Source organism: Pinus tabuliformis, chromosome 4_2 (genome assembly GCF_031772625.1).
Source record: "Pinus tabuliformis cultivar Carrire ecotype Pingquan chromosome 4_2, CPIR1, whole genome shotgun sequence".
Taxonomy (NCBI): Eukaryota; Viridiplantae; Streptophyta; class Pinopsida; order Pinales; family Pinaceae; genus Pinus; species Pinus tabuliformis.
The window spans coordinates 485,027,358-485,171,536 of NC_142304.1; the positions used below are offsets into that span (position 1 = coordinate 485,027,358).

At 39.7% G+C, this 144,179-nt stretch overlaps 1 pseudogene; it reads left to right on the top strand.

The window, feature by feature from the left end:
- Positions 1-56,801: 56,801 nt before the first annotated feature.
- LOC149170073 (subtilisin-like protease SBT2.3 pseudogene) lies at positions 56,802-114,347 on the top strand (annotated as a pseudogene).
- Positions 114,348-144,179: the final 29,832 nt, after the last annotated feature.

The window sequence follows — 144,179 nt, forward strand, 5'->3', positions numbered from 1 at the left end:
GCCTTTACCATCCTAGTCAAGCTTTCAATGTCTAATGATTCCTTTTCTTTAGCCTTACTAGAAGAAATTTGTGACTTCCTACTAGTTTCTTTGGAGTCATTTGATTCCTCATCATCTTTAATAACTCCAATCGCATTAAATCCTTATCGATGGTGATCACTTCTGTCACATTTAATACCAATGTCGCCTTTGCAACTTCTTTCACAGATTGGGAAATGATGGTGGGAAAGGAAGTTGTGTAATAATGAATGGTAATTGAATCATGTGGTTGCTTTCTCATTGGAAACTTATTCAATATATGATCGAACTTTTGATTAAAACCTTTCACTTTCTCTTTTTCCCCCATCTTGATGCTTCTGAGCTCCTTGAGTAACATGACAAGAGTCTTTTCATCAAAAAAGTTCTCGAGAAATAACATTTTAAACTACCTCCAGGAGTGGATTAAATTGACAAGCAGACTGTGGTACAATGTTCGTTCTCTACCTTCTAATGTATAAGGGAAAATTATGTAGGAAACACCATCATACCTCACCTCTGACATTCGTAGATGCATGTGAAAATCATCTAGGTGATCTTTTGCCTTCATCTTATAAACTAGATCATACTTTGAAAGCATGCTTTCTGGAAGTTTTGACATCTTATGTAAATTTTTTGGAAGAGAAAGAGGTGAATGGGCCATCTAATCCAAATCTTAGTCGTTCATGTTCTTGTTGTTGGGAACAGGTTCCCCTAAGAATAGTTTTGGGGCTAAAAGCCCTTATTTTGGGACAATTTTGTAATAAAGTTGTAAAGTCTCTGCATTTTGTGGTCGCAGAGCACGAAGGTGTCAAGATTCATAAAGGGTTGTTGGCCCTTATTTTTTAAAGTGTAAAGTCGGATGTAGGGATCCAACCATGGTCCGCGGACCATGGGATTGTATAAAAAGGAGCTGAGTAAGTAAGCTCTAGTTAAGTTTTTTGGTAGATGGTGAAGAATGAAGTAAGGAGTTAAGCATTGAGCCTAAGTGTTCTTAGGTCTTAGCATAGGCAGAGGCTCTGCAGCTGAGTACGCAGAGGCCTAGGATGGAAGTTCATAGTTGAGTGTACAGACCCCTAGAGTTGTGTGCGCAAGGTAGATAGAGTTTGTATTAATCTAAAGATATCAATAAAGAGAAGTATTCTACAAATTTTGTGTATTTATTTCTTGTTAATGCATCTTATTATATTGTGTTTGGGCTTAATTTAAAATGTTTATGTGATGCATGAATAATGTGAAAATAATGGTTAATTGAACGCAAGTAAAAATACTAGTTTTTGCAGCGCTAACTCTGGTTGATTAGTAAGATAAGTAAAACACTTAAGATAACTTTGGAATCTATATAATACGTTGTCATAGCAGCGTGGAAGTACCTGGATCACAGGTTAAGGTTGCGCGATGGTCAATCGTTTACCCTCGCGGAGGTACTGAAGTTCGGAATAAAGGGTAGACTAACAGAGCCCTAAAGTTTAGTGACCTGCGCGAAAGTAGGAATAGAGGGTATAAACTAACATCATGACCATCTCAGGGTGCAGAAGCTTGGTTCCAGCATCCCCCCATACTCCTTTGGGTGAGACTTCGGTCCGTGCTCCGCGGACTAATGTCGAAAGGGCTAGTAGTGTAGGGATTGGTTTAGCTAACTAACGTTGAACCTGGGTTAGGCCCCACGAAGCCAACAAATGGTTCCATTTCCAGGACCGAAATCTGCATGAGAGATGTGTGATGTCATATCACTGGAATCCAACTAAGAAAGAGGTTGAAGATTGGTTGGATAGGACGATCCATGAATTCAAAGCGCAAGAGAATAAAAATCCATGACTGACAAAGGAACAGTGGTTGGACAGGTACCTGTGTACGGAAATCCATGAGATATTTTTCTATTCCTTTCCAGTTGAGTTATACGAGTGGATCATGAAGCTATCAGATAGCCAAGGAAGGTGGAGACTTGATGGTCCTATTGTCTGGACCACGAAGCTAGTACAAAGACTAGAAGCCTTTGAGGATAAGATCACCCACGCTGTCGATCATTGGCTCAATCACATCATAGGAGGATTTGTGACTGAATTTGCAGTTGATACCTCGGTTAGTTACAACAAGGTGGAGTAGCACTTTTTCAAAGGTCTGTGAGGTAAGTACTAGAAGTCCTTAAAAGCTTGGATTAAGAAGTTATTGTGCAAAAAACGAGTTATGCAACTACCTTGATGTTCAGAGCTACGCGAAATGGAAAGACCTATAGGAAAAAAGGAAGAAAGGGTCTTCAATATAGCCCACTAATTTCACCTCCATTAGGTGACGAAGAGGGAGTAGTGTAGGATTCTCTACGAAGTGCAATCTAGTTCATAAAATAGGAATTCCCATGATTTCCATCTCCACCTACACCACCTCCAACTTCACCACCATCACCTCCATCGTGGTTCAACATGGCGAATTTAGTAAGGCTGCCTTTGTTTAAGGGCTTGGGAAATGAGGACCTGGACTAGTTTTGGTTCATTGTGAAAGTTGTGTGGGAAGCTCAGGGCATCACAGATGATCACATGAAGAAGGAAACATTGGTTAGTGCTTTGCAAGATCACGTGCTAACTTGGTACATCAAGTACTCTAATGATAACCCAAATCTTGGGTTGGCAGAAATCCAGACCACGCTGAATAAAGAATTCAGTAGGCCTAAATCCGAGTCATAGTTGATTGTGGGATTCAAGGAAATTACGATGAAACTAGGTGAGACACCTTGGGAATTGGATCATAGATTGAAGTGTAAAATTCACAAAGCTAATATGAACTTAACAGATGGACAACACCATGAGTGGTTCATGGCTTCGCTCCTGCCTCACCTAAGGGTTGCACTTTCACAATAGAAGATTATGACTCAGTGAGAGGTGTTGGAGATTTCCATAAGACTACATGAAACACTGAAGCAAGATCCAAATTTAGGGGTTCAAAAAATCCATGCGTAGTTGCAAAATCTTTTCCTTGAAATGCAAAGTTTGAAGCAGGACAAAACAGTTCAACCATAGGTGCACAAAGAGATATGATGCTTGAAATGTAAAGGTCAGGGTCATGAAAAATACCAATGCCCGGTCTTTGCGAACTATACTGCAGGAGGAGGATCGATGCCTTTGAGGCCAGAAACCCAATTAGGAGCGAGAGTGTGGCCTGCGTTGTGGTGTGCTATATGTCAGGTCGTAGGGAAACATACAACTGATAATTTCCATTTGCTGTAGAAGTTTCTACAAACACTACAACAACTGTTCTGCAACTTCTTTAGGTTAGTAGGGCATGATGAGCACAACTACCGAAGTTACAAACTGATGATGGACAGAACACCCACCTATAGAGTTCGAGTAGAAACGTGACCCCCTGACTAGAGCGTTGGGATAGCACGAACAGGATTTCAGGGGCATGGACAAGGCCAAGGTGGAGGAGGACCTGATAGAGGTTAGGGACAACTAATCTGCTACAATTTTGGATGACTAGGACACTATGTCCGTGAATGCACTAACCTGACACATCTGTCGTGCAAATATTGTACTCAATTTGAGCATGAGATGAAGGATTGTCCTACACTGATAGCAAGAATACACGACAAAGGGGTGCTGCCACTGCAGCCGACTGAGAACCTGGAGATGATGAGATCTGAGCCTCGCGAGGAGGATCTGAATCTGAATATAGTGCTTTGAAGTGGAATTGCAATAGGTGATGATAAGGGGAAACCGCTTGAAGATAGCGCCTGGGTTTGCAAAGTTCTGATGAAGGAGGCTGAATTTGATCTGGAGCACACACTCAAAACTTTCATGGAAGTAGAGAAGAGCTTCACTGAGGCCTCTCCCTTAGGGAGCAGGGATAGGCTTGATCAGGAAATGGACCCTTATATGCTTACGGCCTTTCTAGAGACCTTCATGAAGCTACCGCACGATAGCAAGGCTATGAAAGGGTTACAGGAACTTATAAATAGATGTGCCAAAAACACTCCGGGTGAACCGTGCGTGGTACGAAAGATTGGTAAGCATAAAGCAAGGACAGGGTGTGAGATGAGACTGATTGTGCAGATAGGAGAATATGAAATGGATCAGGTTATTTTGGAACTATGGTCAAACGCAAACATTTTACCAAAGCAGACTTGGGAGTAGATGGGAAGACCTGAACTGCAGTGGTCTCTGATTCAGTTGAAGCTGGAAAATCAATAGAAGATCATCCCCATGGGACAACTACAAGGAGTGACTATAGACATTGAGGGCGCGAATGCATTGGCTGACTTTGATGTGATAGAAATTGTGGATGACAACAACCCCTACCCTGCTCTCCTTGGCATTGGTTGGGCTATTGACATGAATGGGGTAATCAACCTAAAGAAGTGAAAGATGATATTCGAAAAGAAATCGCTTCGTGTAATAGTCCCCCTTGATCCTGCTGAAGGATCTTGCTATACTGAACTAGTCTGCGATTACGAGAGAAATGACGATTTGGACTACATATATAAGATAACAACGCGAGACCAAGCTTGGGTGAATTCGACAGTGGATGGATGAATTAGATGAGATCGTGAGAGTTCCTACACCTCAAAATCTAATGAAGAATTAAAGCACTGGTAGAATCGGCTACATGAAGTAACCACGCTGAGCTGTAACATGATGGCTCGGTCGCTGTGCTATGTATCGTGAGAGGTAATAAATCTTCCCACTTACAATGGATTGAATGATGTAGATGTATTTTTGGATGTATTTGAGATGGAAGTACTAGAGAAGCAGTGCTTATAGGCTTTGGACAGGGCACTGCACGCGACACCTACAATATGGTGGTGTATGGACAAGGGTAGTTTTTACGATTGGCGTGAGTGTAGAAGGATGATGCGAAAACACTTTGGGAAGCCGAAGGTATGAATGGCAGACAAGTATGATGGGAAGGATGATCCATGCGCACACTTGGCCAAATGTGCTAAGGCTTATGGAGTGAAGCACTAACCTGAATGGGTGAATTTGTTCTTTCACACCTTGGATGCCATCTCGATGAACTGGTACTTGGAAATAGAGCTCTGCTATGGTATAGGTGAATGGGATATTTTTCATGAAGGATTCATAATGATGTTTAGGTTCGAAGATAGGTTTGACTGTATTGACGAGGCACTACAAGAAGTTAAAGCATCCATCTTTAGGATACCGCGGGATCCTCTAGATCTGATTCAACCCAATTGGACTACTTAGATGAGCCACGCGTTGGAATGCTATAACATGACTGCTAAAGAAGAAGACAAGGATGCACGAAAGATTAATATCCCTGAAACCGAGAGTCATAGTGAGGTCAAGGGACTGCAGATTGATAATCTTGATATAACTGTGCCACTGAAGACGAAACAGGTAAATATTGGTATGGAGGCGAAGCCCAAATTCATGAAGATTGGAGATTATTGAGATGACGCGACGGTAGATAAGGTCGCCCATTGCTCTAAAAATACATGGATTTGTTCCTTATTGAGTTTATGGAGCTAAAGGGGATAATAGGAGACCTGGGCATTATGAAGATCACGTTAAAGCCCGACATGAAGCCGGTTAAGAAAATACCTTATTTCCTCAATCCGCATTATAAGGAGAAGGTCCACTTAGAGATAAACAAGATGCTCGAGGTAGGCACCATTGAGCCCATAGAAGAATATGATTGGGTGAGCCCAATGCTGGTACAGGAAAAGAAGCAGAAGGATGAAATAGCGATATGCATAGATCTCAAGAAGTTAAATGATGCTTGCGTATATGATCCTTTCCCGAATTCGTTCACTGATGAGGTATTGGATAATGTAGGTGGTCAAGAAGCGTACTCCTTCACTAATGGGTTCTCTGGGTACCATCAGATTAAAATAGCGCCTAAAGATAGAAGCAAGATGACCTTCATGACTAAGTGAGGATGTTTTCAGTACATTGTAATGCCCTTTGGATTGAAGAATGCACTTGCAATTTTTTCGCGCATAGTCATTACTGCATTCAAAGAATTCGTTCATAAGTTTCTGGAGGTGTAATTCGATGACTGGACTGTGTTTGGGTTTATAAAACACCATGTGGAAAGTTTACTCCTAATGCAAGATACTTGTCAAAGGTACCGGATTGAGCTCAATTTGAAGAAATGTATATTTTGTGTGCCTTTTGGGCCTCTACTATGTCATGTGGTTTATAGACAAGGATTGATGGTAGATCCCACGAAGATCGTAGTGATACTTAACTTGGAGGTGTTGAGGAGTGTAAAACAGTTGCGTGCAACCTTAGGACATAATGGGTATTGTAGGAAGTTTATCGAGGGATATGCCCAGATCACCGCACCTATGGAGAAGTTGTTGAAAAAGGATGTCACGTTCTGTTGGAAGGAGGACTGTTAGAAGATCTTGGATGTATTGAAAGGAAAAATGGTCACCGCATTGATTTTAGTCTTCCCGGATTGGAAGAAGGAGTTTCATGTACATGTAGACGTGTCATGTATAGCACTGGGAGAAGTATTGACACAGGTTAGCGAAGGATATTTGGACCATCCTATAGAATTTGCAAGTAAGAGGTTATCCAAGGCTAAGAAGAACTATTCCACCACTGAGTGCAAAGGGTAAGCCATGGTATATGTGCTCCAGAAGTTTAGACACTATTTGTTGGGTGGACATTTTAAGATGTATACGGATCATTCTGCATTGAAATACTTGGTCAATAAGTCTGTGTTGGGGGGGAGAATCTGTAGGTGGTTGTTATTGTTTCAGGAATATGATTTTGAAGTTATTGTGAAGCCTGGACGATTGAACATGGGACTAGACCATCTGTCACGCATCGAAATAGGGGAAGAGCCCACTAATTTGGAGGAGGGATTTCTTGACGCGCAACAATTTACAGTGTATGTCGCGGATCGTCACTTTGAAGACATATACACTTCCTAACGATAGGAACTTCCCTAGAAGGTTACACCATCTAGCAGAAAAAGGAGTTAGTGTTGCGTGCAACAGACTTTTCTGTTATTGCCAGGCATCTATAAAAAATGGGGTATGATGAAGTATTACGACAATATATATAGGAGTTTGAAAGAATCAATATCCTCATGGACACTCATGGGGGCACCGCAAGAGGCCATTTTGCAGGGAGAGTGATCGCACAAAAGATTCTATGCACAGGGTTCTGGTGGCCAACCCTCCATCAAAATTCAAAAGCTTACTGCAAGGTGTATGATGTGTGTCAAAGGACTAGCAGGCCATCATGGAGAGATGAGCTGCCTTTGAAACCACAGGTGACATTACAAAATTTCGAGAAATGGGCGATAGATTTTGTGGGACCCATTCAACCCCAGGGGAAGAAGACACGAGCGCAGTACGTTATCACCGTGACTGAGTATTTGACTCGATGGGCTGAGGCACAGCCTGTAAAGGACTGCACAGGCACAACCGCTTTGAATTTTCTCTTTGAGTATGTACTAACACAATTTGGGTGTCCAAATATTTTGATGAGTGATCATGGTACACACTTTTTGAATGAAACGATTAGCGCACTGACAGAGGAATTTCAGGTATATCACCAGAAAAGCATGCCTTATCACCCACAGGCTAATGGGATGGTGGAAGCATTCAATAAGGTGTTGGAGAACGTGCTGACCAAGTTTTGCAATGCTCATCGAAGTGATTGGGACTTGCACATACCCGTAGTACTATGGGCTTATCGGACGACATGCAAAAAGTTGATTGGACATACACCCTTTAGGCTTGTATATGGTGTTGAAGTAGTGATGCCCATGGAATACATTGTGCCTAGTCTATGCATAGCGGCACTCACAAGTATGACAGATTGCGGAGCCTTAGAATAGAGGCTCGTGCAACTGGCCGAGCTTGAGGAAGAGAGATTTCTAGCTGGATTTCACCAACAGGTCCAAAAGTAATTCCAAAAAGAATGGCATGATCGACACATTATGTTGCACACCTTTAAGGTAAATGATCTGGTTTTTTTATATGACAAAAAGTTTGATAAATTTCCATGGAAATTTAGAATGCAGTAGTTGGGGCCCTATGTCGTTAAGGAGATCACCGACGGTGGAGCAGTTTTGTTGGTTAAATTGAATGGAGATCCCTTTCACAGAAAGGTGAATGGCAGCTGATGAGCCTCATTATTGAGTAATTATATGGGCCTTAATTGGACTTCATCCACCTCCTAGCTTAGTCAAACCAATTATTCTCACAACTTATTGCATACTTTTGATTATATTTTGTTTATGAAATGAGTTAGAGTTGGATATTTGGCTTTGTGGTCTAATGTGCATGTAATATAGGAATAAAGGATAACAGAAAGGAAAAATGCAGGTATAAAGGATAAAAGCAAAGAACTATGGCAAATACCTTTGTAAATACTTGAATGGGACAAGCGAAGGTAACTATAGGAGGTAAATCCTCCTCATTTACTAACCCTCCATTCGAATATTCCACTTTTAACTTGGAATGCACACATCCATCACTTTGAAGACTAAAATATAGCCATGGAAGGGAAAGGGACAGAAATTTTTTTATCTTAAGTTTAGAGCCAAGCCTCCCTAATGGGAAGGAAGTCATTAGAGACTTCAAATGTATAAATAGAGAGGCTTAGGACCTCAGTAGGATTCAGACTTCTATTGTAAAACTCTGTTTTATTTCTAATCTACAAAGACTTGTGATAGTTTGCTCTGTAATCCATGGTTTTTCTAATAATAATGAGTTCTGTTTAATCCAGCTCTGAGTTAACTCTGAGGGCTGAAGCTCTTGGGTTAGGACCCAACCCAAGCAGCCAAAGCTCCTCTTCATTGTACATATATGCTAGCATAAGAGTTCTATTTTATTTATTTGCTTAAGTAGTTTCATGGTTTGTTGATCCATTTGCTTAAGTAGTTTTCTCATTCTGATTCATTTGTTTAAGTAGCTTTCTGGTTCTGTTCATTTGTTTGAATAGCTTCATGTTTCTACTCATTTGCTTCAGTAGCTACATTGGCTTTAAGTTTACTTCCATTTATGTTTTTTTAATTCATAGGTTAGTTAGAGAAAAAGATTACTATCAGGTTGTGCGCAGGTGTCTCGGCCTCATCTCCTCCCTCTCGGACCATGACTTGAGGTAGAGACCCTTCAGCAGCCCCAAAAACATAGGTCTCTGGTTCTCGCATGGGCTATGGAGTTTACTGTTTAAATTAGTTGTTTGTTCACCTGCACCGGTTCTCTCTATCATTTTCATTTGAAACCGCCTCCAGCACGTTCCTCATGCATCACTTCATCATCGTCCAGTCACCAAAAAACTTTCACAATCACCATCTGATTCACTATTTTCTCCAAATGTTGCCTCACATGGAGTATGCCACTCACTTTATGAACTTTAAGTCCCCACTGTCGATCTGCCTTGCCTAATCCAACGGCTATCACGTAATCTCACGTGGATTAGTGCACGAACGTTATCTACCTAATAGCATGCGAGAAAAGTGGTTTTCTCATGCTACGCATGACACAGTAAGGCTAATTGCATGAAATTTCCAAAAGCTACTTATAGCCTGAAGGGTGCGCGAGAAATACTTACTGCCTTAGAAGCCCACTCCCTCATTTCTGCATGTTTCTTTTCCGTGCGATATGATCTTCGTCGCCAATCTCTTGATTTCACCCACGCGATAAGAACTCAGCTATCCATCGCTCCTATTAGCCTCCTCCATCTATCTCTTGACTTCACCCCCATGATTAGATCCCGACCATTCATCTCCTTTATTAGCCTTGTCCGTCCAACCCTTGACTTAACCCACGTGATATGATCTCCACCATTCATCCTGTGCGTTCATCCTATTCATCCATCTAGTTGCTTAAGCCTTCATGATAAGACCTCAACCATTCATCTTGTTCATTAACCACGTTCGCCCATCTATCTATGTAACCTCCTACGATCCAATCTTTGTCATTCATTTGTGTTTCACCTGACTGATCTAATGGTTCTTATGCACTGTTGCTCCCTCATGTCCTCCTTTCACTAATTTTGACCTTTGATTTCCTTTTCTGCTTGAAACCCGATTTAGCCTAAGTTTCTTTGTTACACCTTAGTCTAGTTTTGATGCTCTTTACTTCTGAAACATAGATAATTATCATTAGGTTAGTGTTAATTTAGCAATTTTGCTTAGCATAGTTGTTTAATTGGTTAGTTAGGTTATGGTGTAAGTTTAGCATTTCATGCTATTTTCTTCATTACTACAATAGAATATCTCTCTCTTAGAATATGTTTTCTCTCCTTCCATCAAAGAATTAAGCTTCTTCTAACCCTATAGAAGTTTGGCTTGGAACCCCTAGGGTCTCTTGCTAGAAAAACAGTGACAACAGGTAGGACCTTCACTTCTACTTGTGCATATAGCATTATCACCTCCAAGTTTGTACGAACCCCGATTGATAAGTAAAGTTGGTAGCCCTGGGAGTTGCAGCATTATTTTTGCAATACCTAGGCTGATTAGCAGCCAATTGAAGCCATACACCAGTGATTCGGCCAAGTGAATATATGAGGGTAACATAGTATTAGACCTTCAGGAAGTTGAAAGAAGGTGCAAGACTATAAACTACATTGCCTGGGTTGGGGAAGTGCGTGATAGGAGGATTGTGCGGAACGAGGAAATGGCATAAGGTTCGTGACAACACGAAGAGAGTTGTGCTACTCGGGGAGAAATCATGCAGGTTAGCCGGAAAGTGACCATTAAAGTCATTGTTCATGATTTGACGGTAAGAATGTGGCCAAAAGGAATGGGTAGCCGGCATTTAAGACAAAATTTATGGGTAAGATCTTTGGAAATTTGCCACCAATCCGGCATTAATGAACCGATTTTGGGGGGAATGGTTAGATTTGAACTTGAAAGTGCCTATAAATTATAGGTGGCTGCCCAGCGAAAAACACTTGGCATTTTGAGAATTGAGTTGTTGAGCTCTCAACCACTCATGAACCATGAAAACTACGAAGTTTTGCTAGAAAATTTAGTATCTGAGATGTTGCCACAGGAGACATAGGAGTTGTTGCATAGCGTCATGTCGACGCCCGTAGAAGCTATGAGCATTAAAGCAGTGACAGCTGAGGGGGTTGTGCTAGAGGTTGTTAGGGAGGTATAGGGAGTTGCTCCAGAGGTTGCAAAGGTATTAGCTGAAGTTACCAAATCACCATAGACACATAGACCAAAGCTGACCCCAACCAAGGAGAGTGCGAAGGATAAGAAGGAAAAGTAGGTTGTGATACCGATGCACACATCTCCCAGAAGAAACTCATAGAAGGAAAAGCCCACCACACAAGAAAAGGGAAAAATGATTAACCTGGAGTCGAAGGAGAAAGAAATTGAGGACATCCCTATGGATGATGAGGATTTAGGGGTAGAAGTGGAGGAATTTGAAGTCCAGGGTTCTGACCTTATCACTAAGTTGCTCGAGTATGTTCCTCCATACAAAGGAAAGACCAAGTTGCCAAAGGACATTGACGAGAGCAATGTCGCCTTGCACACCCCACTGGTGCCGGAAGAGATTGTCTTTGAAGGACTGTGCTTGGGGTGGGTTCCTTTGTTAAAACTAGAAGATTGGGACTTATCTGACCATGAGAAGTTCCCACACTTGGTGATAGAGCAGCTAATGCATCACGTTATTGACACAACCACCGGGATGACTGCATTAGAACCGCGGAAATGGCTCAGGGGAGTAGACAAGGTAGGTCTGCTCAACCTGCTATGGGTGTTGCACTACAATTACACCTCCATTATAGTATTGGTCATCAAGTAGCTGCTATGCTTGGTGCATGATGGGTGTCGATGGCTGGAGGAGTTGATACCCATCATCGACAGATTGATCCATAGGATCACGTGGCTGTCCTACATAGGGGAAAATCCGGCCATGATGTTTGACAGAAAAGGTGGCAAGCAGGCCCTTACGGAGGGCATGAAGGAGAAATTCAAGCTCGTGAAGAACCCGCGAGGCTATGCCATCTCAAGTATCTATGACCTTGTGGTCAAGGTGGCCACACAGATTTTGGTAGGAAAGGTTATAAGGAAGTGTCGTGTAGATGAAGTGCTAGCACTAATCATCGCTCTTGTAGCCTAATGCGCTGAAGGAATCCAGTTTAATTGGGTGCATTATCTATGTGGTGAGTTCCTTGCAAACTTTTGTGAGGCATAGGAGCGCAGCAAGACCTTCCACTATGCGTGGCTCTTACTATCTATTGTGCTGGTAGCCTAGGAGCTATCGGAAGACAGTCGATTCCCCTCAGTCACGCTAGACCTACTAGAAGTAGTGAAGTACGCTTTGCTGTGGGTGACCAAGGATGCTCAGCGCATCAAGGATAACAAGATATTTGGGATCTTTATGGAAATGAACATCTGCATGGCTATCAATCACAAACTGCAGTTGTCACCTACTGTGTTTTCCAACCTGCAAGGGTACGCGGAGTTCAAGGTAGACTTTCACCGTGTGTCAATAAGGGCACATAAGAACCCTGAGAAAACATCATATGACTTGCCTTACTTGGCAACGGATGACGCAATTGATGTAGTACTTGATCGCTGGTCAGCAGAGTGGCACACTACCTCAGTCTTAGCGGTCGGGACAAGCAAGTCCACCGCGTAGTGCAAAAAGGAGGAGGCCAAGCTCAAGATGGCACAGTTGGCTGAGAAGAGGAAGAAGGAGGCTGCTGACAAGGCCCAGGTAGAGTGCAATGCCACCCAACATATGGAAAAATAAACAAGAAAAATAGAGTGTGGCTCTGACAAAGGTGTGAGGTCGCCTTTTCCCAGAATAGAGGAAGAAATGGACGAGAAAACATAGCAGCATGATGCAGACCTGCAGACGATGTCAGATCGCATCAACCGTCCAAGGGAACAATAAAAAGTGGGGTCGAGGAAGAAATCCAAGGCTAGTAAGGCATTTTTGACCCAATCACCCTCATAGAGGGAGATTTGCATGACATTGGAGACACGATGAGGGATGTCATTACAGAGGCACTACAACAGTTCGAGCAACAACAACTGCTACTATTGGGGACCATTTAGATGGGTCTGCAGGAGCTGTAGACTTGTGCATCACAGGGTGGCACGACGTCCACCAGCCTTGCTATCGGTACTTCAGAAGCTATTGAGATGCTACGTGCAAAGGTCTCCCACGCAATAGTGTTGCTGTATGGAGGATTTACCACAGAAAAGGAAGATGATATGCACATCGTCAGTGCCCTCAAGGGAGTGGGGTTGGACTTGGTAGCTCTCCCTGGCGAGGTGCTCCACCTATTGCAGGATGGAGTGATCACGGAGGTGAGGGCCTGCAAACACTGTGCTTTACAAGTGATCAATGAACACAAGATTAATATCAAACAGATGGCCCTACAACGAGACTCTACCATCGTTGCCGTGACTGAGTGTAACTGACCAGAACAAGCACATAGTTTAGGTCATAGAGGAGGCATGCTGAATGGTCTCGGAGTTGGCTATTCCTGAGGAAGAATCGGTCGAGGTGCGCATTTGTAAGCTTGCTACAGGGGTGCGCAATGCTCGCACAGAGTTGGCTAAGCTTCAGCTAGAGCTGAACCTACAGATTTCAAATTTACAGTTGAAGGCCTAGCCTCCAACTCCACCAGAAGTAAAGGAGTGACGTGCAACCACTGTCACAGAGGCGATAGCGGTGGTAGAGAGTGCAGTAGCAGACTGCACACAACTTTTTGAATAGTTGTTCAAGGTCCCGACGAGCCTACAGGAGGACCCTAATGTATAGTGGTTGGAGATAAAAACCCAAGAATTACAGTAGTGCTATGACGAAGTAATAGGTACAACATGAACTGTCACTCTCACGCATAGACTAGCGAAGTTGCAGGAGGCCAAACAATTGAAAGAACAGGTAGATGCAACGCAACACAAGGAGACAGTGTTGAAGGCACGCTTGAAGCCCTAGTTGGATGAAGATTATTCTATCATGACCTCTATTAAAGGCAAGCTTTCTCATCTGCAAGAAACTTAGCAAAAGCTTGAGGCTGATAGTTTAGGACCAACGACCGAGCAATTGGTTGAAGAAGCGAAGTAAGCAGCCGCATTGTGCACTGCTGAGGTTGTTGTCATACAGGTCAAGCTGGGAGGTATTCATGCCAAGATTTCTCTGCCTACAAAGTGAATCGAGGGCAAGTCACCATGTTTGTGTTGGGGGCCTATTGGAAACGGGTTCCCCCAAGGATAGTTTTGGGGCTAAAAGCCCATATTTTGGGACAATTTTGTAATAAAGTTGTAAATTCTCTGCATTTTGTGGTCGCGGAGCGTGAAGGTGTCAAGAGTCATAAAGGCTTGTCCGCCTTTATTTTGTAAAGTGTAAATTTGGTTCTAGAGATCCACCCATGGTCCATGGACCATGGGATTGTATAAAAAGGAGCTAAGTAAGTAAGCTCTACTTAAGTTTTTTGGTAGATGATGAAGAATGAAGTAAGGAGTTAAGCATTGAGTCTAAGTGTTCTCGGGTCTTAGCATAAGTAGAGCCTATGCAGCTAAGTGCATAGAGGCCTTGGGTGGAAGTCTGTAGCTGAGTCTGCGTACCCCTGCAGCTGTGTGCGCAGGGCAGATAGAGTCTATATTAATATGAAGATATCAATAAAGATAAGTATTTTGCAAATTTGGTGTATTTATTTCTTGTTAATTCATCTGCTTATATTGCGATTGGGCTTAATTTACAATGTTTGTGTGATGCGCGAATATATGTGATAATATTGGTTAATTGAACACAAGTAAGAATATCAATTTCTGTGGCACTAACTGTGGTTGATTAGTAATATAAGTAAAACACTTAAGATAACTTCAGAACCTATACAATACACTGTCATAACAGCATGGAAGAACCTGGATCATAGGTTAAGGTTGCGCGAAGGTCAATCATACACCTTTGCAGAGGTACTAAAGGTCGGAATAAAGGGTAGACTGATAGAGCCCTAAAGTTTAGTGACCTACGTGAAAGTAGTAACAGAGGGTATAAGCCGACATCATGACCATCTCAGGCTACGGAAACTTGGTTCCAACATCCCCCCATACTGCTTCGGGTGAGACTTCGGTCCATGCTCCACGGATTGATGATGAAAGGGTCAGTAGTGTAGGGATTTGTTTGACTAACTAATGCTGAACCCGGGTTAGGCGCCACGAAGCCAACACTTGTCTTTGTGTTTTTCCTCCTTATTAGAATCTAATGAATCTTCACTATCTAATATGTCAAAGAGGTCACCAGAAAGAACAATTGTGTCATCCTTGTACCCTTCGTTAATAGGTCGAAGATGATCTTGATGTTTTGTATTGTTTGCGGGTTCTACAAACTTCTCAAGAGTGGAAAAGACAAAATCCTCCACTATAGAAACTAATAAACTATTATTAGATGTTTCTTTCTTCTTCAGAAAATGTGGAAGACTTTTCACTCTAGGAATTAATCTAATAGCCTTCATGTATGAATGATTTATAGGTCAAATTATCGAGATCTACTTATAGGTGATCTGAGTCCAAGTGTGACAAAGGACCCTTCCAAGACCTTTTACTTTCGTGATGTGTTAAATTGCATTTTTAAAAGAACATAAATGAATACATCTGCATGTTGTAAAGAAGAGGAACATGACAAGCATCAACACATGAAAACATAAGTCATTGATAACGAAGTTCGTCCAAGAGGGACTATGTCTCTTAGCCCCGGTGTCAAGATGGTGCATTAAGTGCTATCAATAGTGATGATGTACATAAGAGGTGATGTCGCTATCATACAAGGAAAATTCCCTCACACAGGAGTGGCTCCAAGAGATTTTCCACTATAAGAACTCTCAGTCAAAAGGACTCCTATCAGTATGACACAAAATTCATGCATGATGATAGTGAGCATCCCACCAACATGGCATAAAAGGGATCTCAATGCAAACATACATGATGAAAAAGTGAGTATCCCATCAACATAATGACAAAGGGATATCAAATAAAACATGAAGAATCATGAAAAGAAGTACACCACAAATGATTCCACATCACATCAAGCAGGAATCATGGAAACAAGTAAGAAACAAGATCCCACATCAAACATCAAATAGGGATCCATGTAGCACAATGCATCACAAAAAGAAGTACATGAACACACTACATATACCTCACATCCTGGGACCATATGAAGAAGAGGATGTTAAACTATTGAATCTGGTCGTACCATCAACCTCATTGCATCGAATCTCATGGAATGATTACTTGCATGCCGAATGCTGACACCTACACTCCACTTAAACAAGTGGCCAAAAAATGAAATGACAAAATGGAAAATCTGAATGCATCATCATATTTGTGGCATCGAATAGTGCAAAATCAGCTGTCAAATTTCTGAATCTTAAGAAAGTGGAATTTTGGGGCTCAAGGAATCTTTTAGATTCCCCCTAGATTCCTCAAAGATTCTATCCTCTGGGTCCTATGCAAATCTACTGCTCAGATCAGGAAACTAACTGCTCCATCGGGTTCGTGTCACTGAGAGGTGTAAGATAGACATAAAATTTGTCCAATTTGGACACTACAGAAATTTCACGCTCCTAAGAATTTTGCTCAATCATGGTTCCACCCGCAATAAATTAATTAAAAATTCTTCCTCAGTTTCCATGCATCCTCCTATTCCTCCATGCTTAGGCGCACTAGGAAAATGTTGGGTTTATATTAAATTTATGGTTAGATTTACCAATAATATGGTTTGATGCATTGGTTAATTTCAGAATCAGTTGAGGAGGGGTCGGGTGGTCAATCCCCGCCCCTCTCATTTTAATACATTACAGTTTTATGTTTAAACTAAATTAATAATTTTGGGGTCGGGTCTGCATTTTGTGGCCCACCACTTAACCCCCATAGGCATATTGCATTGAATGGAGACTGCGTGTTATATTAGGGGTGGTTGTTTTGTTTTAATGTTTGTTGTGTCGTGGGGCCGCCGTGTGGGTGGGGCTGAACCTCCCACCGGCCGTAGGTTCAACTCCCACTGGCCTCATTTCAAATTTTCAACATATGAATAATGGTTTATATATATAACGTGAGGTGTGGGGTGGTGGCCTACCACCTCCTATCTATATATATATATATTTTAAATTTTTTAATAGTGCCTTTTCGAAAATTCCAAAATTTGACCGAAGGAGTCAAATTAAACAGTCCACAAATTTTCCTGGAATCTGGCTAGAGTTGGCCAAATTTCGTCTGCTAGAAGGCTTCCAAATTGTGTCTCCATTAAGCCTGCTCATTCTCCCTCACATGAGCTCAAATTGATGAACCGTTCGCACCGCTGTGATTAGGACAACGAGATCTACGCTTTGGTCCTAATTCAAAAGAATTCTAATCACTTTGATTTTTGAGCTTCCATAAGCCCTCTTTGTCCTATGTGTGTCCCTGGAGCCATCTGGATCAATCCTCCCCACTGAGGAGATTTTGGTCCTCCAAAAGCATGAAAAATAATCTACAACTTCCTTGTACCTTGTCTATATCACAAGCGTCCTGGAAGGCCTCGCCTCCATCTCCTTCACCTTTGTTCTTTAGAGCCTTAAGTGGTGAGCCAACACCTGCAACCTCCGCAACCTATAGTACATTGTTTTTACAAATTACATGCTTTAATTTCATTACCAACTAATGACCCAAGCATCCCACACTTGCCACGAGTTTATAACACATACTCGGTGGTCAAGTTTACATTGAAATGGAAACAATACCCCAGCTACGAAAACAAGGCCAACATATCATTGTTGCTCCAAAAAGTGATGGAAAACACATCATCACTGCAACACACGGTTTACAAAGATAAGGAAAAACACTATTTTCCTTGACAAGTAATGGTAACACAACATCACTTTCACAGTTTATCATGCAACTCAAAATAAGATCAGACATCATTGTTGCTTAACAAGTGATGGAAAACACATCATCACTTTTACATTTTAAAATGCAATAAATGATTTACAAAAGCATGACCATGACAAGCTAACATATCTAGAAACCATTTTTCAGTTATCAATGTGAATGGGTTACCCCCCTATGTTGGGTTTGCTTGTCAAATAATTGTTTCACCTAGTTCATGCACCGACACTTTGTCTTTAAGGCGTTGCTCTGGATGGAGCCTCCAACAAGTGGCTCTTTGATGGCCACTTCTATCGCAGTGACTGCAATAGATTTTCTTTCTCCAGATCTGCTTAACATGTTTCTTTATCTACTGTTGAGAGGGTCTTTCATGCGTCTTCTTTGTTTGTGCTACTATACTTTTCCAACACTTAGAAAATGTATGGTATGTAATCCACAAAAGGTACATGTCTTTTGATGCCATGTTTTACATTCATCTCTAACAACATGATTATAATCGAAATGAACATTCGAACGTCGAGAGTGGTTATACCTTTCCCTACTGTCTTTGGTGTAAGTATCGCAATGAGATCTTCTCTCAACTCCTTCCCTGCCATGGGATGATGGGGATGTGTTCCCATCATTCTCTTTCCTCGACAATTTTAATGAGGTCTCGGAAGCATTTGGCACCTTTGAGCATTCTCCTTCGGTGTATCTCAAGCCTACAAATTGAGGTGTTTGCACAACCTCCAATGGTTGAATGATGCCTTGGTTATTAACATCAAGTTCTTCTTCCTCCTTGTGCCTCGTTCTATTATGGAGCCTCATGTTTCTCCCTATAATTGGGATCTCCAAATCTCCAAAAGAAAGCATACTATGTGAAGATGAAACTGAAAGGAAATCAACATCTTTTACCTCCTCTGTCGAATTGGAAAGAACTGATGAGAGTTGCTCATCATCTATTGTTGGTGGTTCACTAGCTGTCTCGATGCATTTTCCAACTTCTTTCCTAACATACCCAAGTCCTACCTGACAAGATAATTCTTCTACTTTGATGGGGTTGACAATGCCTTGGCCATTAATTCCCAAGCCTTCTCCTTCATACCCCATTTTCTTCAATAGTTTGGAGCTGATTCCTGTGGTATGATTTTCAAAAATAGTGAAATCATCATCAGGACACATACATGAATTCAGAGAACTAGATTTTACCTCACATGGGTCACACTGCAGCTTTTCCAAGGCCTCGTCCTTTTCTTGTAGCTGTCGTAGCAAACTATATTTCTCCTCTTTCTCTTCATGTAGCAGCATATTCAATCTAGCGTTCTCTGCTTGAAGATTCTAGTTGTTGTGCTTGAGTTCTTCCAAAGGCCTCTTCTGTGGCTCACAACTAAAGCTGCAATCACTCCTTCTCCTCTACCTCTTTTTGTAGAGTTTCATACATTATTTTGACTCTTTTGGAAATGTTGAGCATGGTCTCGTACATCGCTTTTTCATCCTATATCACTGCACATTCCATTGTTCACGCTGCAATTCACATCTACGCAAAGACCACTTTGATACCACTTGATCTGGGTTTGGGTATGACAAAGCACCCTTCCAAGACGTTTTACTTTCATGATGTGTTAAATTTCATTTTTAAAAGAACATAAATGAATTCATCTACATGTTTTAAAGAAAGGAGCATGACAATCATCGGCACATGAAAACGTAAGCTGTTGATAATGGAGTTCGTCCAGGAGGGACTACATCTTTGGGCCCCAGTGTGAAGATGGTGTAGACCGTTGCATTAAGTGCTTCCAATAGTGATGATGTACATAAGTGGTGATTTCGCTATCATACAAGGAAAATGCCCTCACGCAGGAGTGACTCCAAGAGATGTTCCACTACAGGAACTCTCAGTCAAAAGGACTCCTATCAGTATGACACAAAACTCATGCATGATGATAGTGAGCATCTCGCCAACATGGCATAAAAGGGATCTCAATGCAAACATACATGATGACAAAGTGAGTATCCCATCAACATAATGACAAAGGGGTCTCAAATAAAACATAACAAATCATGACAACAAGTACATCCCACAAATGATTCCACATCACATCAAGCAGGAATCATGGAAACAAGTAAGAAACAAGATCCCACATCAAAAATCAAACAGGGATCTATGCAGCACAATGCATCACAAAAAAAAGTACATGAACACACTACATATACCTCACATCTGGGGCTATCTGAAGAAGAGGATATCGAACTGCTGAAGCTGGTCGTACCATCAACCTCATTGCATCGAATCTCATGGAATGATTTCTCGCATGCTGAACACTAACACCTGCATTCCACATAGAAAAGTGGCCGAAAAATAAAATGAGAAAATGTAAAATCTGAATACACCATCAGATTTGTGGCATCAAATAGTGCAAAATTGACGGTCAAATTTTTGAATTCTGAGAAACTAGAATTCTTGGACTTAAGGAATCTTTTAGATTCCCCCTAGATTCCTCAAAGATTCCCTCCTCTAGTTCCTCTGAAAATTTGCTACTCAGATCAGGAAACTGGCTGCGCCATCATGTTCGCGTTGCTAAGAGGTGTAAGATCGACATAAAATTTGTCCAATTTGGACACTGCAACAATTTCAACCTCTTGAGAATTTTGCTCAATCATGGTTCCACCTTCAATAAATTAATTAAAAATTCTTCCTCGGTTTCCATGTGCGCTATTGCTCCTCCATGCTTGGGTACACTAGGCAAATGCTAGGTTTATACTAAATTTCTAGGTGGATTTACGAATAATATGGTTTGATGCATTGGTTAATTTCGGAATCAGTTGAGGAGGGGTCAGGTGGTCAATCCCCACCCCTCTCATTTTAATACATTACGGTTTTTATGTTTAAAACCAAATTAATAATTTTGGGGTTGGGTCCGCATTGGGTGGCCCGCCCCTTAACCCCCATAGGCATATTGCATTGAATGGATATTGTGTGTTCTATGAGAGGTGGTTGTTTTGTTTTAATGTTTGTTGTGCTGTGGGGCCGCCGCGTGGGCGGGGCTGACCCTCCTGCCAACTGTGGGTTCAAATCCTGTCGGCTGTGGGTTCAACTCCCACTACTTTCTCCCCAAAAGTACTAACTCTGTCTCTCTAATGTTTGAGGGAGAAGCTAAGGTCAAAAGTCCTTTCCATGAGAAATGATGATCTATTTATAACTTGAGGCATGACCTTTCACATCCTCAAAACTCTTGACTTTCTAACTTTTAGTGACCTTTGGACTTCTACAACCTTTGGAATTCCAAATGAGTTTTTGAATCACATATGACTTTAGTATTACATGTCTTTTGGACTTCCATGAATCTTTAGTTCAGACATGGCTCTTAGTATTCCACTAATTTGTCTTCTAGAATGAGTACAACAATACACCATGACTTCCACATCATCGTGTGATGAGACTTGACATGTCACTATCTTTGATGATTGGGACTGATAGTGAATTATGACATGTAATTTCTCTAGTGGTGACATGGCTGCCAATTGTATCTTTATTCTTCATGCAGCTTCAATCGTTGATGTCCTTTACCCTCTAAAGGGTCTCTAATCAAATCGAGTCTTTTGGGTGATTTGATCATCAATATTCAAGCAAGTTCATTATTATTTCCAATCTTCCTTTTTTTGTTCTCCTTGCTTGATCTTCCTCATGTGTGATTTCCACGATGTTTCTAGAATACATGTTTCTAAAAATCACTCATGACGAGCAACCATCAACTTGAAAATATGTTATTCTACCATGTTTCATGCACATTTTATGTTCATGCCTTTTCGGTGCACTCAAGAGGGACAAAAGGGGCTTCATGGCACACGGGAACACTTCTAAAGGCTAAGGGGTTGAAGACGTTAAGCTTCGGGTCTTCGTCATCAACTCATGCACTCAAAATAAGGGGATAGCCAAGGCAGGGCACATGTCACAAGTTTTAAGGATGAATGGGAAGGATTTGGGATTCCCTAGTGTGTTTGCACTCAAGGGAGAGATTGAGGGCATACAATGCACTCGTGAAGGCTGAAGGATTTAGGTCTTTGGGGTGCGATCATGCACTAAAAGGGCATAGGAGGGTGAATGACTCAAGTTTGAAGGTTGAAGGGAAGATATTCATGCCTTCAGAGTGCTCTCTTGTGCTCAAAGGGTATGGAGGGAACATGGACATTAGGGAAGGCTCAATGGAGGAGATTAAGGCCTTCAAGATGTGCCTATGCACTCAAGGAGGGAACACTTCTTCTTGTCAAAGGAGTGTGCTCAAGGAATAATTTTTCTTTATGAGGGCGTGGTTTGGAGTAAGGAATGGGGAAGAGGGTTGAGAGTGCCCTACACCCTTGGAGGGTGCATGGTGCACTTCCAAACAATGAAGTATTCTCCATCAAGGCTTCATACTGCGCTCATGTTCTCTTGGCCTTAAAGGGTTTTCTTTGAAGTGAATGATTTATCTAAGTATGGAATATGAGACAAGGGTTGAACAAGTTGAGTTTAGACATAGAACAACGTGTGATACATACTAATAATTAAGAAAAATTATACAAACTTGAACAATGATGAATATACATCAAAAAGGTGCTTTATACACATTTTTTTATTCAACCAGCTCACAAAATAGAAGGAAAAATAGATCAGCAACTAAAAATTATCCTTTTCGAGGGGGGAACCTCCTTTACATTACATAAATGAACAATTCTTGGATGATACAAATGATAATAACTCGTTATATAGGGGTCACAACATAATTAGAGCCTACATATCAATAATAATGTAAGAGCATAATAATAACAATAGTGGGCTTCTATGGAGCACAATAATAACAACATGAGGGATACATGGGAACAACAATAACAATAGGGGACTACACTAACAATAAAAATAAGGGGAATAAACTAGAATTATAGGGGCCTAACATGCCCCTCTCCTTCAAAAAAGTGTTGTGCTCATCGCTTGAGTAGTTCCAGATGCTTCTGTATAAAATTCTCATCCTCCCATGTGGAATATTCAACGGGTAAGTACTTCCACTTAACGAGATACTCTAAAATTAATCAATTCCATAGATGTGAGGTTCTTGTTTCCGCGACTTCTTGAGGATCAAATAGTATTTTTCCTTCTTCATCAAGTTTTGGAAACATTTTTTGAAGTGGAAGCTTCTCACCAATAACCTTCTTTAAGCATGAAACATGGAAAACTTGGTGTACTTGGGAAGATGTTGGAAAATCCAATTTGTATGCCATATTACCAGTATTTTGCAACACCTTGTAAGAACCATAGTACTTGGGTGATAATTTATTATCGTTCTTAGCTTGCTTGAGGGAAATTTGTTTAAATGGTTGTAGCTATAAAAATACCCAGTCACCTACATAAAAAATTATTTCACTCCGATGTTGATCTGCATGTTGTTTCATTTGATTCTATGCCAGAGTGAGGTCATCCTTTAAGAGTTGTACAACTTGTTGTTGATGCTCGATGTGATCTTCAACGAATTGAACCTTAGAATTTTATCATAAATATGATGTGATGGATGGTGGATGATATCCATAAATATCCATAAATGGGGTCATTTTTGCTGCAATATGGAAGGAAGTGTTATACCACCATTCACCTAGAGGTAACCACTTGACCCATTGTGTTTTTTTATCAGATACAAAGCAACGAAGATATCCTTCCAAACATTTGTTCACCATCTCACTTTGTCCATCTGGTTGAGGATGATAAGATGAATTGGGATCTAATTGAGTATCAAGACAAGAAAATAATTCCGTCCAAAAATTTCCAGTGAAAATGGGATCTCTATCACTTACAATAATCTTTGGGTTTCCATGTAGCTTTTGAATTATTTCCATAAATGCAGTAGCAACTATACTAGATTTAAAAGGATGAGATAATGCATAAAAGTGTGCACACTTGGTAAGTTGTTGACAGTGCTGGACCCGCCAACATGTCAAGGGGATCCTCCCTATAAGAAGTCCCAATTAGACCTTAGACTGTTTGATGTAGGAGTCCCAGTAATGGGTCATATGGTAATTCCTTGACCACGATGTTGCATAGAGGCAAGTAGGATAACTTTTTCACTATCAAGGGTGTGATTGCTATGGTGAGTCAAGGAAGATGTATGAGAGGTTCTAACACAAAAGAAGGGGAGAAAAGGGTGAAGGTGAGTTACAGGTTGAAAGGGATTAGTCCCAACTCGGTTAGTAACACACAACACAAAAGGACATACACAGCTTCCAGCGAAGCAGTCCACTCATATGCGGTAGTCACAACATACAAGGTAAGATAACACATACAACACTCACGGATCAATCTGAATGAGTGCAATGGTTGTTATAGAAAGGCTAATGTGAAAGGTCTGTCTAGTGTCCAATAGAGCAGTCGACATAGACGAGACAAAATTAGCAGCATATACAACACATTTACAACAAGATTCATGTAATTTCATGCAAATAAATTCATACAAAAATATGTAAGTTAAACAACATATATCCTTAAAGAAAATGGAGCAATCCAACTACAATAAAAACATATGCATGAAAATGTGTTGGCTCTTATTATATAAAAAAGTGTAAGTTCCAATCATACAATACATCCATGTAAACCTGCTAGCCCCATTAGTGAAACGTTATAACCACATCCGCCTCCTCCTCCAAAGATATGGATTAGTTACGTGTAGTGGAGAAGCCAAGGCATGTTACAATACTGTCCAAGCCTTCTTCATGATAGTCTTAGTAGAAGCTTGGTTGACCAAAAGCCCATACAATGAGTTATGAGGGACTATTTATAGTAAAGGGTGGGGTGACCCTTGATATTCCCTTTGTGACCATTCGACTACCCTCATGACTCTTTACCTACTATATGACCGTTACATCCACTATTGAGACTTGACTTACACTTGACATGGATCAAAATTACAATGCACATGTACCCATGTGAACAATGGCTTGAACAAGCCAAACTAGACATCATTCTAACTTAGACAATCGTAGAAGCCCAACTGCTCAACATCCTCATGCTGATCAATAATAACATATTGATGTGAATATTGGTAGTCCTTGATGGTTTCCATGTGTTTTGCCATGACATCTGTCTGAAACATGAACCTTGCCTCCATAACATTTAGGTACATTGCTCAGGCTCCTCTGTCCAACTCATTTGAGAGAATGTGCACCATTGTCTTTAATGTGGCCAGACTAGCAACATACTTGCGCATGATGTGTGCATTGATAGGCATGTTTGGGTTGGTGGCAGTGTGCATTAACTCGTCGAAGTGCAAGTCAAGCTCCTGTCAGACCTGCTTCTTTGTTTTCACATGGGTGAGAGTCCCAAGTGATGGAATTGCATGAGTGTGAACCATAACATCCATGCTCTTGAATACTCGTGCATGGGAAGCCTGTATGCTAGTGATGAGTTGATGTAGGTCTTCATAGTTCCATATTTGACTTCAGATACGTGATTGCAGCTCTACCGCATTGGCCCTCATCATCTTTGGCAAGTGAAGCGAGGGTCCCTTATACTTCATCGTCCATGCTTACATGTTATCAATAACAACATGTATATTCTTGAACATGCGTGATCTTCTTGCACATCATTGATGCCATTCGTGAAGATGGACGACTGCTTGGTGCATAGTACCAAACTTGGAGTACAATTCTCGCATAATTGTATCAAGAAACGAAACTTCATCTAGTATTTCCTTCTTCAATTAAACTCGGGCAGACATTGTCATCAAGTCTCCTCCTTTCTTGGCCACCTGTAGTTCCTTTCCATTCGCTCATTCTCAACTATGAGAAAACAAACACTTGAGCTAGTGGCTTCAGCATACATCTAGTTTCATCGACCAAAGTAGCTGGATGCTTGTGCACATCATTCACGATCACTTGTTCTTCAACTTGCGTAGGCAATGTTTGGTCCTCCAGAGTCAGTATTCTCTCAGACTACATTTCTCTGTGATGAGATTCATTAAAAGAGATGTTGTGCATCTCTGCTTCCGCTTGTCCACCAAGGATATTAGTGCCTCCTTGGTCATTTGAGACTTGCTCATCATCGGGATGCAATGAAGTGGGTGAATTGACCTCCTTGTAGTGAGGAATGAGGTCGATGTCTTGTTCCAATTCCTGCTACTCAATGTTTGCGTCCAACTGTTCAAGCACCTGTTCTATCTCATGATCGAAGTCTTGCCCCTATGATGGTTCACCCTATTCACCTGATGCCAGCTGTTCAAATGAATTGACTACTTGTACGGGCACTGCTTCGTCTGTCTGCACATGATGTGCCCCCTGCTGAATCTACTATTGTTGCGCTTCCTTCTCCTATTGGCACAACTCTTGTTCTTTTCAGAGCTACTCCCTTAGCTCATGAAACTCCTTCTCTTCTTCTTCCATTCTCTTCTTATCCCTCTACCTTCGCACAATTCGTTTGTCGCGTTGCTACCTCTTTGCCTAAATGGCCATAGTTGATTGTACTACAAGTGAATCTGCGTGAAAGTTGCAGCTTTGCTCCTCCTCCATGTGGTTGAAAATCTTCCTCTTCCCTTTGTTGCGAACATGTATGGTTGGCTCTATTGCCTTTGTTGTTGCTACTACTACTACTGCTGGTGATCTACGTGATGCTGCTTCATGCTACTTTGCTAACCACTCTACAACGAAGATGACCTGTTCATTGGGTCTGGAAGAATTTTAGCAATACCTGTTGGGGAAATTATATGTGTTATAGTTTCCAACATTAAATTATCAATCCAGGGTCGTAAGGCTTAGAGGCACAAGCGTAGGTAACGCAAGATCAAAGCATCTAGCCTAGACCAGTGTAAGAAATCAACTTATCATTTAAGTACATAAACAAATCAAACACTATTTCTAGTAAAGTCACTTCGACTTATAAAAATGCTAGTTACGAGACTCAAATTATGTATAATAGAAAACACTCATTTATATTCTAATGTTGATCAAGACAAAACATAAATCACTAAACCAAAAGTGCATAAAGATTAAATATAAGCTAATGAACTCAAAATCTGAATTAAGCTAGTGAATGCAAAATTGGAATTAAGCTCCGGAGCTCTCTACTTTCAATCAAAGAGAAACATTCAACATTCAAACACAAACACTACCAATCTCAAAGAAACTTGAAATATTTCCAAAGAAATCTAAATTAATGACATTCAAGGAAACTGAAATCTATTGTTAAGAAACCTATCAAATTCGACCTCCTTATTTAATGCTGGAAAGAAACTCAAATGAAAATTCAACCTATGTTTCTAATTATAATCACACTACTCGCAAAATCAAATCCAGTGCAATTGTTTGAACTAAATTACCTCATGCTACCAAATTGAATTAACCCTATCTTAAATAAAATTAAACTAAAGAAAATCACACTGCTTCTAATATTGTACTCAACTTGATTCAATTAACCCCAAATCAAATTCAAAACACAGCAAACCACACTACTCTTAAAACAAATATCTCCTCACTCAATCTTAAATCAAATTGAAATGTTGGACATGAATTGCACACCATAAATGAAATTACACATTAATACTGGAATGAAAACCTCATTGTTCAAAATTTAAATCTCACTACTCCAAATCAATCAAACTGGATTTGCCGGCACTAAATCACACAACTTAAGTTACTTGGACTACGATTTTAAATAAAATCACAGTGCTTCTATGAGAGGACTAAGCAGTAAACACAATCCAAAATGTAAACTACCAATCACAATCCATATATATATATATATATATATATATATATATATATATATATATATATATATATAACCAAAACTTCACTCATTCCATGATCCTTTAACCTACAAATTAGTCATTTAATGTACACAGGGAGGAATTCATTTCAGACTTTCATGATGCACCATGAATCAATTATATAAGTGCATAAAATAACCAAGATTGATTTATGTTATGTTCATTGAATACTCCAATTATAGTGAAATAGACTTGGTTTATCAAGGGAGATAGAGCACAGCTCAATGCTGAGGAACAAGAAAAATTTATGCAACAAATGGAAATCTATATACTTCGAATAACTAATAATTTTTCCAATTGAGAAGTGCACTGTTATAATGATCACAAACATTGGGAAATCGAATTAAATACTCCAAGCAATCACTCAGGAAACTTAATGGATTCATGAAATAACTAAATGAAAAGACTAATTCTATAAAATTGTCACACAACTATCTATCTTAAGCTAATAATGAAGCTCTCTCACAGATGATGGCAGGCCCAACCATAGTTGGGTGAGCTTAAACTACTTGTAGTAAATGAAAAGCAATTTAGAACATTCGAATTGAGAAGTTACAGTAGACCATAATTCACAATGATCTGCTTCAAAACATAGCCATGCTGTATTATTTGGAACAAAGTCTTCAATTACAAAGCATAATGTCTTACAACTACTTGACAATTCGTAGCTTCCACTAATTAACTCTCTGCTGCCTATACACAAAGATCATCGGGCCTTATACAACCTAGCTAATGCATAACAGATTAACCCATGAAAATACAACAAATCTCTTGGAATAATCTTCTTGGTTAAGAACATCCTGATCATGGCGTGGAGGGACAAAGCGTTTCCTTCATTTGAGCATAAGAGGCTTATCAAAACCATGGCCGAAACAGTATAATCTGAATTTGATTGTTAGGTACAAATCTGGATATTTTATATAAATTGGCCTCAGAGAACTCCACGTACCTTCCAAATGTAAGGAATTCTAGAAAACTGTTTTAGGGTTAGTAAATTGGCTATACTAGGACCAAAACCCATGTGCCAGATTTTCTTCTTTCTCCTTTATCTGCACAAAAATTGAGGTAGATATTGGCAGTTTGAAACTTATTGCAGATTTGGGAAATTTTGTGAATTTCCTTCTAGAGACACACATGAGTGACCTGGGTGCAATCTAGGTTATGGAAAGGTATTAAAACATCATTTTTGATAATAACCTCTCTTGGTTTCTTCGGAATCATGCTGAAAGTGTCAAAACCCCAAATTGGTCATTCCTTACTCTACTGGCTTATAAAGAAACTCGGCAATGGAACCCTATGAAAATATGAGCTTAGCGACACCATCATTAGTAAATCATGGAATAATCATATCTAATCATCGAAAATCTAATAAAACTAATGATAATCAACCATGAGGCATAGGATGTGATTTGGTGATAAATGATGGAATTATGACTTGAAATGAGTATAATGGTGTCAGAATTTAGGTTATAAATGAAGGTTTTGTATGATGGAAAAATGGGCATATTCAAGGCCCAACATGCCCCCATGCCTGAGGGTTTGCATGTCCTCATGTAAACAAATCTCTTGCTCTTTGATAGGTTCTCATGGGACGACATTGCTTGGATATTTGAAGGTGTTGGTTCTTGTGGAGCTGTACTTACTTGAATGTTTGGAGGTGTTGGTTCTTGTGGTGCAACACTCTTCATACTTAATAGGTCACACTAATTTACTAAGCAATAAAATTGAGGACAAGAAAGGGACAAGTGAAGGAGATATGAGTGATGGAGATGGTGAATGGGTGATTAATATTCTGTCTTCGTAAGACCAATGTCTATATGTGGTTTCCTTTATCATTTCATGGCAGTAATGGCTTCATCCTAATGTTTTTCATCATGGAAGGAGAATACATCATAGAGGTTGCTTTATCAATGCACCATAAGGTTTTTGCTTTTAACATGCTCTTGTAATCAGAGTATATGCAGAGTGAATGGAAGGATAATAAAAGAATGGTGGTTTATGAAAGATGAAATGCATGGAATGAGAAGTGGTGAATCATTAAGTTTCTTTAACCTTCTAATGAATTAGACAATCATAAGCAAAATTTACCTCAAGTTTTACCTTTATCATTGATGTCCCTAGTGCTGCAAGATGAAGTGGAGGATAGAATGGCTGGAGCTGATGTGACCGCTGATTTGATCTGCTGAAGAAGAGCTAGAGTTGCAATGGAGGCTGATTTGGATCTACTAAAGGAAGCTGAAGACCTGAAGGATGAACTGAAAATATTAAGTACGAATTGAAGGTCCCCTTCTCCCCCATGCCTAAGGAGTTGTGTGTCCCTAAAAAATTGAGGAAAGGTGACTGCTGTTGCAAATGATAATGGAAATGCTAATAAAAATCCAAACTGCTACAAATCTGTGTCAAGATCTCAAAACCGTATAGTCTTCAACCACTACACACCCATGTGCAATCTTTCTTATGTAAATAAATGGTGTCGATGTCAAACATAAGAAATAATCATTGGATTACCGACCATTGAGGAGATCGTTAACCAATGCGAGATATCCCACCTTTGATGTTAATGGGAATCAAGGCACCAGGTACATTTTACTAGTCATGAATGAATTTGTCAAAGTCGAATTGACTAAAAAATTCATCCAATAAGAAACATTGATATATTTCCTTAGTAGAGGACAAGGATACCTGCCATTAAGGCATGCAGTCTCCCAAGTACCTTATCTAACCCTAACCATAATCCCAGATAATTTGTTGATGTCAATGGGATAAGGCTTGTTGGTAGGTGGGATTTAAGGAATCCCACATCAACCAACACGAGTACAAGACATAATGAAATACATGATTTGAAGAACTCATACAAGTTTACAAACTTTATTGGGAACCTTTCCCGCCAGTTACCTGGTTTTCAAGAAAACTCCCTGTCCAGTTGCGCCATACAATCTGGTTTTCACAAAAGGACTTATTTTTTCTCTTTAATATTTTCATTTATTTATTTGCTAACTTTCCTACTATACCAAAGAAAAGAGTTCCTCCTTCAAGTGAAAGAAAACTTCCAGTGAAGCCATGTGCAGAATAGATACAAGGATATATTCATGCTCAGAGTTAACATATAAACTTTACAATGTACCTGAGCATGTAAAACTAGCAGCTACAAATTATATGATGCTAAGAGAGTGTGAAGAAGAGAATGATGCCTTGCTGGAGTACCAGTTTGGAACAAATGCTTGATGTAATCATAGTGGTCTTGGTTCATTTTTTCATTTGGACAATGTTGCATGTCCTCTTCTTTGGCCTCTTTTATCTCTGGTCTTAGGGGCTTCTCTCCAATAGATGTTGTCCACAAGTTCTCATATTCCTCTAAAGATTGGAAAACATGATTATTGGAGGATTCTAGCTCTTCGTGTGGTTGTGGCTCATGGAAATCAAGTTCTTTGATCACTTCTAGAGAGGTAGAAAGGTTCTTGACTACTGTCAAGATCTACTCTTCCAGAGAGGCAGAGACCCCAGCTACTGCTAGGATTTGAGATAGCTCCTTCAAAATCTTAATCATCCTTGAATCATTCTTGCTAGTTTAGAAATCCCTGTCTCCACACATGGATTAGTACCTGGGGGTTCTTACATCACCCCAAAAATGATTTACAAATAAAGAGATTGATTTTCTTTTTAATCTAAATGAATAAAAACTGATTGCAATAAAACTCGCCAACTTTAACTCCTCGCTTACTTGGGCAACTAGGCTTTGGAGCGACCCAAACAAGATCATATGCATGGCTCTTCACTCATGTCTTACCATCATCTCTACCCTCTGATTGCCTTGCAACTAATATTACACCAAAAACTTGTGAAAGAAACTATGCTCTGATCCCTTTAGCACCTCCCCAGAAACAATGCCAAAAATGTTGGGGAAATTATATGTGTTATAGTTTCGAGCATTAAATTATCAATCCAGGGTCATAAGACTTAGAGACATAAGCGTAGGTAACACAGGATCAGGGCATCTAACCTAGACTAGTGTAAGAATTCAACCTGTCATTTAAGTACATAAACAAATCAAACACTATTTCTAGTAAAATCACTTCGACTTATAAAAATGCTAATTATGGGACTCAAATTATGTATAATAGAAAACACTCATTCATCTATTCTAATGTTGATCAAGAAAAAACATAAATCACTAAACCAAAAGTGCATAAAGATTAAATATAAGCTAATGAACTCGAACTCTGAATTAAGCTAGTGAATGCGGAATTGGAATTAAGCTCTGGAGATCTCTACTTTCAATCAAAGAGAAACATTCAACATTCAAACACAAACACTACCAATATCAAAGCAACTTGAAATATTTCCATAACAATCTAAATTAATGACATTCAAGGAAACTGAAATCTATTGTTAAGAAACCTATCAAATTCAACCTCCTTATTTAATGCTGGAAAGAAACTCAAATGACAATTCAACCTATGTTTCTAATTATAATCACACTACTTGCAAAATCAAATCCAATGCAATTGTTTGAACTAAATTACCTCATGCTACCAAATTGAATTAACCCTATCTTAAATAAAATTAAACCAAAGAAAATCACACTGCTTCTAATACTGTACTCAACTTGATTCAATTAACCCCAAATCAAATTCAAAATAGAGCAAACCACACTTCTCTTAAACCAAATACCTCCTCACTCAATCTTAAATCAAATTGAAATGTTGGACATGAATTGCACACCATAAACGAAATTACACATTAATGTTGGAATGAAAACCTCATTGTTCGAAACTTAAATCTCACTCCTCCAAATCAATCAAACTAGATTTTCTGACACTAAATCACACAACTTAAGTTAGACTACGATTTTAAATAAAATCACAGTGCTTCTATGAGAGGACTAAGCAGTAAACACAATCCAAAATGTAAACTACCAATCGCAATCCTTTCACTCATTCCACGATCCTTTAACCTATGAATTAGTCATTTAATGCACACGGGGAGCAATTCGTTTCAGAATTTCATCATGCACCATGAATCAATTATATAAGTGCATAAAATAACCAATATTGATTTATGTTCTTTTCATTGAATACTCTAGTTATAGTGAAATAGACTTGGTTTTTCAAGGGAGAAAGAGCATGGCTCAGCGCTGAGGCACAAGCACAATTTATGCAGCAAATGGAAATCTATACACTCAAAACAACTAATAATTTTTCCAATTGAGAAGTGTGTTGTTATAATGATCACAAACGTTGTGAAATCTAATGAAATACTACAAGCAATCACTTAGGAAACTTAATGGATTCATGCAATAACTAAATGAAAAGACTGATTCTGTAAAATTGTCACACATCTATCTATCTTAAGCTAATAATGAAGCTCTCTCCCAGATGATGGTGGGCCTAGCCATACCTGGGTGAGATTAAATTACTTGCAGTAAAAGAAAAATAATTTAGAACATTCGAATTGAGAACTTACAGTAGACCATAACTCACAATGATCTAGTTCAAAACATAGCCATACTGTATTATTTGGAACATAGTCTTCAATTACAAAGCATAATGTCTTACATCAACTTGAAAATTCATAACTTCCACTAATTAACTCTTTTCTGCCACTAATTAATTTTATGTTGCCTATACGGAGAGATCATCGCCCATATACAACCAAGCCAATGCATAACAAATTAACCCATAAAAATACAACAAATATCTTGGAATAATCTTTTTGGTTAAGAACATCCTGATCATGGCATGGAGGGAGGAACCGTTTCCCTCACTTGAGCATAAGAGGCTTATCAAAACCATGGCTAAAACTGTCAAATCCGAATTTGATTGTTAAGTACAAATCTGGATGTTTTACATAAATTGGCCTCAGAGAACTCCACGTACCTTCCAAACTGTAAGGAATTTTAGAAAACTATTTTAAGGTTAGTAAACTGGCTATATTGGGACCAAAACCCATGTTCCATATTTTCTTATTTCACCTTCACCTGCACGTAAATCGAGGTGAAATTTGGAAGTTTGAAACTTATTGCAGATTTGGGCAAATTTGTGAATTTCCTTCTAGAGACCCACATGAGTGACCTGGGTGAAATCTGGGTTATCGAGAGGTATTAAAACAACATTTTTGATAATAACCTCCCTCGATTAACCTGGAAGCATGTTGAAAGTGTCAAAGCCCCAAATTGGTCATTTTTGTACTCTACTGGCTTGTAAAGAAACTCGACAATAGAACCCTGTGAAAAGATGAGCTTAGTGAAACCGTCATTAGTAAATCATGGCATAATAATCTCTAATCATTGAAAAGCTAATAAAACTAATGATAATCAACCACGAGGCATAGGATGTGATTTGATGATAAATGATGGAATTATGACGTGAAATGAGTATACTGGTGTCAGAATTTAGGTTATAAATGGCGGTTTTGTATGATGGAGAAATGGGCATATTCGAGGCCCAACAATACCTCCATGAGTCTTCCTCGACCCAATGAAATTCCCCATGGACCTAGTTGAATTGAACTCTGATGCAGTGATCCTTCATAATGCAATGTGGGTCATATGGGTTGAAGCTTCAGTGGCCGAACAAGTACTTCTTCATTTGTTCTGCTTCAACATCCACTTGCTTCATACTCTGGATCTCATATAACCCAATCTGCAACATAAGAGTCGGCCAAGGTGCCTTCTTCTTCCACTGCGTCTAGCTGTCAATCTTGGCGAGATGTGATACGCTACTTCTTGCATGACAAGTACGTCCAAGGAAATCTTTGGCAGAACATGCGGCGGCTTATCCGCACTGAACATTTGGATTAAAGTGCTGGATGGCGAGGCACACCAATCTATAATGCTTAACAACGCCTCCATTTTTTCCTTTGACATCCAGGGTGGATCCTGTTCGAATATCAACCTATACACTGGGGTAACAAAATGGTCGGACAAACATATGATTACTCCCTTGTAGCTGCATTTGGCCAACAACTTGAATGTATTCACAACAGTCTCCGCTGGTGACCATGCCCACTCCAAGCCTAGGAACTCATGTCAGGCACAAACTGCATCTAGGATGTAGGCGGACATATAAATCTCTACATGCATACCTTCAGGTGACTGTCGAGCCTTCATGACTTGTTCCTTCAGCTGATGAGCCAGTTTGTCAGACCAGTTGCATGGTCTTCCTTCTCTAGCCAATTGGTACAATGCAATCACCCAAATGTAAGGAAATGTTTCAGTTCTTTCTTAGCCACTCATTCGACATGTGAATATGACCAAGTATTGGTATGCCTTCCTCAATATCTTTGTCTTGTAGATTTGGTTGGGTGCCATCCTAAAACGAGATGGCTCTTTTACCCAATCCTTCAGAATGTCTCTAGAATTACCTATGTTGCTGGGCAAGATGAATGGAGGACTCATGACAGTCGCGGGCTCTGACATATGATACATCTCATCATAATATTGTGCCCAGAAGGTTAGAAGCTTCATCCCATTGACACTACTCAAGGTCATCGTCTCGGGGTCAGTGTGGGAGACGATCCAGTGAATCATGTCCATGCATGGGAATGCGGGGTATCTACATGCAATATGGTACAAGCCGGACTTTTGGATGTTCATGTACACCTCAGAGTCTTCAAGGTCTTCCCCAAACATGCTTGTGAATGTTTCATTAACCTCTTGCCACTTCAGTTTGATGTCCTTGTTTAGATACAACTTCGTATCTTCATAAATCGGTAAACTAGAGGACACCTGCTACACTGCTCTCCCAGATGCAACTCCATTAGTGTCCTATGATCCTATTATCTTGGATGCCATTGGGATAGATGAAAACCTAAAATATCTGGAAACAAGCAGCATGCATGGCAAGAAATATGTTAGTGGAAACAAATAAAATCTGGGGAAGGACACATCACATACATGGGAAGCTGATGAGAAAGATTGTGCAAATTTTACTGGGAGGATGGGTGTCTGGAAGCCAAAACTATGCAAAAGGTAGACTAGGTTGTCTGGGACGCAGGACTGATTGTTGGATCTATGAAATGCACAATCCAATCATGCAGCTGGCTATTGGGATTGCGAAATGCACAATTCCATCTCAGAAGGACTGCCGGCCCAGGGACAAATTTGTGCAATTTCTTGGGCCAAGCAGCCATTTTCCTCTAGAAATGCACAAAATAGTACTAGAGGCTAGTGCTAGGAAAGAATGCACGTTTCTGGAGAGGAAGGCGAGCCTTCCTTCCCTAGATTGTGCAATGTAGCCTTGGTGAAGGCGGAGTTCGAGACAAGGTTGGCCTGACTTGCTGATGGGCAACTGAAAGCAACTAAGTCAGTAAATGCATGGCGACACAAAGCGATAGTAGAAGTGATTGAAAGTGCATGCAAAACATGAATAAAAGATTCAACAAATAGATTAACATGCATGTGGGGGAGGCAATTCACCAGTTGGGCAAACGTTCATGCAAAACAATTTCATGCATACAACAACAGTGAGATAGCGATGAAAACTGAAACAAAGCCAGGAAAATATATTATACATGTAAATGACAATAAGGTTTCAAACAAATCAAGAAAAAAACACTCACACAAGAGAATACACGAAAGGCAATAGAAATGTTGAAAAAGACAAGTTGAGGCCACTTACGTATGAATAGTTGAGCAGGATGTTTCGAAGAGTCCTAGATGTGTTATGGGATGTCAAAGCTCCAATATTGATGTGAATGAATGAGACCTGATGTGTCGAATAAATAAGTTTGGTCTCATGATGCACATGGCACAAATCTAGGAAAAAACAACACTTGGAGGGAAACTTCTAAAACAACTTTGCATGTAACCCCCAGCTGCTAAAAATAGCTCCCTGAATCATGCGATGCATTTTTCATGTTGTCTCTTTCTATTCTGGGAAGAGCAAGTCATGCATGCATGCAAGTCAATTTTCCTCTGTCCCATGTGGATCTAGTCAACTGTATTGTTCATGCATGCAGTTGCTCAACTGCTTGGGAAAAATGTGCATTCCTCTTTGGGAGCTAGGCTGACTGCCTAGGAGGATTGTGCAATTTCTAGGTAGAGCAGCTGACTGCTACCCAGATTTGCGCAAATCCTGGGCTGTGCAGCCATGCTGGGGAAATTTACGAAAATCCTGCTGGGAGTGTTTGCTAGTAGGATTGCGCAATCTTGGAGCCTAGCAGGTTGCCAAAGAGGATTGTATAATTTCTAGAGGGAAGGTTGGCTGCCCTCCATAAATGGGCAATTTTCAAGGGGAAGCTGCTCAGCCTGTAGCTGGACCAAGTCCGAGTGAACAACCTATGAGGGGAATGGATCGACTGTGATCGAAAATCTACCTTTGTGCATGAAAAACATTGAATCTTGAGTACTTGACGAAGTAATACAAAGTGTTGTGAATGGTTGGTAGGGAGGCTCCAAAACAGACTAAGGAAAATTTTTGAGGGTGGTTGTAGCCGCTACAACACTTGGCGACGCACTAGTAGAACTCTAGCACTCTGGATGGACCTTGTTCATGAAAATAAAGTCTAACACCTCTGGAAGTATTGTTCATTTCTCAGCTCATCTTGGTTTCACACTAATTTGATTGTAATATGTAGCATCTGCCAAGCCCTTAGTTGATTGACACACATTCCAAGCCAAGGAAACAAATTTGTTTCGATTGGGGTTGAGGGGTATATAGGTGCACAAGCAGTATAGTCACCCAATTCTTAGTCTCATCTCTAGTGTTGCTCCACTGCCAGCAAGCCTGGAAAGTACCCCAGTGGAGTCACATAGGAACACAAGCATGGCTCCACTACCAACGAGCCCGGTCAATACCCTGACAGAGTTACATTACCTCCCTGCGCAACAAGCCTTTCTCTTCTTTCACCTTATTCATTTTTCATTTTGAATTTTTTTACTTTTCATTTTTACTGTGTATAGAACTTATTCATTTGAGAGGCGGAAGAGGGATCCCGAATTATTGAGATCAGAGGAGGTTGTTCTAGCAGAGAAGTAGTTTATTGTATCTATGACGTGCCCGTTAAGGTTCCCCTACTCACCTTAATCTACTTGACTGAGTTGACAAGGGTTAACCCAAAAACAACTGACTATAGAAGGTGACACTTATCAGCGTGCAAGCATTGTGTTTTCACCAAGGGTTCACTTCGAACAGTACGCAATTTCCTTCAATGTATCATCAGCTAAGAGTAACAAGCTCATCATATAGAGGCAAGATGACAGATAACGAAGTAGTGGTAGTTTTACAAGCCCTCTTGTACTTTACCTGGCTCGTTTCAAGAGTCATACATGGTTTCATGCAAGACTAACCTACGAATGAAACAAACAATCTAATAAACATCAAAGAAAAGAAAAAGTAGAAGCGAAAGTGAAAGCGAAGCAAGTAAGTAAACAAGCAAGCAAACGAACAAGAAAACAAAGCATATAAGCAAACAAGCATGCAAGCAAAAAACTAAAAGAAAACAGTACTCCTACTCCTACACTAACGATTTATCGGCCTGATCACGTGAAGTGATACTTCCAATGTAGCCACTGACACATTGGTAGACCCATGTTGATGAAGGCTTGGTCCGTGAGCAACCCAACTGTGTGAACTAGCAAACAAGAAATATATAACAATGAAGACAACCACACTTCATGTTTCAAAGTGCCCAAGGGACATAAGTGGGTGCATGTGCATGATGGGTATTCCATGGACTTATCATGGTGTTGTGTGACACTACATTCAACTTTGAACATAAGCACACTGTTGATTGTGACAGGAAAGAAAACGAAAGAAACAAAGATAGCTCGCATCGCGAACGATTTATTGTAATGTAAGACTCCAATTCTTGAGCAATGCGATCGTGTAGTTCGAGTGGAGGAAGTGTGATCTGTAAGTGAGATGGATCTTTAATGCATATAGATGAGTGATGAGGAGCCTTGTGTGATTGAACAATTTCATGATTGGAAGTGAGACTAACCCCAAGAGATCGAGGACCTGACATAACCATCAGCTCAGACTAAAGTGCCTTGATAGTCTTGGGTGTCTCAACTTCATCATTAGGTAGATCATCATCACAATTGTGATTAAAAAAGGAAATAAACAGATCACGACCGCCACGATCAGAAAAATCAATGAATTCTTCGACATCCTCATGATTAGATGAATCAAATAGATAGGTAGATTAAAAGAGAACAAACTCATCCTCTGTGTCTCTGGAAAAGACAAATGAAGGATCAAGTGGATATTCAATGAGTAAATTATCCTCTCCATTGTCGAATGATGGACTAACATCTGGTGAGTCTTGTGAGTGATCAACAATGGGTGCATCCGCGGATGAAGACACACATGCAAAATCATGGATGGTAGGTTCACCAAAGAGGTTAGGAAAGAATGGAGGGGGCTCGGACGGAAGGGAGTCATCCTTCACCGAGTGTTGATGTTCAAGCTCCCACTCATACTCTTCATGAATGAAAGTGCATGTTGGTTGCAAAACACCAACTCCATCAATAGGTTGTTCCTTGTTCACAACAAGTGAAGAGTCTGGAATGGATGAACACAAGACAAAATCATCCAGAGGAACACCAGAGTGTGAAGATAGAGACCAAAGAAAAGAATGCATATGAGAACTCGAAGGAATCACAACCAAATCTTCATGAAAATTGAGTGAAGTGATGTTGGGAGAATATGAAGGATGAATAGGTGTGTGAGCATGATCCTCAACATCACTCAGATGTGGTGGAGTTATTGAATGAGAGGAATGCAGACAGTCAGTTGAGACAGTGTCCGCATCCACGTGATATTATGTAGCTCCATCAACGAAGAATGTTGAGATAGGCTTGATTTCCAACTTTCTCTTGGGACGGGTGGATTTCTTAAGGAAATACTCGAACCGGTCCAAAAGATAAGCTCCTCAAAGCTTCAAACTGCAGGTCACAGAAGCATGCCAAAAACCAATAACTAATTCATGCGGAACCCTCCGTTGTTGTAATAGTTTATGGTGAAGATGGTCTAGATAAAAATTATAGAACATGTCTTTAATGAGATCACATAAGTTCTTGGATGAGTGCCCGGTGTCATCTGATAGGCTGAGCAATGAAATGGAGATTCGTGAAGCGTGTATGCAAGCAGCGAACCGACATGTTTGTAAGAGAACTCATCTTCCTCATGAAGCATGGAAAGAAAGTTATGTATGTGCTTAGGCCAGGCCACTTCACCTTCACCATCATACATGTGAGTGGACAAGATATTGAAAAGCTTCTTCTTGATGGAGACATCATCATGATTTTAAAAACACCACGGGGGAATAAGAGTGAAAGACTCCATGAAAGATGTGCAAAGGTTCAAAACTAGATAAGAGGACACATTTTGTCATCAGGCCCTCCTTCTAGCACCATAAATGTTAATGGTGCAAGATGCGCCAACATGTCAAAGGGATCTCCCCAGTAAGAAGTCACAATTACACCTCATGCTATTTGGTGTAGGAGTCCCAGCAGTGGGTCGTAAGGTAATGCCTTGACCGCGATGTCACATAGAGGAAGGTAGGATAACTCTATTAGTAGCAAGTGTGTGACTGCTGTAGTGATTCAAGGAAGATGTATGAAGGTTCTAAAACAAAAGGGGGGGAGAAAAGGGTGAAGGTGAGTTCTAGGTTGAAAGGGATTAGTCCCAACTTGGCTAGGAACACACAACACAAAAGGACATACACAACTTCCAGCGGAGTAGTCCACTCGGATGCATTAGTCACAATATTCAAGGTAAGATAACACATACAACACTCACGGATTAGTCTAAACGAGTGCAACGGTTGTTACAACAAGGTTCATTTGAAAGGTCTGCCTAGTGTTCGGTAGAGTAGTCAACACAGATAAGAGAGCATTAATAGAATATATAACACATTTACAATGAGATTCATGTAATTTCATGTGAATCAGTTTATACACAAATACGTAAGTTAAACAACATATATCATTAAAGAAACCAGAGCAGTCCAACAAAAATAACAACATACACATGAAAATGTGTTGGCTCTTATTATATAAAAAAGTGTAAGTTCCAATCCTACAATACATCCATGTAAACCTGCTAGCCCCATCATTAAAACGTTACAGACACATCCACCTACTCCTCTAAAGAGATGTACTAGCTCCGTGGATTGGAGAAGCCAAGGCACATTACAATACTATCCAAGCCTTCTTCAAGATAGTCTTAGTAGAAGCTTGGCTAACCCTTGACATTGCCTTTGTGACCATTCAACTAACCTCATCAATCGTCACCTACTCTATGACTGTTACATCCACTATTGAGACTTGACTTACACTTGACATGACTCAACATTACAATGCACATGTACCCATGTGAACAATGGCGTGAACAAGCCAAACAAGACATCATTCTAACTTAGACAACCATAGAATTCCAACTGCTCGACATCCCCATGTTGATCAACAGTAACATATTGATGCCAACATTGGTAGTCCTTGATGGTATTCGTGTGTTCCGCCATGACATCTGTCTGAAACCTAAACCTTGCCTCCATATCATCTCGGTACACTGCTCGGGCTCCTCTGTCCAACTCATCTGAGAGCATGTGCATCATTTTCTTTAATGTGGCCAGACTAGCAATGTACTTGCGCATGATGTGTACACTGATAGGAAAGTCTGGGTTAGTGGCGGTGCGCATCAACTCGTCGAAGTATGAGTCAAGCTCTTTTCGAACCTTCTTCTTTGTCTTCTCTTGGGTGAGAGTCCCAAGTGAAGGGATTGCATAAGTGTGCACTATAACATCCATGCTCTTGAATACTCATGCATGGGAAGCCTATATTGTAGTGATGAGTTGCGGTAGTTCTTCATAGTTCTGGATCTGACTGTGGATATGTGCTTGCAGCTCGAATGCATTGGCCCTCATTATCTTTTTCAAGTGAAGCAGGGCTCCCTTGTACTTCATCGTCCATGCTTTCATGTTATCAACATCAACATGTATGTTCTTCAAGATGCGTGCTCTTCTTGCACATCGTTGCTGTCATAAGTGGAGATGGACAATGGCTTGGTGCACGGTACTAAACTTGGAGTACATTACTCACATAACTGTATCAAGGGCCAATACTTCATCTAGTATTGCCTTGTTCAGTTCAACTCGAGTGAACATTGTCACCAAGTATCCTCCTTGCTTGGCCACCTATAGTTCCTTTGCCACTCTCTCATTCTCAGCTATGAGGAAACAAAGACTTGCGCTAGTGGCTTCTGTTGAAATGTGGCAACAAGAATATTCCAATTTTAATTTGTCCTTGAATTAAAATTGTGAATTAAAATTGAATTTATTCTTAACAACTACTTGGAAATAATTAATTAAGTTATTTTGACTTAATTAGTTGGAGAAATTCAAGTTAGAATTCTTTCTGAAGTCATGCAAGAGTTATCCCTTAAATTAGGGAGATAAGCCTTAAATTAAGGAGATAAGATTGAGTTATTTTGAGTTGTAATTAGTTAGCTTAGTTTACTGAGTTAAGTCTAGCTAAATTAGTTCCAAACTATTTTAGGAACTAATAGAGTGTTAACAGTCAGTTGATGCATGCATGCACTCAGCTAGTGTACTACAGTTAACTGAAGATTCCCTCATCAGAAACTCATGCATGTCTATTCTGAGAAAGACCCAGTTAAGTTAAATGTCAAGGACAATGTACTATCAGTTGCATGTGTTTTCTTATAAAGAAAACTCCTGCATGTAGAAGGAATTAATTCCTTGAGGATTGCGTAGTTCTGACAGTGTATGAGAGCAGTGTTCCACTTGGTGAGATTAGGAGATCATACACTTGCTAAATCGAGTTTTTCCACTTTGTTGAAGGAGATCTTCCCACTAGGAATAACGCAAGGAAATAGGAGCTTGGAGGGTAGATGAGAAGGCTTGTGAGAAGCCAAGATTACCTGTGAGCATCTATGAGGATTGTATTGAGAGCTGGCTAACTGTGAAAGCTAAGGCTTTGTATAATTCGTATGTATTTCCACCTTGTATGATAATATAGATAGTGGGGTTTTTAGTTGAGGCTTTCACCGAAGTATTCTCATGTGTATTGTGCATTGATTCTTCTTCTGGTTATATGTGTTCAGCTCGATCTTGCTCGATCTTTAAGCTTCCAAAAATTGATAGTAGAAGTAGGTTATAGTATTTTTCTTTGGTTATATTTCATTATCGGGTTAATCTACAGTAATATTTTCTACATAGGTCTCAGAGCATGATTTGCAGAGAATTTGTAGAATTTCTACATGGTATCAGAGCCAATTTTATTGGAGATGTGAACAGTATACAAAGAAGAGAATTTGAAGTTTGAATTCTAGGATTGCAGGTGCAAATCGAATTCATATCATACTTCAATTGAGATGGGACATTATGCAACTAAATTCCCATTGAAGAAGTCTAAGAAGGGATCCTCGGAAGGTGAGGAAGGTGAGGAATTAGCCTCTCAATTCGAAATGGACTTTACCCTCATCACATGCATGGTGTCATTGATGATGGGTTGTGTTTGGTATCTTGACAGTGGAGCCTCATTCCACATGACCGGTGATAAAAAGTTATTCAGTACCTTGGAGGAGAAAGACCTCAAGATGCGGATAGAGATGGGTGAGAACGGAAAGTATAGTGTTTTAGGAGTGGGCACAGTTTCTTTTTAAAGGGAGCATGGAGCTCCTATCACATTGATAAATGTGATGTATGTGCCTGGACAGAAGAAGAACTTGGTATCGGTCGTGATGTTGGAGGACAAAGGCTACGATGTCGTCTTCAGCAAAGGAAAGGTGTTCCTAAGACACATAGCTATAGGTCAGACCAAGAGGGTAGGGACTTGGGTGAAGAATCTCTATAAATTAGAGGTAGATGATTGTGCAACATTTTGTACGAAATGAGAATTGGTGCAAATCCAAGACATTGGTGAGTTGTGGCATAGGAGGTTGGGCCATTTGCATCATGGGGCTTTGAAGATAATGCAACAGATATCTATAGGAGTTCCCAAAGGTAAACTTGAGCAAGTTGACAGATGCAAAGGTTGTACCTTGGGAAAGTACACCAAGTCTTCCTTTCATGATCAAGACATTTGAGAAAAGGCTATCTTAGAGGGAGTTCATACTGATGTGTGTGGACCATTCTCGACAGCATCCACAATGAAGCAAAGGTATTATTTGATTTTCATTGATGACTATTCTCATAAATGTTGGATTTATTTCATGCAGAAGAAGCACCAAACCTTCACAAAGTTTTGTGAGTTCAAAGATTTGGTTGAGAAAGAATCAGGGAAGAAGATCAAGGCCTTGAGAAGTGACAATGGTGGAGAATATGCCTCTCAAGAGTTTAAGGACTTCTGTGTAGCGGAAGGAATTAAACGAGAGTTGACAGCACCTCATAACGCATAGCAAAATGGGTGGTCAAGAGGAAGAACAAAACTATTGTAGGGGCAGCACGGGCGATGTTGCATGAACAAGACCTACCACTTCACTTGTGGGCTGAGGCATGTAACACAGTGTTCTATTTTTAGAATAGAAGCCTACATCGCATACTTGGGATGAAGACACCAGAGGAAGTTTTCTCCGGTAAGAGACCAGATGTGGGTCACTTCGGATCTTTGGCTCATCAATATATTGCCATGTGACAAAGGATGCACGGAAGAAGCTTGAGCCGACAGCAAAGTTAGGGATACTTGTGGGGTACACTGATACACCTCACAACTATTGGGTGTACTTACTTACCAGTTGGAGGATAGTGGTTTGCGGAGATCTCAAGTTTGATGAGCAAAAGGCCATGTGATTTTTCCTTAAGAGGGAGCTCCAAGTATAGGTTGTGGAGGAACTATTGGTTCCTAAGGAGGAGGAGCCTTAGACTGATGTATAGCAGCATCATGCAGAGGTTCTAGGAGTGGAGACATCCACTCAAGGAGAGCCTTCCAGAGATGGATGGAAGTGCAAAAGAGAAGCTGACAGATTGTTGGAGGATGCGAGAGAGAATGTGGGAGCACCATTTTCTCAGTGCAGACAGAGGAGGTCACCTGAGAGGTACACTGGATACATGGCCCTTGCTGGGGAATGCATTGAGACTGAGCCATCTTCCTTTGAGGAAGTAGTGCAGTAGCCAATTTGGGTTGATGCTATGGTGGAGGAGTATGACTCCATAGTTCGTAAAAGTGTTTGGGACGTGGTTCCAAGACCAAAGAACAAGTCAGTTGTGAGTTCCTGTTGGCTTTACAAGGTAAATCAAGCTGTTGATGGTAGTGTGGAGAAGCATAAGGCAATATTTGTTGCCCGTGGCTTTACACAGGTCAAGGGGATTGACTATGATGAGACTTTTGCACCTGTCGCAAGGTACTCATCTATCAAATCTATGTTGTCACTATCAGCACAGATGGGTTGGAAGATCCATCAAATGGATGTGAATACTGATTCCTCAATGGTGAGATTGAGGAAGAGGTGTACATAGAGTAGCCAGAAGGTTTTGAGACCTTCGATCATGAGTCACATGTGTGCTAACTCAAGAGAGCATTGTACGAGTTGAAGCAAGCACCTTGTGCTTGGTATACCAGGATAGACAACTACTTCACCGAGTTGGGTTTCACAAAGAGTGAAGCGAATGTGAACCTGTACAACATCGTGGTGGAAGGTAAGTTGTTGATCATCGTTCTTTATGTTGATGATCTCATATTTGTTGGTGATGATCAGTTAATCGTGTCTTGCAAGGAGGACCTTGCAAGAGAATTAGAGATGAAAGACATGGGTCTCATGCATTACTTCCTTGGCATGGAAGTGTGGCAGAAGGATGGGGAGTTGTTTGTGTCTCAGGGCAATTATGCCAACGAGATACTCAGGAGATTCCACATGGAGAAGTGTAAGCCCATGCAGACTCCTCTAGCAGGTAACTAGAGGAAGGAGGATGCTACTTCAGGAGAAGTAGTAGAGGCTACTGTGTACAGGCAGCTTGTGGGTTCACTGATGTACTTAGTGAACACATGACCTGATTTTTGCTATGCAGTGAATTAGCTGATTCAAGTGATTGTTCAGCCTAGCAAGATATTTTGGAAGGTGGAAAAGCATGTGTTGAGATACCTCAGAGGTACATCTCAGTATGGATTATGGTACAGACAGAAAGAAGGAGTAAAGCTGTAAGGCTTCACTGAAGTAGATTGGGCAGGGAGTTCATTAGATTGGAAGAGCACATTAGGATTGATTTTCAACCTTGGGTCAGTGGTAGCTTCTTGGTATGGCAGGAAACAGCGGTCGGTTGCACTCAGCTCAGCAGAGGCTGAATACATATCTGAAAGTTAGGCAACATGTGAGGCCATCTGGATGCGGAAAATCCTAGTTGGTTTGCTTGATCAGAGGATGGATCCAACTGTGATCTATTGTGATAATAAGAGTTGTATCAAACTCTCTGAGAATCCAGTATTTCATGATATGTACAAGCACATCAACATTCAATATCATCATCTCAAAGACTGTGTAGCAAGGAGGATCATGTTGCTGCAATATATTTCAATAAAGGAGCAAGATGCTCACATTTTGACAAGGCATTGTCAAAGTGTAAATTTGAGTTCCATAGAGATAGGATCGGGGTGGCAGATAATCCCTTTCTTGTTGAGAGGGAGTGTTGAAATATGGCAACAAGAATATTCCAATTTTAATTCTTCCTTGAATTAAAATCGAATTTAGTCTTAACAGCTACTTGGAAACAATTAATTAAGTTATTTTGACTTAATTACTTGGATAAATTCAAGTTAGAAGTCTTTCTTAAGTCATGCAAGAGTTTTTAGAAAATTATATATTATGGAGCAATGGAACACATAAAATATTGCAGAAATATAAACACAGAAAGCGCATAAAACAAGAGAGACACAGATATATGTGGTTCACCCAGTTTGGGCTACATCCACCCCAAACAGCCAGTCCTTCCTTTCTATTATCCAGCAAAATGAAGAGACACAACCTACAACAAATCCGCTGTAATATCCTCTGTTTTCTCTCACAGTCTCACCTCTCTGTTTCTCGCTCACAGAATACACATCTATCACACAGCCTCAAATACAATACCCTCATACAAAGAGAGGGGTTGCCTTCTAGGGCAAAAAAAACTAAAATAAACATAAGTTCTACCATCAGATCATCCGTCTAATGAACGGCCCAGATTGACTAGAAATTACTATACTTTTACAAGGCAATTTTACAGCTGTTTTTAGCTCCGGGGGCGCTGCCCCCGAAAACCCCCACCAGGGGGGCTCCTAAAGGTTGCAGCTGCGCCCCCCTGGATCCCCCTTGCAACGAATATTTTACGAGCGGCGTTGCCACCCCCATTTCAAACTGGGGTCCAATGTGGCGATACCTTTGACTATAGAAGATAATCAGGTTCCACACCCAACAAGAGTTATCCATTAAATTAAGGAGATAAGATTGAGTTATATTTGAGTTGTAATTAGTTAGCTCAGTTCACTGAGTTAAGTCCAGTTAAATTAGTTCCAAACTGTTTGAGGAACTAATAGAGAGTTAACAGTTAGTTGATGCATGCATGCACTCAACTAGTGTATTCTAGTTAACTGAAGATTCCCTCATCAGAAATTCATGCATGTCTATTCTGAGAAAGGCCCAGTTAAGTTAAATGTCAAGGACAATGTACTATCAGTTTCATGTGTTTTCTTGTAAAGAAAAATCATGCATGTAGAAGGAATTAATTCCTTGAGGATTGTGCATTTCTAACAGTGTGAGAGCAGTGTTCCACTTGGTGAGATCAGGAGATCATCCACTTGGTAAATCGAGTTTTTCCACTTGGTTGAAGGAGATCTTCCCACTGGGAACAACACAAGGAAATAGGAGCTTGGAGGGTAGAGGAGAAGGCTTGTGAGAAGCTAGGATTGCCTGTGAGCATCTGTGAGGATTGTACTGAGAGCTAGCTAGCTGCGAAAGCTAAGGCTTTGTATAATTCCTATGTATTTCCACCTTGTATGATAATACAGATAGTGGGGTTTTTAGCTGAGGCTTTCCCCGAAGTATTCTCATGTTTATTGTGCATTGATTCTTCTTCTTCTGTTTATATGTGTTCAGCTCAATCTTGCTCAATATTTAAGCTTCCACAAATTGATAGTAGAAATAGGTTATAGTATTTTGCTTTGGTTATATTGCATTATCGAGTTAATATACTGTCAGATTTTCTACATAGGTCTTGGAGTGGGATTTGTAGAGAATTTTCAGAATTTCTACAGCTTAGGCATACACTCTAGTTTCATCGGCCAAAGCAACTGGATACTTGTGCACATCTATCACGATCACTTGTTATTCAACTTGCCCAGGATATGTTTCATCCTCTGGAGTCGGTATTCTCTGAGACTGCACAACTCTATGATGAGATTCATCAAAAGAGATGTTGTGCATCTTTGCTTCTGGCTATGCACCAATGATCTCAGTGCCTCCTTGGTCATTTTAGACTTTCTCATCATCAGGATGCAATGAAGCAGGTGAATCGACCTCCTTTTGGCAAGGCATGAGGTCGGTGTCCTGTTCCAACTCCTGTTGCTCCATGTCTACAACCAACTATTCAAGTGCCTATTTTATCTCATGAGAAATGTCTTGCCCCTGCGATGGTTCACCCTGTTCACCTGATGCTAGATGTCTATATGAATTGAATACTTGTATGGGCGTTTCTTTGTCTGTTTGCATGTGATGCACCCCCTACTGAATCTGTTGCTGCTACGCTTCCTTCTCCTATTGGAGCAACTCTTGTTCTTTCCAAAGCTACTCCCTTAGCTCATGCAACTCCTCTTCTTCTTCCATTCTCTTCTTATCCCTCTACCTTTGTGCAATTCGCTTGTCTCGCTGCTGCCTCTTTGCCTGAATAGCCATTGTTGCTTGTTCTACAAGTGGATCTACTCGAAATTTGCAAATTTTCTCCTCCTCCATGCAATCGACAATCTTCCTCTTTCCTTTATCACACACAGGTATGCTTGGCTTTGTTGCCTCTGCTACTGCTAGTGCTCTCCACGATGCTGCTTTGCTAACCACTTTATGGTGAAGGTGACCTATTCATTGGGTTCGGAAGAATTGAAGCAATACCTCCATGAGTCTTCCTCGGCCCAATGACATGCCCCATGGATCCAGTTGAACTGAACTCTCATGCAGTTATCCTTCACAATGAAATGTGGGTCATACGGGTTGAAGCTTCAGAGGTCAAATGGGTACTTCTTCATCTATTCTTCTTCAACATCTGCTTTCTTGATACTCTAAATCTCATATAACCCAATCCACAATGGAAGAGTTGGCCAAGGTGCCTTCTTCATCCACTGTAATCTAGCTGTCAATCCTATTGAGATGTGATATGCTACTTCCTACATGACAAGTACGTCCAAGGAAAACTTTGGCAGAACACGCGAAGGCTTCTCCGCACTAACCATTTAGAAGAAAGTGCCAGATGGTGAGGCATACCAATCTGCAATGCCTAACAACGCCTCCATTTATTCCTTTGGCATGCAGGGTGGATCCTATTTGAATATCAACCTATACACTGGGGTAACAAAATGGTCGGACAACCATATGATTACTCCCCTGAAGCTGCATTTGGATAGAAACTTGAAATATGTATTCACAACAGTGTTCGTCAGTGACCATGCCCGCTCCAAGCCCGTAAACTCATGTCAGGCATAGACTGAATCTAGGATGTAGGCAGACATATAAATCTCTACATGCATACCTTCGACTGACTTTCGAGCCTTCGTGACTTGTTCCTTCAGATGATGAGCCAATATTCCTGACCAGTTGCATGGTCCTCCTTCTCTAGCCAGTTGGTCCATTACGATCACCCAACTCTGAGGAAAGCTTTCAGTGCTTTCTTGGCCACTTAGTCGACATACGAATATGACCAAGTATTGGTATGCCTTCCTCAATATCTTTGTCTTATAGATCTAGTTGGGTGTCATCCTGAAACGAGATGGCACCTTTACCCAATCCTTCAGAATGTCCTGGAATTACCTCTACTACTGGGAAAGCTGAATGGAGTACTCATGACAATTTCGGGCTCTGACATCTGATACATATCATCATAATCTTGTACCCATAAGGTTGTAAGCTTTTTCCCACTGACACTACTCAAGGTCATCGTCTCGGGGTCAGTGTGGGACACGATCCAATGAATCATGTCCGTGCATGGGAACACGGGGTATTTGCATGAAATCTGGTACAATTTAGACTTTTGAATGTTCACAAACACCTGGCAGTCTTTGAGGTCTTCCCCAAAAGTGCTTGTGAATGTTTCATTAACCTCTTGCCACTTAAGTTTGATGTCCTTGTCTAGATAAACTTTCGTATCTTCATAAATCGACAGACTAGAGGACACCTACTCAACTACCATTCCATCTGCAACTCCATCAGTGTCCTATGATCCTATTATCTTGGAAGTCATTGGGACGGATGAAAACCTAAAATATCTGGAAGAAATCAGCTTGCATGGCAGGAAATATTTCAGTGGAGACAAAGAAAATCCGGGGAAGGACACAATACATACCTAGGAAACTAATGAGCAAGATTGCACAAATTTTACTGGGAGGCTAGGTGAATGGTAGCCAGAACTATGCAAAAGGTCTTCTGGGATGTCTGGGAGGTAGAAATTACTGCTGGATCTACGAAATGCACAATCCATTCAAGCCGCTGACTATTGGGATTGCGCAATGTGCAATTCCAGCTAGGAAGGACTGCTGGCCCAGGGACAAATTTGCGCAATTTCTTGGGCCAAGTAGCCACTATCCTCTATAAATGCACAAAATAATCTTGGAGGCCAGTTTTGGGCAAGAATGTGTATCTTTGGAGAGGAAGGCGAGCCTTCCTTCCCTAGATGCGTAATGCAGCCTTAGTGAAGGTAGAACCTGGGCCAAGGTTGGCCCGACTCGCTGACGGGTAACTGAAAGCAACTAAGTCAGTAAATGCATGGTGACAATAAGTGATATCAGAAGTGATTGACAGTGCATGCAAAACATGAATGAAATATTCAGCAAACAGATCAACATGCATGTGGGTGAGGCAATTTGTCGGTTGGGCAAATGTCCATGCAAAACAGTTTCATGCATGCGACAGCAGGGAGATAGCGACGACAACTAAAACAGTGCTAGGACAAGCTAGTATACATGTAAACGATAGCAAGCATTCAAATAAATCAAGAAAATAACACTCACGCAAGTGAATACACAAAAAGCAATAGAAATGTTGAAAAATGACAAGTTGAGGTCACTTACCCATGAATAGATGAGTCGGATGTGTCGAGGAATCTTGGATGTGTTGTGGGTTGTCAGAGCTCCAATATCGATGTGAATGAATGAGCTCTGATGTGTCGAATAAATAATTTTGGTCTTATGACATGCATGCCACAAATCTAGGAAAAAGCGACGCTTGGAGGAAAACTTCTAAAAAAACTTTGCATGTAACCCCCGGCTACTAAAAATAGCTTCCAATTCATGGGATGTATTTTGCATGTTGTCTCTTGCTATTCTAGGAAGAGAAAGTCATGCATCCATGCAAGTCAATCTTCCTCGGTCCTAGTTGGAACTGGTCAACTGGACTAGTCATGCATGCAGTTGCTCAACTACTTGGGAAAAATGCGCATTCCTGCCTGGGAGATGGGCTAACTTCCCAGGAGGATTGTGTAATTTCTGGGTAGAGCAGTTGATTGCTGCCCACATTTGCACAAATCCTGGGTTGAGCAGCTCTACTTGGGAAATTTTCACAAATCCTAGTTAGAGTGTTGGCTGGTAGGATTGCGCAATCCTGGAGCCCAGCAGGCTGCCAAAGAAGATTATGAAATTTCTGGAGGGAAGGTTGTTACACATCATTTTATCACTGCCCCTGTACTCCCTGTTCCATGATCCTAGAGGACCTCTACAATGAACCCTACATGCTTCACCTTCATGAAGAAACTCCCATTGTGTCCCTCTTCATGAGTAGAACAATTCCCCTTTGCATCATTTCCCAAAGCTCTTATGTTTTTCCCTAGTTTACAAGACCAGCGCTAATGACCTTGTTATCCTCGTGCCAATATGCTAGGGTTAACATTGTCTCTAGTGCCGACCAGAGTGACTGAGCCTTGTTCCAGTCACACCGATCCTCTTTTGAAAGTTTTTTAAATAAAGAGCCGAAGCTTCCAGCTCTAGAAGCTTCGTAACGAAAGTCTGGTAAATGGTTGGGCTGGGTGGAGTCAAGGATGTTTGTTTGGGCTCCTTTCCCCTATAAGGATGGAACTACCTCAAGAGACAATACCTTCTCCTAGGAGAAGAGGAACCATCTCCCATCCATTCATGCTATATAAACCTCCCTTTTTGCCAAGCACAAGCTAGTGTTAATGTTGGTGTGCTAGTGCTAATTAAGTTTGGAGTAATCAGCAAGTTATTCATAGCTATAGATCTCTAGCTGTGTGTGAGGGAGAAGTGTGAATTTGGTTTAGTGTAAAGACTAAAGGGAAGAGCCTTAAAACAATCATGGTTTAGGCCACCATGGAATGCTAACGGGAGTGTGTGGGAACTTGGTTTTGTCAGAGGAGAACAACAACATCAAGACACCGATTGTAATCTCTTCTTGATTTAATATATATGCAACTATCGATTAATTTCCTACATAATGTGTCACCTCACATGTTTATGGCTTAATTCTTCTTGACCTGTTAAGTAGGTTGAATTAAAATTTGTCTATTATCACGGTTGTTGTTTATTGTTGTTTACTTTTTTTAGGTGTTCGAAGAAGGAAATGGGAGATAGCTAGAGCGAGAAAGCAAGGCCATCACCAAATGGGATAAGCGTACTAAGAGGTAGGCCCTCTTAATTGGTTCTAACCTAAGGAAATATTCCATAGAATGTCTTGTTTGTGGCTAGACCCGCTATCAGGCTAGAGGAATTGTTTGTGTCCGCACTTAGAATTTTACTTCACCACAAATTGGTGACTCCACTGGGGACCCAATCCTTCTGTTTGTTTGCTTGGAATTTCATGGTTTTGTGTGAAATTTTCTAGTTTCACCATTTCCCTTTAGTTCTATCTACTTTTCTTTGCTTACTACTCTGGGTTTGAAATTCATAGTAGCAAGTCTGGTCCCAACTTTTGAAATTTTTTATTTTTTCCTTTGCATCCTCTCTCAGCATGCTTATTTCACTGATAGTCGCGCTAATCAGCACGATATGCTGAGAAACAGTCACATCGACCCCCTTCTGGTGCTTTTTGTCAATTAGGCAGTTGTGCTGATGCCTATAAGTGAAGATTAGGGTTCACCCCAGATCTTGGCCAATGTGTCTTGCTCTCTTGATTTCTGCCTTGTAAGTTGTTTAGACCATCTTCTCCCTGACTAGAAAGCTTCTTTTCATTTGGTTTATTTGCTTGTTGATTTTCCATCTTTTCGCTTGATTTCTTGGGTCATTGGATGGTTTGTGGCCCTAGGGCATCTAGGTTGTCATCCATTCAGTTGATTGTGAACTCAATGAGTCAAGTTGTTGGTGCATTTACTCCTTGCATTTCATTTATGGTCCTTCTACGGCTTTGACCTCCATTACACAAATTTGAAAAGTTTCATTTGCTTGTTTAAACGTCTCTTTTCCATGATAGATGACATTTCTTGTCTTGTTTTTGGTAAATTCACTGCTTCATTAGTTTGAAAGAGATTATCTTTTCGTGTTTCTCATTTGCTTGAGAATTGATTGTCTCAAAACTTTTTCATTGAAGTCTTTTATGAGAAATTCATTTCATGAAAAGTGCAAAATTCTAGTTTGTTGCATCAATATGTTACGGTAGTTAGCATCATTGAAGACAAGGATTGCATTGGAATTTGAAAAGAAAAATAATTCTCTTTACTTTTGAAAGGACTATTCGAGTGTAATTGTTAGGAAATTAGGAATTGGAATGTATTTTTCATTAGTTTATTTTCTCGAAAAGTGAAGTAGTGAAAATTCATTTTTCTTTCGGTCGCTTGGTTTTTTGCATTTGATTGTGTTTCCTACCCTCTCTAGTGTAGACAATTCATCGAATTGAAAGGGTCTTGTCTCATTTAGCTGCATTTAGGGCTTTCCAAGTCGCATTGCTAAGGCCTGAAAAATGAGACATAATTCAAGATAAACTTTAAAATGAACTCAATTAACCTAAGGCACATTTGAAACCTAACGATCACATCTAGAAGGTCTATGCTAGAGACATGTTCCGATGTCTTTAAACCTAGTAGTTGTCGTTAGATTCGGAACTAGACAATGCTACTACGGACTTGTGCTCCTCGTACCATCGAGTATATGCTAGGAGACCCCTCTAGGATACAATCCTTTATCCATAGGAAGCCGAGTCTGCCACCTTGCAAACATGATACACCGAACACATCATTTAGGGAGATTGCCTTCCCATACTTCTCGGTTCACCGGGAGGTATTCTAAAGTTCACAGTTGCCTTGTAATCCTTTTTACCTAGATCATCTGGAGTAGTGATTTGATCTTTTTGACTCATTAAACTTAAAATATCATTCGAGCACTTGTCCTTTCAAGCTCGTTTCCAATCGAAAGTGATAAAGTCATCTTTTCTTCTTTATCAACTCTTAAAACATGAAAGAGCGCCAGTTTATTTATGTGTCATAAAAAATTGTTGCCCACAATATTATAACATCCTATTAGTATTTTCTAGACCAAATCGTGAGTTTTCCCTAAAGTACATTTCAAATCCTTGAAATTTATCTCTCTTTTCCTGTTCACTAAGATAAGGTCATCATGGCTGAACCATCTGGTTCACCTAGTTCCTCTTCCTCTCCTCCATTTGAAAGATTGTTTGAGGAGCCTTTTCTTGAATTACTAGAGTCACTTGAGGTCCAAGGTGTTGAACTCGGAATCGTTATGAGAATTCAACCTTTGTCATCTCATCCTTCGCCTACTTCAGACATTGGGTCACCTACTGATGTTGGCCCAAAATCTCCGGATAATATCGTCCAAACTCCTGAGAGTTCTTCGACTACTGACGATCATCTTGGATTTGTTATATATCCTCTGAACCCTTTGTTTGACCCTATTGTGATATCACCGCAGTGTTCGTATAGTCCATACGATCAGCCGGCTGTTCCTTTGGAATTATCCCTGCATACATCTTTGGTTGTTCATCATCATTTGTTCCCAGCTATGGAACCCGAAGGCAATGCTCTAGTTACCTCTCCGAATCAATCATAAGTTTCTACTCCACACACTTTTGAAGAGGAAGAACATCAATTTCCTCCTGAAGGTTTCCCTTATATGGGGAGCATTACCATAACTGTGTATCGAGATTTTCCACCTAGTTATGTGACTTTAGCACAATTGGTCTCAGGTACACATAGTGCCTCATCACTTTATCACAACCCTGTCTAGGCATCTGGCGCCATGCCTACTACAGGTCCATTGATTGTGAACTCAACCTCCCAACAAGTCGTTACCTCAGTCCCAGTGCAACCCACCGTTCTGAACCCTCTTGTCTCGTTTATCCCAGTCACCTATCCAGTTCAGTCGACAATCTTGAAGAATGTTACTGGCAGTTCTTCAATCCCTCCATTAAGTGGACAAGCTATGCCACAGCCTAGGGGGAAGAATTTGAGTGTTTCTATGATGTCAGGCACAACCAATGTGAGTAGCTCACAAACTCACATGGTTGGGATGAACCAACCTTCTTCTGGTGTTATTGAAAACCATGCTGGTCTTGCTGGATCAAGCAATGTCCAGTACCAATAGGTCCAAAATCCCGTTGGTCCGTCAGGGTCAAGTAATTTCTAGTATCAGCAACCTTATGAGGTTCATCTTTAGTACCAAACTCCTTATGTTCCATATGGTTCTCAAGGAATGGTAAATACGCCTTGTGTCCTTCAGTCTGGATAGTATGTTCATCCTGGTCCATCCACTTTTTTGGGTGGCTATGGACAAATTTAGTTCAAAAATTTTCCGGGAACTATTCAAGTACCCTTGTAGCAATAAGGACATCCTCTGCAGCAACAAGGGAAACCTTTGTTATAGTAAGGGCCATCCAACAAATAGTAGGGGCAGATGATACCTCAACAAGGACAACTGCACCAATCACAGAGGCAACCCTCGCAACAATTGTAGCAAACCATGCAACAATGGATGAAGTATGCTCCACAAACCTCCTAGCCTATGTCTTCACAAGGCCAACCTCTGCAGCCAAAGAGATAGCCTTTGCATCCGCAAGGTCAATCCTTGCAGTAGCAGAGCTAACTCGGGGAACAGAAACCCTTATATACATATCAACAGGGTCAACCCTTGCAAGGACAAGACTAGGGTCAAGTCTTGCAGCAGCAGGCCCAAAATCCTAATGTCCTAGGGCAATAGGTACAGAATCCTTTTGTCCAAGGGTAGTAGGTTCAAAATCCCTATGTCCAAGGACAGCAAGTGCAGAATCCTTATGTCGAAGGACATCATGTCCAAAATCCTCTAGTTCAGGGAAGCAGCTTCAAAACCCATATGTGTAGGGACAACAGGTGCAATATCCATGTGTCCAAGGTCAACAGGCTCAACAGCCTCTTAACCCATATGTTGCTTATCAACAACCTATGGCCGGATATTTCCAAGGTGTTCAAGGTCAAAATCCCCCCTACGGCCAAGGTAACCTATAGTGGGGCTAGAATCAAATGCCATAAGGCCAAAACCCTCCACTATGGAGACAAAATTCTTACCAACAGGGATGGGCTTCTCTAGTTGGACTCACTTAATGACCTCCAATGCCTTTCAATACTCAATTTTTGTTGTTGGCCACACTAGAGTTGCCAGATGTGTCTCAACTCATGAATGATCCAATTCTGCGTTTGCCATACTGGCCTCCAGTTCCTTCCAAGATCCCAAGTGATTGTCCTAAGTTCAATGGAAAAGTGAAAGAAGATCCTCAAGCCTATGTGATGACATATCTCCTTTGGTGCTCTTCAAATTCCTATGTTGATGATTCTATTCATCTCCGTATTTTCCAACGAACACTTATAGGTGGTGCAGCCAAGTGGTACATCGAGCTCCCTCAAAGTACTTACCATGAATTCAATTGTTTAGCCATGGCTTTCCTCACGCATTTCAAGTTTCTAGTTCGCTATGAGACTGACACCTATTTTCTCACATCGCTTAAGCAAGATATTGGGATTCACATCTCCGATCACATCTACGAATGGAGAAGTTGACATCACCTGATCAAATTTGAGATTGTTGATCAGTTGCTCACCGAATGGTTTACCAAGTCATTCGTTGCTCCAATTCCTTGCGATATAGCTATGGGTGGATGCGTTACCAAAGAACAAGCCATTTCTCATGCCCAATACTTAGACCTTGTTTATTCTCTGTCTGGCACTTTGTATGAGTTATTACCTGATGCTCCATGGCCATCATCTGATCCCATGACATTGAAGTCACAGGCTACACCTCCTATTGATGGAGTAATTTGTTTAGTGTCCCAGGCCCCTACCAAATCTTCTTCCAAACAGAAGTCAGTCTCGAACACTGCTTCCAACAGTTCCTCCCAGAATCCACCTGGCCCTAGTAAAACCTCAAAGGTCCACACTGTCTAGTCTACCACAGCAGACAAATCCTCAAAAGGTAAGAAGAAAGGAAAAGGCAAGGGTAAAGCCAATGCCCCAAAACAGGGTCCTCCCAAGTCGTCTGCTAGTGATTCTTCACCATAGAAGCCTAAGTATTTGTGCCTCATTTGCAAGGAGGATCACTATAGTAAGGATTGTCCTCGATGGTCCAAAGTTATTTGTTTGCACAAATGGACCCCAACTGTCCTGAAAGATCTGTTTCCATCTCAGCAGACTCAAATGGTAGACCAACCTCACACATCTGCTTCCTCCAGATCTCAAGTGTTGATGATGAGTAAACCTATTAATGTGGCTACTAGATCAAGATATTATCAAACCCCTGCTCTGACAGTCAGGAGAGAGAAAGAGGCCACCCCTTCTTCTTTCACCCCGAGTTCTAGCCCTCTTCATATCAAGCGCCCTAACCCTGATTCCGTTATTCAACCACCTTATCAAGGTGTGCTAAGGAATTCCTCATACAATCCCAATGCTCAAGCTGCTCAACATTATAATATTGTTGAGGATTTGACTCAGGCACCTTCAGCTATGTCTGCTCTTGAGGTAATCCAAAGTTGTCCGTCTCAGCGGAAATACTTGTTGTCGGCTATTGGGGGTATTGATCCAACCAATTCCAATTTGATATGTTTTTATCTAGAGAACCATGTCCTGTAGCTGCCTCATCATATTTCCTTTCTCATTCAGGTAATCATCAATGAGAAAACCATTCATAGGACCGTCATCGATGAAGGTTCTTCTACCTGCATCATGTCAATCTCTTGCTGGAAGAAAATTGGTTCTCCTAATTTGAACCAATCCCCAAACACTTTGGAAGCTTTTGACGAGTGCGACTCATGACCCTTCAGTGTCTTACCTAACCTTCCAATTAATTTGAAGGGCAAGACAATACATCTCGAGGTAGAGATTGTTAACACCAATCTCAATTATAATCTTCTATTCGGACGGAGTTGGACCTATGCCATGCATCTTGTAGCCTCCTCCCTCTTCCGCATGATTCATTTTCCCCATCAAGGGAAGACCGTCACAGTTGACCAACTATCCTTCTTTTTTTCTTCCTCCATGGATGGCAATGTTCCATATGTCAAGAACACCGGTGCTCCTTATGAGAGTGTGGGGGCAGGTCTTTTTAAATATTCTGCCTTGATGAGAATTTTTCTTCTCCCACCTCCTCATGTTGCCTCTATCAAAATGATCTCAGTCAAATCTAATACTTGGGTCATACCTTCACCAGATCTTGTTGATACATGGGGTGAGGTTATGCCACTTAGTCTTGCCGAAATCAATTATGTGGAAATTGTTTCGGCCTCAAGTTTTGTATCCTCTAATTTTCCTGTTTCGAGGACCTCTCTCAAAATGTATTCTCAATCCCTGTGGCTTGGTGCTTCAAAATCTCCTGATCCCTTAGTCGAGACTTTTCTTGCTGACGAGAGTATCATGGAAGTAATGTCTTTGGAGGAAGCACCATGGAAAAAGACTCATTACTGTTCCTCGTTCCTGCATAGCCCAATGGTCATGTCTATGTGTCTTAAGAAGTTCTTTTCTATGCTACCTATTGACATGTCAACTTTTCTTGCCATTGTCAAGATCTTTCAACTGAGGGAACCTTTCTCCCCTCATGGATTCCGAATTTTTCTCCCTCCCTGAGTTTTTACAAATTTCCCATTATTGCAATGGGGTTGTCATCTGACTCGTAACCCTCCCTCACCTAGGGGGAATAGGGGCAAAGCCTTATATGATTTCTACTCTATCATTTGGCTGAGTCGATGCTTACTCATCAGGACAATGGTAAAACCCCGGTGTCCATCTATGTTGATTGATTACCCCAATTCCAGCATGGACTCTCTCAGAAAGTACTATGCTTAGGTCATCTTGCATGGTTACTTGTCTACATTAGTGTTTCATTCATTTTTGTGAAGTGTGGTTTGGTGTGTTAGTTTTCAAACAACTTTCCTATTTACTATGTTTTTCCCTGTTTTGTAGATTTCTATGACTGCTCACATCGGTTTCACTGATGGTTCTTGTTGTAGTACCCAGAATCTATCCTCCACGGCATGGGCCATTTATGACCCTCATGGTGAGTTGATTGATCTTCAAGGTATTTGTTTAGGTCTCACAACTAATAACATTGTTGAATACATCACATTCATCGAATTGTTTTTAGAAGCCATCACTCTTGACATCAGGAATTGGTTGTCAATCTGGATTCACAACTTGTTGTCCTTCTACTCAATCGGCAATATTCCATCAGAAACCCTTAGATATTGAGAATGTATCTATGCATTTTTTTACTGGAAAGAAATTTTGATTACATTACATATCATCATATTCCTAGACACATGAATACATTGACAGATGCATTATCTAATTATATGTTGGATAGACATTTACGAAACATGTGAAAAGATAAAACAAATTTTGTACCATGGTAAGCAAGAAAATGCAGAATCTATATATATATGTATGTATATATATATATATATATATATATATATATATATATATATATATATATATATATATATATATATATATATATATATATATATATATATATATATATATATATATATATATATGGTGATAATGTTTGATACATCAAAACCCCAAAAAATAATATGTGTGTTCAAATAACATCAGCGGCTCACAGGCCTCATATATCTGTGGCACGTAGGCCTAAAAAATGTGAATGTTGGACCTAGGAACTATTCAACATGGTGATCGTGGTAACATGAAACTGCTCATGCCACAGGAGTCAACAATCTGCGGATCAGGTCTGATACTTCCACCGTTTGCTTTTGGTACTGGCGTCAGATGTCTTCCACCCAGGCACACTTTGGGATACCACGAGTCGAACCCTCAAGGTTCCTCTCGATGTCCTCCTTGTTGTAACTCCATTCTTGATAAGGAGTGACATCAAACTGGTGAGCGACACGCCTGGCTATTAGGGACATCCCGGCAGGACGCTCTGGTCCAACATCTGCATTGATAAAACAAAATGTTATAAACACATATATATAAAAAACAATTGAAAAATAAAAAAATAAAAAATTGATTTTTTTACCTTCATAGTTCAAATCCTCCCCATCTGGTAGTGGCATGTCCGGATCTCCTTGGAAGTCGGTACTGCTATATAGCCAATCCTCCACTACGATCAGCTGTCATCGTAGGCATGAAAAGAAGGCAGGTCTGTAGGACATATGCTGGCCCCCAGTGATCCTAGGCATCAAACGACTCCAAGAGACCATCCGTGGGTCTCGTGACATCAGAGGATCTACCCTAGTCAGCTGGTATTGCAACAACGGAACCTATTACATGAAAAAGGTCCCTAGTATAGATCCGAAGCAAAATTGCTTTAGATTCCCTGCTTTAGCTTTTGTCAGCTGGCGTTTCATGTTGATCTTCATGGCTTCTGCTGAATTGAATATTGTCAATGCTATATAGTTGATAGCATATACAAATTTTGACTTGTTAGTCTCATGCTCTGGTTGGAACCTAGTCACTCTGTTGATAGTCAGTAATAGCACTCTCAGTGTCAAAGCTCACATAGTGGCAATCTCAATCTTGCTGCTCTTGGACTTGAGGGCTTCTAGGCAATGTTTGGAAAGTAGCATGGATATGCTTACCCCAATCGGTCATGACCCATATAGGTTGACTAGTTCCCCTCTACGAGATAGTCCTGTGATGAAATAGATGTCTGAAGTTTCTAACTCCAACTCCTCATCACCAATGATGAATATTTCCCGATTAATATCCCAGATACTAATAAGGTATTGAAGTAGCTCAGGTTGAGCCCGCATCCCTAGTGTGAGAAAGAACTTGAGGAGCCCATATTTCCTCAAGGTCTTTAAGCAATTTGGATCATTCATTGCTTGAGTGTCCACATATTTTTGCTCACGTTCTTTCTAGTCTACCATTTTTTACGACTCTTTCCTACAAAGACCATGTATTCAAGTAGATAATGATTTTTGGAAAGTAAAATATGAATTCAAATGGTGGATTTGAGAGGAAAATGGTTTTTTCCATTATTCACAATGTCAACACATTTTTTTTAAAAATAGTTGCGTCGATAGCACAGTTGGGCATTTTAACAACCCTCAACTAGCATGATTCCATGCCCGGAAATCATGCCAACCGAGGGAGATTTTTTGTTTTTCCGAAACCTCTCTCCGAAATCCAAAAAATGGATAAAAATAAGAATAAATAGTATGGAAATGGAGCTTAGGGACTTGGGTCTTATCTGCAACTAGTGGCTCGGTGAATGGCCTCCCAGATCTCCCGCAATCTGCTCCAGAAAAATTAGGGCAAAACTGGGTGAAAAGTTTTTCACGGCAAGGTAAAATGGTAAATGGTAAAAAATATTTACTTTTCTTTCCTTTTATTTAGTTTTTCATGAAACATTAGGGTTTTAAAGTATTTTTTACCTATTTTACCTCAATAATTGGATAGTGCACTTCACTTTTTTGTACAGTAACAGGTGATGGATGTTCAACGATGGTGCCGAGTCTCATTTCAACTCTTTTATGGACTCATAAAACTCAAATGAAAAGATTGCCGAGTATTTTTCCCTTTTAACTCATAAAAGAGAATAAAATGGGGGGTCTGCTTTCAAGCTCTTTTGTGGTCCTTTAAACACGAGAAGATAACTGAGCCCTTGTCATTTCAAACTCATTAACAGATGCGAAATGTCATGCACCTAGTATACATCTACCCCTTTTATGGGCTAGGATGCACTATTTACGAAAATGGTACTCCTTGACTAAAATGGTCAAGTGGTTCTCTCAAGTATCATTTTCTACCTTTTCGAGTTCGAGAGACACAAATGTATGAAAAGGGACCATGTGGAGTTTTATTTTCTTTGTCTTTTTCAAACTCTTTAAACATGAAAAAGATATTGAGTTGCACCTTTGTCTGACTCGTTAAAATATTAAATGACATCGGATTCGTCGCCATGACGAACATGAACTTCTCCTTCCTAGGGCTCATTAAAATTACTAGATTGGATTCATCCAAAGGATGAACTTACAGTGCAAGCATATGCTGTCCCCTTCAAGATTGCAATTAAAAAATAATTGGGTTACCTGCCAGGAATGGTTGGGGAAAATTTGGAAATCTAACTAGTTGTGTCGGCAGCTCACTCTTGAACATGCAACTTTCTGCTTCGTGTCGGGATGGGATATCCTCCTTTTTATGGTTGACCTTCCTAGGTTGGGCCATTCATTTTTCCTTCCATTTGATCTCTACCACATCATCATGACCACCGATCCTATGGATCCAAAAGCTGCCAAAATTCTAATCGTGTCACTGATATGTTCAAGAGTGTCCTTCTACAGTTATGCTTACCCCTAATTCTCTGTATCATCCAAAATCATTTTTCATCCCTTTGTCTCATGTCGATGATGTGGGATACATCAAGTCCCTCCTTCAACATGGTCACTTCCTGTCGACTTGAACTCATTATCCATGAAGTTCATCGAGACACTCCCTTCCAATACCTTAGAGCTTGCATGCCCTAATGGCAAGTTCATACTCGACGACAAGTTCACATCATTGGTTTCCAATTGGGTGATTTCACGGGTGTTTGACTACAATTCCTTTATTCACATTCCATGAATTGTGTTGATAGTACCTTGAGGACCATTGTCATTATTGTTGGACCTCAGAATTACTCTCTCTTTGACAACTTTTCTCATTTCTTTCTCTTGTTTTCCATAAAAGACAGATCCCCATCGCTGATAAATGATAGATTTTGTCTCAAGAAAGAAATTAAATGATTGACATGTTATACTTTTATGTTTTTGCTATTTGAAATATTTTTTTTTAAATTAGCTACGGAACACAGCCTATTCTGCAGCTAACCATGTGTTCCGTAGGTACTTCCATGGTTGAACAAGTTACAGGTGTCAAATGAAGAAACCAGCCACATGGGCATCTTTGGAATTGTCTCGACATGGATCCTATCCTAGTAAACCAGCCTAGATTGACAAGAAAGCCATCTCAAGACCACCATCAAAGGAGTCAAACAAAGAAACCCAAAAGCAATAGGACTCTTTGTCCACTCTTCGTGGTTAATTAATAAAATCTGATAGTTTTGTTGCGGCATTCTCTCGGATTAGCCATAGGTGTTAACAGTTTTATGCAACCAACTTGCTTGAATTAAAGTCACTTGTAGCTGATCAACCATTTACGTAGATCTGTTGTAAAATGTGTAGACAACTTGTAGCTAATTTTTCTCAAAAGACAATTATGAATTTTTTCTTTAAATACCAGTTGTACAGAACTGAGAGAAGTTCGAATTTTTGGATGTATTAAGCTCATACTTATAGCTTTGTAATTTTGGAACTTTTTTTCCTATTAATAATATGAAGCCATGTTTTGACCAATGATCATTTGAAAGAATATCTTCAGCTAATTAGCAGCTCAACTCAGTCAGTTGCACAAGGCCCCTGCACTGAAGGAGGTTTTTTTTTTTTACTCTTCAGTTTAGTTTCACTATTTAATTTTAGCATTATTTGTAGTTTAGGTTGATTCCCTATAGTTTGTTTCCTTTTAATTTTGATCAATAGCATAATGTTAGAATTCGATGGTGCAGTCTTGTTTCTTCAATCTATTTCATAAAGGAAACAACTTTGTTTCTAAATAGGGTAAGGTTGAAAAGTAAAAGGATGCATCGTTGATTAGTTTACTTACTGTTTGTTTCCTCTGTTATTTATTTCCTAGTTCATATTGCCAATGCACTGTGTGAATAACAGTTTTTGGTCAACATTCCAAGCCGATATCCATCCTAAACTAAATGGTTAAACATTCACCTCACACAAGGATTGAAATCAATTAGTTACTCTCTGCATATTTGATTTAGTTCTTTGGACTATAAAGTACACTAAGTTGCTTGTATTCCATCTCAACAAAGTTATCTTTAAAAATTGAAGGCTTGGACAAATAAAAGTGTTTTATTCAGTTTCATTCTCTATAATTTTTTCGATTGGCCTTACAAATTTCACCTTCTAATTCTTGACTTAGGATCAATGAAAAAATCAAATAGACGCTCTGTTTTCCTTCTTTTAAATTAGATTTTAACTAGTTTTGGAGCTCTTGGTTCACCTTTAAGAAATTTAGATTCAGTTTCTCATAGTTCAAATTGTACATCATTAGGGATCAAAGAACATAAACCCCAAAAACAATATAAAATACAAAACAACGAAGTAAGAAGGGTTAACTAGCACATACAGTGCACTACCCTTCATCAACTTATGAGCCTCAGTTGATAATTTATGCAAAGAAATTTAGGATACTAAATTGACTAAACATTTTGGTGCCATTTCCAGGGAAGTGTAACTAGGTAACTTTATCTCTTACATTTTAAAAAAAATGATATGCATAGAGAAAGAGACTCTAGGGGTAGATTTATAGCTAGAGGCAAGAGTTCAATTCCTACAACACCACCTACTCCACCAAGAGCAAGAAGAGATACACCTCCATCCCAAACTCATACTCCCAACCATAGAACTCCTAAAATTCCAGGGGCAGAAATCCAATCAAAATAATCTCCTACTTCATTTACCAAGTCAGTCCCAGAGGAGAAAAATCTTGAATCTCCAACAACAGTAGTAGCCTTTTTTACCTCTATAGGGGAGTAAATTTTAGTTGAAGAATTAGGAATACCTGGTGAGGAAGAAGTAGAACTTCTCTCTCATATCCCATTAATAGAAGAACCAAAGGAGGAGAAAGTAACCTTATAGGTTGAATCCTATACTGACCCTGAAGAAACTATAATGGCAGAAGAAGGAGAGGATGGATAATTCACATTGTTTGGAGGAGGGGGTAGAGGATGAGGTAGAGGAAATAATAGAGGAGGGGGTAGAGGAAGAGGTAGAGGAAATAATGGAGGAGGCAAAGGAAATAGGGAAATAGATAATTCTTTTGGATTCCCTATAGTGGATGAAGAAACAAATGCCACAATGAAAAATATCTCACCTTCTATCCTCCCAAACTTCCATGGGCTAAAAAGTGAGGATCTTGAAACATTTTTACTTGAGTTTGAAGTCTTGTATAGAACCTATGATTATCTATAAGACTCTCAAAAACTTAAGTTGTTCCCTTCAACACTGAAAGGAGCTGCTTTGAAGTGGTTCATTAGGTTAGTCACTTAGTCCATTAGAACATGGAATGACATGAAAAAAGTGTTTTTGGATAGGTATTTGGATTATTGCATGCCTACCAATCACAAAGATGAAGTGTTCAAAATGATGCAAAGAGAGGATGAAAATTTAGAGGATTTGATTAAGAGATTCAAGTATAATTTGAAAAGAGCAAAGATGGACAATTTAGATGAAGATACCTTAAAATCTCTTTAATTAAAATCCAATAGAGATGAGTGGATAGATATCCTTAACATGATGGGGAAGGGAGATATCTCTCAACTCCCATTAAATGATATAGGAGTCTAATTATGTGTTCATCTCTCAAGAGGGAAATCTAAAACTGGGAAAGGTCCAAGAGATCCTTTTCTTGTTAGAGTAAATAAGTCTGCAACTGGATCAGTGAGTAGGGTAGAAATTGGTAATATACTTGATGAATTCAATACAGATATTCTATGGAGTCTTAGTGAGAAAATAGACACCCTTAAGTTGAAAAACAAGAAGAAAACCGAGGCTGATGCTTTAGCTATTTTCTGTCCAAAATGCAAAAAAAAACATGCTCTAAGATAATGCCCTTTAGATGCAAAAATTATAGAGACTTGTATGATTTTCTCAGATAATCATGAAACCAAGGGTTGTCCTTCGATTCTAGGTCTTAAGGTTGTTTTTCAAGAAGAAACAGTTCCAAATTCAGCAGAAACTCTTTTCTTTGTCTCTAGAAAACCTTGGCAGGGACCACAAAATTAGGGATTTAACAATCAAATGTATCTTCAACCCCCACCAAATTGGAATTCTTGGTAGCAACCTTGGCCTCAACCTTAATCCCAATCTCAACCTTGGGCACAAGGAGTAAAAGATCCTTATGGGAGATTTTCTCAATATTATCAATATCCTCCATCATATCAGAATTATCCTCCCCCACAAATTCCACAACAAAATCAGTAGCCACAACTTCAAAATAATAACCCTCAACTTTCATTACCATTTCCACAACAAAACCAAAGTCCTCAACTCTTACTGCCATTTCAACAGAGACCAAATCAGCTACTTGCCCAACCATTACCAAACCCCAACAATAAAAATCCTTAGAATACTTACATGGTGGAAGGACAACAATTTCCAACTTATATGATCACTCCTCTAGATCTCAATGATGTTCAACTAAGATCTGGTAGGATATTATAAAAGGAAAGACCTTCTGTAGTTATTTAGGAACAAGACAATTTTGAGGAATATTCTCTACATCCCAAAAAAAATTTTGAAGGAACATCTCTCCGAAACCAAAATATTGAAAATGAAAAATAGAAAGAACCAGTGAACTCAAATCCTATCATTGAGAAGCCAGTATCTACTTCTACACCTCCTTTTCTTAAAAGATTACAAGTTGATAGAGGAGTAGAAAAGCAAATCATGTTGCATAATTATGATTTTCTAGATGAATTAAAAAATGTTTGTATCAAAATTCCTTTGTTGCAATCCATTAAGGAAATTCCAATCCTAGCTAAAACAATAAAGGAGTTGATCATAAAGAAACCAAGAAGAAAAGCAAAAGAAACAAAAAGAATTCACCTGGTAGGAAAAATAACATATATAATGATGGGGAAAATGGCCATACAAAAATATGTAGATCCAAGAAGTTCAATTGTGAAAACACATATCAATGGAGTTGAAATTCCAAATACATTGATTGATTTAGGGGCAGCAATAAACATCATGAGCAAACAAACCATGGAACAACTCAAGCTTCCTAATCTTCTTTACACCCCTAAATTACTGCAATTAGTGGATAGATCTGTAATCAAACCAGATGGAGCATTAGAAGATATTTTAGTATCCTTATATTCTTGGGAATATCTTGTTGATTTTATGATCTTAACCCCCAAGAACAATCTAGGAGGACATCCACTCATATTAGGAAGACCTTGGCTGGCCATAGCTAATGCTTTCATTAGCTGTAGATCTGGTGATATGTATATTTCTGACAGGAATTCAACAAAGAAATTCACTCTATATCCTCCAGCAAGAACAATCACAGAAATAGATGACAAAGAATGGATTGTTGATGAAAATGACATTCAGCCTCTCTTTACTATTTTAGATATTAGTGAAGATAGTCAAATCTTAAATATAACGGAAAATTTTGAATCATCTCCAGAGTATGAACATGATCAATTTCAAGAAAAATCCAATATCGAATATTTGTCATCTAGGCGAATGTCTCTTTATTCTATGGAAGAATTTGGTAGCTCTACAATTGAAATCTTTCCAGGGAGAACATTGAACATAAACAATAAGTTGGAGAAAATACAACAAGAAAAGCTAATTAAGACATTACAACAACATTCTGCTGCATATGCATGGGAATATACTAACATGAAAGGAATTAGTCCTAAGACTTGTATACGTCACATCTACATTGAGGAAAATTGTAGACCTATCAGACAACCTCAGAGAAGGATGAATCCAAATCTTAGGGAAATTGTGAAAGAAGAGCTACAAAAACTACTGAATGTAAACTTCATTTACCCAATTTCAGATAGCCAATGGGTTTCCCTTTTAGTTATTGTTCCTAAAAAGAATGGTAAATTGAGGGTGTGCATTGATTACATTGAATTGAATAAAGCTACCCTTAAATATCATTTTCCTTTACCCTTTATAGATCAAGTGTTAAATACATTAGCAGGTAAGAAGTATTTCTTATTCTTGGATGGTTTTAGTGGTTATAATCAGATTCAGGCGGCACCTAAAGATCAAGATAAAGCCACATTTACTTGTCCATGGGGAACCTATGCCTACCGAGTACTTCCTTTTCGGTTATGTAATGCACCTGCAACATTCCAAAGAGCAGTAATAGGAATTTTTTCTGATCTAATACATGATTATGTAGAGGTATATATGGATGAATTTACAGTCTATGGGAATACATTTGAAGAAGCCTTGGAAAATTTGGAAAAAGTTCTTAAAATATGTAAGGAAGCAAACCTTTCACTAAGCCATAAAAAATGTTTTATGATGTTTACAAAAGGTATTGTTTTAGGGCATCACATTTCAGGAGATGGGATTAAAGTTGATAAATCTAAAGTTGAAGTCATCTCTAAATTATCAATTCCAAATTGACAAAAAGATGTTCGAAGTTTTCTAAGATTCACGGGATACTATAGACAATTTATAGAAAATTTGGCTAAAATAGCATCCCCACTCTTCAAATTACTCACTAAGGATCGTGAATTCAATTGGAATCCTAACTACCAGTTAGGATTTGAGACTTTAAAAACAAAAATTTCTGGAGCACCCATCTTGATAGGTCGAAATTGGAAATTACCTTTTCACATTTCAACAGATGCTTCATATACAACTCTTTGAGCTGTATTGGGACAAAAATACTTGATTCCCTATGCCATCTACTATACAAGTAAGAAGTTGACTCCCACTAAGTTGAACTATACTGTAATTGAAAATGAATTTTTAGCTGTTGTTCATGCAATCAACAAGTTCAGACATTATATAACAAGCTATGAAACCTTTGTTCATACATATCACTTTGCAATTAGATATTTAATGAATAAACCTATTACTAATGGCAGAGTTACAATATGGATTTTACTCTTGCAATAATTCAATATTACTGTGCTAGATAGACCTGGAAAACAAAACACAATTGTTGATCTCCTATCCAGAATTCAAAATATCAAAGATGAAACTCTGGTTGAAGATAATTTTCCTGATGAATATCTTTTTGTAGTGAATACTCAAACTCCCTGGTTTGCAGATATTGCTAATTACTTAGTCATAGGGAAATTACCTTCACATTTGTTTCCTAGAGAAAAAAGAAAAATCATTGAGATAAGTTCAAGATACTTATGGATCACTAATGAATTGTATAAAATAGGCTCAGATCTTATGATCAAAAGATGTATTAGGGAATATGAAATGTCTGAGATTATTAAGGCATCTCATGATGAAATGTGTGGTGGACACTTTAACAAGAGGACAACCTATAAAATCCTTTCTTGAGGATATTATTGGCCATCGATCTTCAAAAATGCCAAAGAATATGTTAGGAGGTGTCACAGCTGCCAAATGGTAGGGAAACCTGCTCCTTCAAATGAAATGCCACTACAAATTTAGGTACTCATTGAACCTTTTGAAAAATGGGGCTTAGATTCTGTTGGGCCAATTAATCCTTCATCTAAGCAAAAGAAGTATATATTGGTATGCACTGATTATGTCACTAAATGGGTAGAGGCCAAAGCATTACCTTTTTCTAATGAAAAATCTGTAGTTAATTTTATTTTTTGAGGACATCTTCACTCATTTTGGTATTCCAAGAGAAATTGTGACAGATCAGGGATCTCAATTTACATCTAAAATGGTGAAGGGTCTTGTGAAAGATTACAAGATCAAACATAGGAAATCTACTCCCTATCATCCACAAGCAAATGGTCAAGTTGAATCTACAAATAAGGTGATTGAAGGAATTCTCACTAAGACTATGCATCTACATAGAAGAGATTGGGCAGAAAGGCTTCTTGAAGCCTTATGGGCCTATACAACTACATGGAGGAACACAACGGGACATACGCCCTATGAATTTGTTTATGGGAAACAAGCCCGGTTCCCTATAGAGTTTCAAATCAAAACCTTTAAGATGATAGTCCAATTGGGATTGGATTTATCAGAGGCACAGAAACAAAGATTGGAGCAACTCAATGAACTTGATGAAATTAGGCAAGATGCAGTTCAAAGAACCAGTATAGTCCAACAACAGAGGACTAAATGGCATGATAAATATATTAAGGAGAAGAAGTTTTAAGCATGAGATTGGGCACTGTTGTTCGATTCAAAGTTCAAAGATTTTCAAGGGAAGTTTCAAACTCATTGGCTTGGGCCATATGAGATTGAATAAGTCTTTAATAACGGGGCAGTAAAGATAAGGACAATAGATTAAAGAAAAATACCTCTTCTTGTGAATGGTCATCAGTTGAAGATATATCAAAAACCATTTTCAAGAGAGGAGTTCATTAAGATTTTCCAGGATAACTATGAAATGAAGCTAGTGAAGAAGAATTCTTCTTCTCCACTAACTTAGTCTTTATTTTCTTGATATATATATATATATATATATATATATATAATTAAAAAAAGTGTATGAGGTTGAAAACCAATCATTGATTAGCATCCTTATACAGAAAATACAGGGTGAAAATCAGAGATTTCTGACATCCTATATTTACCATTTCATTTTTGTAATAAGTAGTGACAAAAAGATACATTCATTTATAGTTTAGAGTCCGCAAATTCATCATCTCATTCCATCTCATTCCGTCTTCATTTTTTCCTACAGTTCTACTTTATCTCACTGTCATATTTCATTTACATTTTATTTTCTTACAGTTTTACCCCATTTCACCCTATTTTTTATTTTATCTTACATCTCATTCCATCTCACTGTCATAACTCATTTCCATTTTATTTTTACATCCATATTTCATAAGCCATACTTCACTTTTCCTTCTTTTCACATTCTGTAGTAGATCCCATTCCGCAGCTAATCTGATTCTGCAGCTACAACTTAATTATCAGCTCTGGCACAATTGTACAGCTTACAAATAAATTATGAATGCAGGGAAATTGAAGAATCAAGTTTTGGAGATCAACCATGCTCAAATTACCTACATATTAGCACCAAAAGAATTATCAAGCAAAAGGTTTAGTTCTAAAGGTAAAATGCAAATTCGTTTCAAACAGCGAGTCATAAACATAAGTCATGTATAATATGAATGATCATATGTCTCCTTAACAAGTCATCATTTGATTTGACAACCACTTCATGATACCACATCTTCACCACATCTTCCACATTCGATACCAAACGGTCTATAATGATTTCATCATACTACACCTCTGCTACTCTATACTTAAACAGTCTCTAATAACTCCATCTGTTAACTGTCAAAACTACAATATGACCAATGTATTCATGTCTCTCCAAACCCTCGCCGTCTACTTATTCCATGTGAACCCATAATTCTTTTTCACCATACCCGCAGTGAGTCCATTTCATAGACAAGGAGAGTAATTTTGAAGGTTAGAAAATTCTACAAAACAAATACCATGGGACTCATTGTCAGGGAAAATCCCATAGGGGCAAAGTTTATGGAAGGGTACCCACAACTCAAGGAGATGCCGCAGAGGAATGGATGGCTCAATTTCATTGAAAATTTGATGGATACCACAAGGAGATCACAAAATATTTTCCTAGATCATTTGATGGTACAGAAGTAGATATTGGAGACATTAAGTTCACAGTAACAGAAGCTTACATAGCAAAGGCTACAGAACTGCCAAGACTTGGTGAGAGATGGTTCAAAAACAAATAATTTCACAGTGAATCATGGAAGGTAATCCTCAGGAACCTAGGTATGGATGTCATTGTGTTTAGAAAAGGGATTCCTATTTTAGCACTTAAAAATAAAGGGAGAAGCATGTGTTTGATATTACAAAAATTTATTACCTATGAGGGAATATTTGGATGCATTTATGTTTATCATATACGTTTATTGATGAACTTTCTAGAAAATGGAAACATCAACCTCCCTTTCTTCCTTCTAAACAGTCTAAGGAGGATGGCCTCAAATGTACAGAAGAAAATAGAATTCATAGACACTACTATGTACCATCATGGGTTGGTAAAAATACTAGTTGAGTATCATCTAAAAAGAATAGGAGATACTTGGGAAAACTTCTTGATACGAAACTATTTCCAAGAGACACCAAAATCACCTGAAGAGGGGAATGTCAAAAGGAGTAAGAGGAAAAAGATGAGTATGAGCATTCAAAGCAGACCTGGGTCCTCCACACAGAAAAATGATGAAGAGCCAGTCTCTGAGATAGAGATTAGGGAGAAGATGAAGCAAAAAGGAAAGATAAAAAAGAAAGCTAGTGGAATTACTAAGAACAAACTTGAATCTTCATTACAACAAGATGATGAACAACTAATCTCTGAAAAATTGACAGAGATTAGGAAACAAATCAAGAGGAAGGAAAAGATAGGAAAGGAGAAAAAGGGTACAAAGGAGGAGAACATAACCCCCCTACAACTTAGAAGGAGCTCTAGACTCCGGGGTATGGTAAAGAAGGTATCATCAAATGGAATAGAGTTCATAAATCTAGAAGAAGAAACCCCAGTACCATCTCCTGAAAATGTTCCATTTACATACAGTCCTCAAAACTCTCCTAAACAGTATTTTGAAGGCAACCCCAGCAAAGGATCCCCAGGCATAGATCCAGTGCAAAAACAAATTTATGATTACATAGAATCACTGGAAAAAAAAAGTTCCTCAACGGATCCAGGATCCTCAATCAATCCAGAACAACCTGTCAATCCACAAGAACCTCGACTAACTCTCTCAAACAGGAAATCTATGAGTTAGATATATTGAACAAGCATATCAAGAAAGAAAATGAAACCCTGAAGGAACAAAGAAAATTGGATAAAGCCATTCATGATAATACAATACTGCACCTAGGGCTATGGTACAAGAAGAATAGGAAGTTGAAGAGGAAGAATAGAAACTTGAAAAAAATAGTCATCAACCTTAAATGTATACTTCTCATGAAGAAACCTAAGATGGCATTCAGTTCAAAGAGGAGCAAGAGAAGAAAGTTAGATGTACTAGCAGAGGTATCTGAGCAGATGCAATAAGAAAGAAGAGTTCACAGTTTTGGCAAAATTGTATGGGGACATGCAATGATTTTGCAGTGGGGGTATGTTGGACGTTAGAATTACTCTCTCTTTGACAACTTTTCTCACTTCTTTCTCTTGTTTTCCATAAAAGACAGATCCCCATCATTGATAAATGATAGATTTTGTCTCAAGGAAGACATTAAATGATTGACATGTTATACTTGTATGTTGTTTATATTTGAAATAAGTTTTTGAAAATTATCTATGGAACGCAGCCTATTCTACAACTAACCGCGTGTTCCGTAGCTACTTCCATGGTTGAATAGGTTTCAGGTGTCAAATGAAGAAACCGGCCACATGGGCATCTCTGGAATTGTCTCGACATGGATCCTATCCTAGTCACCTAGCCCAGATCGACAAAAAAGCCAGCTCAAGACCACAGTCAAAGGATGAGTCAAACGAAGAAACCCAAAAGCAATAGGACTCTTTGTCCACTCTTCGTTTTTAATTAATGAAATCCGACAGTTTTTTTGCAGCATTAACTCGGATCAGCCACCGATGTTAACAGTTTTATGCAACAATATTCCTTGAGTTAAAGTCACCTATAGCTAATCAACCATTTACACAGATCTATTGTAAAACGTGTAGACCACCTGCAGCTAATTTTTCCCAAAAGACAGTTATGAATTTTTTCTTTAAATACCAGCTGTACAGAACTGAGAGCAGTTCGAATTTTTGGATGTATTAAGCTCAGACTTACAGCTATGTAATTTTGGAACTTGTTTTCTTGTTAATGATATGAAGCCGTGTTTTGACCAATGATCATTTGAAAGAATATCTTGAGCTAATTAACAACTCAACTCAGTCAGTTGCAGAGGGCCCCTGCACTGAAGGAGGTTTCTTTTTCTTCTTTTTTTTGATATTTTGTTTACTGTTCAGTTTAGTTTCATTATTTACTTTTAGTAGTATTTGTAGTTAGGTTGATTACATGTAGTTTGTTTTCTTTTAATTATGGTCAATAGAATAATGTTAGAATTCGATGGTGCAGTGTTGTTTCTTTAATCTATTTCATAAAGGAAACAACTTTTTTTTTAAACAAGGTAAGGTTTAAAAGTAATAAGGATGCATTGTTGATTATTTTACTTACTGTTTGTTTCCTCCATTATTTATTTCCTGGTTCAGATCGCCAATGCACTATGTGAATAAATGTTTTTGGTCACCATTTCAAGCCGATATCCATCCTAAACTAAATGGTTAAACATTCACTTAACACGAGGATTGAAATCAATTAGTTACTCTTTGCATATTTGATTTAGTTCTTTGGACTGTAAAGTGCAACAAGTTTCTTGTATGCCATCTCAAGAAAGTTATCTTTCAAAACTAAAGGCTTAGACAACGAAAAGTGCTTTAGTCAGTTTCATTCTCTGTAATTATTTTGATTGACCTTGCAAATTTCACCTTTTAATTCTTGACTTAGGATCAATGAAAAAATAAAATAGATGCTCTGTTTTTCCCTTCTTTTAACTTCGATTTTAACTAGCTTTTGAGCTCTTGGTTCACCTTTAAGAAATTTAGATTCGGTTTCTCATAGTTCAAATTGTACATCACTAGGGTTCAAAGAACAAAAACCCCTAAAATAATATAAAATACAAAACAACGAAGTAAGAAGGGTTAACTAGCACATATAATGCACTACACTTCATCAGCTTATGAGCCTCGGTTGATAATTTATGCAAAGATATTTAGGATACTAAATTGAATAAAAAATTATTGGTGGTTTCTCTCGCGTTTGATAACAGTTTACATCATTGGCTGGTAATCAAACGATTTTCTAGCATATTCGGCGTCAACAAATCTATTCACATGTTAGAATTTTTACTTTGATCGGGTCATGTTGGAGCGCAAGACCCTAGGCTTAGATTACAAAATTCCATGTTTCAAGGTGATGTGACATTATTATATTGATATACGTGTCTCTCTCAGATGGATGGCTGTGACCATACCATGAGTTGTCATATGTGATCCTTCTCATTATTGGATGGTTGTGACCGTACCTTAGTTTCGATATGATCCCTTTTATCGGATCACTACGCCCATGCCTGGATCCATTTACATTATCATTCTCTGGATGGTTGCATCCATACCACGATTCATGTATCATTTGACAGAGGTTTCAGTTATGTATATGTATATGTACTTGCTTGCAGATTTTTCGACGACAGACTCCGGTTCCCCACACTGATTCATAAAGCATTTCATCCCTCACTCTATTTCAGCCTTCACGCTTTAGGGGGGCATCTATTACACAGAATTTTGTCACTATCTCTATACTCGTTCCATGATCCTGGAGGACCTCTGCAATGAACTCGACATGCTTCCCCTTTGTGAAGAAACTCTGATTGTGTCCCTCTTCATGAGTAGAACAATTCCCCTTTGCATCATTTCCCAAAACTATTATGTTTTTCCCAGTTTACAAGATCGGCGCTAATGACCCTTGTTCTCCCCACGCCAATATGCAGGGGTTAGCACTATCCCTATCACCGAATGGAGTGACTAAGCCTTGTTCCAGTGACACTGATCCTCTTTTGGAAAGTTTTTAAAATAAGGAGTCGAAGCTTCCAGCTCTAGAAACTTTATAATGGTAGTCTGGTAAATGGTTGGGCTGGATGGAGTTGAGGATGTCAGTTTGGGATCCTTTCCCCTATAAGGATGGAACTACCTCAAGAGGTAAGACCTTCTCCCATGAGAATAGGAACCATCTCCCATCAATTCATGCTGTTAGGATATTCTGACACATAGGAAATAGTTAAGTATAACTTGGTCTAGTGTAGAGTTAGGTAAAGTGTGTTTCTTTACTATGTACTTTTGTAACTTACAATTCGACGGTCACAATATGTAGTGATCTGACGGTTCATTCTCTCCTCGGTATTACCGACACTTAATTTGTGGCTTAACACCCGATTGGTCCATGATATTTATTTAAAGAGCATGGAGGGTCATTTGTAGGGTAACCATTCATGAGAGAAGCTTATGTAAATTTTCATTCTTTTATTAATAAATTTCCTGAAGTGGCCGCGTTGGCTCCGGCTGTGGACTGTTTCCCTCTTTGAGGCTTTTAACCACGTCAACAATACTGGTGTATTGATCTGTAATCTATTTGTGAGTGCTGTCCTTTGGTGTTCTGTCTGAGGAACTTACCCTGTAAATTCCTACATGGTATCAGAGCTATTTGAGGGCCACATTCATTGGTGATCCAAATCTGAAGCTGGTAGAACTACATCTGACTGTCGTTTCCTAGATCTATTGTTACTGACTGCTTTCAGGCCGAGAGGACTGGTCTATTGTGTTAGGAGCATCTCTTCCAGTGAGGAACCCCTTTCGTTTAACGTGAAAAGGTTTCTGGTAGCCCTAGCTATGTAATTTTTAAAATATGGAGGTATACAGTGTTTATTTGCAATTTTTAGTTATTTTCTCTCTGTTTATTTTGGTTTATTTAACTCTTTGTTTTTTTATTATCGGATCTATACCTTTCATTTCTGTGTATGCTCTTTGCCTGCGATTCTGTGTGATCTAGGCAAATAAGAAATAGAAAGGAATGATTTTTCTCATGCGTATGCTCTTTTCCACCTTGCCTTAGTGCGATCTCGGAAAATCAGAAACATTGAGGAAAATATTTAGTTTCCGGCTAAAGCTAACTTCAAGCCGTAAGGTTTGTTTTTTTTGTATGTCTGTCTTAGGTTTTGTATTTTTTGTTTTGTAGGAAAAAAAGAGCTTTCTCAAGTATGCATGCACCCAAAATCTTCAGTGACTACAAAAAAAAAAAAAAAAAACCTTTCCTCTTTTCCAAAAATTACTAACCTTTTAATCTAGCTCACTTGGTCCAAAGGTACTTTATGAGAATAAAGATCTTGAGTTCAAGTCTTTCTTTTTGTTGAGTTAATTAGATTAAGTTTGGAAAGGGGGTAGATTTTTTTTTAATATAACATTATCACTCATTTCCGCACATTCCCGCACTTCGTCGACATCTTCAACAACTTTTCTTCAAAAAGCCATAACTTCTTCACCCAGAAGTCGTTTTCAGAGCGTTTTTTTTAATCAGCCTATTTTTTCGAGATCTTTCCATTGGAACACTTATTTTCAGCATATACAGCTTCAATTTCTGTTAAAATGGAAATTCCATGGCAAGTTATTCTTGACAACACCAACTACTTCCAATGGTGGTCCTACATTGTGGATTTACTTAGAAGTAAAGGTCTTTACAGAATAGCCTCAGGCCAAGAAACCAAACCAAAAGATGAAGATAAGGTAGCCAAATGGGAAAATATGCAAGAGCAAGCATGTGGGTTGATAGGGATGTCTATTTCTCCAGACCATAGATTCCATATCGCAGAACTTGATACTCCTAATGAAGAAATGAAATAGATCACTAAAGTTTTTGGAATTAAAAATGAACTTAGAGCCCATCAACTTGAAAATGAGTTTCTTACATTGGACCCCAATAATTTTTCTTCCATCGAAGATTTTTTTCCCAAGTTCAAGACCCTTAGACTTCTCTTAGAAGGTGTCAAGGTTAAGAAAGAAGATGGTAACCTTATCTATTCCACTGTTACTAAGCTGGGACCAGCCTACTCTGTGTTTGTTTCCACCTTCCATTCTACGATAGAAGCCTTCATTTCTCAAGGAAAAGACTACAAGTCCCCTTCCTTAGATGTATTTTGTGATTCTTTAATAAGAGAACAAGAAAAACTCTTACACCTTGGTCTTCTTAACCTTGGAAACTCTTCTAAGAAAGCCTTAGCTGCCCAACAACAACCAAATTCAAAGAATCCTAAGAAGTTGTATCCTAAAAAGAATGGTCCTAAACCAAACAAGGGTCCTAAGCAATTTCAGCCTCAAAATGAAAAATCATTTCAACAAAATGATAAGGAAAATAAAAAAAGGAAGAATACTGATAGACATTGCCACTTTTGTAACCGAGATGGCCACTTAGAATCCAAATGCTTTAAGAAGATGGAAGCCTTGGAAGCAGCAATGAAGAAGCATAACATCCATTTGGAGCACTCTTCAACTTCAACTTCATCTTCAGGAATAACACTTTCTGCATGTGGTTGTCAAACATCTCAGTCTGGATATGCACTAAATGTATCTTCTTCTTCTAAATCTCATGAGTGGCTCATTGATTCTAGAGCTTCTTATCACATGGCCAAAAAAAAGCCATTTTTTCTTCTTTAAATGATTGTAACACCAAAAATATATATGTTGGTGATCATAGATCTCTTAGTGTTGTAGGGACTAGAATTGTTCATATAGACAATGGTCAATTTAATGATGTATTATGTGTTCCAACCTTATCCTTCAACCTTCTATATGTATATCAAATAACTCATTCAGGTGAAGGTAAAATCATTGAATTTTCACATCACAATGTCGTAATTAAGGACCTAAGAGATCCTAGACAGATTTTAGCTATTGGCATTGCTGATGATTCTACAAGGTTGTATAAGTTTAACAACTTTGGGTCATAAAATCTTCCCTCAGTATTTGTTGCTCATAATGATGAAGTGAGCAAACTTTGGCATGAGTGATTTGGTCACTTAAACTATCGCTCCCTTCAGAATCTATGTAAAGAAAATATGGTGACAGGTCTTCCAATGGTATCCTGCAGAGATGATGTTTGTTCCACATGTGTACTCGGAAAACATCATGGGGATAGTTTTGAAAAACGTGCCTCTTGGCACACCTCAACCCCTTTACAGCTTGTGCATAGTGATTTATGTGGTCCACTTCCAATTGTTTCATTCTCTGGCTACAAGTATTTCTTAACTTTCATTGATGGTTTCTCTAGGCGCACTTGGGTATACTTGTTAAAACTCAAGAGTGAAGTATTTAACATGTTCTTTGCCTTTAAGGCCTTTGTCGAAAAACAATCTGGACATCAATTTCTTAAGCTAAGATCTGATAATGGTGGAGAATCTGTTAACAAGAAATTCATCAACTTTTACACTGAGAATAGAATTCAAATGCAACATACTATTCCATATACTCCACAACAAAATGGTGTAGTTGAAAGGAAGAATTTCACCTTAAAGGAAATGGCTAATTGTATGCTTCAATCTAAAGGACTTAGTCTTAATTTTTGGGCAGAAGCAAGTAACTGTGCAAAGTACATAATAAATCTCGCTCCTACTAAGGTTTTAAAGAATGTCACTCCAGAAGAAGCATGGAGCTCAATTAAACCATATGTAAGTCACTTTCGTGTTTTTGGAAGTGAAGCATGGGCCCATATTCCAGATGAGAGATATAAAGTTTAGAACCTAAGAGTGAATTTTTTTTTTTTTTGGATATTCTGAAGATGTCAAAGGACATAGAATTATTCCACATAAGTCCAAAAATGTTATCATTAGAAGAGATGTAAAGTTTACTAAAAATATATTGGCCTACGAGCCTAGTTCGGTGGATGTGCCACCTCTCTCTATCTCTTCTACTTTTGAAATTTTTTTTTCTTCAGATGATGAAAGCGAGGATGACAATCCTCCCCCACTTTCTCAGGATCCTCCTTCAGCTCCTCAGATTCCAAAATGGGTCTGTGCTACTCGGGATGCAGCAAGCGCTCTTGCTAGTGATCCTACATATCAGCGATGTACACATTCTCAATTCAATAGAGCCTCTTCTTTACTGGCTCAAGCTTCAACGAATTATGATATTGACACCTCTGCAGAAGCTTTAGGCCATCCAGATTGGGACACAGCTATGAATGAAGAATATCGTTCATTATTGGCAAATGATACATGGGAGCTTGTTCCTCTACCAAAGGGACGAAAACCTGTTAGATGCAAATGGGTTTACAGAACCAAGTATGGACCAGATGGAAAAGTTGATAAACATAAAGCTCGTCTTGTTGCTAAGGGTTTTTCACAAGTTGAAGGCATTGACTATACTGAAACCTTCTCCCCTGTTGCCAAAATGAACTTTATCCGCCTTGTTCTTTTCCTTCCTGCCTCTTTCAAATGGGAAGTCCATCAAATGGATGTTAAATCTTCCTTCTTGCATGGGGACTTGCATGAAGAAATATATATGGAACAACCTAATGTCTTTATACAAACAAACTCCAGCCTTGGATGTCGACTTAATAAATCCCTTTATGGTCTCAAGAAAGCTCCTCAGGTTTGGTATGCCAAAATGGATAGCTTTCTTTTAGAAACTGGCTTTTTTAGGTGTCATTTTGACAATATTGTCTACACCAAGAAAGTGGGCAAGTATTTTATCATTCTTGTTCTTTATGTTTATGATCTTATCCTTACTAGTAGTGATCCCAACCTTACAAACCATGTGAAGTCCAGCCTTAAAAAGAAGTTTGAAATGATAGACTTAGGACACTTGCATTATTTTCTTAGTCTTCAAGTCTTGCAATCCAAGGAAGGTATTTCCCTTTCCCATTCCAAGTATGCCTATGATCTTCTACGCCATTCTCACATGGAAGAATGTAAGCCAGCCCCCTCTCCCTTTCAGTCTGGAAACAAACTTTCAGTCACTTGTACTTCCCCTGAAGTTGATGCTACCTTATACCATCAACTTGTAGGAAAAATTTTGTATTTGACCCATACTCATCCTAACCTTTCCTTTTCTGTTGGCCTTATTTCTCGGTTTATGAAAAACCTACATGAAAGATGTTGGAAAGTAGCTAAAATAATACTCGTTATGTTCAAGGTACAGTTTAGTTTTGGATTCATTACAGTGCAGAAGCATCTCCTCTAGTGGTTGGTTTCATTGATTCTAATTGGGTTGGTGACCCTAATGATCGGATGTCTATTGTAGGTTATGTGTTCACTCTTGGTTCAGGACCTATTACATGGGCTTGCAAGAAACAAAGTGCCATTTCTCTTTCTTCAGTAGAAGCAAAGTATCATGGTGCTGTAGAAGTTAGTAAGGAAGCCCTGTGGCTTTGTCAAATCCTGTCAGAGTTTGGCTTTCAGCAACAGCATCCGACTTCACTTTGGTGTGATAATCAAAGTGCCATTCAACTATGCAAAGATCTAGTCCAACATCAGCGTAGCAAACACATTGAATTGCACATGAAATTCATCAGAAAGCTCATTCACGACCATGTTCTTGAAGTGAAATATTGTTCAACAGATGATCAAGTTGCAGACATTTTTACAAATGCGCTCATAGAGGTGAAGTTTACTAAACTTTGATTTATGGTTGGAGTTCAGGAAGTTGTCACTAAGCGGGGATAGGCTCTAATGCCTCCTTCCTTCTCCTATTGTGTCATATTTGCACATCCTTCAATCCTATCCCAAGTTGTTCTTAAGGGGGGATGTTAGGATATTTTGACACATACGAAATAGTTAAGTATAACTTGGTCTAGTGTAGAGTTAGGTAAATTGTGTTTCTTTACTATGTATTTTTGTAACTTACAATCCGACGGTCATGATATGTAGTGATATGATAGTTCATTCTCTCATCGGTATTACTGACACTCTATCCATGGCTTAACACCTGATTGGTCCATGATATCTATTTAAAGAGTATGGAGGGTCATTTGTAGAGTAATCATTCATGAGAGAAGATTATGTAAATTTTCATTTTTTTATTAATAAATTGCCTAAAGTGGCCACATTGGCTTAGGCCGTGGACTGTTTCCCTCTTTGAGGGTTTTAACCATGTCAGCAGTACTATTGTATTGATATATCATCTATTTGTGAGTGGTGTCCTTTGGTGTTCTGTCTGAGAAACTTACCATGTAAATTCCTACACATGCTATATAAACCTCCCTTTTTTCGAAGCACAAGATAGTGTTAATGTCGGTGTGCTAGTGCTAATTAAGTTTGGAGTAATCAACAAGTTATTCATAGTTGTATCTCTCTAGTTATGTGTGAGGGAGAAGTGTGAATTTGGTTTAGTGTGAAGAATAAAGGGAAGAGCCTTAAAACTATCATTCTTGAGGCCACCATGGAATGCTAACGGAAGTTTGTGGGAACTTGGTTTTATCGGAGGAGAACATCAACATTAAGACAACAGTTGTAATATCTTCTTGATTTAATATATATGCAACTATCAATTGATTTCCTACATAATGTATCATCTCACATGTTTATAGCTTAATGCTTCTTGACCTATTAAGTAGGTTGAATTACAATTTGTCTATTATCACAGTTGTTGTTTGTTGTTGTTTACTTGTTTGAGGTATTTGAAGAAGGAAATGAGAGATAACTGGAGCAAGCAAGAAAGGCCATCACCAAATGGGATAAGCGTACTAAGAGGTAGGCCCTCTTGATTGGTTCTAACCTAAGGAAATATTCCATAGAATGTCTTGTTTGTGGCTAGGCCTGCTATTGGGCTAGAGGAATTATTTATGTCCGCACATAGAATTTTACTTCACCATAAAGGTTGGTTTCCCTTCAGAAATGCACAATTTTCAAGGGTAATCTACTGAGCCTACAGCTGGACCAAGTTCAAGTGAACAACCTGTGAGGGGAATGGATCGACTGTGATTGACAAGCTGCCTTTGTGCATGAAAAACACTGAAGCTTGAGTACTTGACGAAGCAAGACAAAGTGGTGTGAAAGGTTGGTAGGGAGGCTCCAAAATAGACTAAGGTAAAATTTGGAGGGTGGTTGTAGCCACTAGAACACTTCACGACACACTAGTAGAACTCCAGCTCTCTCGATGGACCTTGTTCGTGAAAAGAAAGTCTAACACCTCTGGGAGTTTTGTTCAATTCTCAGCTCATCTTGGTTTCATACTAAATTGATTGTAAAATGTAGCATCTGCCAAGCCCTTGGCCGATTGACACACATTCCAAGCCAAGGCAACATAGTTGTTTCGATTGGGGTTGAGGGGTATATAGGTGCACAAGCAATATTGTCATCAGAATATTAGTTTCATTTCTGGTGTTGTTCCACTGCAAGTAAGCTTGGACAATAGCCCAATGGAGTCACATAGGAACAAAATCATGGCTCCGCTGCCAGCGAGCCTGGTCAGTACCCCGATGGAGTTACCTGCATCATCTCCCTGTGCAAGAAGCCTTTGTCTTCTTCTGCCTTATTCATTTTTCATTTTGAATTTTTTTACTTTTCATTTTCATTGTACATACCACTTATTCATTTTAGAGGCAAAAGAGGGATCTCGACTTATTGAGAGCAGAGGAGGTTGTTCTAGTAAATAATTAGTTTATTGTATCTCTGACGTGCCCATTAAGGTTTTCCCCCTCACCTTACTCTACTTGAATGAGTTTACAAGGGTTAACCCAAAAAAAACTGACTAGAGGATGTGACACTAATCAGCATGCAAGCGTTGTGTTTTCACTAAGGTTCACTTAGAATAGTACGTATTTTTCTTTGACATATCGTGGACTAAGAGTAACAAGCTCATCATACATATGCAAGATGACAAATAACAAACTAGTGGTAGCTGTACAAGCCCTCTTGTACTTTACTCAGCTCATTTTAAGAGTCATACATGGTTTCATGCAAGCCTAACCTACGAACAAAACAAACGAGCTAACAAGCATCAAAGCAAAGCAAAAGCAGAAGTGAAAGTGAAAGCAAATCAAGTAAGCAAACAAGAAGGCAAACAAACAAGCAAACAAAGCATATAAGAAAACAAGCATGCAAACAAACAACTGAAAGCAAACACTACTCCTACTCCTACACTAATGGTGCCTGGGCCTGATCATGTGAAGTGATACTTCCAATGCAGCCACCGGCGCATTGGTAGACCCATGTTAGTGAAGGCTTGGTCTGTGAACAGCAAAGTTATGTGAACCAGCAAACAAGAAACATATAACAATGAATTCAACCAAACTTCATGTTTCAAAGTGCCCAAGAGAGATAAGTGGGTGCATGTGCATGACGAGTAGTCCATGGAATTATCATGGTGTTGTGTGACACTACATGCAACTTTGAAACATAAGCACACTCTTGACTGTGATAGGCAAGCAAATGAAAGAAATAAAGATAACTTGTGTCGCAAATGAGTTCTTGCTATGTAAGACTCCTCCAATGCATGAGAAATGGGATCGTGTAGTTCGAGTGGAGGAAGTGTGATCTGTGAGTGAGATGGATCTTCAATGCATACAGATGAGTGATGATGAGCCTTGGGTGATTGAACGATTTCATGATCGGGATTGAGACTAACCCCAAGAGAGTGAGGACCTGACATAACCATCACCTAGGGTTGAAGTGCCTCAACAATCTTGGGTGTCTTAACTTCATCATAAGGTAGATCATCATAATCTGGTGGCTTCGAAAGATCAACTACAATAGATTCATGATCGTGATAAAAAGTGGAAGTAAACAGATCACGACCACCATGATCAGAAAAATCAATGAATTATTCGGCATCCTCATGATCAGATGAATCAAACAGAGGGGTAGATGAAAAGTGAAAAAACTCATCCTCTGTGTCTCTGGAAAAGACACATGAAGGATCAAGTGGTTCTTCAATGAGTAACTTATCCTCTCCATTGTCGAATGATGGACTAACATCCAATGAATCTTGCGAGTGATCAAGAATGGTTGAATCTGTGGATGAAGACACACATGAAACATCATGGATGGCAGGTTCCCCAAAGAGCTCAGGAAATAAAAGAGGGGGCTCAGATGGAAGGGAGTAATCCTTCGCCGAGTGTTGATGTTCAAACTCCCACTCATACTCTTCATGAATGACAGTGCATGTTGGTTTCACAACACCAACTCCGTCAATGGGTTGTTCCTAGTTCACAACAAGTGAAGAGTCTAGAATGGATGAACACAAGGAAACATCATTTGGAGGAACACCTGAGATGTGTGTGAGCATGATCCTCAACATCATTGGGTAGTGGTGGAGCTGTTGAATGAGAGGAAGGAAGACAGTCAGTTGAGACAGTGTCCTCATCCACATGATATTGTGCAGTTCCATCAACAAGGAATGTTGAGCGAGGCTTGATTTCCAACTTTCTCTTGGGACGGGCAGATTTCTTAAGGCAATACTCAAATCGGTCCCAAAGATAAGAAAACTTCATCTGCCTCCTCAGAGCTTGAAACTTCAAGTCACAGAAGCACTGCCAAAAATCAATAACTGAATCATGCAAAGCCCTCCATTGTTGTAATAGTTTCCTGTCAAGATGGTCTAGATCAATATGATAGAACGTGTCTTCAATGAGATCACAAAAGTGCTCAAATGAGTGCACAGTGTCACCGGTAGTCTGAGAACCTAGTGAAATGGAGATTCGCAAAGTGTGTATGCAAGCAATAAACCAGCCTATTCATTACAGAACTCATCTTCCTCATAAAGCATGGAAAGAAAGTTATGTAAGTGCTCATGCCAAGCCACTTCGCCTTCACCATCATACATGTGAGTGGACAAGAGATTGAAAAGCTTCCCCGTGATGGAGACATCTTCACTATTTGAAAAACACCGTAGGGGAAGAAGAGTGCAAGACTCCATGAAAGATGTGAAAAGGTTAAAAACTGAATGAGAGGACACAACTTGTCATTAGGCCCTCCTTCTAGTGCCAGAAATGTTGACGGTGCTAGACCTGCCAATATTTCAAGGGGATCTCCCTCGTAAGAAGTCCCAATTACACCTCAGATCGTTTGGTGTAGGAGTCCCAGTAGAGGGTCGTAACGTAATGCCTTGATCGCGATGTTGCACAAAGGCAAGTAGGATAACTCTATCAGTAGAAAGGGTCTGACTGCTACAGTGAGTCAAGGAAGATGCATAAGAGGTTCTAACATGAAAGGGGGGGAGAAAAGGGTGAAGTTGAGTTCCAGGTTGAAAGGGATCAGTCCTAACTCAACTAGGAAAACACAACACAAAAGGACATACACAACCTTCACCGGATCAATCCACTCGGATGTCGTAGTCACAACATATAAGGTAAGATAACACATACAACACTCATAGATCTATCTGGTGTCCGACAGAGTAGTCGACACAGACGAGATAACATTAACAACATATACAACACATTTACAACAATATTCATGTAATTTCATGTGAATCAGTTCATACACAAATACGTAAGTTAAACAACATAGATCATTAAAGCAATCGGAGAAGTCCAACTACAAGAACAACATATGCATGAAAATGTGTTGGATCTTATTATATAAAAAAGTGTAAGTTCCAATCATACAATACATCCATGTAAGCTTGCTAGCCCCATCAACGAAACGTTATAGCCACATCCACCTGCTCCTCCAAAGAGATGTACTAGCTCCGTGCAGTGGAGAAGCCAAGGTGCATTACAATACTATCCAAGCCTTCTTCAAGATAGTCTTAGTAGAAGCTTGGTTGACAAAAAGCCCATACAATGAGTTATGAGGGACTATTTATAGTAAAGGGTGGGGTGACCCTTGACATCCCCTTTGTGACCATTCAACTACCCTCATGACTCTTCACCTACTCTATGACTGTTACATCCACTATTGAGACTTGACTTACACTTGACATGACTCAACATTACAATGCACATGTACTCGTGTGAACAATGGCTTGAACAAGCCAAAATAGACATCATTCTAACTTAGACAACCATAAAAGTCCAAATGCTCAACATCGTCATTGTTACGGGGAAAACTGTCTATACAGAACTGCTTATCCCACTAAGGTGTGGTAGCTACCTTAGAAACAAACAGAGTAAAGCTACTTTCGTTTTTCCTTTATGGAATATAGATGAGAGAAGAACAAGAGAGACCAACCTCTATCTTGCACTTGGCTCCTAGTTCGATTCCTCTCTCTTCTGATAGTCTTTTGCTACTTGCTTCTTTGTACGCCCAGCTTCACAAAGTACCTGTAGAATCAGAGTAGCACAACACTATACAAGAACATGGATCTATAATCATAAACAATCCAGGATCAGATGTAAATTGACCATACAAATTCATAAAACATAAATGACACAAGAGTATGGAGGAAAACTTGAATAGCTTTTATTGATAATCAAGAAAGAGCCAAGGGAGTTACAACCAGTTGTTCTGACCCAACATCATCCTCTCAGCAAGTAAGCCCTTCTTCACCTCATACAAAGCTTAGTTCACCCAACACTATGATGTTGTCTCAAGAAACCAACAACAATTCCTTACAAGATGCAAAATTCCAGCCTCTGGATCTCTAGGATGAGGGATCCATATATAGATATCTGTAAGGGAGATGAGTCAGCTTGTGATTTGATTAGTGTCTTCCCTATGATAGTTCTTGCTTCCACTTGGAGATTGATGATCTCTTACTCATCCTTGGTCGAATTCAGAGAGGCAAGTGTCATAGGAGAAGTTTCTGGAAGATTCCATGCCTCTCCACCTCACGGATTGACACTGCCATTTGTCACTTCTCGCCCATCGCACCCCATAGAAGGTATTTTTGAAATGTAAAGCACCCACAGAGTGTACTTAGGTGAGATGCAACGCACTTTGCCTATGGAGCAGGTGAAATGATCATGTTTTAACCAGTTTTGAGCAGTTTTTCATGGACAACTTCTGGGAGAAGCTGTAATTAGTTGACCTTGTTCCTTTAGGGGTTAGAACAACACTTTTAGGGACTTAGGAGCCCTTGGTTTATGGACATTTTATGCTTGCGGTTGCAGTGCCCAAAATGTCTATAACAGTTGCCCCCTAAAGCATGAGGTCATTAATCTTTTTTGATGTCGGGTGAAATGCTTTATTATGAGGATCCGAAGTTCTTTCAAGCTGGGAGGAGACCTGTAATAAGATACAATACAATAAATTATCTTCATAATTTTTTCATGATCTAGCTGAGGCGGGCATTCCCATGCTCAGCTTTATAAATTCATTTTCATGTACATAGGACAGACAATCGTCTGACTGTAGACTGATGATTCTGGTAGAGCCATCATCCCTTTGATTGGATGATTATCTGTGCAACAACGATGTACATTTGATGTCTTTATTTCCTTGAATATATATCGCAGCCTGGATGGATGAAACTAGATCCGGGGTTTCAATCTCGTTCGATCTTCACTCGAAGTACAAGTCTATCCATGTGAGATATGTTCTGGAGTCGAACATGGAAAGACATCACCTGATTACCAGCCAATGATGTAAGCTGTTAACAGGCACGAGAGGAATCACCAATAATGATAATGACCCTCAAGGTACTGCAGTACAATTCACGTGGTGTGAATAAAGGGCTTGGCATCGAACACCATGAAAAATCTTTCGGTCGAAGGCCATTGATGCAAACCTGTCGCCGAAAGTGAGAAACTTGCCATTGAGGCATGCAAGCTTCAAAGTACTGAACGGGGTGTTCCTAGATCGACCTCTTGGATAATGAGCTGATGTCGACAAGAAGCGATCCGTCATAGGAGGGCCTTAATTAATCCCACATCAATGACATGGAACAGAGCAAATGATTTTAATGGAGGTGAAAACGATCTGGTGATATAAGGTTCAGGGTGGCAGTCATGAAAGAATGGAGCGTAAATGTATTGTAGCGAGTGAGACACAGGTGAATTCTCTGAATGACTTCTCTTGAACATATCGACGACACTGACGTGATGGATTGGTAGCATTAACCCCAAATGTGGATGGTGTGATGGGACCATGGTGATGTGACCAGTGGATGAAACAACCCAACCCGACTTGGATGCGGAGTGAAAGTGTCATGTTCAAGAGTGACTTGCTACCAACAAAGTTTCTTCAAGTTTTCTTCCCAATTTTTCCCCAGTCATTGCTGACCAGTACCTATTTATTTTTGTCAAGCTTGAGGAGGATAACATATGCTTGTTCTATAATTTTCCCTTTGGGCAAACCCATCGCTATGTTTTAACGAGCCTAGCGATAGTGAAACTCGTTCTTGTCTGCCATGGACAAGTTTGTCGCTATTAGGTTTTAACGAGTTTAACGACAAAGAGAACTCGTTCCTTTTCAATTTTAGAGAGTCTGAGAAGGGACATAAAGGAAACTCCAAAATTCCTTTTTCGTCATCTAATCCCTTAAGTCCGAAAAAGTATAAAACAATACAGCAGGGATGAATTTTCGATACTTTTAATGAGCCGAACAAAACAAGCGCTCGATCTTTTTGTGTAATAATCCCTTAGGTCCAAAAAGATTAAAATCTAAAGGAGGGATAGCACTTCCGGTCCCTTTAACGAGCTGGAGAGGCCAATGGCTCGGCAATCTTTTCATATTTTACGAGTCAGTTGAAAAGAGCTTAAAGAAGACTTGTTTTTTGAGGAATGAGTGATAAAATTGGGTAGCAGCTGATTCCAGGTAAGGTTTGGAATTTTCCAATCACGGCAGTGTCACAAAGATGGCTAGTGGGATCACTCTTCGCAGTTGTTCCTCAAAAAGGGGTAAACAATCAAATGGAGGTGAATGATCGGCCAATACAGAGTGGAGGTGATGATGAGAACACGACCAAGGCTTTAAACGCTGAAGTACTACATTCACAATGGTTATTTACCGGGAAATAGTTCATTTTTTAATGAGCTTAAACGTGGGGAGAAACATTTGCTCATGACTTATGTTTATTTTTTAATGAGCTTGAACTATGTGCTAAAACTGCTCGATTAATCCAATCGTAAAATAAGAATGTCTCATATATGAAAACGGAAATTTTTTGAGTTTTGCCCCACATCCTTTCTTTATGCAAGTTAGGAAACGACCAATCCTACGAGTTTAAAGGGTTAGAGGACCTACAAATTTAAAAAAATAAATGATCGCTCTTCGCTTGCACGCCAAAAGGTTTGCATGCCCCCAGGTATAAAATAAAGCTTCAAGGTCACCTTTCATTCTACTGACAAAACATTTGTTTTATCAGGAAAGGTCTACCTCTTTCAGGTTACCAAAGATTGTTCTATTCACACCGCAAACAAAACACTTCTTCGGATATGTCTACCGAAATAGACAAAGGTGAGACAATCCACTCACATAACTTTGACTAGGGAATCTTATTCCAATCTAACCCCCTTTTCCAATCACGGACGGGAGTACAGACTAGTCATATATCTCTCGCGGAAACCTACCCTATACCCGAAGTTTTCCTGCTGAAGCAAACCAGGGTGCATGCCCCCTGGGTTTCAGTCATGTCTCCCGAATCACTCGCGCTCATCAGGTGGACGGACTGGAGATTGATGAGACATTCCTTGTGTGAAAAGACCATTTAGGGATGGTACATGACTATTTGCTATGCCTGATCCAGGAAATGAAAGCTGGTCTACGAGCTTGACCACTCTTCCTTTGTGTGGAAAACACATTACTCTAAAGAGTGATGAGACAATAGCTCCCATGCAATAAATATAGTCTCGTCCAAGGAGTAGATTATAATCCAGGGGTCCTTGGACTACCATTATGTTCATATGAACGGTTTTCCCTCTCAATGTTATGGGCACATTGGGAAGGATCCCTAACGGTCGACTAGTTCCTTTGTGAAAGCCTGTTAGATTTCTCATCTCAGGCAAAAGTGATGGCGAACCAAGCACTTTCCAAGTAGTCGAGGAAAGGATACTCATAGAAGCCCCTTCATCTATGATGGTACCGGCCATAACCATTCTATACATTTGAGCAATTATTTAGAATGGTACACTAGCCGGTAAACGGGGTCTGCCTAGTTGATTCCAATCAAAGGAAACAACTAGGTTGCTTGGAGGTGGGACTGAATAGATGGCTGGGTACGACTCTGACGAACTTCCTTCCTGCGGTAAAGGAATGGGTAAATTGCCCCCATGTTCATCGGAGTCTGTGCTTACGAGAAGAATTTGGGCGGTGCCATCCTTGTTCTCTTCGGTGACTGTATCATCTAAAGATGGAACCTCTGAAGGCAAGACCGGGTCAACTACCGCCTCGACCTTTTTACTTGCATCTGGTATGGGTTCAGATGGTTCATTTTCAATGATAGATGCTTCGGCCGACCACCTGGGCAGGTCTGCCGAATTTTCAACTAGTGATGGACTCGGCAAGAGTTTTTTATATCCAGGAGGAAGTCGTAACGGTGAATCCGGACGATCGTCCAAAACTCTTTTAGCCTTGTCTAAGAAGGGACAACGGTGTGTTGGAAATAATACTGAGAGGGGGGGGTGAATCAGTATTATCTAATTCTTTTAATGAACCTTCCTTATTTGATCTTTGAATTATATTTGCATGTCAGTACCATAAAATAATGTGCATGAACAAAGAAAACAGATAGTCACACCAAAGAACACAAGATGTAAGGTGGAAACCCAATGTGGGTGAAAACCACCTGCTGCAATATGTCTCTATCTTCTTTCAAATTAGAAACTTCTTTTACAATGGTTTTGTACTGGTGCAGTCCTTTACCAGTACGCAGGCTGCAACCTGCAGAGAGCTACAACTCTCTCTCGTTTTCCAGTCTCTCCTGGAAGGGAGCTACAACCCCCTACTTCTTTTCTTACAAGGACCACTTTTCATAAATTTTCAAACTGGATCCATAAGCATCAATTGATCATCAAGTATGAGAGAATCACCCAATCAACTGTAGTAACTAGATCAACAGTAATAGGACCAAACCCAGAACACAACAATGATAAACAAAGATTTTAAGAGAAGGAAGCACCCTGCTCCACTGCTAGCCTGCTTCCGGACTCACCCTGCTCAATTGCTAGCCTGCTTCCCGGACTCACCCTGCTCAACTACTAGCCTGCTTCCCGGACTCACCCTGCTCAACTACTAGCCTGCTTCCCGGACTCACCATGCTCAACTGCTAGCCTGCGTCCCGGACGCACCTTGCTCAACTGATAGCCTGCGTCCCTCGCTCTGAGTCTATTGAACTGCCTGCGTCCCGACGCACCTGAACCCTTCTGCGCCTGCGTCCCGACGCACCTGAACCCTTCTGCGCCTGTGTCCCGGCGCACCTGAACCCTTACTGCACCTGCGTCCCTCCGGGCATAGATGATTTCAAGACTTCAGAAGTAACCCAGACAGTCAGATCTATAGATCTGAACATGCGCTGAAGAGATCTCGGTCCATCAGTAGATTCGCCTTGTTTAGATCTAGACCAGATCTAGTCCTCATAAGATATTCAACCAAAACCATACTTAAACCAAATGATCTCCTTTGCTTTATATAGGCAAGCTCCTCCTCAAATCATGGAACAATACCACGAGCCGACACCATAATAACACAATACTGTCGGCTAGATACCAAGAGTAAAACACAAGAAACCCCCACGTGAGCTTTTCTCTACCTTGAAATGTGTGCACTGGGTGGACGCACCTCCTGAATGGCTGGCCTGCGTCTCTGGACGCAGTCCCTGCAAGGTGTACCTGCGGGTACGCACCTTCTGAACTGATATCCTGCGTCCTTCTTATTTTTCAATAAAATGAGAGCCTTGTCATGGGAGTTGCCATCAAGTACAACATCTGTAACATATAGCCATACCAGAGAACATAATGCCAACAATCTCCCCCTTTGGACTTGATGGCAACCTTACAATCTTCAGCTTCATTCTCCCCCTTTGACATCAAGGGCAAAGGGGTATGCTCCCCCTAAGATCATGCTCCTCCTGAAAATGAACCAGATCTGCAACAAAGAACCATAATCCACCATGAAAGAGATAGAGACATATTGCAGCAAGATCTCCTTCTGACCATCCTCCATAATGCCAACAATGCATTATATGCTCCCCCTGAACCTGTGAGCTAACCATGACTGAACCATTTCCTGAGTCTGTTCTGCTCCCCCTAAGCCTGAGCCAACCATGACTGAACCTGAGTCTATTCTGCTGCCCTTTCTTCATATACGCGACTTTGCAGCCTGTAACTCCCATATATACGCGACTTGTCTTCATTATATCAGCGTATGCAAGATGGAATACTGAATTTCATCACTTTCAGATTCCCCTGTGTCTGTTATGTCCGCTGTCTGAATTATGCCACACCTTTCTATCTCTGTCTTCTTCAATTCCTGCAACTGTGATGATGTATGGTCCTTTTGTTTTGAATTTTGAAATCTGCTCCTGCATTCCCTTGCTTTATGCCCATAGTTGTTGCATGTATAACATCTTACATTTTTCATGTTCCTTCTATCACAATCAATTGCTTTGTGTCCATATGCATTGCAGGCAAAACAATATCCTCTGAAATACCTGGGATGCGATGATTTGTCTTGAACCATTCTACTTCTACATCTGGCTGCAACATGTCCAAGATTATGACATACATAACATTCAACATTTTTTAGCGGAGGAAATAATCGTCTATCATAGTTAGGAGTAAAGGATCTTCCTTGAGGAATTTCTTTCCTTGGTTGTTCCTCGTTGAGCATTTCAGATTTCTCATTAGAGTTTCTTGCCTCACCTTGTGAACTAGATTCACCTTCAACATATTCATGAAAACCAAGACCAGTCTTGATAGCAGGAGACCTTTGACTATTAAGAATATCATCCAAGACTTTAGTACTATCTTGAAATCGTAAAAGCTTATCCTTTTCTTCTATTTTACCTTTCAAGATATTTACCTCAACTTGATGTTGTTCTTCCTTTTTCAGATATTGATTCCTTAGGTCTTCTTCAGCTTTTCTTCCTTCTTCCACTTGTCACTTTAGTTTGATCACTTCATGTTCTTGATCTTCAAGATCTTCTCTGTTCTGTTCTCTTGATTTTTTAAGATCTTCTTTTAGAGAGAGGATCCTTGATTCAAGTTTCTGAATAGTTGTACTCTGATCCTTTACTATATCCTGCAATTGCTCCCTTACCCTGATTTCTGTCTCCAATTGTTCTTTTAATTTGGAAACTTCTTCAGTTTCTGCATTCTTCTCTTCATGTGCCATGAGACTTTTAATATCTTCGCTATTATTGGATGAAGCATTCTTCTTCTTATGTGCCATGAGACTTCTAATATCTTCACTATCATTGAATGAACTTTTAATATGGGTATAATAGCTTCTACCATCTTCTTCAGATATCTTTCCTTTGTTATGAGGACATCTAGCAGCATAGTGACCAACTCTACCACATAGAAAACATTTGAAAGGTAGCTTACCTTTGAACCGTCCAGTTCCCCGTTCAAGATTCTTGACAAAATTTACCTCATCTTCTTCCTCTGATACTTCGAATGCGGCCTCTGGTGGTACCTCTTGTCGCATTTCAAAAGCAGTTAAGATCCCATGAAGTTGTGACATGGTGATTTTCTGCACATTCTCCTTTTCTTCTATGGCAGATACTTTAGAGTCAAATTTAGCAGACAGAGATCTCAAAACTTTTTCAACTAAGACAACTTCCTCAAATTCTTCACCCAGATCCCTCATACAGTTCACAATCTCATCCATACGCAGGAAATAATTAGCTATGCTTTCATTATTACGCATCTTAAGAGTTTCATACCGGATTCTGAGAGTTTGAAGCTTTGCTCTTTTTACCTGATCATCTCCTTCGTAGCTTGTGACGATTTTGTCCCATATTTCCTTAGCTGATTTGAAATGCATGATCTTCATAAATTTTGATTGAGTCAAACTACTCAATAGGATAGTAACAGCTTTGGCATTGAGCTCATATTGCTTTTTCTCTGCTGGATCTGTAGGAGTTGCTGATGGGAATTTGTATCCTCCTTCTACGATTCCCCAAACTTCTGCTCCAAGTGATTGTAGATATGCAGTGGTTCTTATCTTCCAGTGAGTAAAATTGTTCCCGTCAAAGACTGGTGGCCTGATGTGTGCCTCTCTTTCTGGATTAGCCATTCTGATGGATCTTTTCCTTCAAGCGATCAAGCTTCCTCAGAAGGACCTGCTCTGTTACCAATTGTTGGAAATAATACTGAGAAGGGGGGGGTGAATCAGTATTATCTAATTCTTTTAATGAACCTTCCTTATTTGATCTTTGAATTATATTTGCATGTCAGTACCATAAAATAATGTGCATGAACAAAGAAAACAGATAGTCACACCAAAGAACACAAGATGTAAGGTGGAAACCCAATGTGGGTGAAAACCACCTGCTGCAATATGTCTCTATCTTCTTTCAAATTAGAAACTTCTTTTACAATGGTTTTGTACTGGTGCAGTCCTTTACCAGTACGCAGGCTGCAACCTGCAGAGAGCTACAACTCTCTCTCGTTTTCCAGTCTCTCCTGGAAGGGAGCTACAACCCCCTACTTCTTTTCTTACAAGGACCACTTTTCATAAATTTTCAAACTGGATCCATAAGCATCAATTGATCATCAAGTATGAGAGAATCACCCAATCAACTGTAGTAACTAGATCAACAGTAATAGGACCAAACCCAGAACACAACAATGATAAACAAAGATTTTAAGAGAAGGAAGCACCCTGCTCCACTGCTAGCCTGCTTCCGGACTCACCCTGCTCAATTGCTAGCCTGCTTCCCGGACTCACCCTGCTCAACTACTAGCCTGCTTCCCGGACTCACCATGCTCAACTACTAGCCTGCGTCCCGGACGCACCTTGCTCAACTGATAGCCTGCGTCCCTCGCTCTGAGTCTATTGAACTGCCTGCGTCCCGACGCACCTGAACCCTTCTGCGCCTGCGTCCCGACGCACCTGAACCCTTCTGTGCCTGCGTCCCGGCGCACCTGAACCCTTACTGCACCTGCGTCCCTCCGGGCATAGATGATTTCAAGACTTCAGAAGTAACCCAGACAGTCAGATCTATAGATCTGAACATGCGCTGAAGAGATCTCGGTCCATCAGTAGATTCACCTTGTTTAGATCTAGACCAGATCTAGTCCTCATAAGATATTCAACCAAAACCATACTTAAACCAAATGATCTCCTTTGCTTTATATAGGCAAGCTCCTCCTCAAATCATGGAACAATACCATGAGCCGACACCATAATAACACAATACCGTCGGCTAGATACCAAGAGTAAAACACAAGAAACCCCCACGTGAGCTTTTCTCTGCCTTGAAATATGTGCACTGGGTGGACGCACCTCCTGAATGGCTGGCCTGCGTCTCTGGGCGCGGTCCCTGCAAGGTGTACCTACGGGTACGCACCTTCTGAACTGATATCCTGCGTCCTTCTTATTTTTCAATAAAATGAGAGCCTTGTCATGGGAGTTGCCATCAAGTACAACATCTGTAACATATAGCCATACCAGAGAACATAATGCCAACACGGTGGATGGCATGATCGCCTTCACACAGTTTACAAGAAAATCTATATTTTCCTTTTTTTCCTGGGGCTTCACTTTCACTAGTCGACGGTGTGTTTTCAACATGATCATCAGAGGTTGACGACACCGAGTTGTGCAAACGAGGAGACCAGTCCCTTAAGATCCGAGGGATGCAAGGACAATCTCTATTATAGTGGTCTCCTTTGTAAATGACACATGGCGATTTAGGCCTGGTCAGTGCAGTGTGTGGATTTTCGCTAGACGATTCTTGGTTGCCCCCTTTCGCTTTTGGCTCCTTCTTCTTCTTCTCTTTCTTCTTCTTTTCCTTCTTCTTCTCAGATACTTGATTTTTGGCTTTACCAGCCCCATCAAGTGAAGAGGAAGGAGGAGAGGAAGAATTGGAGGAAGTAGAGGGTTGGGGGGTAACTCTGGATTCGTCTAGTTGCTGACTCGATTGTTCAGGAATTGTGGTGTTCTGAATGACAGAGGTTGAGAAGAGCCATACGGGCAAGCTGATTGTCAATCCTGGAAGCGACAATGTGGCCATATGGGGTGAAACAACATCTCCCCAAGAGGAGAAGGGACTAGGATTTCCTCCAAGGGGAATTCCTTGGTTGGTGGATTCCATTTTCTCAACCTAAGATCAACTTAGGAAAGGGTGATGATTATTCCGTTTAAAATAAATTTTAGACACTTTGACACAACTTGTTTTTTCAATTTTTAAGAGTCAAGAAAAAACAAAAGATGACTCTAGTCGCCTTCGATTTTTAATGAGCCTGAAGTGACAAGTGCTCAGATGGACCTTTTCTGTTAAGGAGTCTGAAAAGGAACGAAAGGGACTTCTCTGGAAATCTAGGCAAAGGGATTACCAAACCAATTGCAAAACTGCAGAATAATTTTTAAAGTATGGCAGTCAATCTTCCCGAATGCTGTGATCAGTTCATTGCGATCGATAGGGTGGCAGACACGGCTTCCTATGGATAAAGGATTAAGCCTATTGTGGTCTCCCAAAATATACTCGATGGTACGTGGGAGCACAAGTCCATACTGGCACTTATCGTCTCAAAGTGGAGGAATCACCCAACCATCAGTGAGGACAACAGTTACCAGGATTTATGACACCGGAATACGTCTCTAGCCTAGACTTCTAGATGTTGTGCGTTAGGTTCCAAAGTGTTGTTAGATTCATTAAATTTATTTTATAGTTGATCTTGCTTAAGAAATTTGCCTTTCAGGTTCACCGCATGATGTAGATGTACAATTCCTAAAATGCAATCTAAGATGATAAACAGTCTTTTATCTTCTTTGTGCAATGAAAATCCTAGCTACTAAGGAAAGAGAGACAGTATTCTTTCACAAAGAGCAAAGAGCACACACTATATGCACTGTCCTAAATCAAACCAATCAAACAGTCTAAATGCAAATGCACATGCATGTATTTTTTTCGGCTTACTTAGTATGTGAATGATAAAAAGAAAGCTAATGCGCAAATCTGAATTACTTTTCAAGCGACAATTACTAACAAGTTTCTTTTCAAAATAAAAAATGAAGACAATCACAACACTTTACGATTTGGAAATGAATACTTGCTTTCGACACTAGAAAAACTACAAATTCAGATCAAATACAATAGTAACAGGGTAATCGACTATCAAGAGCAATCAGACTCTCTTCTACGACTGAAAACGACACTTACGACACTTTGAAATCGAGAAACGACAGTACAACTACGTTACTTTTTTGCAAAGGAGAATTGAAAATGACTCAACAAATACACAAAAACATTTACAGTTCTTTGCACAATGGAGACAGAATAAAAGCAAGGAAAAGGGGTTTCAAACAGAGATATACTGACTACAGGCAGCAAAATTCGTGAATAGAAATGAAAAGAATGAAAACAGAAACCAAAACTGAAGAACAATGCCTAGTCTGATCAGCACACGTGTAACACAATGAACTTGAAATGCAGCGCACCTACTACACTCAGGAAGTGCGCTGAATTTCAGATTCATAGAACAGAGCCTGCACTGGGCCAGAGACGAGACTTTTCTTGGGTTCTGGGTCACAGTTTGTAGTTCAGTTCAGTGGTTTTGGCCGAGCAAATGGTAATCAGTAAATCAACAATGAGGGGTAGATCTAAGGAGGTTACTAGAGCTACCACAAGGGCAATCAGAGAGTTTGTAAATCAATTGTTTAATTCATAAACAAAACTCGGAGATTGACTGAAGCAACATTTATCTACTTTGCATTTGCATAGCAAATGTAGTTCGAAAGCTACCTGGCTCGACTTTAGGCTCCGTATGTAAGTTTATAAAATAAACAACAAGGAAGATAAACAAACAACCTAGTCGCTCCCCAGCGGAGTCGCCATTTTGTTACGGGGAAAAGTGTCTATACAGAACTGCTTATCCCACTAAGGTGTGGTAGCTACCTTAGAAACAAACAGAGTAAAGCTACTTTCATTTTTCCTTTATGGAATATAGAACTGCTTATCCCACTAAGGTGTGGTAGCTACCTTAGAAACAAACAGAGTAAAGCTACTTTCATTTTTCCTTTATGGAATATAGATGAGAGAAGAACAAGAGAGACCAACCTCTGTCTTGCGCTTGGCTCCTAGTTCGATTCCTCTCTCTTCTGATAGTCTTTTGCTACTTGCTTCTTTGTACGCCCAGCTTCACAGAGTACCTGTAGAATCAGAGTAGCACAACACTATACAAGAACATGGATCTATAATCATAAACAATCCAGGATTAGATGTAAATTGACCATACAAATGCATAAAACATAAATGACACAAGAGTATGGAGGAAAACTTGAATATCTTTTATTGATAATCAAGAAAGAGACAAGGGAGTTACAACCAGTTGTTCTGACCCAGCATCATCCTCTCAGCAAGTAAGCCCTTCTTCACCTCATACAAAGCTTAGATCACCCAGCACTATGATGTTGTCTCAAGAAACCAACAACAATTCCTTACAAGATGCAAAATTCCAGCCTCTAGATCTTTGGGATGAGGGATCCATATATAGATATCTGTAAGGGAGATGAGTCAGCTTGTGATTTGATTAGTGTCTTCCCTCTGATAGTTCTTGCTTCCACTTGGAGATTGATGATCTCTTACTCATCCTTGGTCGAATTCAGAGAGGCAAGTGTCACAGGAGAAGTTTCTGGAAGATACCATGCCTCTCCACCTCGTGGATTGACACTACCATTTGTCACTTCTCGCCCATCACACCCCATAGAAGGGATTTTTGAAATGCAACGCACCCACAGAGTGTACTTAGGTGAGATGCAACGCACTTTGCCTATGGAGCAGGTGAAATGATCCTGTTTTGACTAGTTCTGAGCAGTTTTTCATGGAGAACTTCTGGGAGAAGCTATAATCAGTTGACCTTGTTCCTTTAGGGGTTAGAACAACACTTTTAGGGACTTAGGAGCCCTTGGTTTATGGAAATTTTATGCTTGGGGTTGCAGTGCCCAAAAATGTCTATAACAGTCATGCTGATCAATAGTAAAATATTGATGCCAAGATTGGTAGTCCTTGATGATGTCCGTGTGTTTGGCTATGACATCTGTATGAAACCTCAACCTTTCCACCATAACATCTGGGTACACTGCTCGGGCTCTTTTTTCCAACTTGTCTAAGACCATTCAAATCATTTTCTTTAATGTGGTTGGACCTGCAACGTACTTGCGCATGATGTCCGCACTCATAGGCAGGTCTGGGCTAGTGGTGGTGCGCATCAACTCGTTGAAGTATGATTCAAGCTCCTGTCGAACTTGCTTCTTTGTATTCACCTGGGTGAGAGTCCCAAGTGATGGGATCACATGAGTGTGAACTATAACATGCATGCTAATGAATACTCATGCATGAGAAGCCTGTATGCTAGTGATGAGTTATGGTAGGTCTTCATAGTTCTGAATCTAATTCCAAATATGTTCTTACAACTCGACCACATTGGCTCTCATCATCTTTGGTAAGTGAAGTGGGGCTCCCTTGTACTTCATCATCCATGCTTTCATGGTATCAACAAAAGCATGTATGTTCTTCAAGATGCGTGCTCTTCTCGCACATTGCTGTTGCCAATCATGGAGATGGACGACTGCTTGGTGCACGGTACCAAACTTGGAGTACAATGCTCGCATAACTGTATCAAGGGACAACACTTCATCTAGTATTGCCTTCTTCAGTTCATCTCGGGTGAACATTGTCACTAAGTCTCCTTGCTTGGCCACCTGTAGTTCCTTCACCATTCGCTCATTCTCAGCTATGAGGAAACAAACACTTGATCTAGTGACCTCGGCATACACTCTAGTTGCATTGGCCAAAGCAACTGGATGCTTATGCACATCAGTCAAAATCACTTGTTCTTCAGCTTGTGCATGGGATGTTTGGTCCTCCAAAGTTGGTATTCTCTGAGACTACACAACTATGTAATGAGATCCATCAAAAGAGATGTTGTGCATCTCTGCTTCCATCTATCCACCAAGAATATTAGTACATCCTTGGTCATTTGAGACTTGATTATCAAAAGGATGCAATGAAGCGGACGAATCAACCTCCTTGTGGTGATGCATGAGGTCAGTGTCCTGTTCCAAGTCCTGTTGCTCCATGTCTTCATCCAACTATTCAAGCGCTTGTTCTATCTCATGAGAAAAGTCTTTCCCCTATGATGGTTCACCTTGTTCGCCTGATGCTAGTTGTTCAAATGAATCGACTACTTGTACAGGAATTGCTTCGTCTGTCTACATGTGATGCACCCCCTGCTGAATCTATTGATGTTGCACTTCCTTCTCCTGTTGGCGCAACTCTTTTTCTTTCTGGAGCTGCTTCCTTAGCTCATGCAACTCCTTCTCTGCTTCTTCCATTCTCCTCTTATCCCTCTACCTTCATGTGGTTCTCTTATCGCACTACTCCCTCTTTCCTTGAATAACCATAGATGCTTGTTCTACAATTGGATCTGCTTGAAACTTGCATCTTTGCTCCAACTCCCTGTGGTCGACAATCTTCCTCTTCCCTTTGTCATGCACATGTATGGTTGGCTCTATTGCCTCTGCTGCTACTACTGCTACTACTGCTAGTGCTCTCAGTGATGCTGCTTCATGCTGCTTTGATAACCACTCTACGGTGAAGCCGACCTGTTCATTGGGTCTATAAGAATTGTAGCAATACCTCCATCAGTCTTCCTTGGCCCAATGAAATTTCCCATGGATTCAGTTGAACTAAAATCTCATGAAATGAACCTTCACAATGCAATGTGGGTTATACAAGTTGAAGCTTCGGAGGTCAAATGGGTACTTCTTCATTTGTTCTACTTCGACATCTTCTTACTTGATACTTTGGATCTCATATAACCCAATCCGTAACGGAAAATTGGGCCAAGGTGCCTTCTTCTTCTACTATAGTCTAGCTGTCAATCCTGCTAAGATGTGATATGCTACTTCCTACATGACAAGTATGTCTAAGGCAAACTTTGGCAGAACATGCAAAGGCTTCTCCACACTGAACATTCAGATGAAAGTGCCAGATGGTGAGGCATACCAATATGCAATGCCTAACAACACCTCCATTGCCTCCTTTGACATGCAGGGTGGATCCTGTTCGAATATCAACCTATACAGTGGGGTAAAAAAATGGTCGAACAACCATATTATTACTCTCTTGAAGCTGCATTCGAACAACAACTTGAAATATGTATTCACAACAGTCTCCACCGGTGGCCATGCCCACTGCAAGTCCGAGAACTCGTGTCGGGCACAAACTGCAACTACGATGTAGGCAGACATATAAATCTATGCATGCATACGTTCAGGGACTGTTGAGCCTTCATGACTTGTTCCTTTAGTTGATGAGCTAGTATGTCAGACCAGTTGCATGGTCTTCCTTCTCTAGCCAGTTGGTCCAATGTGATTACCCAACTCTGAGGAAAGGTTTAAGTGCTTTCTTGGCCACTCAATCGACATGCGAATATGACCAAGTATTGGTATTCCTTCCTCAATATCTTTGTCTTATATATTTGGTTGGGTGTCATCCTAAAGCAAGCTGACTCCTTTACCCAATCCTTAAGAATGTCTCTAGAATTACCTTTGCTATTGGTCAAGCTAAATGGAGGATTCATGATAGTCACGGGCTCTAACATCTGATACATATCATCATAATCTCATGCCCATAATGTTGCAAGCTTCATCCCACTAACACTTCTCAAGGTCATCATCTCAGGGTTAGTGTGGGAGACGATCTAGTGAATCATATACGTGCATGGGAACACGGGGTATCTGCATGAAATCCGATACAAGTCAAACTTGTGAATGTCTAGGTACACATAGCGCTCTTCGACGTATTCCCAAAAAGTGCTTGCAAATGTTTCATTGAACTCTTGCCACTTCAATTTGATGTCCTTGTCTATATACAACTTTGTATCTTCATAGATCAGCAGACTAGAGGACACTATTAGTGTCCCGTGATCCTGTTCTCTTGGAAGACATTGGGACAGATGGAAACCTGAAAGATCTAGAAACAAGAAAAATCCATGGAAATACATATGTCAGTGGAAACAAAGAAAATGTGGGGAAGGACACAACACATACCTGGGAAATAGATGAGCAAGATTGCATAAATTTTACTGGGAGGCTGGGTAACTGGAAACCAGAACTGCGCAAAAGACAGTTGGGGCTCTCTGGGAGGTAGGACTAACTGCTGGATTAATGAAATGCACAATCTAGTTAGGCAGTTGGCTACTGGGATTGCGCAATGCACAATTCCAGCTCAGAAGGACTGTTGGCCTACAGATAGACTTGCACAATTTCTTGGGCTAAGCAGCCACTGTCCTCCAGAAATATGCAGAACATTCCTAGAGGCTAGTGTTGGGCAAGAATGTGCACTTTTGGAGAGGAAGGTGAGCCTTCCTTCCCCAGATTACGAAATGTAGCCTTGGTGAAGGCAGAGCCTGGGCCAAGGTTGCCCCGACTTGCCGACGAGTAACTGAAAACAACTAAGTAAGTAAATTCATGGTGACACTAAGTGATAGTAGAAGTGATTGACAGTGCATGCAAAACATGAATGAAAGATTCAAGAAACAAATCAACATGCATGTGGGTGAGGAAGTATGTTGGTTGGGTGAACATTTGTGCAAAACAGTTTCATGCATGTGACAACAGTGGGATAGCAACAAAAATTGAAATAGAGCTAGGAAAAGCTAGTATACATGGAAATGATAGCAAGTGTTCAAAGAAATCAAGAAAACAAAACTCACACAAACAAATACACAAAAAGTGACAAAAATGTTGAAAAAGACAAGTTGAGGCCACTTACCAGTGAATAGGTGAGCCGGATGTGTCGAAGAGTCCTAGATGTGATGTGGGATGTCAGAGTTCCAAAATCAATGTGAATGAATGAGCTATGGTGTGTTGAATAAATAATTTTGGTCTCATGACGTGCATGCCAGAAATCTAGGAAAAAAGTGACACTTGGAGGGAAACTTCTGAACAACTTTGCATGTAACCCCCAGCTGCTAAAAATAGCTCCCTGAATCATGGGATGCATTTTGCATATTGTCTCTTGCTATTCTAGGTAGAGTAAGTCATGCATGCATGCAAGTCAAGTTTCCTCAGTCCCGGGTGGAACTGGTGAACCGGACTGTTCATGCATGCAGTTGCTCAACTACTAGGGAAAAATGTGCATTCCTGGCTCGGAGCTGGGCTGACTTCCCGGGAGGATTGTGCAATTTTTGGGCAGAGAAGTTGACTACTACCTAGATTTGCGCAAATCTTGGGGTGAGCAGCCCTACTGGGGAAATTTTTGCAACTCCTGCTGGGAGTGTTGGCTGTAAGGATTGTACAACCTTGGATCCCAGCAGGCTGCCAAAGAGCATTGCATAATTTCTAGAGTGAAGTTTGGTTGCTCTCCAAAAATGTGCAATTTTCAAGAGGAATTTGCTCAGCCTGCATTTGGACCAATTTCAAGTGAAAAACCTATGAGGGGAATGGATTGATTGTGATCGAGAGGCTACCTTTGTGCATGAAAACATTGAATCTTGAATACTTGACGAAGCAAGACAAAATGCCATGAAAAGCTGGTAGGGAGGCTCCAAAAAAGGATTATGGAAAAATTTTGGAGGGTGGTTGTAGCTGCTACAACATAAGTCTATCACCTACCACCATGATGACACTCTTTCCTTCAGACTTGGATAAACCTGTGATAAAATCCATTACAACCTCCTCCCAATGCTGACTTGGAATGGCTAAAGGTTGTAACACACCCAAGGTCTTAACTGTCTCAAATTTATTCTATTGGTGTAGAACCCCCTCCTAGGTCTACCCAAAGTAACCATGCCAGTCAGGGTGAACATGAGGAGAGATGCTACTAAAATCATATTCGACCTCCTATGTCACCTTAAGGAAGCAAAATCGATGGAACATCACATACAGTCAACCAACATCATCAACATAGCCCTCAGGTGACAAGTCAACCACTTAGACAACCTGTCCCTTGGTCCCACTATTATTATGTAGCTCTTAGGCCACAGTCACTCTCATGCCATGGGCAAGGGAGCAGCCAACAGACTAAATTCACTCTCACAGACCTGCCTGCCAGTGACTGTGGACCATAATTTCCAGTTTTGTGCCAGCGACCCTGGGATTTAAGCCACTTTTCTAGACCAGAATCTTGGCCTCTGCCTAGAACTTATTGTAACATCGAGAATTCATTAAAAACATAATAACAATTTTTATCAATCAAAAATGAACATCAGGATTAGGCCTAAGAATTCCTAACCGGGACTGACATTCTCTCAAATACTTGTTGTCAATGCAACCTACAAGTCTAGGATATAGGGCAAGGCATAAATGACTTAAACAAGTTATGAAACATAACTGAAAGGATCATCTCCTTCTCCATTTAACTAATACATAATCAATTAGGTCTTGTGTCCATCCATTTAATAATTACAAGTAAATATATGAAATAACCATGACATGAATAGGAATTCACCCATGCTTATAACCAACATAAAACCATATAAATATTATAGATATGATAGCCATTAAATCCACATATAAATCACTGCAAAATTAAGAGAACTTATATATTATTAATCATAGGAAAATCCAACCACATTCGGGACTTCCACATACCACCCGACCATAGACATGGCTAAACCAAATATCTCTTTCAACCAATCACCCCCATGTCATATTCCAAGTAGGAATGTGGCATCTCATAGATCAAACAATTCAATAACAACCAAAGGAATCTAGAGGGTAAACCACCTCCAACCTCATTTAACTGTGATCACACCAAAACCGATGCTCTGTGTTAGAGTCGGTTTGGTCAGCCCTCCGTCAGAGATCAAAACTCTTTGTGCATTTCAATTTTAGGTGTCCTGCTCCATTCACCCAGTTGCATTTCGCTAGGGACATGCCATGATCTGATGGAGAAATTCATGCTAGTCATTTTCCCTCATGTCTGGCCCCTGCTGGCTCAGGTCTTTGTCCATAATCACCGAAGCTCATGACAGTCAAAGTTTGGTCCTTTACAGGGCAAAGTCATCTTTTATGTTTGGATCTAGGAATTCATCAATTTGGTCCTTGAAAACATGTCCAGAACAAGCCATGCAGGCCAGAGGGAGGCCCTTATACAACTAGGGTTCAGAGAGCTTCATCATCACCTGGAGAGACATCGACTCTTGTTCAAAACTCTATTCTGAAGAAAATTCAAACAAGGTCAATTATGACAAAATTTTCCAAAAAATCACCAGTTGACCTTTCAGATGCAGTTATGATTTACATGGCCAAATGCCCTGTCATACAGTCCCTGCAAAGAGGTGCCAAAAATTTCATCATTTGAGTCAAAATGTCAAAGGGAAAGTGAAAATCAGTGTGTTTGAAGGTCAATGAAAAAGTGCAAAACTCAACATTAGAAAAGGGGGTTTTCAAAGAGGCAAAAATCAAACCCATCTCCTCCAAGGCTATAAATACATGTTTTGACCCAAATCAAAAGCATTGTGCTCTTGCAAGACTTGGAGAAAGCATTTCAAAGGTGAGAAAGCGAAATTGTGAGCATTTGAGGGAGTGAGAGTTGGATTTCGAGGGCGCGGCGCATACACCCAGGAGCGCGGCGCACACGCAACCAGTCCACAGTGTGAAATTTACAAGGGCGCGACGCACACCCAGCGCGCGGCGCACTAGGCTTGACGCGCGATGCACACAGCCAGGGGCATAAAAAATTGCCAAACCATTTCAAGTCTTGGTGAAGGCTAGCAAAACAAGAGGTAGGCCCTGTGGACACCTCTTCTCCATCAATTTTGTCATTGATATGGTGTTTGTGAGATGTTTAAATGTCACCCAAAAGCATAATGTCAACCATAAAAAAATCACCAAGAAAAACAATGGCTGGGGTTGCAAAAAACATGATGATAGCACCAAGGTTTCACTCCATTCCCCTTGTCCTCTTACCCATCATCTTTCTCATCTCCCCTTGACCATTTTTCCTAAGAACCCTACCCTAAAAATCACTACGTAACCCTTTCCCTATCCCTGCAAGAAATTCATGGTGAAATTCTGAGCGCGCGGCGCACACACAATGAGGCGCGACCCACTCATTGTGCGCGGCGCACAGGGAGCCGGTTCACAGTGTAAAAATGCCACTGGCGCGGCGCACGACGCACAGAGATATAAGCCCAGAAAACCACCAATTTGCCTAAAATTTTGTGAATGCCTATCAAACTTGAAAGGTAGACCAACTACCTTCACTCTTGGCATTAAAATTGAGAAGAATATCATGATTTTGATGAGTATAAATCTAATGCCAAAATTTTTTTTAGTAAACAAAAGAAGACACAAAGAAATCAAGCTCCTAGGGTTTTTGCTACAGTAATAGTGTTGTCAAAGTGTTCGCCTACCCTACCCCTATCACCATTTTCCCTGCATCATTTTCCCCTTATCATCACCCTAACACCACTGTAATCATATTCCTTTTCCCCCTCCTCCTATGACTCAAAAAACCCAAACCCTACCCCATCAATACTATACCCAAAAACACTCCCAAATCCTTGATAAATCTCTCCCTTTAGCCCCTATTCCCCTTTCATCATTCCTCTCCTAATACTCCCTGTTTTATTGTCCCCTTGGTGACAGATTTTCAGAGCATCTACCAGTTCCATTGGATTCAGAGGGCAGCATAAAACTCAGGGTACAAACAGCAGTAATGGCATCAGAAGTTTCATCAGAGTATGAGGAGGGGACCCACAGTGACACATATTCAGGAGAGAGGGCCCATAGGAGACATCATCGGAGTGGAAGACATCTTAGAGATGAGCCAAACACCCTCACTGAGCTGCAGGCATGCCCTCTTGCCATGTCTTGTTTCCAGCACTTGGCATGTTATGAATTTTGTCAAAGGGTGGCAAATGTCAGAGTCCATCATGAGTTGGCCCATCTTTTTGCACTTCATCTACAGGGAGGTCAATCTGTCCTGGCTGGGGTAACTTTCACATTGACACTGGAAACCATATCAGTGGCAACAGGAATACCAAACATTGGGGAACAGTGGCATAAGAAAAAGAAGATGGAGAGGCATCATTATGAGCCTTACATCAAGGACAGTTGTTTGAGCCAGCTCACTAGAGTTTTTCCATTCAAATTTTTGAGGGATGAGTATGCCCCACTCATGAGATTGATCATGAAGTATTTGAGTTGCAAGGAGAGGTTTTCTCGCCTTTATTCCTATCACATCAAGTTGCTCATGCACTTCACCAGGGTGCGGATGATGAGCCTCCCATTTTTCATTTGCAGGAACATAGAGAGGATGAATAATTTCATGCAGCACAAGACCCCTTGACAGCAGCTCAACAACGTTTATCACTTTTCTCTTATTCGGATTTTGGTGGACCATCAGTTGGGATTGCAGGGTATTTCTTGGGAGGACTTCATCTTCCGTGACTTCTTCAACACTCCACAGGTAGTTTTACAGGCAGAGCATGAGGTAGGAGGCCCATCTCATCAGTATGAGAGACATGAGACTGCCACCATGCGAGTATACATCACCTATCAGAAAGGCAGCAGACCCTTATTTGCAGCAGCAAAGCGAGTGTTATCTCCACCCGGGGTGGAAGGGGCCTCACTTCCAACATCAGCATCACAAGATTAGGCCAGAGGTAAGGAGCCAGTGCATGATGAGGGGTCTTCAGGTGAGCCATCAGGTGAATGAGAGACAGAATTCGTTCTCCTCCAAGGTGATGAGACAAATGCAGAACCTACAGATGCTGAGCTTGGAGAGATCATTCAGGAGCAGCAATCAGTGATTGAGAACTTATCCCTGGACTTGGAGAGGGACAAGTGGAACGTGAAGTATCTGGAGCAGAGGAACAAGCAACTTGAAGATCAGCTAGCTGAGATAGAGTTGCAAATGATCAAGGAAAACTGGCAACACATCATGGCAGCACAAGGCAGACCTATGGCACAAAGAGATGAGGATCGGGAGCATGTGTTAGAGAAAGTGAATGTTCACTTGGAGTAGCGGTTGGATAAGGCTAACAGGTGGAAAGACATGCTAAGGCACATGACTCACCAATACATGGCCCGAAACATGAGCTCCAAAGCAAGAATCAAGAGCCTGAAGGCAAAATTGAGCAAAGCAACAAAAGAGGCAAAGGAGGCAAAGGAGCAAGATCGGCTTCGAATCTTGGTTGAGGCTTCCTTGGCACAACATAGCACTTCATAGGGAACATCCAGCCCAAATTTCAAAAAATTTGGGCAAATTTTGGTCACTTAGCAAATTTGTGGATAAAAAACAGGAAATTCCTCCCTATGCGCTGCGCCATTGGCTCGACGCTAAAATTCTAGGGCTCCAATGGAGAAACTGCTTGCATATTTGGATTCGGCATTGAAAATTACGACTACTGGTGTCTAGGAAAGAGATTTGGGCAAGGTCTGGGTCTCCTAAGGGTCAAAAAACACCCAAAAATGGCCTCTTTGCCACTTTTTTGACACACAAAAAGCAGTCTTGGGAGAATGAAGATTTGGAGGGGCAAATGAGAACCAAATTTGAAAATTCCAGTGGGGTTAGAAAGTAGACAAGACAGGATTTCCAACAAGCCCAAATGAGTACATTTTGGACACCTACAAGTGCCCCAAAACAAGCCCCAAAGTAGCGCGACGCACAGAGGAAAAATTGCCAATTTTCTTCCGTTTCGCGAAATTTCGGTTCGCGACTTCTCCAAGTGGGCCCGGTCATCTACACTTCGTTTTTTTCGCACCAAAGGCGGCATTTAAATAGTTTTTTCTCCAGCTTGGATTCTATCCAAGTGGCGAAGGAAGGCAAACGGTCACCCCAATGCCGAATGTCATGTTTGCAGCGCTGCACCTGTAGCTGACGGTTGGCTGTCCATCTCCATTTTGTAATGATTCGAGTAAATTCCCAAGCCCTGGGCGTTCTATCTCTCCCTCACACATTCTATATATTGTATGCAAGTTATTTGCAAAGGGTTGGTTGGCTTGTAACTTCTGGGAGACTGTGGGAAAGAAACTTTGTTTCTTCACTATGTATTTTTGACAGAGAATTAATGAAAGGCAGCGGCTCTGTTTCATGAGATTATTGTGGTTGTGAGTGTAGCAAATGTATTTATTATGTGTTCATATGTATTTAGTTATGTTTCATAATTCATTTCATGCTCATTTCCAGTGAAATTTTCTAAGTGAGATTAGGTAGAATCCAATTTTTATTGCTGTGCCTGTGGGAAAATTTCATGTTCAGTGTTATTCTTCTGTTGAAAAGGATTCATGTCACTATGCCCCTTTTCACTTTCTTCAGCAATCTATTCATGCCGTGGTACCTCAAACTAAATTGTTACATTTTACGCCTACCTTGCCTCACGGAATAATCTGTGCCTTCATATTCAATTCTTTGTTCTTTGCTGAGCGCCGGTCCCATAACATCCCAGAAGCTCGGTCATTCATAAAAATTATCTCCAAAATCCCTATTTCACTTACTAGCCTAAGGTAAATATTGCATTGTAAGTCATCTCAGACCGTTTTCGATCATCTATTCACTGAGCGTGACTCGGAGAGAGCCCTCCCCTGCTCTAGTAGGGCTAGCTACCAGACTGAGTGTGGTTTGTGGTTACCCTAATTTTTGCCTTCCTTCAGCCTAAGGCAGATTTAGGTGCTAACATAGTGGCGACTCCACTGGGGATCGAACCCAGAATCTTTGGTTTCACAGACCATACTGGGGAGAAGTTTACTTGTAGATTGTCTTGCCCCAGTTCATATCTCAAGTTCCGATCTGATTGTTGATGGTGGATGACGATCAAACACTGGAAAGGATGAAAGCATTCACCTAGCGACTCCATTCACTGAAGAATCCAACAATAGTGCTTCATGGTGAATCCACTGCAGAGAGATCAATAGCTTTGAAATTTTCAAGATGGATCGGATTGCAAGAAGATACTCTCCCATGAGCCGAGATCACATCCCAGGTTTTCCAAATAAAATGCCCAAGGTAGATTGGTCAAATAATTTGCCTGTGTTCAGAAATGTGGAAGGTAATGATGATGCTCTTCATCTGGTGAAATTTCACATTCACGTGCTTAAATTAAAGATTGATTTTCCTGAAGACTGTTTGATGAAAATGTTTATGTCTACTCTGGAAGATGAAGCCCGATCTTGGTATGAAAGTTTGCCACCTGCTTCCATTTATTGTCTAAAGGATTTTCATTCAATATTATTTGAGATAAAGAATCTTATCCATCATTAAATTTAGTTCAGGATTGTTGCAAGCATGCTTATGGTTTTATTGAGAGCCTTGAAAAATACTATGAGGACGATAATTTTATGGACGAAGAAATCATGGAAGCATTGTATGAAAATCCATTTCAGCAACCTACAGAACTCTTAGAGGAAACTTTGCAGCAGGATCAAAATCAGTAGGTTAAAGATTTCCACATGACTGAAAATGATGAAAAAAGAAGTACTATTTCAGATCTGGTTGAAATAAATGAGGACACGCAGGAAAATGATGTTCCAATCTCCGAAAATGATGATGATAAACCAGACCGAGAGACGGATTGTGACGAGGAAAAACATGTTGTTCCGGATCTCATAGAAGAGAATTGCATTGTTGAGGCTGCCTCAAATGAAGAAGACAGAGTTACAGGCCTAACTGCCCTCATCTCATCAAAACACAGCCTTCCTACCAAGGTAATCCAATCAATTCATGAACAGCAAGAGGATATCTTTGTTCAAGTAGGTGAAAAAGTTTCTCTGGATGAATTTATGATAGATGATAGAGATGTCATGCTTGAGTTTCAAGAATCATCTGAAGTTGCTTTTCTCATGATTGATGAATGTAATGAGAATCTTGCTATCATATCATGCAAAGATGATCAGAAATATATTCAGACTATAGCCGGCCAGATCATTATGGGTTCCATTTCAGATTCTTCTTCATATGTTTCATGTGTTGAAATGTTTTTCCAAGAAGAGATCTGCTCATCTATTTGTTCAGAATTTTTTGGGGACCAGGAGCAGATTTTTACTGAAGTACATTATGAAGAAAAATCAGAAGTAAGAGAAAAAGACATCTCGTTTTCTCAAAAGGAGGTGGCAATGGAAAATCTTCATGTTTTTCAAGATCCTCTGGCAAGTTTGTTGCAGCCAGCAGTGACGGTGATTATTGGAGTGTTCAGTGATGAAGGAGATCATGGTAAATTAGCTTTTTGGAGACCCAATTACAAGCATCTACCGTTGACCAGAAGATCTGATAGGAAGAATCAGTCAAGAAGCCATCTTCTTGATTGGTTGCATTGGCATTTTGATATAGTTTGAGGATATATTGTCTTGTAAGAAACACAGGTGGCCATGTACTGCCACCCAGCTTTAAGTTTTAAGTCCAGGTCTTTGCCATTTTGAGTTAGTTTGTTAGAGTCAAGTTTTTCAGTCATTTCAGTTTGCATTGAGTCAGTTTCAGTCAAGTTTCAGTCAATAAATTGAGTCATGTTGGTTTGTCAGAATAATGGACTCCATAGCCCAATGGATGAAGGCACTGTCTAGCTCTCCCAGAGATCTGATGTTCTTCGCACCTCCACGAAGCGGCAGCTGCCATCCCAATTGGAGACAATGTTAGAATCAGTCTCGTCAGTCCTCTGTCAGAATCAAATTCGCCCAGCCTCTCCTGATCCTTTGCCGAAGTCCAAAGGTCATCATCCCTGCACGAATCAACCAAGAGGCTATCCTTCAATTTCATAAAATCGAAAAGGAAAACTTGCAGAACAGAGTTTGTATTAAAATTGAAAAGTGCCGAAGTTCAGTTGGTGTGCACAAATCGAAAGTCAAATCCCTATCATAAGAGACATTTCTATGTTCTAACATCTCATTTGCACGCCAAATAACGTTAGAAAACTGAATGGATAACATGGAGAAAGCAAATTCAATGTTGGAGGTCGAAATTGTGTTGAAACGGAGCTGCGCAACGCATAGGAAGAAGGCGTGGTGCACATGGGCCGCGCAGCGCATGGGGCGCTCCTACGCAGTGTAAAATTAACACTGGCATGGCGCACTCACCAGACGCGGTGCACTGGGAGTGCGCGCGATGCACAGAGACCTAAGGCTGAAATTCATCATCGATTCATCAAAAACTCAATTTGTTTCAGCTCAATTCTTCTCCAAATAAGTCGATAGGGCCTGTTCAGTGATTTTATTCATGTATGATGTGTTTAGAAGCGAAAACATTGGAGTTTAAATGGTGAAAGGACCGAAAGCCAAAATTACAATGCAGATATTGTGGCAGCTATAGATTAGTAGACGTCTTCTTGACAGACAACAGTATGAATTGGCGAGTTTTTGCACATGTTTATTCCAGGCAGCTCAAGATGGGGTTGATATACTGTCTCTGTCAATCATACCTAACAGGCCACCTTCTGGGATTGCGACTTTCTTTAACCCAATAGACATGGCTTTGTTGTCCGCTATGAAAGTTGGAATATTTGTCGTTCAAGCTGCAGGAAACGCTGGACCTTCTCCAAAGAGTATTTGGTCCTTCAGCCCATGGATATTCACAGCGGGAGCTGCTGCCGATGATCGTAGTTATAATAATTCTATAGTTCTTGGCAACAATCTCACAATCTCAGGAGTTGGACTTGCTCCTGGAACAGATGATGATGATATGTACAGTCTAGTTGCTGCAACTCATGCCCAGAAGAATGGAACTGATGATATGTATGCCAATGAATGCCAAGATCCCAATGAGCTGGAACAACATCTAGTTGAAGGAAACATCTTGATCTGTAGCTACATAATAAGGTTTGTCCTTGGCCTGTCTTCTGTGAGACAAGCAGTTATGACTGCTAACAATTTGAGTGCAGTGGGCATCATCTTCTACACAGACCCTTTTGTGGTTGGGTTTCCATTCAATCCAGTCCCTTTGACGATGTCGGGATTGATCATTTCCTCTTCAGATGATTCTAAGACTTTTCTGAAATACTACAGTGACTCCATAACTAGAGATGAATCTAACAACATTGTTAAGTTTGGAGGAGTTGCCAGAGTCCTTGGAGGATTGAAAGCAGATTACAGCGAGAAAGCACCCAAAGTCGTGTATTATTCTTCAAGGGGGCCCAATCTACAGGACAATCTTTTAGATGCAGCAGATATACTGAAACCAAATATAATAGCTCCTGGTAATCTCATCTGGGCTGCTTGAAACTCTGTTGGCACAGATTCAGCTGAATTTTAAGGCGAGATTTTTGCAATGTTATCGGAAACAAGCATGGCAGCACCTCATATAGCGGGAGTGGCAGCTCTAGTGAAATAAAAATACCCCAAATTTAACCCAGCAGCCATTGCTTCTGTACTATCCACCACTGCATCACTCAATGACAATCAAGGGTTACCAATTATGGCACAACATTCCTACAACAATCCAGATGCCGATGCAATTCCAGCCACACCTTTTGACATGGGAAGTGGATTTGTGAATCCAACTGCTGCCTTGGATCCCGGACTCATCTTCGATGCAGGTTATGAAAATTATATTGCGTTCCTATGTACCATAAATGGATCTGCACCTCTTGTTCTCAATTACACCGGTGCTGTATGTAGTTCAAACGTTGGAATTAGTTCTGACCTCAACGTTCCTTCAATCACAGTAGCTAGTTTGATCAATTCTCGTACCATTGAGAGGAGATTTCTGAATATAGCAGTAAATGAGAGTTACAAGGCTCTTTGGAGTGTGCCATTTGGTGTTTCTGTTTCTGTTGCACCCACATCATTTACAGTTTCACATTGGGAGACCCAGAAGCTTACAGTATTCCTCAATGCCACCGGTAATAGTACTGCACCTAGCTTTGGAAGAATCCTTCTGCTTGGAAGTCATGGAACGCCTTGAAATGGTTAGTCTGACTAAATGCGTGGTACCCAAATGGATATTTGGACTTCAGAACCTCATGGACCTGGAGTTACAATACGATGACTCCATGGCCAATGTTTATAAAGGACTGCAAAAAATTTCCTAATTTGAGAAGACTACAGCTGTCGCACAATGACAGATGTGTTGAATTTCCAGAGGAATTTGGAGAAGCTACAACATTTCCACAGCAGAAAGAATGGAAATAATATAGAGCATATAGCAGCTATGAAATGCTCTTAGGACACGTTGGGAGATATGCTTGCAAAACTAGACATCTGGATGCTGATTATAAAAAATTGGTTTTGATTCAAACGGGGAAGGTGATAAGTCAAAGCCCGAAACGCCACAAAGACATCTACCGTGGCAAAGAAATAGATAAAAGAGACCAACCGATGTTCCACACCGTCTGATGTGAAGCTTTCATCAAAATTTATTTGGAGAACGAATGGAAATCACGCTTCATCTGGTAATCCAGATATCTCCATAAATAGTGCATATGCAAACAAGAACGTTGAATTAAAGGTTGAGTGTCAAAGAATATAACAACTTTCGTAATGTTGCTGAGCGCTCTTCGAGTTCTCCTGCTTGGTCTTCAAGAACGACTGTTGATATGACCAAGGCGTTTAAGGGATTGGCAAATAATAAGGCCTCAACTATTGTCGCTCAACCTCATGACTCTACAGGTTTATTGGGAAATTTAGGATCATCCTTGCATGCTAACAGTTTTGGACATGATTTGCCAATGGCTGGAGATAGAGTACCTTCGGATTTGAGCTTGAAAGTTAATATGTGCCTAATTTCTTCCTCTTCACTTAAACTGGTGCCGGATGTTGAATAATACTATGTTGCAGAGAATGAGTTCCTGTCAAAACGACAATCAGCCTGGGAAGATTCATTTCGTTCCATATATTACATGTTTAGGAAAAAGACATGTGATATCGTTTATTTTTGCACTCAATAGTTTATAGTCATGTTTGTGGGAGGTAGTTTAAATACGAAATTGGAGAATACATGTGCTACATATCTCACAAGATCCACTCGAGGGCTTCGAGCTTTTCTAAAGAAGCATGATATAGATTTCTCTATGCCTCTCTGTAGCATGGATGTGGAGCACGCTACAACAGAGGATTTGCAAGAGCTAAACCAAGTACTCTGCGAGAAGTTAGAAGATAAATGAAGGGAATAGCTGGTGAGGATACAATAAAGCATCTATTTGAAAGACATCATTTGAACTACATCGAGTGCGTAAATGTGGATTATAAATCTACAAGGAAGGAATCATTATATGATCTACAGCTTGATGTTAAAGGCTGCCGAGATGTCTATGCTTCATTTGATAAGTATGTTGAAGTTGAAAAAACTTGATGGTGATAACAAATATCGCGTAGAGCAATATGGACTTCAGAAGGCAAGAAAAGGTGTTCTTTTCCTCGGTTTTCCCCGTACCACAACTTCAGTGAAGCGTTGAATATGATTTCATGCGAGACACAATGGTCAAGATAAATGATCGAAATGAATTTCTACTTCACTTGACTCAGACAGAGACAATGGCAAATATCTCTCTCCAGATGCTGATAGAAGTGTGCGCGATTTATATACTCTTCATAGTGTTTTGGTTCACAGTGGAGGTGTGCTAGATGGTCATTGTTACGCTTTCATTAGACCAGCTCTCTCAGATCAGTGATAAAAGTAATTTCTGCAAAATGGAGACACATGTTGAGCTTAGAAAATTGCAGTTGGGTGCGTTCATTAAAGGCGAAATTTTAGTGGAAAACTGTTTATTGAAAATTAGTTTTTGATTCAAAGGGCCAGCGTAAGGTGAAGAGTCACCGCAGCAGAAAGATAGGAACCGATGGTATATTTTTAACTGCAGTTGCAATTCTAAGGGTCTGTGCTCCAGATTCTATCTTTTAATTGGCCATCAAAAAACAAATGTAACGTTGCTCCTTTTTAGATCAGACCTTTCCTATTCTCATGATTTTTGGGCGAAACTACCCCTATTCTCAAATCGATCTGTTTTCCCATTCCTGAGTCTATTTATTGTATGAAAATTATGTGTAAATGGTTCTGAGTTCTGAGAAAAAGTGTGGGAAGAGAAAACCCAGCACTATCACTATACAGTTTTGACAGAGAAATAATTAAATGGTGCAGCTTTGATTTATAAGATTCTTGAGGTATGAGTTTTGGTATGTGTTTTTTTTGTGTTTCATATGTATCCAGTGATGTTTTTCAGTTCATTCATGATCGTTTCCAGCTGAATACTTTTGAGTGAGAAAGGTAGAATTCAATCATTTCTCTGCCTTGAGGAAGTGTTCATTCTTTATGTGTTTTCCTCTGCCTGGAAAGGACTCATACATTAATGCCCTTTTCAGCCTTCTTAAACAGTCTTTTCACCCCATTTAATTTCAATTCGATTGCTAAAATATCATGCTCATCTCACCTTATGAAATATCCTGTGCCTTTGGTTAAATCTCTGCTCATGCTGTCCTTCTCCCATATAGCCCAGCAACTTAGTCATTAAATCAAATATCCCTAATTCAAATTCATTTACTAGCCTAAAATCATTTCCCATTTTAAGTCATCTCAGACTCTATTGATCATTTTATCGAGTTAGACCCGAAGAGAGCCCTCTCCTGTCCTCGTAGGGCTAGCTACGAGGCTGAGCTTGGTTTGATGTTGCCTTGAACCTTGCCTTCCTTCAGCCTGAGGCAGATTCGAGCGCTAACATAGTGGCGACTCCACTGGGGAACTCTAAGTTGAAATCAAATCCCCTTGTTTCATAATAATTCTAAGCTTCCGGATGATGAGCTTAGGATTGGAAAGGCTAAGTAAGTTGGTCGTGTCTTGTGATTTTTCCCAATAGCACACTGGATTCGAGGCGATATACCAGAGCAAATCCAGATCCGGACCCTCCTCATATTTACGAAAACCCCAATTTGATCCCAAGACTCCTTCACCAAGAAATTACCATAACTCCTGTGTTCAAATCCCATTCATGTCCCGACATTTTTGAGTATCTTGAAGAGCTTGAGTTTGACGAACGATTTGAAATATCTTTGTTTGAGTCTAAATCCGAAAGGGCTGTTGATTATACCGTCTCCAATCCTCAATTTCTTGTAGACCTTGAAACAAAAAGAGCCAATAGATTAATTGATAATTACATTGCAACACAGCCCCAAACTCCAATTGCAAGCCCCTTGCAAACTGTGCACACTCCTCCAACATCTCCAAGGCCAAATTCACCGAGAATGATGGCTACCTGTTTCACACCCCTTGTTCTGTCGCAAGTCCTAGATGACATGCCAAATGATTATCAAAGTAAAATATCGTTTTTTGATGGCACTCCTAACAGCATTACTGCTCAGCAACATGTAAACAAAATGGAAGACTTCTATGAACTTCATGAGATTGATGTAGAGAACGTGGCAATGAGGCTATTTGTACAACCATTTGCGAGTGATGTGAGGAAATGGTTCAAAGGCTTGACGGCTGCAAGTATCACTACCTTGGCTGAACTACAAAGACAAATTTTGAACTGGTGGGAAGTGAAAAGGAATCCCCTTCAAATTCTGGCCGAATATGAACAAATCAAAAGGAATGCCGGTGATTCGGTCCAAGATTATTGTGTTAGATTTAATGCAGTCTACAACGAAATTCCAGATCATCTAAAGCCACCTGTGGGACTAGTGATGATGAAGTTTCTAGATGGTTTTGATATTGACATGGTGTACCAATTAAGAGAGAGAGAACCGGCCACAATGGAAGACATGCAGAAAATTGCGGTCAGCGTTGAGGCAAATCTATTGTCCAAAAGAGCTAGAGCGAAAGCAGAGAAGAAAACCACTGTGAAAGAAGAATCTTCTTCAATGGATCAACTTCTCAAAAAGGTAGAGCAGATGCTTGAAAGGGTAAAACTTGACAAGCCAGAGCCACAAGTTAGGAATCCTAACTTTCGTGCCCAACAGCAGCCCCAATATAGGATAAGACAAAGAGATCAGCGAACTCAAGAGCAGACAGCACAACAGCCGGTACAAACTCCTTTGCAGTAGAATTTTGTACATGGACCAGAGTCAGATGAGGACGGGAACGTAATAGGCAAAGAAAACCATCTCTTTACTCCAGATGAGCTACCTACTTACATTACCGAAGAGGAAGAATGTGCAGTGAATTCAGCTGCACACCAAGACACTGATTTTATTCTAGCTAGTGACACCGTGTTGGAAGAAGAATCGGAAGAATATCAAAGGGGGTATATGAATGCTCTGTCCGCTCAACAGCAGTGATATTCTCTTAGAAACAGAGATGTGCCGGCCAAACCAATTCAGAAAAAGAAGGAGGGTGAAACAACAAAGAATGATCCATCAGCTACACAAAGAAAGGGAAAGGAGGTGGTTGTTCCGGAGAGCAGCAAATCAAAATCAACAGAACAATCATAGCAACCAGCCACATCAAAAGAAAAGGAAAGAAAAGAGATCCCAGTCAAAGAGGTAGAAAAAACTCCCGCTTTTAGCCTAGAGAATGAGATTTCTAAGTTAAAGGTATCCATCCCCTTGACTGAAATAATGAAGAACAGCAGTTATAGAGGACAGATTTCTAAAATGTTGAATTTGGACCTAATGTCCGACATGATAAATGTAGAAGATGATCAGCCTGAAATGATTTTTGGACCAGCAATGAATGGTGAGTCTCCTGATAGCGGTGTGCCACCCTTCTATATCAGTTTACGATTACATGATTTTGTGTTACACAATGCCATGTTCGATTCCGGAGCTTCTCACAATCTCATGCCCAAGGCTATCATGGATAAGATTGGTCTGGACATCACCCGTAAATATCATGATCTCTATTCATTCGATTCCAACAGAGTAAGGTGTATAGTGCTCATCAAAGACTTAGTTGTGAGTTTGGATCAGCTTCCTATGAAAAATGTTTTGATGAATGTGGTGGTAGCAGATATTCCTCCAAGGTTTGGCATGCTTCTTTCCAGGTCTTGGGTGGCGAAATTGAAAGGGACACTACAGCTGGATTTCTCCTATGCAACAATCCCGGTGTTTGGACAAATGAGGAAGTTATATCGGGAACAAAAAATGAAATATATGATCACAAGCAAGGAGAAACCAATAAATCATCCTATTGACTATGTACATACAGATTTAGAGTCTTTTGTTTTGTTTTCAGATAGTTTAAATGAGATAGATAGTTAGATAGTAGAAGCAGACGACATTCCGGAAATAACAGAAAATTTCAGAGAAATTTTGAAGAAAGAAAGACAAGAAAAGCAGGAAAGTGTTGGGAAATCAGCTGAAAGTACTGGACAGCAAGCAGACAAGGCACAACAAATAGATTTCCAACACTTACAAGAGGAGGAAGAAGGCTTGTGGACCATGGATTTCGATGGAGCAGTAGGGAATGATGGCGCTGGTATTGGAATTTGGGTACGCAGTCCTTTCTCCGCCCCAAACAAAGTGCCTAGCAGCGTGAGAGTTTGCTCTTACAAGCTGGCCTTTGAGTGTTCAAATAATGAAGCTGAGTATGAAGCTCTGATTGCTGGCCTGAAGATTCTTAGAAAGCTGAATGCAAAGAGGATTTTGGTATATGGCGACTCCGAGTTGGTAATAAAACAGGTCAGAGGTGAGTATCAAGCAAAACATCCTAGGATGCGGGCCTATCGTAATGCAGTTTTAGACATCTTGAAGCTATTTTCAGAATACACCTTGACATGTGTGCCACGTATACAAAATAGTATTGCTGATGCTCTTGCCAAGGCAGCGAGCAGCTTGAAGATCCCCATGAACTCTAGCAATAAATTTGAAATCCATGTCAAGCATCGTCCAACCATTCCAGACAATCAGTGACATTGGCAAGTGTTCCAAGATGATGAGGAGATTAAGGATTTTCTTCTCAACAAAGGCAAGTTCAAAGAAACCTCAATTGATGTAGAGAATGATGAAGGCAAAGGGAATGGTACAGATGAAGTGCAGATCAATCAAATGGACATATTGCAGCTGAAGAATAACATCATTCCTAAAGGCTTGATACCCCTAGAGGAACTTTTTGATCAAGATGATGTAGCTCGCAAGCCAACATTGCAGCCAATGGAGAAAGGTGTAGACGAAGTCAACATCGGTACAACAACCAATCCAAAGTTGGTAAAATTGTCCAAAGCATTACCGCCAAAGATCAAGGACAAATACATCAGTTTGATGGCTTCATTTGCAGATGTGTTTGCTTGGGATGATTCTAATTAAAGACCTGTGATACAAATATTATTCAGCACACAATACCTATCAAGCCCAATCAAAAGCCATTTAGACAAAAGCTGAGAAGGATAAATCCAAAGTTGCTACCATCTATCGAAAAGGAGGTAAATAGGTTGTACAAGTCAGGTATCATTGTTCCCATCAGATTTTCAGATTGGATATCTAACTTAGTGCCTGTACGCGAGAAGACCAGTGAGATCCGCTTATGCATCGATTTCAAAAATCTAAATAAGGTCTCATTGAAGGATAGCTATCCGCTACCCAAGATGGACCATATGCTTCAGCAAGTAGTGGGGGCATCTCGTATGTCACTGCTTGATGGTTATTCTGGATATAACCAAATTTCTGTCTAGGAAGATGATAGAGACAAGACAGCATTCACCACTGCATGGGGAACCTTTCACTATGCCAAGATGCCCTTCAGTTTAAAGAATGCAGGTGCCACATTTCAGTCGGCAATGGACTTGGCTTTTGCAAATGAGAAAGATGTGTTTTTGGTGGTGTACTTGGATGATTTGATGGTATTTTCCAAATTTGATGAAGAGCACATGCATCACCTAAAAATTGTCTTTCAAAAGTGCAGGAAATATGGTCTATCGCTGAATCCTAAGAAGAGCTTGTTCTCCTTGGAGGAAGGAAAATTACTTGGGCACATCATTTCAAAGGATGGCATTTGTATAGACCCAGCACATGTGCAAGCAATTCAGCAAATCGATCTGCCTCGGAACAAAAAGGAGATACAGTCATTCAATGGTAAGATGAATTTTCTGCGTCGCTTTGTGCCTAATCTTGCAAAACACTTAAGAGAAATGACCAACATGCTTAAGAAGGACAACCAGGTGAAATGGACAGATGAGGCTGTAAAATCTTTCAACTTGGTCAAATTGGCCCTTTCTTCAGCTCCAGTTCTAGTCAGCCCGGACTACACTCAGGATTTCATATTGTTTTCATTTGCTTTTGAGCACACTATGGCAGCAGTATTATTACAGAAGAGAGATGATCATGAAAGACCCATTGCATTATTCAGTAGGGCTATAAGGGATGTAGCTTTGAAGTACAACATCATTGAGAAGCAAGCCCTGGCATCGGTGAAGGCATTGAAGGATTTCCGGGTGTATATCCTACATTCTCACATTCTGGCCTATGTTCCTAATACTGTTATAAAAGATGTTTTAGTGCAGACCGATCCGGAAGGGAGAAGAGGCGAATCGATTGCAATCTTGCTGGAATATGATGTGGAGATAAAGCCTACAAAGCTGGTCAAAGGACAGGAGTTGGTGAAGCTAATGGCCGAATCAAACTTGCATGCATTGGACATAAATCTGATCGCTGCCATGTCCGATGAGAATGAGGAAGGAATGTCAATTCAGGTATCCGAAATGTTTGCTTTGTCCCCATGGTATTCAGATATAATATATGTGCTGAAAAATCTATCACCACCGCCCGACATGACTAAAAACAAAGCGAGAACACTCAAATTGAAGGCTGCCAAGTTTTTTATTTTGAATTCTGCACTGTATTGGAAAGATCCTAGTGGCATTTTGTTAAATTGTTTGGTGGAAGAGGAGGCAAAGAAAGTCATGGAAGATTTTCACGGAGGAGAGTGTGGTGGTCATCTTTTTTGGAAATCAACAGCGAACAAAATTTTGAGAGCAGGGTACTACTGGCCTACTTTGTTTGCTGATGTGCATAAGATGGTCAAGTGCTATCATAAATGTCATATTTTCGAAGGAAAACAGAAATTACAGCCTTTTCCACTTAAGCCTATTGAAGTAAGCGCTCCCTTCCAACAGTGGGGGTTGGATTTCATTGGGGAAATTCATCCCGCCTCTTCGAGACAGCATAGATGGATCCTTACAGCGACAAACTATTTCACAAAATGGATTGAGGCAGCCCCTACCAGACAAGCGATGGACACGGTAATCATTTCATTTCTTGAAAATAACATCTTGTCTCGCTTTGGTTGTCCAAACAAATTAATCACTGATAATGCAACAACTTTCAAATCGAAAAGGATGGTAGAATTTTGTCATAAATATCACATAATTTTGGGTGATTCAACTGCCTATCATCCGCAAGGCAATGGATTGGTGGAATCTTTGAATAAATCTTTGGTAAACATCATCAAGAAGCTGCTGGAAATAAATAAGAAGAGCTGGAACAAGAGGTTGGTCCATGCGCTTTGGCCAGATCGGATCAGTCAGAAAAATTCTATTGCTATGTCATCGTTTGAGCTTTTTTATGGATTTGACACAGTATTCCAAGCCACTCTTGCTGCCCCGGTGGTTAGACTTCTTCAGGAGGTCGGCAGCAAAGAAGATCCCATGCAGAGAAGGTTGAATCAAATGATCCACTTGCAGCAAACAAGAGAAGAAGTTTTCAAGAACACATCCAAGTTGCAGGAGAAGATAAAGAAAATCTATGACAGAAAAGAAAAAGCAGATAAATTTCAGTTGGATGATGTGGTGCTGAAGTGGGATGCAAGGAATGAAGAGAAAGGCAAGCACGGAAAGTTCTAAAATCTGTGGAAAGGTCCTTTCAAGATTGCAGTATATAGGGGTCAGAATGCCTTTCTTCTGAAGGAAATGAACGGGGAAGATTGTCCTAGAGGGCCGATCAATGGTCGGCTGCTCAAGTGGTATCACTGTTGATCTATTAATGCTACTTCCACTGTCATTGTAAATACCATTTTTATTTCAGTTTGGTTTCAATCTATAAAGTTAGTTTTTAAGTTATTTCAATGTCAAGTAGAGCCAATTTCTTGGTCATTTCAGTTTTATAAATAAGTCAGAGTCCTGTGCTGTTTATCAAAATGATGACTCCATAGCCCAATGGACAAAAGGCACTGTCTAGCTCCTCCAGAGATCTGTTGTTCTTGGCACCTCCAAGGAGCTACCATCCCCCATTGGAGCCAATGTTAGAGTCGGTCTGGTTAGCCCTCTGTCAAAGATCAAAACTCTTTGTGCATTTCAATTTTAGGTGTCCTGCTCCATTCACCCAGTTGCATTTCGCTAGGGACATGCCATGACCTAATGGAGAAAGTCATGCTAGTCATTTTCCCTCATGTTTGGCCCCTACTGGCTCAGGTCTTTGTCCATAATCACCGAAGCTCATGACAGTCAAAGTCTGGTCCTTTATAGGGCAAAGTCATCTTTTATGTTTGGATCTAGGAATTCATAAATTTGGTCATTGAAAACATGTCCAGAACAAGCCATGCAGGCCAGAGGGAGGTCCTTATACAACTAGGGTTCAGAGAGCTTCATCATCACCTGGAGAGACATCGACTCTTCTTCAAAACTCTGTTTTGAAGAAAAGTCAAACAAGGTCAATTATGACAAAATTTTCCAAAAAATCACCAGTTGACTTTTTAGATGCAGTTAGGATTTACATGGCCAAATGCCCTGTCATACAGTCCCTGCAAAGAGGTGCCGAAAATTTCATCATTTGAGTCAAGATGTCAAAGGGAAATTGAAAATCAGTGTGTTTGAAGGTCAATGAAAAAGTGCAAAACTCAACATTAGAAAAGGGGGTTTTCAAAGAGGCAAAGTCAAACCCATCTCCTCCAAGGCTATAAATACATGTTTTGACCCAAATCAAAAGCATTGTGCTCTTGCAAGACTTGGAGAAAGCATTTCAAAGGTGAGAAAGTGAAATTGTGAGTGTTTGAGGGAGCGAGAGTTGGATTTCAAGGGCGCGGCGCATACACCCAGGAGCGCGACACACACAGAGGGTGCGGTTACAAGGGCATGACACACACCTGTTGTAGGGAAAAGTATCCGACTCAGATGACCCTATCCCACTCTAAGGGTGATAGTACCTCAGCAACAACTGTAAAGAAAACTACTTAAGGTTTACTTCTTTATGAAAGCAAGAGAGAATGAAGAAATGCACTAACCGTTGCCTTGCGCTTAATGTCGAATCCAAACTCTTCTCTTTGCTGCTTGCTCCCAGCTCCTTGCTCTTTTGCTGGCCCAGCTACAATGAGATCCTGCAAAATAACAAAGAAGGAAACTACAAGAAGCATGCAATCATAACTGATTCAAGGATTAGCATAAATCAAATATACAATTATCACAATACATCATTGAAACAAGTGCATATAGAAGAACCTCAATAGCTTTTATTAATGGAAGAAGTAAAGTTCTGAGAGTGTTACAACCATTGAAGGCCCCAATCCAGCAACACCTCCCAGCAGAAAGAATTTCTCCTCTTCACCTCCTTCAAGCAATCACCCAATAGTTCTATAGTGAAACCAACAGCATATCATTACTTTGCACAAAATTCCAGCCTCCTGAGCTCATAGGAGAGAGCTCAATATATAGATGAATTGAGAAAGGATGAGTCAGCTTGCAACTGATGTGTAGCTGCCTTATGTCCTCTCTCTCTTCAGTTAATCTTTAGTTGATCTTCAGTTCTTGAGTCCACTTGGAGAACCTTGCTTCCACTTGGAGAAACAGAGCCTTTGACTCATCACAAGGCGAAATCCCTGATCCAAGTGTCATTTTTGGAAGATTCCAGAGCAATGACTCAGTGTGCCACATGTCCAAACTCGCTCAACGCAGGTGGCCTTTGTTCTACCTGCTTTGCAACGCAGGTACACCATGGAGGAGTTGTGTTTCAGCGCAGAAGCCTAGTGGAGCACTTGCTTTGATTTCAGGATTGCTTGTTTTTGAGTATTTTCAGGTGGAGAACTGATCTGAGAGCTGTTGGTTTGCTGACCTTATTCCTCTAGGGGTAGGAACATCATGTTTAGGGAACTTTGGATCCCTTGGATTATTGACAACTCATACCTGTTGCTGTAAGGCACAAAATTGTCTATAACAACACCCAGCGCGCGGAGCATTGGGCTTAGCGCGCAACGCACACAGCCAGGGGCATAAAAAATTGCCAAACCGTTTCAAGTCTTGGTGAAGGCTAGCAAAACAAGAGGTAGGCCCTGTGGACACCTCTTCTCCATCAATTTTGTCATTGATATGGTGTTTGTGAGATGTTTAAATGTCACCCAAAAGCATAAGGTCAACCATAAAAAATCACCAAGAAAAACGATGGCTAGGGTTGCAAAAAACATGATGATAGAACCAAGGTTTCACTCCACTCCCCTTGTCCCCTTACCCATCATCTTTCTCATCTCCCCTTGACTATTTTTCCTAAGAACCCTACCCTAAAAACCACTACATAACCCTTTCCCTATCCCTGCAAGCAATTCATGGTGAAATTCTGAGCGCGCGGCGCACACACAAGGAGGCGCAACGCACTCATTGTGTGTGGCGCACTGGGAGCCGACTCACAGTGTAAAAATGCCACTGGCGCAGCGGACTCAGAGCGCGTGGCGCATTGGGAAGTGCGCATGGCGCACAGAGATATAAGCCCATAAAACCACCAATTTGCCTAAAATTTTGTGAATGCCTATCAAACTTGAGAGGTAGACCAACTACCTTCACTCTTGGCATTAAACTGGAGAAGAATACCATGATTTTGATGAGTATAAATCTAATGCCAAAATTTTTTTAGTAAACAAAAGAAGACACAAAGAAATCAAGCTCCTAGGGTTTTTGCTATAGTAACAGTGTTGTCAAATTGTTGTCCTACCCTACCCCTATCACCATTTTCCCTACATAATTTTCCCCTCATCATCACCCTAACACCACTGTAATCATATTCCTTTCCCCCCTCCTCCTATGACTCAAAAAACCCAAACCCTACCAAGATAAATTCAAACTCTACCCCATCAATACTATACCCAAAAACACTCCCAAATCCCTGATAAATCTCTCCCTTTAGCCCCTATTCCCCTTTCATCATTCCTCTCCTAATACTCCCTGTTTTATTGTCCCCTTGGTGACAAATTTTCAGAGAATATACTAGTTCCATTGGATTTAGAGGGAAACATAAAACTTAGGGTACAAACAATAGTAATGGCATCAGAAGTTTCATCAGAGTATGAGAAGGGGACCCACAGTGACACATCTTCAGGAGAGAGGGCCCATAGGAGACATCACCGGAGTGGCAGACATCTTAGAGATGAGCCAAACACCCTCACTGAGCTGCAGGCATGCCCTCTTGCCATGTCTTGTTTCCAGCACTTGGCATGTTATGAATTTTGTCAAATGGTGGCAAATTTCAGAGTCCATCATGAGTTGGCCTGTCTTTTTGCACTTCATCTACAGGGAGGTCAATCTGTCCTGGCTGGGGTCACTTTCACATTGACACCGGAAACCATATCAGTGGCAACAGGAATACCAAACATTGGGGAACAGTGGCATAAGAAAAAGAAGGTGGAGAGGCATCATTATGAGCCTTACATCAAGGACAGCTGTTTGAGCCAGCTCACCAGATTTTTTCCATTCAGATTTTTGAGGGATGAGTATGCCCCGCTCATGAGATTGATCATGAAGTATTTCAGTTGCGAGGGGAGGTTTTCTCGCCTTTATGCCTATCACATCAGGTTGCTCATTCACTTCACCAGGGTGCGGATCATGAGCCTCCCATTTTTCATCTGCGAGAACATAGAGAGGATGAAGAATTTCATGCAGCACAAGACCCCTCGACAATAGCTTAACACCATTCATCACTTTGCTCTTATCTGGATTTTGGTGGACCATTAGTTGGGATTGCAGGGTATTTCTTGGGAGGACTTCATCTCCCGTGACTTCTTCAACGCTCCACATGTAGTTTCAGAGGCAGAGCATGAGGTAGGGGCCCATCTCATCAGTATGAGCAACATGAGATTGCCACCATGCCAGTATACTCCACCTATCAGAAAGGCAGTAGACCCTTATTTGCAGCAGCAAAGCGAGTGTTATCTCCACCCGAGGTGGAAGGGGCCTCGCTTCCAACATAAGCATCACAGGAGTAGCGCAGAGGTAAGGAGCCAGTGCATGATGAGGGGCCTTCAGGTGACCCATCAGGTGAATGAGAGACAAAATTCGTTCTCCTCCAAGATGATGAGACAGATGCAAAACCTACAAATGCTGAGCTTGGAGAGATCATTCAAAAGTAGCAATCAGTGATTGAGAACTTATCCCTGGACTTGGAGAGGGCCCAGTGGAATGTGAAGTATCTGGAGCATAGGAACAAGCAGCTTGAGGATCAGCTAGCTGAGATAGAGTTGCAAATGATCAAGGAAAACCGACAACACATCATGGCAGCACAAGGCAGACCTATGGAGCGAAGAGATGAGGATCGGGAGTATGTGTTAGAGAAAGTGAACATTCACTTGGAGCAGTGGTTGGATAAGGCTAACAGGGGGAAAGACATGCTGAGGTGCATGACTCACCACTACATGGCCCAAAACATGAGCTCCAAAGCAAGAATCAGAAGACTGAAGGCAAAATTGAGCAAAGCAACAAAGGAGGCAAAGGAGGCAAAGGAGCAAGAGCGGCTTCGAATCTTGGCTGAGGCTTCCTTGGCATAGCATAGCACTTCATAGGGAACATCCAGCCCAAATTTCAAAAAATTTGGGCAAATTTTGGTCACTTGGCAAATTTTTGGATAAAAAATAGGAAATTCCTCCGTGTGCGCCGCGCCACTGGCGCGACGCTAAAATTATAGGGCTCCAATGGAGAAACCACTTGCATATTTGGATTCAGCATCAAAAATGATGACTATTGGTGTCTGGGCAAGAGATTTGGCCAAGGTCTGGGTCTCCTAAAGGTTAGAAAACACCCAAAAATGGCCTCTCTGCCATGTTTTTGACACACAGAAAGCAATCTTGGGAGAATGAAGATTTGGAGGGGAAAATGAACACCAAATTTGAAAATTCTAGTGGGGTTAGAAAGTAGATAGGACAGGCTTTTCAACAAGCCCACTTGGGCACATTTTGGACACCTGCAAGTGCCCCAAAACAGGCCCCAAAATAGCGTGACGCACAGAGAAAATGGCACGACGCACAGAGGAAAAATTGCCAATTTTCTTCTGTTTCGCAAAATTTCGGTTCGCAACTTCTCCAAGTGGGCCCGGTCATCTACACTTCATTTTTTTCGCACCAAAGGTGGCATTTAAAGAGTTTTTTCTCCAGATTGGCTTCTATCCAAGTGGCGAAGGAAGGCAAACGGTCACCCCAATGCCAAATGTCATGTTTGCAGCGCTGCACCTATAGCTGATGGTTGGCTCTCCATCTCCATTTTGTAATGATTCGAGTAACTTCCCAACCCCTGGGTGTTCTATCTCTCCCTCACACATTCTATAAATTGTATGTAAGTTATTTTCAAAGGGTTGGTTGGCTTGTAACTTCTGGGAGACTGTGGGAAAGAAACTCTGTTTCTTCACTGTGTATTTTTAGCACAGAATTAATGAAAGGCAGTGGCTCTATTTCATGAGATTCTTGTGGTTGTGAGTGTAGCAAATGTATTTCTTATGTGTTCATATGTATTTAGTTATGTTTCATAATTCATTTCATGCTCATTTCCAGTGAAATTTTCTGAGTGAGATTAGGTAGAATCCAATTTTTATTGTTGTGCCTGTGGGAAAATTTCATGTTCAGTGTTATTCTTCTGTTGAAAAGGATTCATGTCACTATGCCCTTTTCACTTTCTTCAGCAATCTATTCATGTCGTGGTACCTCAAACTAAATTGTTACATTTTCTGCCTACCTTGCCTCACGGAATAATTTGTGCCTTCATATTCAATTCTCTGTTCTTTACTGAGCGCCAGTCCCATAACATCCCAGAAGCTCGGTCATTCGTAAAAATTATTTCCAAAATCCCTATTTCACTTACTAGACTAAGGTAAATATTGCATTGTAAGTCATCTCAGACCGTTTTCGATCATCTATTCACTGAGCGTGACTCGGAGAAAGCCCTCTCTTGCTCTGGTAGGGCTAGCTACCAGACTGAGCGTGGTTTGTGGTTACCCTAATTTTTGCCTTCCTTCAGCCTAAGGCAGATTTAGGTGCTAACACTCTGATCACAATCGAACAAAACTTGTTATGTCATCTGGAATCCATCAATATCCTTGAGGAAATTTTCATGTCCTTATCTCTCAGGCTTTATTGCAATCCAAACCCAAATCACTATGCCCTAAACCAAGACTGATCCCTCAAGCTTTATCATGTATCCTGCCAAAACCGATAAAGGGATTTCTAGCCCTTTGGGAATGAACATTTAGACCACCTCCACCTCAATTCCGAAATCCATCAGGCAATTCCAAAGTTTCAAAATCAAAATAAACATCCCAACATACCATGCCATCTGGAAAAAGGCTAGGCTAGGTTGAAATCCACTATCATAAACCGGAAATGCAATGCCACTGAAAAAAAGAGAACCATACACCAACATGCAAAGGCATGCATGTCCAAACTAGCTAGGAAATTACACATGCAAAAGGTTACCTGCAAGTATTCCTGCTAAAGCTACTTGTGTCCTTCTTTCCTTTCCTTGATCCTTGCCTGATTTTCCTTTCCTTTCCATGCTTTCCCTTTCCTTTTTTCTAAACTAGAGTGCTCCAAGAAAACTCTAAGTGACCAAAAGAGAGAGGGAGAATAATGAGAGAGCTCCAAACTTGAACTTGACAAAAGCCTAAGCCAAGAGCCTACCAAATGATCCTCAGAAGCCTTTTTATTATTGAGGCCTCTAATTTCTTCATTTTCCATGATTTTCCTTCAATTTCCCCCTCACATGCAACATGTGCCCTTTTACCTTCCTTTTCTCCTATTTTCCATTATTTTTATAAACAAATGTGCCAAAAATGCCTTTTTGACTTTTAATTCCTTTTCCTTTGCCTTTGCCAATTTTCTTATCCAAAACACAGATCCAGTGATCCACACTAGGATATATTTGCCCAACATTAATCTTGGAATAAGTGTCCCTTATGTGTGGTCTTATTTTTTCCTTAATTAACTTTATTACATGGAATTTTCACTAGGGCTATTATAGAACCCTCCCCCTTGGGGAACACCATCCTCGGTGTTAAACCACACCAAGACCTCAGTAAAACTATTGAAAATAAAACATACTGCCTATGGATATTTACAACTTAGCTCATTGTAGTGTTTACAATGAATAACCTACTCAAAAGTAAAACATCATGACAACATGACAATATAATAACCATACCGCATACTAGAGCTTTATAACACAACTCATTATGATATTTACAATAACCACATATAGACATATGCACATTTGCTAAACCAACAAATAAAGGATATGATGCTTGTATCAATCAATAAGGAAATCCAGAGGATCACACCTCCACCCTCCAGTTAATTCCAAGATTCACCTCCTTCCTACGAAATCCAAAATCCATTGTCACAATGAAACTTGCATCCAATGTCCAGTGCTACAATCCTACGGTACTTTTTCCCTTGGTGAATAGTTATCAGTTCATTATTCTAGGGTGCACTCCCAATGTACATCTGATTCCATCTGGAAATGCTAATGACCAAAACAAAATATCCCTCACCTTCCCTTCTCTACTACACAGTCCCTCAGGAAATCTGTTCACCCCCTTTTGTGCAGTCACTCACCTTCGAAGTTCCCCAACATCCCTATCTCATGTGATGCATCCATTAGCAAGGCTTCCTTAGGCTAGAAGATATGAAAACCGAGGCATATACCTTCCTCAAACCATCATACGGTCATAGCATGTTCATTGAAATCAATGGATGCTATTGGTACCAGTGTCCCACAATGGCCCTGCTCCTAAAGTACTCTTCCAGCATACTGCTGAATGTTCCAATTTCTTTCCCTGTTGCTACCGATTCTTGCAATTGATTTCAACCACCCAACTTGGCATGTTCACGCATTCTTGTTCGAAGCACATAATTTCCATTAGATTCAAATAAATTTAAATAAACTCAAGTCATGCCTCATTGGTAGTTCATCAATAAGGTACATTTGCAATCCTGTTCACTTCCTGTCACAACAAGTCAAACTAGCATATTTGGCCAAATCAACACGTATAAAAATATCACACCAGGTTATCTCAAAACATAACCATCAAAATCATAAATCAAATGTAACCATCATAAACCTAATCATATATCACATGCATACTAAAACTGAAATAAAATACTGATACTTATCATTTAATCAATCCTTATCTTCCATCTTTGTCTTTGTTATGTATGCACTCCAGATCAGTTACCACATTAGACAAACACCTAGTTCCTTCTCCTCAACCATGTGCACATACACGTAGTGTGCATCACACGCATATGGCTACACATGTCATACAGCTCCATGCAATACATGCATCTACACTAGTGCCATATGTACCACATGTACATAGTATCACTTGTACACTGCAACCACCTAAACAATGTGTGCACAACATCACATGTACATGGCACCGCTTGCATAACATGTACACAATGCCACTTGTACACTACACCACTCTACAATGTATATACAATACCAAATGTACACAAAATCACATGCACGACATGTTCATGGAACCACATGTACATAGCATCACATGCACGACATGTACACAACATCACGTGCACATAGCACCACATGTTAAACATGTACCTAACACCACATTCTCACAACACCACTTGTACAATCATGCACACAACACCATTTGTACATAGTAGCATATTTACATACCACTACATATCTAACATGTACATATCATCATCTATACACAACATTGCATATCCAATATATGCACAACACCATATGCACGCAACACCACATATCCATCATGTACATAGCACCATCTATACCCAACACTACATATGAAATATTCATACAACATTATTTGTACCATCATCTTGTACATAACATTGAATAAACAACTAGTACACACACTATGTATACACAACACCACATGAGCACAACATCATATATGCAACATGTACAACATATACAACATATGCACAACAATAGTACCTCACATTTAAAATCAAACTCCCTCTACCAAGAAACCTTGCTCCTAGTGTCTTATTTATGCCTATCCCAGCATGTTGCAGACCACACTGCTTTCATTTCATTGATGTATCCATCAACATTACCTGTCATAACATAAACATAGGCATAATACAAGTATACAATATCAATTCATAACCACATGATATTGACCTCGTATATTTGTTGTGACTACTCTTCCCACTTGATTCCTCATGAACCAGGAATCTCTTCATGCAATTCAGTTGCATAAGAAATCATTCCTCCACAAGAATGATCCTTGAAAGACCTGTCAGACAGTGACAACATACATACATACATATATAATCATTAGCATAAAACAATCATCATGCTATCAGAAAAGAACATACATATATACATGCATATCTATATAAACATCAACATAATCATAATCATGACATAATTACCAGATAACATAAGTTCTAGGCTAAGAGAACTTCCTTATTTGTGCACAACATGCACAACATTGAGAACAATCACTCCCAACATAGCCAAGGCATTCGAAACCTCAAATACATTTCATTTACCTTTTCTAGCTACCTTTCGCATGTCTGTACTTCCACCATCGATTTACCACTATGGACCAACTAGTCTGACTGATTGTCATAGTCTTTCCTTCCATTGCGCTTACTCATGCACCGAGATTCATCTGAGTCTTACATTACCTATTGGGTACCACATGACTCTCCCCTATATCCACTAACTTTCCTCTTTCCCAACCAATTCCCAAGACTCAAAACATAAAATGAAACCGAAGAAATAAACAAGAAGAAGATCACGAAAACCCATAACAACAATACAGCATCGCAGTGAAGTGGCATAGCTATGCACTAGAAATATGAAAAATCAAAAATCAAGTGCAACAATCACAAAAGACCAAAAGAACCAAACTATAATAGACACCATGACTCACTCCCCATGGTTCCCAAGGAAAGCTCAACCTGAGCCTTCTTTGATATTTCATGGCAATCTCTCTTTCCATGCAACTCCCTTCATCATACTACCATAAACACATAATTTCAATGCATATATAAAAATAACAACACATCTGTTACCTCATATTTTTGTGCCAAGCACGTTGCTTGCAACTGAACACATCCATGCCATTTCTCAGGGGACTCCGATCCTTTGACAGATCCACCTGTAACTAAAGACTAGCTAATATAGCTGTCAAGTACATGTTCATGAACATAGCACATATCCACATAAGGTCAAACAAAATCATGTTTAAGAAGACTTATTGTATGAAAAGCACTCATTTGTTTCAAATTAGGGTTTTTCAAACATAGCCAAAGGAATTCTTGCCCAATTCCTTCCTTTTACCTCTTTACCGCGTTGCAATCAAGGCTTACTATGCCTTGTCACATCACCCAACTGTTAGTTATATAAACACATCAACTATTACCTTATCACACTACTACCAAGCATGTTTCCTACAACTTCCTCACACATGGCAGTCTCACATTCCAAAGATCAATACAATCATATCTATTAATTTGAAATCAACCTTTTCTAAGACTAACAATCATGTCATAATCCATAGTGAACTCATAGTCCTTAGACACAACTCTACAACTGTCACCTACTATACTCATGTACATATCAACTGTCTCAACACATACGTATTAGTACAGTCATCTTGAAACAAGATCATTTGAACACATACTCATATTATGCAATTTATCAAACATTCAACCAACTTATAAACACAACATGTTAAACAAATCAACTAGAAGATATAATCAAACCGTCAAGCACCAAATATACAACATAAGAAAGCTCATACCTTACTATATCTCAGGGGAGACTATCTTCTCTACACAACCAATCTAGATTAGTGTGATATAACTTCACAACGTATCAACTCAAACACAGGTAAGGTCATGCTTTCAATAACAATCACTAACAAACATGTTCACATCCTAACTCATAAACATTTTTCATTCACACAATTGAAAAGTCAATCTAGATTAGTACAACACCATATCACAAATATGTCAACTCATACTTGAATATCGTAATCCTAACCATATGCATAGGCCAATCCAATTTAGCATGATACATATGGCATCAAGGTATAAATGTTATAACCCTAATAATCAAGCTAACTATCATTTAATAACAAAAATTTAACCTATAAGATACTTCATATAGCATAATCATTAGGTTATCTAATATAAAATAACAATAGCAATGCATACAACCATAGGTTACCATCATTTTTGACTATTCGACACCTATGCATATGACTGTACTAATCCACTATCATCTATCATGTATGTAACCATAACATAAAAATACATGTACATAAACCTAATTCATATAATAATCCTTAACTCACATACCTTCTTGCCAAACATACAATACTTATATGATGATCTTCTCTTACCCCAAAGTCCAATGTTGCAACCTCATTTTGATGATGTGCATCTCCTTCTCTATCTTAGCCAACACATTAGCATCATAACGTACCAATATCACCTTGATGACCTAAATTTCATACCATGACTTCATAAGTCATGTTTGACCTACTATTCATGCATAACTATAATCAAGACCGTACATGCATGACCATAACCATTACTCCATTGTACACATTATGTCATGCAACTATCAGCTTGTATAAGCAATGCTTAACTAACTACACATAATCATAGCCGCATGTAGTCGAGCATAAGCCATAAATTCTTGTAATCAACCTACAAGACTGATGCATGTAGTCAAATAACCAAGAATGCAGCCCAACATACAAGGATGTAATCAAGATGCATATACTCATGTAACTAGTAATATACTCCTGATGATGAATTCCATAAAATCAACATCAATTTTCTCATGATAACCTTACTACAACCATGATCAACATGATGCAATGCAACAAGCACATGGAACACAAGTGTAAGAGACACACATGTAACTGGCATTCATGCATGACCAACACACACCGATTATCCAGTCCAAGGCGTGAACCATGCTCTGATACCAATCTGTAGCACCCCCTCCAAGGTCTACCTAAATTAACCATGACAATTGAGGTTAACATGAGGAGAGATGCTACTAAAATCAAATTCAACCTCATATGTCACCTCAAGGAAGCAGAATTGATGAAACATTAGATACAGTCATCCAACATCATCCACAGAACCATTAAGAGACAAATCAACTACTCATATAGCCTATCCTTGGGTCCCACTTCTATTCTGAAGCACTTAAGCCATAGTCGCTCTCATTCTATGGGAAAGGGAGTGGCCAACAACCTAAATTCACTCCCATAGGTCTGCCTTCCAGTGACTATGGACCAGAATTTCCAGTTCTATGTTAGCAACCTCGAGATTTAAGCCACTTTTCTAGCCTAGAGTCCTGGACTCTGCCCAAAACTTATTGTAACTTCCAGAATTCCTTAAAAACATAATAACAATTTTGATAAATAAAAATTAAACCTCAGGACTAGGCTTGAGCATCCCCAATCGGAACTGACATTCTGTCAAACATATGGCATCAATGCAACCTACAAGTCTAGGATACAAGATAGAGCATAAATGACTGAAACAACTAATGAAACAAAACTAGAAGGATCACCCCCTTCTCCATTGAACTACTACATCATCAATTAGGTCTTGCATCCATCCATTTAATAGTTACAAGTAAATATATGAAATAACCATGACATGAACCAATCATTCAACCATGCTTATAACCAACATAAAGCCATAGAAATATTAGAGGTATGATAGCCATTAAATCCACATATAAATTAGTGAAAAAGTAATGGAACTTAGCTTTTATTAATCATAGACAAATCCGACCAAGTTCTGGACTTCCACGTACCACCTGACCATATACATCGATGAACTAAATCTCTCTATCAGCTAGTCACCCCCATGTCATATTCTAAGCATGAACGTGGGATCTCATAGAACCAATCCAATAAAAACCAAGGGAATCTAGAGGTTAAACCACCTCTAGCCTCATCCAACCGTCATCACACCAAAACCGGTGCTTCGATCACAAACGAACAGAACATGGAATGCCATATGGAATCCATCACTATCCTTGAGGAATTTTTCTTCTCCTTGTCACTCAGACTTTACCACAATCCAAACCTGGATCACTACACCCTAAACCAAGATTGCTCCCTTAAGCTTTACCATTTATCCTGCCAAAAATAGTCAAGAGATTCCTGGGTCTTTGGGAATGAACCTTGAGACCACCTCCGCCCCGATTCTGAAATCCATTTAGTAATTCCAAAGTTCCAAAACCGAAATAAACATCCCAACATACCATGGCATCTAGAAAAATGCTAGGCTAGGCTGAAATCCACTTTCATAACCTGGCAATACCATGCCATCAACAACAAGAGAACCATACACCAACATGAAAATCCATGCATGTCCAAACTAGCTAGGAAATCACACATGAAAAAGGTTACGTGCAAGTATTCTTGATGAAGTTGCTTGAGTCGTTATTTCCTTTCCTTGATCCTTGCTTTCTTTTCCTTTCATTTCCTTGCTTCCCCTTTCCATTTCTCCAAACTAGAGTGCTCCAAGAAAACTCTAAGTGACCAAGAGAGTGAGAGAGAGAGAGAGAATACTGAGAGAGCTCCAAACTTGAACTTAGCAAAAGCTTGAGCCAAGAGGCTTCTAACTGATCCTCATAAGACTTTTTATTAATGAGGCCTCTAATTTATTCATTTTCCATTATTTCCTTCAATTTCCTCCTCACATGCAACCTGTGACCTTTTACCTTCCTTTTCTCCTATTTTCCTTTGTTTTCATAAATAAATATGCCAAAAATGCCTTTTTTTCCTTTTAATGCCTTTTCCTTTGCCTTTTCCAATTTCCTTATCCAAAACACACATCCAGTGATGCCCACTAGGATATATTTTTCCAACATTAAGATCGGAATAAGTGTCCCTTACCCATGGTCTTATTTTTTCCTTTATTAACTTTATTACATGGAATTTTCACCAGGGTTGTTACAGCTGGAAAACAAAACATTCTGCCAAAAACTTCTGAATATTAGATTTAATGCTATCCCAAAAAATTCCTTCTTGACCTTGTGGTAAACTTTTAAAAATCCTAATTGCCCTCTTAAGGGGGAGGTGTGCGATTCCAAAAGAATCTTTTTCTTGATTTGGAATTCTTACAAAGATATAAGTGATATTTGTACCATAATGAATCATTTTTCCAGCTAAATGTATCATATGTACTAGGATCTTGCTATAAATTTTGAATTAGTTTCGCACATATTCATTATTCTTCCATTCATCCCTTGCTTTAATTATCCAATAAGGTTGGCTAATAGAAATGGCATAAATTAATGCTTCCACATCCTCATCCTTTATTGAGAGTGTATCTACAACAACATTTTGCTTCCCTTTTTTTAGATGATTTCAAAGTCATAACCCAACATCTTTGTGGCCCATTTTTGCTGCTATACTGAAGATAATATTTGTTCCAAAAAGTATTTAAGGCTATCATGATATTTTTTTACCTTGAAGTGTCTTCCCATTAGGTAAGGTCCCCATTTCTTTAGAGCATGTAGTATTGCCAACATTTCCTTCTCATAAATAGGTTTTTGTAAATAGTTTACTTTGATTGGATGGCTTTCAAAAGTAATGGGCCTTCCTTCTCACATTAAAAAAACACCAATTCCATTTCCCGATTCATCAAATTTCACAATAATAATAATTTTTTTTTTTTGAAGTCAGGTGTAACTAAGACCGGTTCTTGGCACATTGCCTGTTTAAGATGTTCAAAGGCCTTAGTTTCTTCTGGAGTCCAATAAAATGCATATTTCTTCAGTAATATTGTTAGAGGTGCCAGTATTCTCCTATAATTCTTAAAAAACTTGCGATAATACCTTGTCAACCCAAGAAATCTTTGAAGGTTCTTTATGGTTGTGGGGATTTTCCATTCCTTAAAGGATTTAATTTTGTTAGGGTTTACCTTAACAACCTCATGAGATACAATATGACCCAAATATTCCACCTCTTGTACACCAAAGAAACATTTGGAGGTTTTTTCATATAATTTTTTCTCTTCCAATAGTTTGAGGACCCTGTCAACATGTTGAACATGATCCTTCCAAGACTTGCTATAGATTAGTATATCATAAAAAGTACTAACACAAATTTTCTAAGGGTGGGTTTGAAAATGGAACTCATCAAACCTTGAAATGTGGAAGGTGAATTAGTAAGACCAAAAGGCATGACCAAAAATTCATAATGACCCTAATGAGTTCTGAATGTTATTTTCAACATGTCTTTAGTCTTCATTCTAATTTGATGATATCCTAAATGAATATCCAACTTGGTGAAGTAAATTGCTCCATGTAATTCATCCAACAATTCATTAATGAAAGGAATGGAAAATTTATCTTTAATAGTGAGCTTTTTGTGCTCCCTATAATATGAACACATATGCCATGATACATCGTTCTTATGCACCAATACTACTAGAGTAGAGAAAGAACTTTTACTAGGTTGAATTATACCAGCCTCTAGTATTTCTCCAACCATATCTTCAATTTCACTCTTTTGGGCATATGGATATTTGTAAGATATGATGTTTGGAGGAACACTTCCTAGAATCAAACGAATAGCATCATCATGATCAAAAATAGGTGGGAGGTCTTTATAAGTCTCAAATACCTTGGAATGATTGTCCAAGACATTTTGAAGATTTAGAGAAATAAATTAACCTGTAGTGAGCATAACTGTGCAGTGATTCCCCATTGCTCTTTCTTTAGAAGATTTTTCATTCCATTAGAGCTAATTATCTTTCCTAGTTTCCCTACGATACCCCCTTAATTCAACTGCCTTTCCTTCCCAAAAAAATTCAATAAAATTTCTTGGAAATTAAAAGTTATCATCCCCAAATATTGTCACCATTAGACTCCTAGTACAAAATCAACACCACCCATTATAATGGAAAGCATTGGACTATTCAACACATTTTCCTCCCATGGTTAGCTTGATATTTTGGCACTTTCTAGAGAAATGTATATTTCCTCTATTTGCAACCATCACTTGACACTCTGGTGCTAGATATAGGAATCAACTCAATTCCTTAGCTATCTTACAATGAATAAAATTGTGGGTACTACATGAATCAATCAGAACTATTACCTTTTTCTTCTTGATATATCCTTCTATATTGAGATTTTTAGGAGTGATAATTCTTGCAAATGCAATAAAATATATGGTTTGATTCATTTCTTCTTTTGTTTGGGTTGGTTCCTGGTGTATATCCCCCTTTTTGATGTTTCTTGTTACTTTTCTTCCTCCTCTTCACATTCTATGTAGAATAATTTATTCTCAACACATTTATGACCTTTAGTGTATTTTCTATCACAACTATAACGAAGCCATTTTGCTTTTTTTTCCTCCAATTTTTGTGGTGTCAACCTTGTAGGTTGTGGAATACTAGGAACAACAACACTTCTATCTTTATAGTTGTGACTGGTATAATTCCTTGTTGCCATAATTTTGTTGTCAACTTTTCTTGCAACCGTGAATGTGTTCTCAAATGAATCAAGTTCCCAAAGGAGAACCTCATGTTGGATTTTATCTTTTACAATCCTCATGAAGACATCAATATTATGCTCCTCTAGAATATCATTACCCTAAAATTCATTTTTTGGAATTATTCAATGTGATCCACCATTGGATGCTTTTGTTTGAAATTTATCAATTGGCTAAAGAAGTTGTTTCTCTTTATATTTTCATAATGTGCTATCATTTCCTCCGTAAAAATTAACCAAGTGAAAAGTGGTTTATGAGAAAAAATCTATCTATATCATACCAATTGATTAGGTTCTAAATATAAATATTCAATACATACCTTTTGTGAGGGTTGCACATCATGTAGATCAAAATATGGCTCAATATGTAGTATCCATGTTACCGAATCCTTGCCATCAAACTTCCTCATATCTATGTTTGGAATGCAGTGGTTCTTAAACCCCGCACTGGAGTCTCTAAAATCATAATTCATATTCCTTTTGTCCTCGCCATGATTGTCATGGATTACCTTGTCACCACCGGGAAGCCTTTCTTGCAACAACTTTGTCAACCCTTCCAACTTGACATTCATCACATCCACGTATACTTTAGAAACGTCCATGTTTCCTTTTATACCAGCCATGTCCCCTTTTAATCCATCCATGTCCACTTTTAATCCATCCATTTCATCTTTGGTAGCTCTTTGTAACAAAGAAATTTGTTGCACTTGGTCTCATAACTTTGATATATTATGTTGCAGTCCTTCCTCTTCATGCGTCATAGTAGAGCTTTATAATGGATTAATGGGTGAGGTATGATAGAAATAAATACTAATATCTAAACCTTAATATTTCCTTTGAATCACTTCAAACTAATTTTTCAAACAGAAGTTATGAAAAATAAATATAAAAATACACACATTTTTCTTGATTTTTAGGAGCTCGATATTGAAACTATTGTATCTCTATAATTTTGGATCTTCAAGGTCTGAAATTTAGTCCTATGGTTTCCCTATGAGTCTTATTTCTAACGGCACAAGTCATACCAATATTGTATTCTTCAAAAAATATTTATTCCCAATCTCCCACGATGACCTGATTGTTGGTTGGTTCCGTAGAGAAAAATTGTACAGAGTTCCACGTGTCATTGTTTTGACCTTTGGCTCTGAAAATGATACATGAAAACTAAATTCTATACAGTTTTAGTCAATTTTTACAAAATTCAAATATGATGCTCAGAGAGAAAGTTATGACAATTTTCCCTAGGTTACCTATTTCAGATTAAATTCTAGAGCCTGCAAAACCCTAAATTCTGCAGATCATATCTCCGAAAATATAGTGAACGAAGATCTAAACTTCATACACAAATTTCACCAATATTTCAACTCTGCATGGTTTCAATTTCCACTTCTGAGGAATCGTAGAAAAAATGTTATAGGGAAAATTCCAAGATGACCTATTTGAAGAAGTGAAACCTAGAATCCTAAGCTCTAATACCAAATGTTATGCAACCAACTCACAAAATAGAAGAATAAGATAGAACAACGACTTAAAAATTATCCCCTTAGTGGGGGAAACCTCCTTTACATTACATAAATGATCAATTCTTGTATGATACAAATGATAATACATCCTTGGTATATATATGGGTCTAAGGGGTCACAATATAATCAGTCAACAATAATGTAAGAGCACACTAATAACAATAGTGGGCTTCTATTGGGAACAATAATAACAACATGGGGGATATATGGGAAAAACACTAACAATAGGGGGCTACACTAACAATAATAATAAGGGGAATATACTAGTATTATAGGTACCTAACACAATCCACTTGTGAAATGAGTGTAGTGTGTGTGACTGCAACCAAAAAGTGTCATTTTACAGTAACAAAGATGTTATGAACACAACATGCACAAAATATGTTTTGATCAATGTGATGACACTTGAGACCATTCAAAGACACTTGAAACACACATAATAACATGAAACGACATTTGGTGATCAAAGTGACTCTCGATCTGACAGTGATAATAGGCTCCAAAATTCAAATGTAGAAAACTTTGGAGGGCGTTGTATCATCCACAGCGATTACTTATTAGCTAGTTGTATATTTTAACCCATGACTAAATTAGTCATTTATGTTAGTTGTTTTTAGTTGGGTTACTTAATATTTCTCATTTTTTGTAGAATTTCACTTGGAAAAGTTGTGGTGATTAACATTTTCAGTCACCTAGTCGCTAATTTATCATTTTCTACTAGTGATTAACCATAACCCCTAATTCCTAATTAACCATTGTAAGCCCTTACCTTAATAAAATATAACCCTAACTACTAGTCCATGTAGGTTATATCACTCCTTAATCCTATTACCACTAGCCACTATCCCTTAAATCTCTTAACCATTATTACCCAAGTTACAACCTTTACACTTTCTAACTAGTAACCCCTAATTCTTATAGCCATAATCTCTAACCCATAACTCTTCACATGTATAACATTTTTCCATTATAATACTTGTCCCCAAACACTTAACCTTGATAAGCCCTCAATGGTGACCCATGTATCTCATAACCCTTAATCCCTTATCACTCTCCCTAACCATTATGACCTATAATCTCCTCATGACATCCAACCCTTATCGCCTTAGACCATGTAACATATAACATATTGAATCCCTAATATATTTAAAATCTAACCCCTAGCGATTAATACCTCTACTTACTAATATTATATACCATAACCCATATAATATTTAACTCTTGTAACTCCCAAACCTCAAACCTTATCACTCATATTCATTAACCCACATAAGGTGACTTATATAGCTAGTAACCTTAAAACCCCAAACATATAACACCTAAACCCTATAATCACTAATCGCTATATACCTACTAATTAACCCCTAAAATTTAATAACCCTTAATTTAAATAATATTTAACCAATAATTTGTTTATGCATAAACCCCATTATCATTAACTTATGAGACCCATAAACTCTATAACTACTCACCCCCACTTTGTAACACTTAATCCCTATAGTTCCCAATCACTTATATGTGTCACCTTTAATGCTTATTATATATAATTTTCAGCCTTTAAAACCCATATGACCCTTAATCCCCATATAAATTATTATAAGACCCAATAACCCATAACATGTATATACCAAATCCATATAACTTTGGTGTCTATCTTCCAACTAGTATAACCTATAACCCCCGTAACCCTTAAACCTCAATCCCTAATGATCATAATTACAAAGTACTTTAACTTCTAAAAACCTTAACCCATAACCATTGTATTCCCACACTTTTTAAATATACCCTTAATCATTATAATCTCTTATCCATAGATATCATACCTAATTAGCCCTTATTTCCCTTAATCCATAACAAGAAGCCAAACTAGAATCTAAAAAGCTAAACTAGATGCCAAACACGTTGGAAATGAAAACCATAATGATGACGAAGATGATGAGAATGGTGTGCCTATCTTAAAACCATCTCATACTATCAATGCATGCACCTAGTCTAACCATGTCAAATTTTGACGCATGCAAGAACAATTTGAAGAAATTTCAACATTGGCCCCGTTCGCTACTCACTAAGCATCTTTGATGGATGACATTGGTGATGGGCATATTGGAATATGTTCCATGAAATTTCAAGAGAGTTTCAACAAAGATTACATAGATGGGAATGAGGAATGATGACAATGAGACTACATAATGAATGTTGATGCAAATGTTGACAATCTTAAAGATTATGTGGGGATGCTAGGAATCCTTGAATATTAAAACACTCAATATTGTCAAGGAATGTGCCTAGTATAACCATGTAAAAATTTTACGCATACATGAATAGTTTGATGGAATTTCAACATTGGCCCCATTCACTGCTCACCATGAGGCATCGGTGGAATAAATTGGTGGTGAGCGTGTTGGAAGAAATTCCATGACATTTCAAGAGAGATTCAAGAAAGATTCCATAGAAGGGAATTAGGAATGATGAAAATGAGATTGCATGATGAACACTTATGTAAACATGGATGATCTCAAAGATTATGCGGTGACATCAAGCATCCGTGAGTCTTGAAACCGTCGCATATTATCAAGGCATTTGTTTAATCTAACCATGTCAAATTTCGATGCATATAATAATAGTTTAAAGAAA